The sequence below is a fragment of the Acinonyx jubatus genome, chromosome E1 (assembly GCF_027475565.1).
Source record: "Acinonyx jubatus isolate Ajub_Pintada_27869175 chromosome E1, VMU_Ajub_asm_v1.0, whole genome shotgun sequence".
Taxonomy (NCBI): Eukaryota; Metazoa; Chordata; class Mammalia; order Carnivora; family Felidae; genus Acinonyx; species Acinonyx jubatus.
This window is the reverse complement of record NC_069397.1, coordinates 41078255-41183528: the sequence shown is the minus strand read 5'-3', so window position 1 is coordinate 41183528 and position 105274 is coordinate 41078255. Positions and strand designations below refer to the sequence as shown.

At 51.3% G+C, this 105274-nt stretch overlaps 5 protein-coding genes across 19 annotated transcripts; 3 read left to right on the top strand and 2 right to left on the bottom strand.

The window, feature by feature from the left end:
• Positions 1–8780: 8780 nt before the first annotated feature.
• CD300LG (CD300 molecule like family member g) lies at positions 8781–20658 on the bottom strand. 10 transcript variants are annotated; one of them, XM_015071514.3, is made up of 8 exons: positions 20504–20658; positions 19259–19594; positions 16495–16596; positions 15682–15934; positions 14885–14997; positions 12890–12981; positions 10082–10183; positions 8781–9606 (listed from the first exon to the last, which is right to left on the bottom strand). In XM_015071514.3, the coding sequence occupies exons 1-8, from the start codon at positions 20550–20552 to the stop codon at positions 9493–9495; spliced, it is 1161 nt and encodes a 386-aa protein (XP_014927000.2). In that variant the 5' UTR covers positions 20553–20658; the 3' UTR covers positions 8781–9492. The 10 variants fall into 10 exon arrangements, with proteins under 10 accessions (XP_014927000.2, XP_014927002.2, XP_014927005.2 ...); XM_015071516.3 differs by having other exon boundaries at positions 12929–12981; XM_015071519.3 differs by having other exon boundaries at positions 15682–15763.
• A 13218-nt stretch (positions 20659–33876) lies between these two features.
• Positions 33877–59456, top strand: MPP3 (MAGUK p55 scaffold protein 3). Of its 5 annotated transcripts, none has more exons than XM_027048863.2 (19): positions 33877–33969; positions 35216–35278; positions 35526–35644; positions 35910–35987; positions 37603–37683; positions 37938–38075; positions 42030–42111; positions 43273–43358; positions 44712–44786; positions 47223–47419; positions 49438–49502; positions 50821–50841; positions 51340–51381; positions 51701–51865; positions 51982–52062; positions 54195–54288; positions 54494–54602; positions 56040–56162; positions 59151–59456. In XM_027048863.2, the coding sequence occupies exons 2-19, from the start codon at positions 35254–35256 to the stop codon at positions 59325–59327; spliced, it is 1758 nt and encodes a 585-aa protein (XP_026904664.1). In that variant the 5' UTR covers positions 33877–33969; positions 35216–35253; the 3' UTR covers positions 59328–59456. The 5 variants fall into 5 exon arrangements, with proteins under 5 accessions (XP_026904664.1, XP_026904663.1, XP_026904668.1 ...); XM_027048862.2 differs by having other exon boundaries at positions 33911–33969; positions 35124–35278; XM_053211525.1 differs by lacking the exon at positions 33877–33969 and adding an exon at positions 33995–34789.
• Positions 55483–71453, bottom strand: CFAP97D1 (CFAP97 domain containing 1). Of its 2 annotated transcripts, XR_008293951.1 has the most exons (7): positions 71161–71453; positions 70358–70428; positions 69970–70088; positions 68998–69121; positions 68203–68259; positions 67577–67705; positions 55483–55636 (listed from the first exon to the last, which is right to left on the bottom strand). XR_008293951.1 is itself a non-coding variant. In XM_015071513.3 (6 exons), the coding sequence occupies exons 1-5, from the start codon at positions 71282–71284 to the stop codon at positions 68203–68205; spliced, it is 495 nt and encodes a 164-aa protein (XP_014926999.1). In that variant the 5' UTR covers positions 71285–71453; the 3' UTR covers positions 67269–67705. The 2 variants fall into 2 exon arrangements, 1 of the variants encoding a protein (XP_014926999.1); XM_015071513.3 differs by lacking the exon at positions 55483–55636 and having other exon boundaries at positions 67269–67705.
• On the top strand, positions 71410–85388 carry DUSP3 (dual specificity phosphatase 3). The gene is made up of 6 exons (XM_027048826.2): positions 71410–71557; positions 71751–71802; positions 72851–72926; positions 73694–73853; positions 76457–76683; positions 81641–85388. Exons 3-6 carry the CDS (start codon positions 72920–72922, stop codon positions 81844–81846), a joined length of 600 nt encoding a protein of 199 aa, XP_026904627.2. The 5' UTR covers positions 71410–71557; positions 71751–71802; positions 72851–72919; the 3' UTR covers positions 81847–85388.
• A 4855-nt stretch (positions 85389–90243) lies between these two features.
• Positions 90244–98600, top strand: SOST (sclerostin). The gene is made up of 2 exons (XM_027048934.2): positions 90244–93933; positions 96669–98600. Exons 1-2 carry the CDS (start codon positions 93717–93719, stop codon positions 97088–97090), a joined length of 639 nt encoding a protein of 212 aa, XP_026904735.1. The 5' UTR covers positions 90244–93716; the 3' UTR covers positions 97091–98600.
• Positions 98601–105274: the final 6674 nt, after the last annotated feature.

Here is a 105274-nt window from a genome sequence, read left to right as displayed (position 1 = left end):
GGCTGAAGACTGAGACAAGTGACAGGGAGCCTGCTCCTACTGATCGTGGCCCACGGTGGGGCATATCTGGGCTCCCTGTTCGTGACCATTGTCCATTGTGGTCTCTCTGGGGGGGGGGTCCAGGTGGCCCACTTGCATCAGATCTGCCTGGGGGGGGGGGCGCTGAGGATGGGGCGCAGAGGGGACCTTGTGAGCAGGCCATGGGGCCTGGGCTCCGGCGGAGGACATTTGTGCTCTAGCCAGCTTCTTGTCGAGCAACTCCAAGGGGCGCTATCCACACGGTTTCAGCGCAGCTTCTGTTCCTCATGCTGCGGCACCCGGTCTGTGTGTGTGCCATTGGTGTGTGTGTATCGGTGTTGGTTTTTTGGAGAAAAGAAGCAAAGGGTGGTTTTGCTTTGGAGGTCACTTTTGGGGGTTCCCCATCAGCCCCCATTTCTTATGAGACTCTTATCCCAGATTGCAGAGCCTTGGCCCTCCCCAGATGTCTTCCTCCACCTCTCCTGCTGTTCCCTTATCCTAAAAGACACCCCCGAGTCCTTGGGGAAGGCAATTGTGTAAAATAGGAGAATCCCTTTTAAGAAAATAATGCCGTCCTAGACTTCCCCAGGCATCTGTCCCTCGTCCTTCTTTGTGATCCTGCCTGGGGTCAGCCTGTCCTTGCCGGGACCACCCCATCACCCCCACCCCCCCCCCCCACCCCCCGTGACTTCCCTGTTCTGCTGAGTGTCTAATCCGTCTTCGCTGCAGGTTCAGCCCAAGCTGGCCCCTGAACCACTGTGTGCCCATTTCGTAGGGAAGGGGAGGGAGAAGAGACAGAATATTTATTACAAAGTTAGAGATATATTTATTATAGTAGGGATCCCATTTGCATTCGCAGAGGGTATGCAAATGAGATGTAAAGGTCAAGCCTGCTCCCATCTCGTTTGTGTAGCTCTGCCTCCACTATGCAGTCGCCTTTACACTCCCCTTTTCCCTTTGGCCAGTGTTCTTTTCATCCTCAAGTCAGCTCTTCCTTGCATCACCCTTACCCACAGCCCAAGGGGACCAGGAGTGGGAGGCAAACACCCGAGGCAATCAGCGGTATCCTTTGCCAGTTCCCGCCTCCCCTGGAGGACTTGGGAGTAGAGGCACCCGAGGATCTGCTGGTGCAACCCCCCTGCCCTTGGTTAACCTCCAAAGTGCCCTGATGGAGAGACCATCCTCCAACGGGGGTGGAGGGAGGTTGGCATAGGAGGCTGGGCACCTTGCTGGAGCATTGGCACCTGGCCTTTTAGGGCAGATCTCCTGTGTTGATGCTGTTCTGCCACCTCTCGCGATGCCTGGGTGGCTGGGCTGGGTCCCTCCTCTCCTGTCTTCATCCCTCCCTGAACTTCATCCTACCTCCCCTGCCCAACCCCCCTCCACCCCCCCCCCAACCCTGGCCCAGGGCTGGGTTGGAACAGGTGTGTGCCCACCATGTTACATCTCCCCCCCGCCCCCCGCCACCTCGCCCCAGACGCTTGTATTTGAGGCACCTCAGGATAATGAGGACTCTGCCCCCCACTGTCCACACTCAGTGCCAGCCTGGTGGCCCTGTCCCCTCTTCTCTCCTCCCTCAGTCAATTCTTGAGCTTTTGCTCTGACTAGTTTTCTTTCTTTTCCTTTGATTAAATGTGAAAACAAAGGCTTCTGGGCTCTGTTTGTCTTTGGTTGGGGCCCGGTGGATGGCTTCTGGACAGGGTGAGAGGGGGGAACCCAGCACAAGTGATTCTGGAATGGGAGTTGGAGTGAACCGTCTTGTGTCCTGTGATGTCTTCTAAGATTTCGCATTGCACCGTTCCACATGCCCCGTCCCCAGAAAATGCTTGTTCTAAATGCTCGGAGCTGGGGGTCTGCGAACATTCATGGGGGCCAGGGGACCCAGGGACTCCATGGCTAATCACTTCACCCAGAACTTGCTGTGTGGAGCAGGCCCCTGTACCTCTTAGGTTCGTTCTCTGTAAAAGTATCATGGACTCTCCCAGCGCTAATGCTAGGATTGGTTCTAGGTGCTCAACCATACATGCCATAGGGAGCTGGTTGAAATGTCACCCACATGTCACCATGGGTGTGTGTGTGTGTGTCAGATCCTTCAGGGTGAAGGCATCAGCCTTCCTTCCCACCTTGCATTCTTCAGGGGAGCCTGGAATGTTCACTGGGGATTCTCGGCAGGGGGCTCTAGCTGTTCCCTTCTCCCTGTAACAACCAAATGTGGAACTGGCTTTCTTCCTTCCATTTCCCCCAAAGCATCCACTCGCACAAGGACAAGCGTGGGGGCTGACTTTACCGGTGATTTGGAGGCCACCATAGGGGCTTACGTCTTCCACCTAACGGCTCTGATGAGAATTTAGAATTGAATGTTAAATACCCCAACTCTGAATGTTCCCTGATCATTCCCAGCACATAGAATATTTTTCTGGTCAACCTTTCCCTTTGGGCTCCCCCGCCTCCCTCCGTGTTGCTGGACCCTCTTCCTCTCATTGTTGAACGACCTTCTTCCCATCTCCGGGGCGTCCTTGGAAAATGGATATTTCATTGTCATACCTAGCAACCCCACGCTTGTATTTTTGTCCTAATCCAGTGGGTCTCAATTCCGGCTGCACATTAGAATCGCCGGAAGTGTGGAAAACAAAACACCAAACAAAACAAAACACAACACAACACAAAACAAAAAACCAATTGCCTGGACCATACTCCAGGTCAGTTAAATCGGAAGGTCTGCAAAGGCTGACTGCTTTATCATTAATTTCTCGCTCACATTAATGTCTTGCTCACATCACATCTGGTAGGAATTGGGTGTCACTCCTAGCAGTGACTCAGGGATCCAGCCTCTTTCCATTTTTGACACCACCGTCTTTAACAGGCTCCACAGAGGTCACGGAAGAGGAATAAAGTGTAGCATATTACTCAGGGATTTTATTGGCTAGGTCAGCCTGCCCACATCCATTGGCCAGAATCTCATCAAGTCGCCCTGGATTGTTGCAAAGGAGCCTGGGAAATGTAGTTTTCCTTGGTACTCAGGAAGAGGAACTGGGATCTAGCCAGTCTCTGCCAGGCTGGGAGTGGAGTCTGGGAAGCCCTGTGTTTTAACGTTTATTTGTTTTTGGGACAGAGAGAGACAGAGCATGAACGGGGGAGGGGCAGAGAGAGAGAGGGAGACACAGAATCGGAAGCAGGCTCCAGGCTCTGAGCCATCAGCCCAGAGCCTGACGCGGGGCTCGAACTCACTGACCGCGAGATCGTGACCTGAGCTGAAGTCGGATGCTTAACCGACTGAGCCACCCAGGCGCCCCTGCCCTGTTTTAAAAGCTCCCCAAGTGATTCTAATCTGTACCCAAGATTGCCAACCACCGCTCACCTATTTTCGCTGTACCTTTGGGGGTGGAGGAAATCTTTTAGCCCCAAATTGGCCTCAAGCTATTTTCCCGATAAAGATAGTTGAATTTCTTTTTTAAATGTTTATTTATTTTTGAGGGGGGGGAGGGGCAGAGAGAGAGGGAGACACAGAATCCGAAGCAGGCTCCAGGCTCCGAGCGGTCAGCACAGAGCCGGATGAGGGGCTCGAATTCTCGAACCGTGAGATCGTGACCTGAGCTGAAGTCGGACGCTCAACCAACTGACCCCCTTAGGCGCCCCAAGATAGTTGAATTTCTAAAAGGAATTCTGCCACCATTTTAAAAATTCTTTTTTTCCTCCTGGCACAGTAGCATATGGTTAGTAGGGCAGAATGGATTCTTATCATATTATAATTGGGAAACTGACCTAGAGAGGTGATGAGCTTTGTCCAATGTCACACAGAAAGTCGTTGGCGGAGCTGAAACAGACCCCTGGATTCCTGGTTCTCAGGCTGGGGGCTTTCCTTCCAGTGTTGCTTCCCAAAGATCGAGGCAGATTGGCAGAGTCAGGGTGGGGTGCTCTTGGTGGAGGAGGAACATGGGATAAGAAAGGGGACCATGAGCATAAGTGTGGGCTACCTTGCCATCCCCAGATTCAACTCTTCAAGAGATCCAGGCATGCCAGGTGGTTGAGGGTGCCCACGGTCTAAAGCTCACCCAGCCCCGGCCCCCGCCCCCGCCTCAGAACTGGGTGTAGTGGTGACCCTACAGCCCTGGGAGGGACTGAGCAGGATGTGCAAGGGAGCAGGGAGAACTTCTAGCTTATTCCATTCATCTGTGTATCTAATCTAGTCGTTATGATCAAGGTTTTAATTATTTAGAAACTTCTATGTTTTACTTATCTAGTAAGGAAAGTTTTCAACTACTCTCTTGATCAGTGTTATTTTTCTCAGTAATTATTTTTTCTAGAAAGTGAACTCCAGGATCATTTTGTCAGAGTACGCCCTTTTCCCGTGGGGATACTAATTGGAATTGCATGCAACTGGGCCACGCATTGAGAAGAGTTTTCACTCTGCAGTCTTTTCCTGCAAGACCCTGGTCTGTCTCCCTTTCACTCAGGTCTCCTTCCAGCCCAGGCCCCCCACCCCCCACCTGCCCTCCAAGCAGCACTGGTCCGACTGGCGTGCTCTCCAGTCGGCAGCAGACTGATACCAAGGAGACCCCGTGACTGTGTTGTAAAACAAAATTCGTTCCTTTGAAAGGACTGCCCTTGACCCTAAGATTCTCTCTCCTCTACCCTACTCTTAAGGGCCAAAAGGGTCTCCTTCTTATAAAACGGCTTTCCTATACTTTGGCACGAATCTTAGTACAATTATAATGAATCCCAAATCATCTTTGAACAAGTGAATACAACCATCCGAGGTACCTTTGCTGAGATTTTCTTCCGTTAAAAACGTACGCGTTGTAGGGGCACCTGGGTGGCTCAGTTGGTTAAGCACTGATGATTTCGGCTCAGGTCATGATCTCCCGGTTTGGAAGATGGAGCCCCTCATCAGGCTCCATGCTGAATGTGAAGCCGGATTGGGATTCTCTCTCTCGCTCTCTCCGCCCTTCCCCCACTCACATGCACTCGCTCACGAGCGCGCACTTTCTCTCTCTCTCAAAATACATAAATAAACTTAAAAAATGTATGAGTTGGGCAGTGGTCTCTGAACTTCTGCATAGGAAAGGGCCTTATAAGATACAGCGTGACTCCAGATTTTACATGGAGGAGGTGGGTGCGCCCTGTATAAGTTCTGAACAGGAGCTTAATTCTCTTTGTCACCATTAGTCAGCCTGCAGCATGCGTTCATGACGAAGGACCTAGAAGCATCTTGAAGCATGACCTTTCTGGGACAATACAAAAGGATAAAGGTAAATTTGGCCCCAATTAGGCAAATAGTATGAAACTTTAAACACAGACACCCTTAGCTACAGCTGCACCCGTGGGATGGGCCCCGTCCGCTACAGGGACGTTTCGAAGTACTTAGTAATTTCAATAATGACTGTAATAGTCATGAGATCCACAGGTGGAGAGCCATTTTCAGGACTCTCGGCCCGGTAAATCAGAAAATTATTGTATGCTAAGGCCCAGGGAGAAAAGCTGTCAGAAAACGAGGCTGACCCCGAGGGGTCAACCTTCTGGAGGGTTGCCAGGAGACAAAGACGATGATTACAGCAGTCCTCTGAACCCGCTTACCCAAGGACATCTCTTTCGTGGCGGGAGTCCAGTTCACGGGAGCAGCCACACGTCTTTGGGAAAGACCACGCTGGAGCCATGGTGCACCGTGGGGACCAGATGTGGCAGGTGTGAGGCGTGAATGTGCCCCTCTGACCATCATCCCTGCCCAGGAAGGGGGAAGGGCCGTGTCGGCAGCATCTGGAGGTCGCTTCGATTTCTTTCCCTCTTTTTTCATCTCCGCGCACGTTGGCACAGTGCCGGACAATTTCACAAATTACCTAAGCGTTTAAAGCCCCCACCCCACCCATCTTTTTCGGGGCTTCGTCTTCCTTCCAGAAACACGTCTTCCCCTTTCTGCAGCTCCCCAGAACCCTGCCCTCATAACGTGCGGCAGAGGCGCCCAGGCACTGGTCTGCGGACCATCTCATCTGTGACGATAGGAGGAAATTCAGAACAAAGCGGAAAGTTTACGATTAAGCCGAACAGATTTAAGTTTAAGAATTCTATTTTATTCCGACGCGGTGATTGTGAATTTTATCTTATGTGCCAACGTAAGAAATACTTCCTTTTCTTTCTCACTTGAATCTTATTTTTCCCTGAGTCTCTGCTCATCAGAGTAGAAAGAAATGAAATCTCACTCCTGTTTTGGAGGGCTTCCTCCCTTCCCCGGAGTCCTACAAAGATCGAAAGGACTTACACAGTGCCTGGAAAATGGGAATTGGAATCTAGTTCAGGCACAGTGGTGAACAAAGCATCAGTGTGTTTTTTTTTTTTTTTTAATATATTTTCAAGGGGCGCCTGGGTGGCTTACTTGGTTGAGCGTCTGACTTCGGCTCAGGTCATGATCTCGCGGTTGGTGGGTTCGAGCCCCGCGTTGGGCTCTGTGCTGACAGCTCAGAGCCTGGAACCTGCTTCGGATTCTGTGTCTCCCTCTCTCTCTGCCCCTCTCCCACTGGTGCTCTGTGTCTCTCTCTCTCAAAAATAAATAAACATTAAAAAAAATAAAAAGAAAAATTGAAACGCAAGAATCTAAGCCAGTGTCATCCATGTAAAATAGCAATTAACAACATGTTTAGGGGCGCCTGAGTGGCTCAGTTAAGGGTCCGACTTTGGCTTAGGTCATGATCTTGCAGTTCATGGGTTTGAGCCCCAAATTGGGCTCTGTGCTGACAGCAGAGAACCCGCTTCAGATCCTCTGTCCCCCTCTCTCTGCCCCATCCCTTCTCTCTGTCTCTCTCTCTGTCTCAAAAATAGATAAACATTTAAAACAACAACAACAATGTCTAGTTTGTGCCATTTCACAAAGAAAACTCTAGGCTCACATGCCTTCCTGCTGAATTCTACCAAGTGTATAAAGAAGAACGATTAGTAATTTACACAAATTCTGCCAGAGACTTGGAAAGGAGGTAATATTTCCCAGCTTACACTGATACCAAACCCAGACAGAGTGCTTAACAACAAAATAAAACCACCAGCCAATATTCTTCATGGCTAAAGTAACACCAAGGACACAATGCTGGTTTAACATTAGAAAGTCAAAGAACAGAGTCTTTGACTCTGTTTTTTGACTAAAAGAACATATGATCATCTCAATAGCTGCAGAAAAATCATTGACAAAATTAATATTCATTTTTCATGAAAAAAAAAGCAAACAAAATTCTCAGTAAACTAGAAACAGAAGGGAACCTTCCCAACCTGATAAAAGATGAAAACCCTATAGACAATATCATACTTTTGGTGAGACCAAGTACCTTCCCCTTAAGATCAGGGACAAGGCAAGAATGTCTGCTTTCAACATCTCTTTTTATTTTTATGAAAAAAATTTGTTTTGGGGGGCGCCTGGGTGGCTCAGTCGGTTAAGCGTCCGACTTCGGCTCAGGTCATGATCTTGCGGTTCATGGGTACGAGCCCTGCATCAAGCTCTGCACTGACATTGCAGAGCCTGCTTAGGTTTCTCTCTCCCCCCCCCCCCTCAAAATAAATAAATAAATAAACTTCATAAAAAAGGGATAAACCCATGTGATCCATTCAAGAGGAGTAGACCTCCTGCTCTGGCGCTAGGCTCGGGGGCCTCACGCTCAGATCGAGCCCCATGATGCCTCCCCCTGCTGTAGCGCTGGGTATCTGTCACTTCTGCAAAGTGCTGCATGTGGAGAGCACGTGTCTCCTGCTCTGGAGCTGCCTGAAAGCTCATCATGACCCCTTCTACCTTCTCTGCTTCTGTTTTCTCTTAGCCTATGAGCCACCGCCTCCTGGAGGAACTTAGAAAAATCTCTCCTGGGGTGCCTTGGCCGGCTCAGTCACTGGAGCCTGCGACTCTTGATCTCGGGGTTGTGAGTTCGAGCTCCAGGTTGGGTGTCGAGATTATGTAAAAATAAAAATCTTTTTAAAAAAAGAATTAAGTGGGACATGACAAGCAGGCTATAAAGTTGTATATCCAAAAGAGTCTGTAAGAGAACAACAGCAAATGATGTGGAGAAAAAAAAAAAAAAAACTGGAAGGAAATCCAACAAAATACAGCAATGATGGTCTCCGGCAGTAATGAATCTGGGCGACCTGTTTTTTTCTCCTCCCCTTCTGTCTTTCTAACTTATCTATACTGAGCAATCCCTCATTTCATTTTTTAAAGAAAGTGGAAAAAGAAAATATAGAAAATATAGCAGTTCTGGTATTCTGGTATTCTGTCCCCACCCCTGTCCCCTCCCCAGGGATCCAGACTCAGGGTCACGTTCAGGTTCCTCTAAGGTTCCTGTCCAGTCCTCTCCTTCCTGCCTTTCAGAAGCCCACCTGCACCCTGTGGTTTCCTACCTCCACCCACCCCCCTGCCCCCAGCCCCAATCCATAGGCAATTAACACTTTCCAGACAAGGAAGGAGCCAAGCTTTTCTCCATCCTACTTCCAAAGCCTGGGATGCATGTCTGGGTGGGGATCTGGGAAAGGCAACCGTCCCTGCCAGCCCTGAACTCACCTCTCATGGACATAGCAGCCTCTGTGTGTGTGTGTGGTGGGGGGGGCAGGTGGGAGTCCCCAGACACCGAATGTAGGCTCTAAGCTGGATGAACCTGAAAATTTAACAGGCCCACTGGTTCTCAAACTCAAGTATTAGAGTCACCAGACATTTGTTAGAAAGGCAGCGTTGTGAGCCCAGCCCATAGTAGGTCCCCGGAATCATATTTTTAAATTAAATTAAATTAAATTAAATTAAATTAAATTAAATTAAAAATTTTATTGGGGGGGCAGAGGGAGAGAGAGAGAGAGAGAGAGAGAGACAATCCCAAGCAGGCTCCACGTTCAATGCCCCCACCACCTTGGGATCATGACCTGAGCTGAAATCAAGAGTCAGATGCTCAACCGCCTGAGCCACCCAGGCACCCCCAGGGAATCACATGTTTCACCAGCCTCCTGAAGGACTGCGGTGCAGGTGGTTTACAGGCACATTTCGAAAATCAGAACCCTGTCTGTCCCCAGCAAGATTTCTTTCTCACTCACTTATGCAGGAGACAGTGGTGCTGAGTCAGGAAGGAAGAGAGAAGATGGTGAGGTCTGGAGGGGGTGGCTGTTGTTGGGCGCCCAGGCCCAGGGGATTTCTTGCAATAGATACAAAGTCAGACCAGATCTCCGGAGCCGGGCCTGGCTCTGGCGAGCTCCACGGGCTGTAAGTTCCTTGGCTGCACGACTAGGCCAGCATGTGAACATACTGGGCAGGTCCCAGGCTCCCGCTGGGACTGTGAGACCCCCACTGCAGGCTCCGGGGCTGACAAAAGCTTCCAGTCGGGCTGGGGCACGAAGGAGGAGAGCCTGGAAAGGGTCAGGGGACAGCCCCAGAGCCTGGCAGGTGAACTCTGAAAGCTGTAGCAGGAAACTTAGCCGGGTTAGCGCATAGCCAGCCATTCAGATCCCCCGTAAGCATTTTCACCGCTACACTGAGATGAACTTCGAGAAGCCGAGCTCCTCCCCAGACATGTGGAGGGGAGGCCCTGGGATCATGTCCCCCTCCTGGTCCTGGAAATAGACTTCTTCTTCCTCTGAAGTCTGTAAAGACAACGGTCAGGCAATGAAAAGCAGAGTCCAGCTGGGGCAGGGTGAGGGGTGGCCCAGGTGCCTGCTGGGTCGACCCTAGCCTTTTCCACAGTTCTGGGGCAGAGACTGACAAGTTCTCCCCAGACCTGTCAGGCTTTGATTCATGCCCCTCACCTCCTCCCAAACATCCACCCCTTGGGAGAGCATCTTCATAGCCTCTGGCAGCCCAGAGCTCTTGCAACTGTGACTACCAACAAGCTATTCAAGAACTTTCTGGATAGGGGGGAAAAGAGGATGTAAGGTCAAGAGTCCTGAGTTCTGAATGAAAAGTCCTGAGTTAGGATGGCGTAGGTGGGTGGATGCAGGGGGCAGTGTTCAGGGAGCGGATGCCAAAGAAAGCGTCCCCCCTCCACCCACCAATTTCCCCGCATTGTCAGAGAGGAGCCCGACTGGGCGGCTCCAGACCCCCAGTGCCCTCTGTTCACACCTGGCTGGGGCCCTGGATTTCTGTGCAGGGGTTGACGGAGGGCTCTGGGCTGGCTCGAGGCCCAGGGGGCCCTGCAAGGTTGATCACGGCGTAGTCCAGCGACTGAAACAGAGACTCAGAACAGTCCATTCTTGGCAGGGGTGATGCTCCCCCACCACAGCGAGGGGAGGGAAAAAAGGGGGGGGGGTGGAGAACACAGGCTGTGGAGTCAGAGTCCTTCCATCCTGTTTCCTACATCTCAGAGTGACCTTGGGCAAGCCTCCTAACCTCTCTGAGGCTCAGTTTCCTCAGCTGTAAAATGGGGATAAGAATTTTTCTTCCCTCGGGGTTGTAATGACTATTCATGGTAGTGTTTTACAGCTCAACACCTGGGAACTCCTGGAACGATTTTGTTTTTATTATTGTTATTTCTATCCTTGAGGCAGAAAGAATGTACAGGCTCAAGGTTCTCCGCAGGCCCTGGTGGGGGGGGGCGGGGGGGAGCAAATGTGAATACCTCAAAGGTTCACCGATTAACAAACCGCAAAGGAAAAGTTCTTTACAAATCGTTAAGTCTGAGCACCCCCTCCTTGATCAGATAAGGAAACCAAGGCTGAATGAGTAGGAGTCATCCTGTGACCAGGCCTGGCGGTCCCCACAGGTCCCCAGGTCGGGAATGCCAGCCCCTCCCCCATTTCCCCCAGCCAAGTCTCCCAAGGGCATAGCTGTCCTTAGGTGTCCCAGCCAGTAAGTCCCATGGCCCAGTGGGCTCTAAAGACAAAGAAAGAAACCCCCGTTTTCTGAGTGTCTCACTTGACTTGTGCCTCACCACAACCCAATGACACTGAGGCTCAGAGAGGTGATGTAACTTGCCAGATGTCACACAGCTGTTGAGTAGCTGAGCTGGGAATTGTACTCACGACCATGTGACCTCAGACCCCAGTTCTTTTCCTATACCACGCTGCCCGCCTGCCTGTGACCTGGCAGGGCGTGACTCACACTTCTTGTTTCCATGTCCCTTGTCTCCTAACTGCCCCCTTCCCCCTGTTGCTATCACCGCCCTAGCGGCAGGGGATGGAGACAGAGGCGGACATCTGAGCCGTCTCTGGTGACACATCCAGGCTCACAGGACAAGATGAAAATCAGAGCACAATTTCTCAGGCAGGCTAGGACTGGGGACACGAGGGGACAAGGGAACAGGGGAAGGGGAAGGAGAAGTCACAAATCCTGTCACTCATGGCCCTGGTCTCTCCCGGCCCTGCCTATGGTGAGGACCCGGCATAGCTGGGGCTCGATCAGAGGACTCCCCTTGTCATATCCATTCTCCATTAACCCCATATTTATAGCTTTGTGATTTGGCCCAAACCCAGCCACTGCTGACCGCTGACCACCAGCAGCCACACCAGTGTCACCTATTCAAGGGTGACTGAATTTGAGGAAAGAGCCTCATGGAGCAGAGACTAAACCACACATGCATGCAGGCAGTAGCCAGGACCACCACCTGACGTCCAGGGCGGGTCCCTCGTTGGTCCCTCTGCCCACGCCATGGGCCACAGGCCCGCTCCAGCAAATGTGGAGACATTTTCTGTGTGGTTGAACATACAAGCTACATAGGACAGCCTCCTGGTCCAGGCGCTAGAAAAATAGCAGGGAATCAGGGAAGCCTTGGGAAGTGGGAGTCGAGTCCTGATCGGAGCCCAGCACTGCCCTCTAGGATGAGAACTTCTTGCAATAGCTCTCTGGGCAGTGGAAATGCTGGTCTGACCCCTCATACTTCCCTCTGAGTTTTACACACCCCTGGGGCTCTCTGGCAGAGCCGGCAGAGCGTCCCCTTCCCTCTTTGACCTGAATGTGGGTGAAGAAAACCCCAAGCCCTTTAAATTCCACCTGCAGACTCTGCTAGAAAAACTGCAAAGAAGCCAAAAGGGAAATAAACCAAAGAAAACCAAAAGCTCTCAATTGGTCATGTTCACAGGTTCTTGCCTCGGACCCTCTCGGGAGACCTTGTTTCATCCTTCCCTCGACAAGGGTCCCCCAGCCACCCACCAGCCTCTCGGCCCCTGTGCCCTTTCCTGTCTCCTCCCACTTGAGCAGGAAGAGTCCCATGCAGCCCTTCCCCAGTGTGGGCACAGGGGGCTGATGCAGGCACTCTGGCCTCCCCAGCAGTTCGCCCTCCTGCCCCGCCCCTCTTCTAGAAGGCAAGGTGCACCCCAGGAGGCATAGCCAGGAGGCGGGGCTCTGGCAGCCCCCCTCCCATCCTTGTCCATGACCTTTCTCTCACTTCTGTCTGCCATCTCTGGCCTTGTCGAGCTTCCTGAGACAACAGCAGCTGCTTCCTAAGCCAAAGCCCAGTACCCCATTCCTGCCCCAGCCCCTCCCCGGGGGGGATCAGGCCTGAGTCTTTTGTCCTTGCTGGCGCCAGGAAAGAAGGCAATGGCGGCCCCCCTTTCCTGCCCCCATGTTTAAGAGAATGGAGAGGAGGCATCTCAGTAAACAGCCCAGGGAGGGGTGGGGGGCTGGGTGAGGCAGGTGTGGCCTCTGTGTCCTGAGCCCGTGGTTCTGCAGCCCTCCCAAAGACTCCTCTGGATCCTGCTCTGACAATGTCTGGTTCTAAGAGGGGGAGGGGAAGAGGGTGCTGGGTCCCCGGGAAAGACCCCTGCCTGGTACCCGCTGGGAAGTCAGGGTGAGGAGGGGCACTCTGTGGCTTGCACCTGGTTTTAGGGCTCACTCACACTCCCCAGAGATGGAATGCAAGCCTTGCCTGGAGGACGGTCATGGGGAACCGGGTAGGGAGACGCAGAGGCAGGGCCGGGAATCCTGATGTCCTACCGCACAGGGATCCGAGTTTGGGCCAGCTGCCTTCCTTACCAAGTGTGAGAGGTGGACCTTCTCGTTCCTCTGTGTCTCTGTGGCCAGTTGAGCTGAAAGAGACCAGCAGGAATACCCTGAAGCCTGCACCGGCTCCCACAGAGGTGGACTGACCCCCCTGTACTTTAGAGCAGGGCCTTCCCTACAGGAAGCAGGCAGACAGACTGTGCAGAGAAGCTCCTTCCAGCTCGGTGCCTCAGCACGGATCCAGCCTTTTGGGATCAGTCCCTGGACATCCCCTTGTGTGGGCCGGAAACTGGCTGGGGAAGTAATTCCATGGGCTAAGGTCATTGCTTTTAAACCTCAGTGTGCATACAGGATCCCGGGACATTTTATAAAAATGCCCACTCCCATTCAGCAGGTTGGAGGTGGGGCCTGAGAGTCTTTTTTTTATTTAAAAAAAAAAAAGTTTTTTTTTAACGTTTTTATTTATTTTGACACAGAGAGAGACAGAGCACGAGCAGGGGAGGGGCAGAGAGAGGGAGACACAGAATCTGAGGCAGGCTCCAAGCTCTGAGTGGTCAGCACAGAGCCTGATGCGTGGCTCAAACTCACAGACTGAGATCATGACCTGAGCCGAAGTCGGACGCTCAACCGACTGAGCCACTCAGGCGCCTCGGGGCCTGAGAATCTTTTAACAGGCTATCAGGGGATGTCACTGCTGCTAGCTGGGGACCACAATTTGAGAGGCAAGGTGCTAAGAAGTTCTGAGGTCTTGATCAGGAATGCTCCCACTCTGTGTGCTCTCCCTGACTCCTCTGTGGTGACCTGGGGACATGGGCAAAGCCGACATTTCTTCCTGGGGGCCACACAAGAAGAAGTCGGAGGCAGGCCCAGGATCCCCCCCTCCCCCCCCTCCCATGGCCAGGATCCCCCCCATGGCCACCTGCACTAGGACAACATTGCTCATTTGCAAAGGGCTCTGGCACCCTTCTTCCTGGCTCCACCGTGTCCTGGCTGTGCAAACTCAGGGCAAGCTGAGTAACCACCCTGCCTTAGTTTCTTCCCCTGTAAAACGGGGGCACTTGTAGTAAGTTTCTAATGCCACAGTATTGAGAGTATTAAAGGGGATAAAAGCAACAGAAGCAACAGAAGCGACATAAGGCACATAGCAGCTCCTGTGACCGTCATTTCAGCCAACCCTCTTACACTGTGCTGTTCATCAAAAGGAGCCACGAGCCGCGACGGCCGCAGTCATGCAAGCATGACTACTCTGAATTATTCCGAGTTTTAAAGACTCCATATGAAAAAAACGTAGAATGTGGAATATGTATCACTAAGCTTTTTATACTGATTCCACGTTGAAAGGGTAACGTTTTGAAACTATCACGTTTATAAAGTATATGATTAAAATTAACAGCTCCGGTTTCCTTTTACTTTTTTTCATGTTAATGATTCGAGAAGTTTAGACTTCACGTGTGGCTTGTATTCTATTTCTGTTGTATTCTCTATCTGTGATCTGAAAAAGCTGTGGCTCAGGGAAGTTAGGTGACTTCCCCAAGGTCACACAGATAAAAAGTAGCAGAGCTGGGATTTGAAGCCACGCCTTGACGGGAGCTGAGCATGTCTCAAGACCCCGAGGCAGGGTCCATCCTGGTCAAGTGCTTAGTCTACTAGACCTCCTTCGCCCCGCCCCGCCCCCACAGCAGTCACACCGGGAGCTAGATCTGTGGAGGCTGGACGTGGGTTTGCTGGGATCGGTAGGGACAGAAGTGACTGATGAGTTCGGACATATGGGAGCAAGCCAAGAGCTCCCATTCTCCCATTCCCACATCTGAATTGCTTTTTCCTAATGTTGACTGACCTGGGGCTCCCTCTGAAGGGAAGGGCGGGGCTCCTGATGCCCATATCTCAGAGGGAAACACTGACCCATAAGGTGTCCCTGCAATGGTGGGGGGACTGCAGGTCTCAGTGAGGTCCTTGGCCTCCCATCCTCTCCTCCCTACTTTTGCTCACCTTCCTTCCTCCAGCGGAGAAGATAGCTGCCGAGGGCAGCCAGGCCCGCAGCCAGAAGAAGGGACAGCACCACCAGGACCGGGGCCAAGATGCGGACCATTGGGATGGAGACCCTGTGGGTGAGGCGGGAGGAGCCCAGCAGCTGTCACCAGACGTCAGTGGCATGCCGTGCACCGTGGCATTCTTAGTCTGCTTCCCAGCCATGTCCTTTGACTTTCCCCAGGAGATCAGAGGGCCCCAGGGACCGCAGCGTCTGGTCCCAGTGGAAGGGACCCCCGCCCCCACTACCAACCCCAGGAAACACTTTCAGCTAGGTCTGGACTTGGCAACAGTCAGGCAGGAAGCCTCAGTCAGTCACTGAACGCAATGATATATAACCCCCAAGAACCAATCCTTCAGGCTGGAACTCCATTTGGGTGAGAAAAAAAACCAATTTGGGGGGGTCGGGTTCCATATTTTCGTGCTTGGCCCAGGGCCCAGTGCAAAGTATGCAGGCAAAACTGGGGTGGCTGCCTCTTAGGCTGGGGCAGGGAGAGAGGTGGGGACTGGGGCCACGGTGGACCCTTCACCTGGGGGGGGCGGGGTCTGTGTGTCCACAGCACCAGGGCTGCTGGCTCGGCAGTGTAGGTTGTTCACTGCTCAAGGGCCCTCTTGAGGGGGCTGGGGACCACGTCTGCCCTCCGCACTGTGACAGGAGGCTGTGTTGGCCTGGGGAACGTGCTAGGACCTCACTTGCTCAAAGACACCTTATGTTTTGAGGATGGCCTGAAAGGTGACCTTGGTCGCCTGGGGCTCACCTGGACAGGGAGGTCCTACTGGGGGCCAGACGAGTGTCCTCCGTCGAGGCGGGCTCCGGCTGTGTGGATGGGCGGAGGGTCCCTGCATGAGGAGAGGTTGCTTCGTGAGGAGAGGTGCCTGCATATGGAGAGGTTCCTGCATACGGGGTGGTTCCTGTGGGCCCGGACGGAGTGGTCCCTGGGAACGGAGAGGCCTCGGCCCCTGTCTTCCCCCGCGTGGCTGTGGTGACTGTTTGGTGGAGACCAGGAGAAGCTACAAGTCCAAAAGCAATGCCTCAGCACCTCCTCTGATCCTCGAATCCCAGCGTTTCCCAGACCTCTGACCCTCGATCCCTGGACGCAGGACCAACTTCTCAGAACAATCCCAGCTAAAGGACACCCCGGGTGTCCTAGACGGAGCCATCTGAGCAAGCAGGCCTTATCTCAGGCACACCCCACACCCGTGTGTGGTTTTCAGCCCCTTTCGGTGCCTGTGTGATCACACCCCGCCCCTACGGTCCTGGACAGTTATCACCTCTGCCCTCACCTCATGTCACCATCACAGACCCACCCTCACCACCTATGCCTCTGCAGGCCTTGACCTCCCTCAGCAGCCACGGGGTCCACAGGGCAGGGCGACAGGGACGGGTCCAGGGGTAAGGCTGTACTGCTTCTCGCCTGAACTAACCCGGCTGAGTCCCTGATTCCTCCACGGACCGTACAGCTCCCAGGCTCTGGGGGCCCATAAAGGGCAGTGCCTGGCACCAGGACAGGCACTCCCGGGGTGTTTCTTTACAGCGGAATGGAGGAGAGACAGAAAAACCATTCACTCACTCAATTCTGGGAGCGGAGTTTGCCAAGCTTTTGCCTGGGGCAGGAGGCTCCTTGTAGCAAGAGGCTGGAAGGAGGGAGTGGGGGAGGGAGGGCAGCAGGGACCTAGGGAAAGGGAGAGGCTGGTCTCAGGGGAGGCCAGGATCACTGCTCCGGGCCAGATTTCCTGCCTGGGTTGCAGCCAGTGGCTTTCCCGCCCCCACCTCTGTTCACAGCCTTCGCAGTCTCCCCTCAGCCGCTTGGGAGCCATGGTTGGTAGATGCTAGCTGACGGCTGGCCTCCCACTCAGCTCAGACCCTCGGCTTCCCTCGTCCTCAGCTGCCCACCAGCCTGCCCTTTCCAAGGCACGCTTTGCACCAGTACGGGTTTCGTCTCTAAAAATATACCGGATCCCATCACTTCTTGCTTTAGAGCAGTTAATGGCCCCCTCATTGCCTATAAGCGGAAGCTCAAGCTTTGCAACATGCCTTTCAAAGTCTTTGAAACTCAGACCCTGGGGCGCCTGGGTGGCTCAGTCGGTTGATCAGCTGATCGGCTGACTTTGGCTCAGGTCATGACCTCACGGTTTAGGAGTTCAAGCCCCACTGGGGCTCTCTGTGGTCAGCACAGAGCCCCCTTCAGATCCTCTGTCGCCCTCTCTCTCTGCCCCTCCCCTGCCTGTGCTCTGTCTCAAAAAAATAAATAAGCATCAAAACTCAGACCTCCTCTCGCTATGTTGGCTTTACGTCTTTGCCATCTGGTGTACGAGCCACACCACTATTTGCCCTCTGTGCCTAATTAAGGTGTCCCGCCCGCCTCTATGCCTTGTGTGTCCCCTGCCTCTCCTCTCCATCTTGGCCTAAACCACCTTCTTTCTGTCCTCCCCTCCTCCACCACGCCTTCCCCAGAAGGAGCAAGTCCCTTCTTCCTGCGTAGCCACAGTACCCTGCGCCCAATTATGTTGCAACACGTTGTTTCCTGGGACTCCCTGCGAGGCTAGGACCCCTCAAGAACAAAATGCCTAGCTTCTGCCAGCACAGTGGGCAGAAACGTGGTGTGGCTGATCCCCCGGGAGCCGCTGAGCTCCCTGACTCCCCAGTGCCCCTCAGTCACCTCTGTGCTGGAAAGCCATCCCAGACTCACTCACTCCCTTTCCCCACCATTCTCTATTCTAACACAAGGTCAAGCTTTCTCCGACCTTCCGCAAATAGTGAGTATTTATCTCTTCCCTTCCAATATTTATACTTCTTTATCTTGTCGCATTTCATTGCCTTGAGCCTCCAGGCAATGGTGAACAAAAGAAATGAGAGCGGGTTCTTGTCTTGTTCTGACCTTTCTAGAAATTCTAATCTTTTACCGTACTCGGTGGTGCGCTGGAGACAGCTCACACTGACCTGGGAGAGCGGACTGTCCACCTTTTCAGGAATTTTGTGAGCTGGTTGTTAAACTATCGGTGGCTGGAAATTGGCAAGGGCAGGGGCATTTAAACCACAGAAACTGGCAAACATTGCAAATCAGAGCTTCTGCAGCCGGTTGTCATTCACCAGCATGCCACGGCCGTCAATCTTCTTCATGTTCTATATCCCAAATGTTAATAGAGAGCCCAAATACAGATAAAATTGACCACCACTAGGTAAGAATGAGGTCTGAATACCGATGAAAATCAGAAGAAATCAGAGAATCTTGTAAATCATGGAGAACAGGTTCAATGTGGTTTTGGTGCTGCTGTTATTATTTCGTGAGCTCATTTCTATTTCCTTGAATGAAAATAAAGACTCATGGATGTCGGGGATCTGGCAGTGGGGATGGGGCCGGGGGTGGGATCTGGCAGTGGGGATGGGGCCAGGGGTGGGATGGGGCTCAGCTATGGGGCCAGGACAGGGCAACAGGAGACACCAAAGCCGGAAAAAATCTGGATTGGAATCCTGGTTCCACCACTCCCTGCCATGAGACCTTGGGCAAATCATTCCATCTCTGCAGTCTCGGCCCCCCCGATGTGTCAAACAAGATGCAAAGACCTGCCTCACCCTCGCTGGCTAGTGGACGGGGGCTGCCCACCTCCCTGGGTCCTCTCTGACTTCTTTCTTCTCAGCTCTGCAGAGCCAGGTAGGATTCTGGGTATCCAGAGAAATGCTCAGTCCCCAGCCAGAGCCCCATGACTCCAGCCTCAGTCCCCTAGTGTCCCTGAGCTCAACGAGCTCCTCCGAGGCTGGTTCCCAGGCCCTCCTCACACTTGACTTTGGGACTTCAAGATCTGGGGAAGAGAAGCAAGAAGGAAGAGCTGGGGCCACAAGCCAGGCGAGGCCCGTGTGGCCATGGCTTGGCAGTGCGGTGGAGTGCGTCTGGGATGCACGATGGTGGGTCCTGCCTGCGGAATCCTCAGGAATATCTCTGACTCTGAGGAGGGAGGCTTTTTTATTCTGTGGGACGTTCACCTTGTCCCCCACCTCCCTCCCACCCCAGCCCATGGCAATCTCTCTCCCACATATGAGCAAAAAGGAAAGGCACCGAGCACAGAGTTTGACGGATCTGCGAGATGTGACCTTGTGAAACAGCCGCTGAGGCTCACGCCACCCTGGTGTCACCTCATCGAGTCCCTGAGACCCGCCCTCTCCTCTCCCCCTGCCCGTCCCCCCCTCCCAGCCCGCGCCCCGCCCTGATGAGGTTATGCGAGCATTCCACCCTTTGGTGATGGGGAACCGGGTCCAGCACCGATCAGCTGCCCACCTGTCCCTCTTCCCCTCCATATCACCCATGCCCCATCCGGGGAAGGAGAGACATTTGTTACCTGGAAAGACAAGCAGAGAGACCCGGAAAGATTCATCTCGGCCCAGTTTTGAGACCCCACAGAAGTACTTCCCGGCATCATGCAGGGTGAGTTTCCTCAGGGTCACTTTGAGTGTGAGCTCCTGGGGGTTGTCTTGGAGGGACACCCTGCCCTCCGTCCTCTCCTGGCCGTCGTCCCCCACGTAGACGGTGCTGGAGCAGCGGGAGATAAAGAACCCACTCTCCTTGCACCAGTATTTCTTGTGCTTCCTTAGCTCCTCCCTGTAGGTGCACTGCAGGGACACGGTGTCACCTTCAAATCCGCTGATCTCCTTGGGGCCCACCAGGGCTCCACAACCTGCAACCAGAGCAGGGACGGAGGTCGGAATCCCTTGGATGCTAGTACCAGGGTCAAGACCACAAGACGCCTCCTCTCTCACTCCCTCCTGCGGCTGCCCTCTAAGAGCTGGTAGTCCCTTCCCCGCCAAGGGATATTAGGACAGGGCTGTTGCTGGTCCCCTAAACTGGGGGTACTGAAGGATGGTGATGGGGGAAGTTCTAGATTCACACAGCCCAGAGTCTGAATCCCGGCACTGCCAGTTAGTAGCTGTGCGACCTTGGGGGAAGTTGCTTGACCTCCCTGGCCATCTGGATTTTCTCATCTATAGATGATGATGATGATACCGTCCTATTTCATTGAAATTAAGACGCTGTCGCATGGAAGAGACACCATAAGTTTATATACCACTAAGAAAAAGCATCGTCACTCGAACAATTGTCATCGGGGACAAGATGCATCCTGATACTTGATGTTAAAAAGTTAAAAAAAAAAAAAAAAAAAAAGACGGGCCGTGAAGTGATGAGACCGGATACTTCTTTATGTCTCACCAGCGGAGGCTCTAGACATAGTTGCAGAGTTTACCATGGCAACCACATAGGGGGCATCCGGACTCCCTCCAGGCTGAGTGTGGAGTAGGAAATGAAAGATGAGAGAGGTAAAACCTCCCTTATGGCCACCTGACCAGGGAGGGTTTGGAACGGATAGGGCAGGGAGAAAACCCGGCTCTAAGAAACAGCACCCCCCCCCCCCGTCCCCCCCAAACCTCTGCGGGCTGAGGGCTAGTGCGGTGGACTGAACCTGGAAGGATCAGGCGGCTAGGCTGGGTCGCAAAAAGGGACGGTGGGATCAAGAGGTCCTCTCTCTGCCACCTGGGGCCTGAGCCCCGCATCCCTCCACCATACTCCCTCCCCACCCCCCTCCCCTCACCTGGGAACAAGAGGCAGCCCCACAGCAGGACCAGGACGAGGGGCCACATGGTGGGCGCTGGACGTGCAGGAGCACACGCGGGAACTGGGAGCTCCTCTCCGGGCCACGCGGGGCTTTAACTTCCTCCAGAGGCACGAGATCAGGACACGGAAGGGGGGGAGGGGCCGTGTCGGTCACCCCCTCCGCGCCCAGGGGGAGGCGCCTCTGCCATTCCCTTTACTGACCCTCGCGGTGCAGCTCCAGCCCCGCGGGTTACCGTCCCCCTCCCTCCCCAGCACCCCCCCCCCCGGGGCGCTTCACCCAAACCCGTGCTCCTGGGGGGGGGAGGGGTCTTAACCATGCCCGCCGCCGTGCACCCCAGAAGATCTGAGTGTAGCGTTCAGGGAGTCCACGAATTTGGATGGGAAAAAACTTGCACATTGACTTTTACTAACCTTTAAGGGATTTATCTTTTCCTTCTAGTGTGAGTGTTAGCAGTGCCTGTGACTCTGTCACCAAAAAAAAAAAAAAAAAAAAAGGCAGACACTAGATAGAGCACATCAAGTTGTCGCCGACAGCTCCAAATACCGTATGTGTCCCTCAGGACTTGGAAAAGAGTTACTAGGCCTGCCACCAGAGCTGATTTTTGAAAGCGCTGATGGAACACATTTATTACTATATCACACAATTATAAGTACTTTGATAATCACTTCAATATTATTGGTTTTCTTTTAGGCATATGGATGTGATGTTACATGTTTAAAAGACGGTTCTTCTGAGAGGAGGTCCATAAGCTTTACCAGACTAAGTGGTCAACGGTACCGAGGTTAGGGGTCCTGGTGGCAGCGCCCACTGCCCCTCCCTCTGCGTCGCCTCCCGAGGACGCAGTACCGCCTTTGGCCACCGGGCGGCGATGCGGAAGGGGCTGAGGGAAGCAGAAGGAGTGGGAGGAGCGGGATACCTGGAACCACCTGCAGACCGCGCTGTGAGGCGGGGCTCCCAGTCTGCGTTATCTTGGCATTAAAAAAAAAGTGAGTTAATGGGGCGCTTGGGTGGCTCAGTCGGTTAAACGTCCGACTTCAGCTCAGGTCATGAGCTCACGGTCCGTGAGTTTGAGCTCCGTGTCGGGCTGTGTGCTGACAGCTCGGAGCCTGGAGCCTGCTTCGGATTCTGTGTCTCCGTCTCTCTCTGCGCCTCCCCCGCCCGTGCTCTGTCTCTCTCTGTCTCAAAAAGAAAATAAAAACATTAAAAAACAAAGTGAATTGACAATGGCTCATCACAGAATTGAATCCGCCTTTAAAGGAGCAAAAACAAACACGCCCACTAGAGGGAGCCCTGGCACATCGTTCTTCAAGATAGCTCTGTCGGGGGTTTCTTGGTCGCAAAACTTCATAGTGGTTGCAAGCAACATTTTATTGGGAAATGTTAAATAAGGTAAAAAAGAATGGGCATGTTTCCTGTAATTCCCTCTGGAAAACGACGGTTAACATTTGGGATATATGCTGCCACACGTACGGTTGGAATTTTTCTCACTTGGTGGGTTAATATTTATTTGAAGCATTAACTCAGTGGTTCAAGGAACCGCGACTGTATGTGCGTGTGATTCTGGCAATGTGGGGAGACATGTCTTAATTTCACAATGACCAGGAGGCACGGCTGGCATTGAATGAGCAGACACCTGGGAACCTGACTCCCATCACATGTACAGACTACAAAATGTAATCAATTTTTGCAGTTTTAAAAACACAGGCTGGGGCGCCTGGGTGGCTCAGTCGGTTAAGCGTTGGACTCCTGATTTCAGCTCAGGTCATGATCTCACGGTTCTTGGGTTTAGGCCCCCCCCATTGGAGCTTGCTTGGGATCCTCTCTCTCTCTCTCTCTGCCCCTTCCCTGCTCTCTCTGTCGCTCTCAAAATAAATAAATAAAATAAAAACACAGGTTAAAATAATATTTATTCTAGCCTTTGATCTTTATCTCTCTCTTTCCTGTTTTTGTCCTTATACAGAGTAAATTCTGATCTTCTTACTTTTCTTAAATCCGAACTTACTTATTATAAGCAGAGGCAAGCATCTGACACTTTATTATGTTTTCCAGTGTCATGGGGCGTGAGCACTGACATTTTGAAATATGTGTTATATGGTTACAAGTTGTTTTCCTTCCCCCCTCCCCGTTACGGTACAGATACGGTATTATGATTTTTAAAAATTAAGTGTATGAGAAGGCATACTATTTATGGTTGTCATTTATGGAGAGTAAAGGAGGCATTAACAAAAATTTTATTTTTATGAAAATGGTCTTGGGTCCAATATGCATCGTCCCTGCTTCAGGCATGCGTATTGTGAAGTCCTTCCCTCTGCCCTCCCAGCCCCACCCCTAGCCAGGAGCTAGGCTTGAGGATTCCATTAGAAATAGATCCTCAGGCCCAAAAGTAGTGCGTGAGTTGGGGAGAAGGGCCTAGAGTGAAGATTGGTGTGCGCGCTGTGGCTAGTCCTATCCCATGGGGGATGTGAGGAGCATCAGATAGATGCCCCTGATGAGTTTGGAGATCTGAGAGCAGCCCTTGTGTCCTGCTTCCTACCAGAGTGCTGGGAGGTGCCCAGCCATCACAGGATGGGAGAGCAGTGGGGAAAAGGGGCTCCTGGATCTGTGGCTCTGTGGCAGCCTCATCACATCCTTATGACATCCGTGAGCCTGGAGGTGCCACGGCTGGGGTGATGGGGTTGGGCGGCAGACCCGGGGAGGAAGGAACAGCCCCCCAGGAAGTGGAGAGCCCAGCGGATGCTGACACAGGTAGGTAATGGTCAAGGCTGCCCCCTATTTTTCTAGTTCCTAATGGTAATTAATGACCTCCAGGACTTAGAACCACCTTAGGGAGAAAGGAGAATGGGGCAGATACTCTCAAGTTTACTCTGAGCCATCTGAGAAAACCTTCATTGAAACCGAAGTTCCAGCTGTGGGGCAGGGTTTAGAAAGGCTTGTGAGCAGGGCAGACAACATCTGGCCAGAAAAGAGCCCAGCTTGACAGTCACCGGGTCTGGTTCCCCTCTGGATTGGACGTGCCTGGAATAAGCCGCTTCTGCTGATCTAAGACAGGGATTTTTTCCTCTTAGATCAGGGTTTCTGGACATCACAACTATTGACATTTGGGACTAGAGAATTCTATGTTATGAGGGGCTGTCCTGTGCATTATAGGATGTTTAGCAGCATATCTGGCCTCTACCCACTAGATGCCAGTAGAGTCCTCCCTGCCCCCCAAGTCGTGACCATCAAAAATGTCTCTAGACATTGTCAAATGCCCCCCTGGGAGGAAAAACTACTCTAGGTGGAGAGCCACTGCCTTGGATGATGACTGAATCGATGAAAAAAAAAAAGCATGGGGTGCCTGGGTGGCTCAGTGGGTCAATCGTCCGACTTCGGCTTGGGTCACAATCTCATGGTTCATGAGTTGGAGCCCCACGTCGGGCTCTAGGCTGACAGCTCAGAGCCTGGAGCCTGCTTTAGATTCTGTCTCCCTCTCTCTTTGCCCTTCTCTCTCTCTCTCTCTCTCTCTCTCTCAGAAATAATAAATAAAAACGTTAAAAATTAAAAAAAAGAGGAAATTCTTCAAAAAAAAGTGTAAATTGTGTAAGTACAAGGCTTTGGGTAGAGCAGAGTGGGCTTCCTCATCTGAACCCCAGAATCAGAACGACTTTCTACCGTCCTAGACCTAGACTGCAGCCCTCCCCCCACCGAGGGCCGGGCTGTCCCTGTCACACCCTAGCCGGGGAGTGGCAGCGCCTAACACACCCTCCGCAGGCGAGCCAGCTCCCAGGAGAAAGAGTAGAAAAGCAGGCTGCCTGATACACACCTTGTTTCTCCTTCCAAATTCAAATCAAATAAATAAAGGCGTGGAGAGAGACCAAAGGTGTTAACACCACTGGGGGTCTCTCCTCTTGGAAGGAAAGAAACATCAGGAAGAGGGAAGAAGTGTCCCCCAACTAAGATGGATGAACCACAGGCTGGAAAAAGTCTGCATCCCTGAATCACCGCTTGGAAGAAAGCTGCCCCCCCCCAGTTTCCAAGCCTGTAGCGGACTAGGCGTGAGCAAGAGGCAGGCTTTGATGTGTTTAGCCACTGAGCCCTTCAATTTGTTTTTTGCTACAACAAAGAGAGGCTACATAGCCTAAACCACCACAAAGTCTGCTTCCCTCACACACATCCCATTCTCTAGCCCTCCTGTGGCTCCCCCATCCCCAGCCAGTCGCAAACCGAAGTTTTCAATCCCTTCCACTGAAACACCTCTGAAACACATCTGACTTCCAGGAGTAGCTGTGAAATCCTGGGGGGAGGGCAGCAAAGCACATGAGCTGATGAGGACCATCCTCCCTCAGAAGCTGGATGAAACAGACATAGATTTTAAAATCTCAAAAAACTTTGGAAGTTAAATGCAGTAGTGTGGTCGCTTGGATTGGATCCCAGAACAGAGAAAGGCTATTAGTGGAAGAAAATTAGTGAAATGCTAATAGAGTCTAGAGTTCCGCTAATAGTAACGTACCCATGTTAATTGCTTCGTTGTGACAAATGTACCAGGTTATGTAAGATGTTAATATGAGGGGAAGCGGAGTGAGGGATATCCAGGCACTTTCTGGGCTATCTTTGCAACTTTTCTGTAAATCTAAGATTGTTTCACAATACAAGTTTTGTTTGTTTGTTTTTTGTTTTAGAGCAAGCGGGGAAGAGCTAATAAGAGTGTGAGGGGTTACTATGCCGAGGTCTACAAGTCGAAACCCAGAAAGATGAGCTGAGTGTTCAAGGTGCTTTTGTCCTTGAGAGTATGTACTGATTCAGAAGAAGCAGCTAAGAAGATGAGCTAGGAGTCTGTGGCCCTCTCTCTCAATATGTATCCACCAGATTGCCCACCCTTAGGTATCATACATAGCTATACATAATATCACATTAGGCTAGAACTCCTAAGGGCTGCATTTTGGGAGAAGGGTGAACTGCAAATAAATGAGGCCACCATGGACTTTCACTCAGCTTCCTCTGTCATTTAGGTGTCTTAGGAATCTTCAAGCTTTGGGGCACCTGGATGGCTCAGCCAGTTGGGCATCTGACTTTGGCCTCAGGTCATGATCTCTCAGGTGGTGGGTTTGAGCCCCGAGTAGGGCTCTGTGCTGACAGCTCAGAGCCTGGAGCCTGCTTTGGATCGTGTGTGTGTGTGTGTGTGTGTGTGTGTGTGTGTGTGTCTGCCCCTCCCCTGCTCTCTCTCTCTCTCAAAAGTAAACATTAAAAAAAATTAATTAAAAAAAAAAAAAAAGGAAATTTCAGGCTTTAAACCTGTATTTAAAATGGTCCTGGTCTGGTTTCAGACCCTACCCTTACCCCCAGGTAAAGATACCTTAACGATACCAATGAAAAAATCCTTTCTGGAGGAAAATAGCATCAGCCTGAGTCTCAAGTTATTTTAAAAATTGTTTTTGAAAATACCATCTAGGGGGCGCCTGGGTGGCTTGGTCGGTTAAGCGGCTGACTTCGGCTCAGGTCATGATCTCACGGTCCGTGAGTTCGAGCCCCACGTCGGGCTCTGCGCTGACAGCTCAGAGCCTGGAGCCTGTTTCAGATTCTGTGTCTCCCTCTCTCTCTGCTCCTCCCCTGTTCATGCTCTGTCTCTCTGTCTCAAAAATAAATAAACGTTAAAAAAAATTAAAAAAAAAAAGAAAATACCATCTAATAAACCATCAAAGATAACCAGCTGTATGAGGAGACAAGACTCCATAAGCGAGAACGTGCAGAGACAGCTGAGCATAGAAACAGACCCGTGGAGACTCCAGATGTTGAAAACAGCAGCGGCAGCCTGAACACAACCATTCTTACTATGTTCGAGGAGGTCCAGGTCAAGCTTGAAATGCTGGGCAGAGAAGTGGAAACTATAAAAAATTACATAGCAGACTCGAAAAAGGACGACATAAAATTCTAGAACTGAAAAAAGTATGATCATTATGATGAAGAATCCAACGGACGGGGTTCGGATCAGACACAGTTGAGATGATAATAGCGAACTGGGGTGCTAGCACCTGCTGCCTGGGGCAGGGGACCCTCTTGCCTGGGTCTCAGGGAGGCACAGTATAGACACCCAGTGGTGACAGGTGGCACAACAGAGTAGTGAGGGAAGGGTGGTCTTTTCATTAAGTAGTGTTTGGACACTTAGGTCCCCACATGGGGGAGAAATATTGGCCATACATCTCAGTCAACACGGATAAATTGGATAAATCATAAAAGAAGATTACGCTGAGTGAAGGAAGCCAGGCATACGAAAGACATACTGTAGGATTCCATTTAGAAAAGTTTAAAAACAGACCAGACACATCGTGCATACACTTAGATGGTAAAACCAGAAAGCAGGAATAATGACTATAGAAGTCAGGGCAGAGGTGCCTGGATGGCTCAGTCATCTAAGCCTCCGACTTCGGCTCAGGTCATGATCTCGCGGTTCTCGTGGGTTCGAACTCCACATCATGCTCTGTGCTGACAGCTCGGAGCCTGGAGCCTGCTTTGGATTCCGTGTCAGGGTAGTGGTTGAATTTGTAATCTGCAGGGAGGGCGCACCCCCGGGCTTCTGGGGCCCCCAGTTGATTCCCCCCAGCCCAGGCGGTGGCTCCACAGGTGTTCACTTTTCACTGATTTGTGAAATAGTCTTGTTTTGTGCCCTTTCCTGTGTGCGCATTCTATCTCACGAATCTAAACCGGTTTTTTGGTTTTTTTTTTTTTTAGTTTTTGTTTAATGTTTTTATTTATTTTTGAGACAGAGAGAGAGCATGAGCAGGGGAGGGGCAGAGAGAGAGAGGGAGACACAGAATCCAAAGCAGGCTCCAAGCTGTCAGCACAGAGCCCCACACGGAGGCTCGAACCCACGGACTGTGAGATCACGACCTGGGCTGAAGTCGGAAGCTCCGACTGAGCCACCCAGGTGCCCCTAAACTGTGTTTTTTTGTTTTTTTGTTTTTTTTGAGATGGGATAACAATAGCAACAAATGGGAAACGTTACCAGAAGAGAAAAAAAGGTAGTTACAAGTACTTTCCTTTGTTCTCCGTGAGATGTAAATGGGCTGAACCCGCCCTTTCTTCAGACCCTTCTGACTCACCCTCCTGATGTGTGTCTGGGAGGGAGCCCATTTCTCCTCTTGGAATTATTCCCCGTTCCCTTCGGTGTCTGGGCCGAGCGCCAAACTGAACGAGGCAGACCTGTAGCCTCAAGGATTCTTTGCGTCACCTCTCTGAGGATCGCTGACAGTCTGTCTTTTTCAGAATTGCTTCCTTTACCCTCCTCTCCCTGTAAGGATGGAGCCCAAGCCACTCATTTCTCTGCCACCAAGCTCCTCTTCCCGTTCCGTGTGCAGCTGACCCGCCCAGAGCATCCCCGACCTGGCCCTTGACGCCAGCCCTGCCTGGGCCCCCAGCCATCCTGGCCCACTCTGCCCTGAGTCATCTCTGTCCTGGGGTGCAGGCCTCTCCCTAGCTCTCCAATCCAGACTCTCATCCACCCAAGCATCCCTTTCTTTCTCTCTCGGCGTATTTTTCCTTCCAACTTGCTGGCCCAAATATCCCCTGGGCTAAAGGACAGGGACATATAAACATTTTAGTAACTAATATGCTAAATCATCTTCCAGAAGGCGTGCACCAACACCCCTTCCAGTATAAAGCTGTTTATTTCCATGCATGTACTTGACCGCATTGGATGTCAACAAACTTAAGCATTTTTGCCTTAGTAGGTGACAAGGGACATCGCTTTTTATTTTGGTTTAGAATTCTGTGATTATGAGTTGTGCATCTTTTTGTATGTTTATTGACTGTATCTATTTCTTTTGTAGCAAACTATTTTTTTTAGCCAGTTTTCCTTTTTCCATCCTATTTTTTAAATTTTTAAAAAATTTTTATTTATTTTTGAGAGAGAGAGAGACAGAGTGAGAGGGGCAGAGAGAGAGGGAGAGAGAGAGAGAATCCCAAGCAGGCTCCGTACTGTCAGCACGGAGCCTGACGTGGGGCTTGAACTCACAAACTGTGAGATCATGACCGGAGCCAAAACCAGTCAGCTGCTTAACCGACTGAGCTACTCAGGTGCCCCTTTTTTCCATCTTATTGATTTGTGTGAATGCTTATAAATTAAGGAATTTAACTATGGGTCATGTTGTGTACCATATCCTATCATGTTACAAATAATATTTTGTCCATAAATGTGTTTACGTTTCACTTAGTCACACATGTCTATCTTTTCCTTTATAGATTTGGGTTTGGATTTTGGCTTAGAATGGCCTTCCCTCACTCCAAGATTATAAAAATAAATCCACTGGAGAAGTATTTTGGTGTGAGAAGTGAGGTAGGGATCCAGCTTTCTTTTTTTTTCTTTTTACATAAAGACAAGCTAGTTGTCCCCACACTATTTTTTTTTTTTAGTAATTCCTCTCTCCACACTTATTTATAATGTCATCTTTCTAAAAAGTTAAATTACCATATACATGAGGATTATTTCTGCACTTTCTAGTCTGTTCTATTTGTCTAGCTGTTGGTGGTTTCTTCGGTACCAAACTTAAAATTTTTTTTTTATTAAAAATTTTTTTTCAACATTTAGTTTTGAGAGACAGAGAGAGACAGAGAATGAGCAGGGGAGGGGGAGAGAGAGGGAGACACAGAATTTGAAGCAGGCTCCAGGCTCTGAGCTGTCAGCCTGGAGCCTGACACGGGGCTCGAACTCGCAGACCGAGAGATCATGACCTGAACCCAAGTGTTTTATGTACAAAGTGAGTTTCTTCTAGCTGGCCTACAGTTAAGTCTTGCTTTTTTTTTTTAAGTTTATTTATTTATTTTGAGACAGAGACAAAGCACGAGTGGGGGGGTGGGGGACAGAGAGAGAAGGAGAGAGAGAGCCTCACTGCCAGCTCAGAGCCCAGTGTGGGGCTATGTCTCAAACCGCGAGACCATGGTCAAGAGCCAGATGCTCAAACGACTGAGCCACCCAGGAGCCCCCAAGTCTTGCTTTTTAAATCAGTCTGACAATCCCTTACAATTGGAAGATTTAGTCTATTTACTTTTTATAAAAACAACTTTACTGAGATATAATTTACACACCATAAAACCTCTTCATGTAAACTGTACAACTCAATGGCTTGTAGTCTATTCAGAGACTGAATAGTAGCATTTTTAGTAGACTCACAGAGATTAGTATATTCAACAGAGGTTGTAAAACCATCACCATAATCTAATTTTAGATCATTCTCATCACCTTCAAAAGAAAGCTGGTACCCATTACCTTTCACTCCTCACCTCCATTCCCCCAACCTAGGCAACCACACCTTTTTCTGTCTCTGTAAATTTGCTTATTCTGGATTTTTCCTATTAATGGAATCATACAATAATTGGTCTTTTATGACTGACTTCTTTCACTTAGCATCACGTTTTCAGGTTCTTCCAGGTTGTGGCATATATCAGTACTTCATTTCTTTTTATTACTTGATAGTATTACGTGGGGCATCTGGGTGGCTTAGTCGGTTAAGTGTCCGACTTTGGCTCAGTTCATGATCCCGAGGTTCACGAGTTCGAGCCCCGCGTTGGGCTCTGTGCTGACAGCTCAGAGCCTGGAGTCTGCTTTGAATTCTGTGTATCCCTCTCTCTCTGCCCCTCTGCCCCCCTCTCGAAAATAAATATTGAAAAAAGTCAAAAAAAATTCCATTGCATGGTGATGCCCCTTTTTATTTACCCATTTACCAACTGATAGACATTGGGTTTTTTCCACTTTGGGGCTATTACAAATAATGCTGCTTGAACATTCTTGTACAAATTCTGTGTTTTCATTTTCATCTCTCTTAGGCACATGTCTAGGAGTGGAGTTGCTGGCTCATATGGTAACTTTCGGTTTAACCTTTTGTTCACCTTCATTTTTCAAAGATATTAAGAAAATCATGTACGGATGCATCTATGGACTTAATATTAATTTTCACTTTTTATTACGTTAATATATTACTTTACATGGAGTTACAGTAATAGATTTACAAACGGTAGGCCACTTAATTTCCAAATATTAAGCCACGTTTAGAGTATACTGTACTTGATAAAGATGTATTCTTTTGGTGTTCTGGTGAAATTGTCAGTTCATGCAGTTTTCAGGAATAAGTGAGATAGGTTTCTGGGGTTGGGTTTCTTTGTTTTTTGCTTTCTTCATCAGGTTTTCATCTCAGTGCTGTGTTTGCTTCATAAAAAGAATTCTGAAGACTTCCTTCTGTTTCTATGTTTTATCATTTTTTTTAACGTTTATTTTTATTTTTGAGACAGAGAGAGACAGAGCATGAACGGGGGAGGGTCAGAGAGAGAGGGAGACACAGAATCCGAAACAGGCTCCAGGCTCTGAGCAGGCAGCACAGAGCCTGACGCGGGGCTCATACTCACATACCGCGAGATCGTGACCTGAGCCGAAGTTGGACGCTTAACCGACTGAGCCACCCAGGCGCCCCTCTGTTTCTATGTTTTAGAAGAGGTTAAGGTATCTGTTTACGTGGTTAAATTCTGCAGCACTATCTGGTGCTTTTTGAAGGAGCAATTTTTTGACAACTCCACTCTATTTTTTTTTTTTAACTTTAACTAGGCTCCATGCCCAAATGCGGGGTTTGAACTCATGACCCTGAGATTGAGAGCGAGAGTCGTAAGCTCTACCGACTGTGTCAGCCACGTGCCCCAACAACTCCACTCTATTGAAATGGGTCTGTTAATAGCTCTCTCTCCTCTGGGATAATTTAGGTAATTTGCATAATGATAATAATAAACTGGGTTTCTGGACCAATCAAGTCTTCTGGGTGCAGTGACAGCATCAAGCTCTTAACACCCCATGGGGCACCTGGGTGGCTCAGTCGGTTGAGGGTCCAACTCTTGGTTTCAGCCCAGGTCATGGTCTCACTGTTCATGGGAACATGAACTTGGGCTCCGTGCTTCTTGGGATTCTCTCTCTCCCTGTCTGCCCCTCCCCTTGGTGTGCACCTGCTCTCTCTCTCTCTCTCTCTCTCTCTCACTTTTGAGATCTTTAAAAAAGATCCTAACACTCCAGGAATCATACTGTTATGTATTTTTGTGTCTGCCTTCTTCCATTCGACATAATGTATTTTGACATTCACCTGTGTTGTTGCATGGTGAGGATAATCTTCGAAGAGGAATTTCTGTTTAAGGATGATACTCCCATGTGGATACACCACAATTTATCTGTTCACTTATTGAAGGACATCTGGATTGTTCTCCATTTTTTATTATTATGAATAAAGATGCATCGGATTCTTGTACAGCTGTTGTAGCCAGATGGTTTTATATCTCTAGCCAGGGCTAGAATTGCTGGATCACACGGTAGATGCATGTTCAATTTTTCAACGAAGCTGCCAGTTTTCCTAAGTGGTCGTACCATGTTGTACTCACATGGCAGTTAGAGAGTTCCAGGTGCTCTGCGTTCTCACCGCCTTACCTGTACTTTTCACTTTCACCCTCCAGTGCATGGAGAGTGCTACCTGCTGGCGGCTGGTGCATTTCCCTCTGACAAATGATATGGGATGAGCACTTTCTTTTATGCTTATTGGCTATTTATATATTTTCTTTTGTGAAGTGTGCATTCACATTTTTGCGTGTGTGTGTGTGTGTGTGTGTGTGTGTGTTGGCTGTGTGGTTTGCCTTTTTATTACTGAGTTGCAGGGGTTCTTTATTCCAGGTATAGGTCCTTTGTCAGATAGTTCTGCTCTGAATAGTTCCTCTCAGTCCGTGGCTTGATAGTGCTTTTTGATAAACAGAAGTTTTAAATTCACATGAGGTCCATTTATCAATTTTTTTTTTTTTAGTGTCTCTCTTGTTTATGTCCTTTCTGAGAAATCTTGATCTACCAAAAGATGGAGAAGATAGTCTCCTATGTTTTCTTCTGGAAGATTTATCAATTCAGTTTATGCTTAGGACTATGGTCCCTCTTAAATTGAACTTTGCGGTGTGAAGTAAGGATTGCAGTACCCCCCCCCCCCGGAAACACACACACGTACACACATGAATACCCAGTTGTACCAGCATCATTTGTTGGTGTGCTCATAAAAAATCATTTGACTCTATATCGGATGGCCCTTGGTATCTCTCCAACACAGCTCTCTGGTAAAAATGTGTCTGTGCAGTCTTTCTGTACTCAAAGTGAATACCCAGCACAAGGAGCATCACATCACCTAGGAGCTTGTTAGAAGTGCAGACTCCAGCCCCATTCCAGTCCTATACAACCTCCAGATGATTCACAGGCACATTACATTTTGAGAAAGAAGCACTGGTGTAGATCATTTTTGATGAAGGTGGGGGAAATGTCATCATGACACTCCACCGCGGACAGCCTCCCTATATCCTACTGCAGGCTGCGGGGTCCTGGGAACTCATTTCCTCTTCTTAGACGCTACGCTTACTCTCAGAAGCAATCTCAGGGTCCACCACTCCCGACAAGTGCTGCGGCGCGTTCTTTGCTGCTGGGAGACAGGGGAGGGAACTCACTCGCCTACTCCTCACCCTCTTAATACCCACAGCCACCTGCTCACTCACCCAGCAGCTTCTGCCCTCTCCTCCATACACATCCTTCCAACCCTTAAACCTCAGTTTCTTCGGTTACAGAGCCCAGATAATAATGGTGTCCATCTCAGGGGCTGATATGATGCAAAGCGATCTAAGGAGCACCTGGGCATAGAGACAGCACAATAAAAGTCAGTGATCTTCACGGCCATTTCACAGTGCCTGTCGCCCAGAAGTCCCAGCATACAAGCTGCCTCCGCGCCCCCCGCCCCCCGCCCCCACCGCCCCGCAGCCCCACCCCCTATACCGGGGCAAAATTGAGCCTGGCTGTCTTCCCAGCTCGACTTCTCCTCCCTCCCTTGCACCGATAAATCTTTCCCAGCACGCTGCATTGTTACAGCCACTTGCCCTCGCGTCTGACTGTCCCCGGTCCGGCCTAGGAGTTCCTTAAATCCAGGTTGTCTGTCTTGGTCGTCTTTGAACCCCCAGCCTCCCCGCACAGTGGCTGGTACTTGGAGAGCACTCCATAAATGTTTGCGATATTGAATAATACGTGAAGCAAGCGTCCAGCCCTCAACTCGCGGCGGTGGGGGATGTGCGGGCGGTGGGGGCAGAAGGGAGAGCTGGCCGCGTGCCGGGTAGAAGGACACAGGCGCGGGCTCCTCGGTGCTCGGTGGGTGGGCACCCGGTGGGGGTATACGAGGCCCGAGAGCGGAGCCCGGGTCCGCAGAGGACCGGCGGGGCCGGGCGCCCAGCCTCCCCGCGCTCCTCCCCCCGCCCCCTCCCGCGCCCCCTTCCCCCGCCTCCTCCCGCGCCCCGCCCGCTCCGGCTCCGCCACCCCCGCCCCGCGCGGCCGCGGCAGGGAGGGGCCGGGGAGGCGGAGCCAGCCGCGGCCGAGGCTCCGGGCACCCGCGCGGCTCCCGGCGGTGGAGCGGAGATCCCGGCGCGCCCAGGTAGGAACCCCCGCGGGGAACGGACCCGGGAGCGGGGCTGCGGCGGGAGGGGCGCGGCGGGGGGCGGGGAGGCTGGGCCGAGCCCCGCCCCTCGTGCGCGCGGCTGCCTCGAGGCCCCGCGAGCTCCCCGCCTGGGGGAGGGGGCGCCGCGTCCCGCCCCTCGGCCCCCGGCCCACTCCCCGCGCTCGCCACCCCCCCTCCCCTCCCGGCGGTGCGCCGCGCTCCTTTCCTGCCGCTCGGCATTCTCCCGACCGCCTCCGAGCGGCCCCTGGGGCTCGCCTCCCCTTCGGCCAGCCGCGCTCCTTGTTCGTCCCACAGGTTCTTTCCGAAAGCGAGCTGGAGTGCGTGGCTGGCCGCCTCAGGGAGTGGGGGGGGGGGGGGGCACGGCTAGAAGGAACTGGAAGGTGAGTCTGGATGGAGGTGGGGGGGTGCGGTGGCTGGAGAGCCCAGGATCATTCTTTGGCATCTTGGTGTCACCGGTGCTCCATGTTTGCGGAATGAATGAATCATTACTCTCCTTGTCCCCTTCTGAAGGAGGACTTTTTGAGGTCCACGTGCTGCAGAGCACGTTTGGGGGGGGGGGGTGGCTCCTGAACTAGGGCTCCCCAGTCCTGCGTAGTAGAAACCCGACTCCCGTTTCTCCAGCTCCTTTCTAACACTCCATTCTGGGGGAGGCTCCCTTCAGTTTGGGACTTGGGGGTGGTGGGGAAGGAGGGAGCTCGTAGGCCCAGCCAGGTACTTGTTGAAGGTGTGACAAGGGACTTGGAGGTGAACGAGGGACTTGTGAAGGCCAAGGGACCAGACCACGACCTCTTAGAAGGTAACAGGGCACAGGGGATGCTGCAGAGGAGAGCACCCACTGTCCGGCAGAGGCCACTTTGTACCTTTGAGACCAGCCTGGAAGGGCCACCAGAGCATGGATTCTGACCCGCAAGCTGCTGAACTCCTCCAAGCCTGTTTCTTGATCAGGCTTCATCAGGCTAAAACGGGGATATTAGTATCCATTTCTCAGAGCTTTGTGCAGATTAAGAAGAATGTCATATGAAACCACCCAGCATAATGCTTGGCACATCGGGGGTACTAGCAAATCTTAGTCTTCCTTTGCTCTCTGACAAAAGGGAGCAGTTACTTGTTCCCAATCCCTCTGTCCCCAGATTGATCACGGACAGACACAGCAGACGTGTAATCACTGTTTGTTGAATGAACATGCTTGACGGAGCTACAGCGCTTACCTTCCTTCACCCAGGATCCCCAGGCGGAGCTCAGGAGCTGACCAGCACAGACATGCCAGTGTTGTCTGAGGATTCCGGTGAGTGTGACCCCTGGCTGGGCTGCCATAGCCCTGAAGGACAAGAGCCTGCTCAGCAGCCCGAGGCTGGACAGAAAGCAGGTGGACCCAGCCCTGGCTCACGGGAGCGGCCTTACCTGTGAACCCTGGGAACCAGAGCCTGGGGAGAGAACATGTCCATACGGCAGGGTCCACTTCGGGTCCCCTGGGGTCCCCAGGAAGTACCCATTGCATTGGCTCTACTTTGTGTTTCTTCCACTCTCCTCAGGTTTGCACGAAACCCTGGCACTGTTGACTTCTCAGCTCAGACCCGACTCCAACCACAAGGAAGAGATGGGCTTCTTGAGGGATGTGTTCAGTGAAAAAAGCCTCAGTTACTTAATGAAGGTAAAAGCCTCATTTCATCCCATTTCGTGAGGGTTTCTAGAGGTTTTCCTAGCCGGGGCCCATGCACTTCATCTCAACCTTTTCCCTCCCCCAGGAAGGTCTTCATTAGCCCACTGTGAATGGCTTTCTCTTCTGCTGTCCCACCGGTGACCCCACGGGTGCAGCCCCGTGCAGCCCCACAGTCATGGGCAGGCTGTGTGGTATCCGGGGCACACCGGGGCAGCTGACTTGGGAGGCCCCAGCCTGAAATCGGCTGTCTTTGCAGATTCACGAGAAGCTGCGCTATTACGAGAGGCAAAGTCCAACCCCAGTTCTGCACAGCGCTGTGGCCCTTGCTGAGGATGTAAGCCAGGTTTTTCCTTACGGTGTTAGCCCTGCTCCCTACCCCGTAGGCCTCCTTCATGTTGCCTGTCACCATCGCTTAGCCTAGGGGACCCAGGGGCTCGGAGCCCAGAGGTAAAGAGGCATCTCCTTCCCTTCTCTTCTTGCTCCTCCTTGGGCCTCCTAACAGGCAGGAAAGAACCTGTGAGCCTTGCACGAGGCCAGGGGACTCGGGGACACAATGACGCCCACTTACTGTGTGTTCCCGAGAAAGTCTCTTCCCCCAGCCGTGAAATGAGAGCATTTGGATCAGATCAGCAGTTCTCACGTTGTCGAGGACTGGCGATATGAAGGTCAAACAATCACCTTGTTCTGTGCTTTGGGGAGGCCCCATGTAAAGCCCTAGGATCCAAAGACTTGCAGTGCGTCCCTGCTTACTGGTTCGGGGTTCTTGTTATTTATTTATTTGTTGTTTGTTTGTTTGTTTGTTTGTTTAGAGAGGCAGAGAGAGAGAATGCGAGCAGGGGAGGGGGAGAGAGCGAGGGAGACAAGAGGGTCCCAAGCAGTTTCTGCGTTACCAGAGGGGCTCAAACCCACAAACTGTGAGATCATGACCTGAGCCAAAACCAAGAGCCAGACCCTTAACCGAATGAGCCACCCAGGCGCCCCAGCTTTCTTGTTTTTTACAGGAATGCTTCTAGGGGTGCCTAGGTGGCTCAGTCAGTTAAGCATCTGACTTCGGCTCAGGTCATGAGCTCTCGGTTCGTGAGTTCGAGCCCCACATCAGGCTCTGTGCTGACAGCTCAGAGCCTGGAGCCTGCTCCAGATTCTGTTGCCCTCTGTCTCTCTCTGCCCTTCCCCAGCTCCTGCTCTGTCTCTCTCTTAAGAATAAGTAAACATTAACAAAAATTAAAAAAAAAAAAAAAGAAAGGAATGCTTCCTAATTTCTTCTAGACCTGTCCTCTGTGTTGCATGGCTTGGGAAAAGCTGTCCCAGTTGGTTGCCAAGACCAGCTCCTGAATAAACTCACCTAACCTCAGGAGACGGCCTGGCGAGGCCCGGCTGCAGCCTGTGGGTGCAGACCTTCCCTCGCTCCTGTGATGTGACTGAGAGCACGTTAGGTTGTCAGCACTGCCTCTCCTGCTAGCTCTGTGGCCTTCAACAAGTCAGTCAACCTCTCGGAGCCCCAGCTGCTTCATCTATAAAATAGCACAGTGGTGAGGACACAGATAACAGAGCCAGCTAAGCTCAGGTTCAAATCCTGGCTTTTTGACCTCGTGCAAGATATTTCGTCTCTCTTACTTGATCCTCGCCTGTCAAACGGCGAAACAACAGCACCTTCTGTGTTCAGTTCACTGTGCCAGTTAGGCGAGGAGCTCCACATAAAGCAGAAGAGCTCGTAGGAAGGGCTTAAGAGGTTAGCTCCCGTTAGGAATACCTTACGGAGCTACCGAGGTGCTTCTGGTCCCTGCTGTGATTTCCCTGGGAGCGACCGTCCTGGGGTGGCTGAGGGGCTAGTGAACTCCTGGGTGCTGTCACGGTTCCGGCGAGGGCCCTTGGGTCTGAAGCGCAGGGAGCGGCGTCTTTCCCTGGGCGACTTCCGGCAGGTGCATTCTGTCTTGGTCCTTCCTCTACAGGTGATAGAAGAGCTGCAGGCCGCCTCCGTGCACAGCGACGAGAGGGAGCTGCTCCAGCTGCTGTCCACCCCCCACCTCAAGGTAGTCACGCCACAGTCCCTGCCTGTCCCCGCAGCGTGCATCTCCTGGGATGGGGGCGGGAGGGAGCGCTCGGCCAGGAGGCTGAGGAAGGAAGGAGAATTCTGAGCGGAGGGGTCCTCAGTGCCTGTGTCTGGGGGGCGGTGGTCTCTCTGGCCTGAGATCGGGGACCTCCAAATCATTGCCTAGTCAGGGCCCCCCTGGGCCCCTGTGAGCTTCGGGGCTGGAGCCCTTCATTTCTCTCGCTTTCCTGACAGGCCATGCTCATGGTGCACGATACGGTTGCCCAAAAGAACTTCGACCCTGTTCTTCCCCCTCTGCCCGAGAATATTGACGAGGATTTTGATGAAGAATCAGTGAAGATTGTCCGCCTGGTGAAGAACAAGGAGCCCCTGGTATGTGACACTCACCTCTCCCACCCCACCCTGTCGCTGTACCCGTCCCTCACCCACCCAGAAAACTAGGAAGAGACCCCCCCCCTCCAGCCCCAAAGTCTTTGGAGTGAGTGACGGCAGCTTCATCACGGCTGCCACGAGTCCCCGTGGCACCACTGTGTACAGGGTACCTCTTTCTGTGGGTGTATACGGCCTCATTCAACTGTGGCCGAGCTCCTTTGTGCAGTAAATAACCTTCGCAGCTGTACAGGGCCACCCTGATCATCCTGCTCCGAATCAGAGGTTGGCAAACTATAGTCCGAAGGCCGCACCCAGCCCACTGCCAGTTTTTGTAAATAAAGTTTTACTGGCACACGGCCATGCCCTTTCACTTCCGCATTGTCTGTGGCCGCCTCTCCCCGTGACAGCGGTGCTAAGTGGTTACCACGGAGATGGTGTGGCCTGCAGAGCCTAAGATATTTGCATTTGGCCCTTTACAGAAAAAGTTGGCCAAATCCTGCTCTGAATACTGAGGAAGCCCGGGGCAGCAGCCATTCTCCTCCCCAGCTGACACATTGTCATCATTCTGGTCCTAGTTCAACACCGATTTGCCGAGCAAAGGGACAGGGGTGTTTATTAGATGGAGGGAAGTGGAGGAAGTCCAGAGAATTGAGTGTTTGCCCCGGATAGTTACCGCAGCTGGCATTCCAGGGACCCCCATTCCACTCTCACCAAGGACCCCCAGCTAAGCCACTTCTGCAAACGGAAGAGGAGTGCCCCTCTGTTTCCCCACCTGCAAAATGGGGCAGGCACCCACTGATGCAGTGAGCATATCGTGTGCCAGGCACCGTGTTGGGCACCGGAGGTTCAGAGACGACTAAGACTTAGTCCTTGCCCTCTGGGAGGTCACAGGAGAGTGACGGGGCGGGGTGGGGGGGGTGGTCCCGGAGGAGGTGATGCCGGGGCTGAATTCCAAGAGAGGGAACAAGTTTCCCAGAAGGAAAAGGGAGAGGAAGGGCACTCCGCACAGAGTTACCTGAGCAAAATCACGGTGAGGGAAACAGCATGGTGTATTTGTCAACGGGCAGTCCTGTTCTCCGGCCTTGGTTCCTGAGTTTGGCCAAGAAAGAATTTAGAACCAAACTCTAAAGCAAGCAAGGGTTTATTTTAGTCTCTTTTTATTTATTTAAAATGTTTATTAATATATTTTTTTGAGAGAGAGGGGGAAGCAGGAGAACGAGCAGGGGAGGGGCTGAGAGAGACACACACACAGAACCCAAAGCAGGCTCTAGGCTCTGAGCTGTCAGCACCGAGCCCAACGCGGAGCTCGAACCCATGAACCGTGAGATCGTGACCTGAGCCGAAGTCGGACGCTTAACCGACTGAGCCACCCACGCGCCCCGCAAGCAAGGGTTTCATAGCAGTTTAAGTGAAAGTACACTCTCCACCGTTGGAGAGCCGGCAGGCCCAGAAGTGACAGCTGCACTGTGGGTCAGGGTTGTCTTTTCATTTTTCTGTTTGGATAGGTTATGGGTCAGAGATAGGGCGGTTCCTGACCAAGGCTGCAGCCAGGCATCCAAGGGACTCCTCCTGTCAGTTGGGAGGGGGAGTTTTTAGCCCCATATGGTCCTTGTCTGACCTGTCAGGGCAACAATGGGGGAGGGCGGGGGCAAGGGGTTAAAAACCACAATGTAAGTGCATTACAATGAAGCCATCCGTTACTGTAGGGAAGTGATCAGAGGGAGGAACTCCGGGCATATCCCCTAGGGTCTGTCCTGGCTATTTGGAATTTGGCCTCCGCTATTTTATCAGTCAGAAAGCACTTGTTCCCTGCTTATATCTAGCTAATTGCCCGCTCTGTCATATTCAGGGAGCTCTGGGCTTCCCAGTGTGGATGTAGAATGCTAAGTTGTGGTTAGGAGAGACAGAGGTGGGGCCGGATCGGAGGGAGATGCTGTTTGTCCCTGCAGCGTGGCATAGCTTGATCCTGAAAGCAGTGGGGAGCTATTGTAAGGTTTTAGGTAAGAAATAACATGGTCAGATTTGCAGTTTAGAAAGATCATCCCAGGGGCGCCTGGGTGGCACAGTCGATTGAGCGTCCGACTTCGGCTCAGGTCATGATCTCACGGTTTGTGAGTTTGAGCCTCGCATCGGGCTCTGCGCCGGCAGCTCAGAGCCTGAGCCTGCTTCGGATTCTGTGTCTCCCTCTCTCTCTGCCCCTCCCCCACTCACACTCTGTCTCTCTCTCTCAAAAATAAACATTAAAAAAAATTACTTTTTTAAATAAAAAAAAAAAAAGAAAGATCATCTTGGTTGCCAGATAGAAAGTGGCCTGGAGGAGGAGGCCAGAAGCAGAGGACTGATTCGAAGGTGGGGACCAGATAGGTGGAGGTTCAGAAAGAGGGCTTGACTTAGGCCTGTAGGAACGGGGAAGAGAAAGCCAAGAAGTATTTCAGAAAAAAATTAATGTCACTTTGTGGCTGCACCGCTTTGGGCAGGAGTCGGGGGGGGTGGGGGGAAATCCCTGGGATAGTGCCCAGGTATCCAGCTGGGATGGCCGGGTGGGCACTGGGGCCATCATTCAAGGGAGGAATAGGGAGCTTAGGTCCCATTGAATTCAAAAGTGGAGGCATCCAGGAAGTGGAAGGATTATTTGTTCAGAGATACAGAGTGGGCAGCCGCCAGCATCCCGGAATGGTGAAAATCACACCTGAGAGGTCGAGACCGCTTGGGTAGAGAGTAGACAGTGAAGCAAGAAGGGGGCCAGGGCCAGATCCTGGCCTTTTAATCACCATTTGAAAGACAGATTGAGGAGGACAAGTTGTCACCTGGAAGACCCAGGAGAGAGGGGTATCACCAGGGCCGAGGCTAAGAGAAGATCCCGAAGGGAGAGCGGGCACCAAAGTCAGATGGGAGAGAGAGGAGAGAAGATGGAACGTGGGAGCTGGCAGCTGGTGGGACTTGGGGGGCAGGAAGTGGAGAGAGCAGATGCGACTGCTTCTTTAAGAAGCTTGCTCCAGGAGCGCCTGGGGGGCTCCGTCTGTGAAGCATCCAACTCTTGGTTTGGGCTTAGATCATGATCTCACATTTTGTGAGTTCAAGCCCTGTGTTGGGCTCTGCACTTACAGCACAGAGCCTGCTTGGGATTCCCTCTCTCTCTCTCTCTCTCTCTCTCTCTCTCTCAATAAATAAATAAATAAGCATTTAAAAATTAAAAAAAAAAAAGATATTTGCTCCAAAGGAAGAGACCGGTGGCTGCTGGATGGGGGGAGGGGGGCAGGCTTTTTATTGATGAAGGGGATGTGATATTTTTGGAGCCAGGAGAAGGAGCCAGCAGAGATGGGGCATTGAGACTGTGGCAGAGAAAGGGAGGGGACAGAAGGACCAGCCCAGACGGAAGGCGCCCCTCCTCTGAGAGGGGGGGAAAGGAGGAAAGGATGGACAGAGATGCTGGAAAGTTTGAAGGTCTAGGGAGCAAGAAGCCGTGGGGTTCTTGGCTGATGGTTTCTGGCAGTATCTGTCCTATGGACTTCAAATAGGCGGCGTGAACGAAGTTAATAATGGGTTCTGCTGTGGTCCACGGGCCAAGTCCTGGTCCCGAAGCTCTGGCTGGCGCATAACTGGTTCCCCTCGGCAACCACAGAAGGCCCAGTACCCTGTGATTGGCAGCGCAGAGCCCGAGGCGGGGCTCGAACCCACGAACAGTGAGATCATGACCTGAGCCGAAGTTGGATGCTTAACCGACTGAGCCACCCAGGCTCCCCAGTGTTATTGTGCTTTGTAAGGTGTGAATTGCTGTGCTGTGTTAATGTGAGATGCCGGTTTTATGATGTCCTCAGCACTGGAAAGAGCCCCATTGATCTGCCCTCTGGGGTGACAAAAGGAGAGATGGGGACACTCTGTTGGGTCCAGAGAGTTGGGGTGTGAGGTTTGGGGCTGCCTCTTAGGATTCCGCCCGCTCTGTCTCTGATGCAGGGTGCCACCATCCGGCGGGATGAGCACTCAGGAGCTGTTGTGGTGGCCCGGATCATGCGAGGGGGCGCAGCAGACCGGAGCGGTGAGTGGCGTCAGTGCTGGCCTGGCCGAGGTGATGGCCAGCGTGCCCCAGCCTTCTCCCTTTGGCCCACAAGTCTCCTTTCCTCCTCTCCGGCCCCTGTTTGGGATGTGCTTTGCTTTCGGGAAGTGTGGCTGGATTTCTCTTCTTCCCAAGCCTGGTAGAAATTTCGATCGTCTGAAAATACCTTGGGCCTGGAGAACGTTGGGGTCTTGCCCCGTGGCCTAGCCGAGGGCTATGGTAGCTCAGCCTACGGCACGGGCTTGACGGGTAATTTCTAACTGAGGAGCCGGGACACCCTTCCCCACCACCCCGGTTGTCACTATTACAGAGGGAAGGGTGTTCACGCCCCAGATTTGTTTGGGTGGGAAACAGGTTGAGAATCATTTGTGTGAAAGAGCTACTCCGTTGGGAGGCAAACCTTCTGGTGTAGAGAGGTGTTACCCCAGAAGTCTGGGGATCGCTGTTGTGAAGTCCAGTGATTTCTCAAACATTAACAAGCACAGAAGCCCCCCCACCCCCACCCTCCCGAGCATCTTGTTAAAATGCAGTTCTGATTCAGCAGGTCGAGGGCGGGCCCAAGATTCCGCACTCCTGCCTGCCTTCTGGGGGCCATTGCTGCCGGCCTCATTTTGATTAGCAAAGAGGGCCCAGTGTGTAGAGACTCTTGTCATTCAAGCAGAGGCCAGTGGACAGGTGTGTGTGACACCCTTGATGCCATCTTTCCCGGGGCCCTTCGGTTTTTCTTGTTAAGACTGGAGAAAGACATTCTTAGAGTGTGTCTGCTAATCCGGGAAGGTGAAGAGTTAATGTTTTTAAAGAAGCAAAGGTTATAAGTGAGAGAACACAGACCTTCTATGTCAAAATAAATGTGTTCGAGCACAGGCTCCTTTATTTCTTGGCAGAGCGGCCTTGGGCAAGCTGCGTTATTTTTCTGGGTCTCAGCTGCGCCCTTGTAAACTGGGGATTTCCCTGGGTGGTTTTGAGGCCGCGGTGCCAAGTGAGGGACCCCGCGCGCAGTAGGGCTCAGCCAGTCCCGGGCCCACCCGCTGCCTTTACACCTTGGGTCTGCCGTGCGTGCGGCGGGTTCCTCAGGTGGGCACCAGTGGGGCCCTGGGGCTGAGGCCCCTTCCTGTGCTGAGGGGCAGCCCCTGTGTCTCTTAGGTCTGGTCCACGTTGGAGATGAGCTCCGAGAAGTGAACGGGATCACAGTCCTGCATAAGCGCCCGGACGAGATCAGCCAGATTCTGGTCTGTGCTGCATGCATGCTGGGGGCGGGGGCGGGGGGGGAGCAGGGGGTTGGGGGGGGATGTTTAGAGGCTACAGGCAAAGTGGCCTTGCAGCGTGTCCAGGGGGCGAGGGCGGGGGGCGGGGGGGGGAACAGGAAGAATGGCGCTTCCGGGCCTCCTGCCTCTCAGACCGTCTCTTCAGCACAGCCCTCCCCCTCCCCCTGTCCCTTTCCCCGAGGACCCTTCTGGGAGATCCCCTCAAAAGGGCCCCCTCTTCCGAAGGGCTGAGGAATATGGAACAAGAAGCTGCAGCACAGGGAGGACCAAGAGCAAGGGCTTTGGGGTCAGCCGGTCCTGGGTTTGAATCCTGCCTACACTACTTTCTAGCTGTGCAGCCTCGGGCAGGTCATTAGTTCACTTTGCGTTTCACTTTCCTGTAAAGTCAGAGCAGGGGTGGTTTTTCATCCAGTGTGTGGTTGTGATTAGGATGTAAACATCTGGGAAAGGCTACAGCACTTCCCATCGGTAAGGGGATTCTAGAGGGTGTTACGTGCTGGGACACAAACCACCTCCAGAGCCCATACTGGAAGTTCAAGTCAAGCTGCAGTTGTAAAAAGCCCCAATCACAGTTTTGTCTTCTTTACCCTAAGGCATCCTCCCCGAACATGACCCTCTTTTCTAACTTCTGATGGTTCGGGAAGGGGCAGAAATGGGAAGATCCGAAGAGAGGAGGCCCCGCTGTAGGGAGCGGGCAGGCTCCTTTGGTGTTCCTGCCGCCACTGCCCTTTCCCTGGTTCTGGGCACTGGCCTCCTTGTGTTCTAGGGTGGTGCTGGGCCTGGGAGACCGTTGGGCGAGACGTGCTCTCGTGGGCTGCCAGCATTCTGCCTCGTGGGCCCCCACGTGGGGGTGCAGAGTCTGTGTCGGGTAGAGGGAAGGGGAACCCCTGGAAAGGTAGGAGGAGTGGCTTGAGATTGGAGAACCCGTGTGGGGAAAATGGAAGCAAGGAAGGGAAAGGAAACTGCACTTGGTTATTAAAATAACCTGAGAGAATAGAAAGAAGGGTGGCCCTTTGAGGCATGAGAGGTCAGCCCTTTGGGGCACGGGAGGTCAGGAGGGATGGGAAAGTGGAATTCATTGCCTGCGCTGTCCTTGGTGCTCCTTTGTCCCTTTGTCCCATGAAAATGCAAATGGTACTTGGTTTTGAGTTTTCCTTTAGTTAATCCAACTGGGTGCCACCATGGGGCAGTGGGCCACAGGGGTGGTGGCGAGTCTGACTTCCTTCTGAACGCGAGTTTCCAGATCTGGACAGTAAGACTTGAACTCACGGAGGTTTGGACGTGGGAGGTGGTAAGCTTCGCCCTCTCCCCTTTCAGGCGCAGTCCCAGGGATCCATTACCCTGAAAATCATCCCAGCCACCCAGGAGGAGGGCCGGTTAAAGGACAGCAAGGTATGGCGGGGTTGGAAGTGGGGGAGGGCTTTGAAGCAGTCATTCCGGAAGAGATCACGTGTCTGGTCCTGTGATTCATGTATTTGTACCTGTCTCTTTCTAAACAGGATTTGACGTAGCTTACTAATAAAAGACAAGGTTATTTTAATTGAAATAGAAAATCAGGGCCACGAAGAGGAGAAGGTACCAAATGTGCTGGATTCGGGACCAATTAAGTAACTGCCATTTGTTTAATGCTTCGGTGAGGCACCCTTTTTTGGGCACCTCCTCTGTGCCGGGCGCTCTGCCAGGTGCTGGAGACAGGGACAGTTAGTAGCTCTGAGGATTCCTAGTTCAGAAGGGGCGGCGGGGGGGGGTGGGCAGGGGACCAAGTGTTTCACTGCTGGACGATTGGTGCTTCAGAAGGATCCCGAGCAGAGTTACAGGTGCCATGGAAGGTGTCATGTAGCAAGGGTGTTAGAAGTGGGGCTGGAGGAAGGTGAGGACTGGTAGACTTCCCTGGTGAAGATGAGGAGGAGGGAGGTTCAGGCAGAGGGGTCTGCGTTAGACGGAGGCTCAAGGGTGTGAAGAGGAGGAAGTTACCACTGTGGGTGTAATCCTGCTGGGACAAACTCAGGGCTGCCCTACAGACACACGCCCTCCGTCTTCCCACCCAAGAGCCAGGGCAGCTGGGAGATCTGGGCACCAGGGCAGCTGGGAGATCAGGGCACCAACTCGCACCAGGCTGCACCCGGGAATTAATTCCCAGCAATCCCTGCTGGCTGGATTAGAGTAGAGCAGTGGCCAGAGAAAGCCCTTGGACAAAGAGATGCCGGGGCTGGCTGCTGGAAGTCTGCCTGGCGCGCACTGGAATGGTAAGGCCCCGGGGGATGCGGGAGCTCCCAGGCAGCTCCGTGGGGGAGGCTAGAGTGGGTAGAGACTGGGGGCAAGGAGACCTGGTGGGGAGGCTGTTACAAAAGCCTCGGTGGGAGATTATTATGACCCGAGCTGAGGTGGTGGGTAGAGCGGAAAAGAGGGCGTTGCTCTGATTTCAAATAAATTTGGATCTGGTCTTCCTGGCAGCCAAGGCAGAAAGGAGATGAAATGCACAACATACTTTTCATTAGTAGGTGGAAGGAAGCATGCCAACTTTTCAAGAAAGGTGATTCCCAGCTCCTGCCTCCCAGCACTAAGTGCATGAAAGAAGGGACATTACAACCCTTGGCACAGAGTAGCTGTCAATAGACATTTTGGTGAATGGGGATCGGTAATGGACAACGTCTTTGATGTCCGTGTTTCACAGCAAATGAACACATAGTCTTTCCGCGACTGTTTCTTATTTGCACACTTTGATTAAATCCCAGGGCTTACCTAATGTAGACTCTTATCTGATGGAAGGTGGTTCTTTCTTGGACATGCTGATGTGATCTCCGTAAGCAGCTTTTGCAGGTTCTAACTCGATACAGGGAGAAAACTTGGTTTTCCTGGAGGATAAAATGGGTAGCCTGTGCCTTAGCCCATCCTTCCTAAATATTCTTGATCCAGAAGCTTGATCTGGGCTGGGCATTTAAGATTATACTCTCTTACGGGTACCTGGGACCTTGGTGACATATGTGGCTGGTTAAGGGTGTCTGTCCTTGTAATATCTGGCCAGAAAGTTCTTACTGTTGTCTAACTGGATCTTTTCTGACTGGTGCATAAAGGAATATGACTTGGATCTGTTTAAGGAAGCCCCCTGGCTTTTTTTTTTTTTTTTCTCCTGTTTGCTGTTAATGTAATTGGGCCTCAATGGTCTGGAAATAGAAATAAAAAAAATCTATCCACTAAGTTATAGAACAGGGAAGTGTGACAAAATGCTATTGTTTTCCCATCATCTTCTCTAGAGGGTGACTTCAGGGTAAAGGGGAGAGTTGGGGGTTGGCCAAGTATGTGACAGAGGAGGCAGGACTGAGCTGTAAAAAATGTGGATGTCAATTACCCACTGAAAGGGGATGGTGAGGAGTCGGTAACAGTAGTTTTGTTAGTATTTGGGTTCTTACCAAAATATCTAGATTACTTATTTAGCAGATGGCTGCTGACTTCATCAGGGGCAGTTAGCATATCAAAAATAACATTTTAGTTAAAATCGTGCTTGCCTTTACTTTTTGTTCCCAGGATTAATTGCCGCTTTGTCTACGCTAAGAGGTTGTTATAAGGACAGCAGATCCGGTAAATAAGGAAATACTTAGTTTTGGAACGAGAAATTCAGATATAGAGCCCATCTATTAATTTTCTGAACCTTGATGGGTTTCCTGACTATAATATTCAAAATGGCTGAAGAACGATAGGAAAATACGTGCAGCGTGTTTCCGAGTAGCTTTCTGCTCTCGAGGCTCCTTGCTTGTCCTGACCGTGGGCGCTAGTTGTCATTTGGCCCTCGATGCAGCATAGACCTGTCTGTGATCACGCCCTCTTCAGGTGTTCATGCGGGCTCTTTTCCACTACAACCCTCGGGAGGACCGGGCCATTCCCTGCCAGGAGGCAGGCCTGCCTTTCCAGCGCAGGCAGGTCCTGGAGGTGGTGAGCCAGGATGATCCCACGTGGTGGCAGGCCAAGCGAGTAGGGGACACCAACCTCCGGGCCGGTCTCATCCCCTCCAAGCAGTTCCAGGAAAGGTGGGTCTGGGGTATGTTGTAAGGGGGGGCGCTCTGGAGTGGCTAGAGGCACAGGTAGCTGGCAGAGCCCCAAATCTCTGCCACCATGGCCGGAGGGGCGCACTGTGTGTTGCTCCTGAGGTAAGTACTGGTTGTTTGTGTGTTTTGTCTTCTGTGCCCTAACCGGTGGTGATGGCTGTTGGAGATTTAAACAAACATCTGGAAATCTGTGTTCCTAAATTAACGTATATTTTATAACACACACCTAAAGAAAGTTGAAAAATACGACATAAACATACAGAAGGGAAGGGCGAGGAAAAGAAAATTGCCCAAAGTCTTGCCCCTATTGAGACAGCATCATTTATTTCCTTCCTGTGCTTTTTATGTAAGTGGTGCACGTAGCATTGGAAGTCTTACTTTTCTTTTAATGTTTATTTATTTTGAGAGAGAACGAGAGGGAGAGGGGCAGAGAGAGAGGGAGAGAAAGAGAATCCTAGGCAGGCTCCACACTGCAGTGCAGAGTCCGACACGGGGCTCGATCTCACGAACCTCGAGATGATGATCTGAGCCGAAATCAAAGAGTCGGACGCTTAACAGACCGATCCACCCAGGCGCCCCGGAAGTCCTGCTTTTTGTGTGTATATAACTCAATATTTTGACGTCAGCATTCCCCACATTATTGCCTCTTCTTTACTGTGTGATTTTAATGGCTGTATAATATCGCATCAGAAAATAGACCGTTCACTCATGGGCAGCAAGTACGGTTTCTGCCCCCGAGGAGCTGACAGTTTAGCAGGCAAGTCACGCAGGGTTCAGACGAACACTTTATATAAATGTGGCGGGTGCTGGGGAGGAGGACCCGTGCTCTGCAAGGTCGCATCGTAGGAGGGTCGCCCCTCATCGGGGCGTGCAGGGAGGTGTCTCTGGGGAAGGATCATACCTGGGTGACTTCACTGCCTCCCTGGGGCTGTACTTTTCAGGTGTCTGCACTGTTTCAGTGCTACGAGACTGCAGGAATCACCCTGCACGTTAGACTCTTCCTCATGCTTCAAATTATTTCCTTAGGATAGATTTCCAAAAGTGTAAATGGTGCCTCAGAGGGTGTGGCAGTAATGACCGTGTCACCTCTTCTGAGGCCTGTAGCCCACCTCCATCTTTTGGGGTTGTGGAATGCTCTAGGGACAGACTTCAGGCTTCAGCTGTTTCGGTGCCCCTGCGTGTGGTCTCCGGCCAGGCGCATTAGCATCCCCTGGGAACAATCCCCTGGGAGCGTGTTAGAAATGCAGACCCCTGGGCCCTGCGCCAGACCTGCTGCATCAGGAGCTCTAGGGGCAGACTTGAGCTCTGTGTCCCAACAGACATTCCAGGTGATTCTGAGGTGGCGAAGTTTGCAGTTTGCGAACCTTTGCCCTATTCCCTCAGGGGAACCTCAGACCCATATGCGTCTTTGGTTTCACAGGTCTTGGGGGAGAAGTCTTCAGCTGCATTTAAATATGGAACTCAAGACACCTCTAAGAGCCCTGAGTGTTTTCTCAGATCAGAGATGAGGCCTTGGTGATGGTCTCTCCACTGATGGCCAAACTGGGCAACGTGCCTGGCTGAGCTCTCTGATTTGGGGGGAAAAGGCTGTTAAATTAGAGTCACTTTTGCCCTTGACCTCTCCTGGGAGTTGTTCTGCTGCTTCCTAGCTTTCTTGGAGATGGGGAGGCCAGGGGAGAGTGAGGAAAAGACCTCCTTTCCTTGAGAATCAGTCATAGGAAGGTACCGACTGATCGCTTGACCGTCCTGGGCCGGACTGTCTTGCTTCTCCCAGAGCAAAAGGCTTGGTTTCTTCCTCTTCGTGAACCACTGAGCTCCCGTGAAAGTGTCTCTCTTTATGGAAACTGACTGTGAAGGTGGGAGGCCCTTGGAGTGCCAGGCTGTTCCTACCTGTGCAATCCAGGCCTTAGTTTCCCTGAGTTTTACAGAAGTTTTACAGTCCCTCTGACTGGTTTTGTGGCCCAGCTCATGGGCCTGCCCATCTCCTTGTGTTCTCATAGGCGACTAAGCTACCGGAGAGCCACAGGCACCCTGCCGAGCCCACAGAGCCTCAGGAAGCCCCCCTGTGAGTAGATGGGCAGGGAAGCACTTCAGGGAGGGGCCGGGGTTGGGACTCAGGGGGTTTGTGCCCCGAAGAAGCAAGCACTGGACTGGAGAGGGCACGATGGGTCTTGTCTGAGCTCACAGGCCTCCAGAGGAAGGAGGGGATGGGGAGAGGGATGCGGAGGGGCAATGGGGTAGGTCAGGGGGGCTAGTCCCTGGAGAGAAGCTACTATATTTGGGGCCCATAGATGATACTGGGGGACATGTTAAACATCTCTCCCAAAATTGTGTGTAAATTGTGTGTGTCTGTGTTTGTGTGTTTGTGTTGTCTGGGAGAGTGTCCACGGCCTTCATTAGATTCCCAAGGGGCTCTCCGACCCTGACAATTCAAGAGCCACTGATGGTGGAGGAGTGGAGAAGGCTGTGGGTGACCCAAATTTGGCAAGTAAAAATAAAGGATGACTAGTTAAATTTGAATTTCAGATAAACAATGAATGAGTTTTTAATATAAGGGTAACCCATGCAATATTTGGGATATACTTATGCTAAGAAATTGTTGTTTATCTGAAGTTCAGGTTTAACTGAGTGTCCTGTATTTTTATCTGGCAGCTTACTCTGTGTAGCACCTGCCTTCTCGAAAACACACTCACCTTGCCTTTTAATCATCACAGTGTGAGGTAGGGGAGTCAGGACATCCTCTTTTCCAACATGGGAGAATGGCATGGGGGCTGGTGTCAGGTTTTCAGAGGGCCCGTGGCCAGAGTGTCCAGGTTGGAGCCGCGTATAGAGAGGAAGCTTCCCCGTGGTATGGCCTTTCGGATTCAGGGGGGCTCGGAACCAAGCAAGGGGGCCAAAGGGGTGTCAGGTGACCGGGGGCCAGCTGGCCCGCAGCCCTGCTCGGTGCCACTCCATCCTCTGGCACCTGCCTTTGCCCAGGCAGGTCTCAAGCCCGGGAAAAGAGAGAGCAGGTTCCAGCCCGCTGCCGGCAGGCATCCTGGAGTGAGCCGCTCTGCTGGCTCCGGGCCACCGCCCACGGCCACTCGTCCAGACTTGCTCTCAAGTCAGAAGGACTGCTGAGTAAATTGGCCTTGAGGCTGCTAATGCCGGTGATGAGCTGGCTTGCTTGGGGCCGCTAATGAGACACACACAGGAAGACTAATTAGAGCTAGTCTCAGTTTAATAGTGCACCGCAGCTCGGATCACAGGTTTGTCGGAGGAAAGAAAGAGGGGACAGATGGAGGGCTCCTTCCGCACACGAGGCCACGGCTGCCTGTCAGCCTCAGGGCCTCCTGGTTCCCCTCCGCTAACGCTCTTCCATCTGTCTTTTGTGCAAACCGCAGATGATCAGCCTTGTGACAAAGGTAGGCTGGTATCTATCCCCTGTGCACCCGGATGAGACTCCTTTTTTTGTAGAAATGTCTGGAAGGGCTTGTTGCCTTCTCCCTGTGCCCTGAGGTGTGAAGAGCTGCTGGGGACAGAGCTCCTCCCTGCCCGCCTAGCACACGGGCCCCCGCCGGCTGGGCTGGGCTGCCGGTGCTGGTGGGAGGCAGGAGACTGCAGGGGGTGGACAGGGCGAGTGAATGTCCCCTCCTGATGCATACTGATCCTAGCCCAGAGGGGCTTGCTGGCCCAGAAACCCCTGCCAGGGCCTGGAAAGGCTGTTTGGGGCCTCAGCATGGAGCATTGAGTGAAACAGAAGAACTTGTTTTCCTGGGGGGCCAGGATATGGCGTCTCTTCCTGACCCCCCTGAGACACCATCCCAGTGGGTTCCGCCTGGCCCCCAGGGGCCGGGAACCTTTGGGTCAGAGGATGTGTCCAGCAGGGCTCACTGGCCGCCCTTTCTCTGTTTGGTTTCCAGAGACGTCTGACTGTGAGGGGTACCTCAGAGGGCACTATGTGGGTAAGTAGTGGGGACGCTGCCCTGCCCGTGCACAGCTGGCTGTGGGCTCCCAAACCAGGCAGGGTGATCTCATCCCCAGGAATCCTTGAGGAACAGCTGAGCTTGGGGGGCTCACATTTCCCTTCAGTTTCTTGTCAGCCAGAAGAGGGGCTGACCTGCCCGGGCTTTGGGGTGCAGACACTGGGAGCAGAGCCCTGGGAGGGAAGGAATGCAGGCCGGTGGGACTCAGCCCCCCTTCCAAGGTCCGGCCAGGGGGAGAAAGTCTTTACCGGGAGATCCTGGGACTAATGCCGTGGTTCCCCTTGCCCTTCCCCCAAAGCTGGTCTTCGGAGAAGCTTCCGGCTGGGCCGAAGGGAGAGACTGGGAAGCCCCCAGGAGGGAAAGGTGTCCGCAGTAGCCGAGTCTCCAGAGCTGCTGACCTATGAGGAGGTGACCAGGTACCAGCACCAGCCTGGTGAGCGGCCCCGCCTGGTGGTTCTGATTGGTAGGTGATGTCCTGCATTTCCGGGGACAAATGCAGGATTTCCTCCCTGGTTTCCTCCCGGAAGGATGGGGAGGTTGCTCAGCAGGGACCCTGGTCACCTTCCCTTTGTTTCCCAGGATCTCTGGGAGCCCGACTGCACGAGCTGAAGCAGAAGGTGGTGGCAGAGAACCCACAGCACTTTGGTGTTGCTGTTCCACGTAAGAGAAGAGGGCCCACATGGCGGTGGGGGGGCGGGGGGCGGTGCGTGTGTGCGCGCACGCGCACGTGCATGGATATTTCATGGGGGCTTGACTCCCCATATCCATCCTAATCCTTACTTTGGGTCTGAGGGACCGATGGACACACTGCCTGCTATATGCAGCTCATGAGACCTAGACATGATAAGAAACCCACTCTCAGTGGTCCACTAGGACCCTTTGAGGCAGAAGGCCACTTCTGCCCACTCTCAGTCCAGTCCACTTGCCCAGTTCCTTCCTGGGGTGGGAGGTGAGTCTAGAGCACATTGCAGGCAAAGTGGAAACCTCAGGGGGCATTCCAGCTTCCTCTTCACAATGACTCCGACCCCGATGGCCGCTGCCCTCTGGGTAAGAGAGCAGTTCAGAGAAGCCAGAGAGCCCTTGTAGCTGGATTCCAGCCCCTCGGAAGTTCTGGGCATCCTCCTAGGTGCTAACGCCCCTGCCAGTTCCTGAGTCTAGAAGCAGCTGTGGATGCTGAGAGCCAGTAGGCAGGAGGTCCTGGTTCCGGATGTGATAAGGAAGAGGAGAATGAAGAGTCTAGGACCTGTAGCAAGAGCTTTTATGTGTGGTAGCTTGGACAGCCCTCCCAGTACCCTTGAGGAGAAGGATTACCACCACCCTGTCCTGCAGAGGAAGACACTGGGGCTCAGAAAGGTTAAGTAACTTGCCCAGCGTCACACAGTTGGTAAGTAGTGGAGCCAAGTTTCAAACCAGGCAGCCTGCCCAGTCGTGTCCTTAATGAGGCCACACAAAAGGCCTCTCACCTGCGGCCTACTGCTTCTGGTCCTTTGGAGACCCCCAGATCCAGCCCCCGGAGCAGGGGTATATGGATGGTCTGCCTACCTGCTTCCAGGCACACCACAGGTAGGTGACTTTCCCCCGTGCTTTTAGGAACTAGGAGAGTTGAGGAGGGCTTCCCGATTCTTCCCACTTTAGAGAGGCAGTGACTCTTAGCCTGGGTTTTGAAGCATAAATAGGAGTTTTCCAGGCAGAGAAGAAAGGAATAGTTCCCTTTGTGCATCCACGGGGATGGAGGTGTGACCCAGGGTAGCAGTGTTAGGGACTGGGGAAGTTAGTGTGGGTGATGTGGGAGGAGAGACTCATCTAAGGTCTTTAGAGTGTAATGGGTGGTGAATAAAAAGCATTTAAGCAAGTGAATGGCATGGTCAGAAAAGTGACCCCGCAGCTCTGCCAGAGGTTGGACAGAGATGCCACATATGGAGCACAGAGCATCCCCGGGTAGTTCTCAAGGGCATGAAAACGTCCCTCAAGATCCCATCTTTTCTTTTGGAATGCTCCGGAAAACGGTGTGTTACTTCATGTGTGCTCTTGTTCTGTGAAGGACTGGATTTTCCCCCGAGTGTGCATCTCAAGTCTGCTAGAGCAATCAGTGGGGAAACGCTGTGTGTTTTTAAATTATTAGCGTGAGAGCCAGCTTTGCTGAGGCACATCTAGTCCATAACGGGACTGTCTTCATGCCTTTTCTTGCAAAATAAGAAATAGCCGAATAAGGAATTAAAAGCATACAGCAGCGTCATCTCTATTTGGGGCCCCATTGCTCTCAAAAAGAAAAACAATTTGGACATCAAAGGTTAGGATTAGGGATCCCTTCTGTGATTCATTAAAAGCCACGGCCTTGGGGCGCCTGGGTGGCTGAGTTGGTTGAGTGTCAGACTTCAGCTCAGGGCATGATCTCGCGGTTCGTGGGTTCGAGCCCCGCGTCGGGCTCTGGGCTGACAGCTCAGAGCCTGGAGCCTGCTTTGGATTCTGTGTCTCCCTCTCTCTCTGCCTCTCCCCTGCTTATGCTCTCTCTCTCTCTCTCTCTCTCAAAAATCAATAAACATTAAATAAATAAATAAATAAATAAATAAATAAAAGCCACAGCCTGCACCTCAGTGTCCTCACCTGCAAAGTGGGAGGCCTCCTTTTCCTACATCACAGGTTGTGCCTGCCCCACAGGGACACAGACAAATCGTTTATCCGCAAAGCAGCAATGGGTTCCGGAGAGGAAGGCAGCCACGGGCTTGCCGCTGTTGTCGCTCACTGTGAGGTGACATTTCTTTGCCCAGTTTCCCTTTTCCTTTCTTTAAAAGACACCACCAGGCCCCGAAAGAGCCACGAGAAAGAGGGTGTGGAATATCACTTCGTCTCTAAGCAAGCATTCGAGGCCGACTTACATCATAACAGGTACGTGGACTTGCCGGCCCGGCTGGCCTCGGTGCAGCTGGGGCTCTTTGCGCGTGTCCAGTGGTCCACTTGACCTCGTGGGAGGGCTCTCGGAAGAGATGGGGGAAGCGGGAGAGAATTTGCGGTGCAAAGTCTGCCCGTCTTTCCACACTCACTCAGACAAGCTTGGGAACTAAAGGCCTGATCCCCGTTGGTGGTGTTTTAGGTTCCTGGAGCATGGTGAATACAAGGAAAATCTCTATGGAACCAGCCTGGACGCCATTCAGGCCGTGATGGCCAGAAACAAAGTGTGTTTGGTGGACGTGGAGCCGGACGTGAGTTTCTGGGCCAGTTGGGCATTTTCTATTGACGGAATATGTAAACGAGGGGACTGTGTATTTTACAGAACATTTGAACTTCAGTTTTAGGGTTTTCTAGTCCAGAGTACTGCATGTCCTTCAGTCTCCCTTTGAGAATCTAACGGAAGCCTTGTTGTACCCCCGACTGTGCCCATCTATACACGAAGCCGCATTAATTGCAGGGCGCTTGTGGACCCTCTGCGGGCCTGCAGGCCTCGGACAGTAGCCTCTGCATGGAGTAAATCATGGAGTAGATGGCGGCACCGAGTGGTCACCTGTGACGTGACTGGGAATTAGATGTCCATGCGCAGGTGGAGGCTGGGGCTCAGCTCTCGGTATCAGGACAGCGCCCCCCTCCCGCATCCCTAGTGCCTCCTTCCCTCCCCCCACCCCCGCCTCCCCAGACAAGTGAAACAGTGACTTAGGGAATCACCGAAGGAGGCAATCAGGAGAGCAGTTTGAAAGGGAAAAGAGAGGGAGACCTGACCCTGTGAAGTGCTTCAAAAACATTTCCAGTTCTGCACACGCTGCATGCTGTGTGTTTGACCGGGACCTAACCATCTTTTTTAACCTTGTCTTTGAGAAAAACTTCTAAGCTATGAACCCAATCTGGGGATTTTTCTTCCTCTATAGACACAGCTTACGCTATAAGCTGTAAGGCTTTATTTTACAGCAGTTGGCTTGAAACAGATTCCAGCAAGCACATTATGTCTAGGGAGGAAAACCCTCTCTCATTTGGACTTACTGGGGGTTGGTAATCGAAATTAAAAGTCTAGATTTCAGCATTTTCTTTGAAAAGTGATTTTATTGATTTTGGGGGCTGGGGTACAGATTGTACATTTAGCAGTATTTCCAAATTGACGCCCTAATGTTATAGGTCATATGTGCTAATGAACAGGATGATTTGCATATTGAAAATCTTCTAAAGTCTTTAGGGTTTGTTTCAAATGATTTCTTTGTCTCTTCATTTGCTTAGCAAACCTTTTCTTCTTTGAATATCATAAGGAGGCCTCACATATTTTGGATTAGTCCAAATTGACGACAGTTGACTAAATAGAAGCACGTTGAATCTTGCTGCCTCTTCTGTCAGGACTGGGCAGGTGGAGAAGGGCATAAGAAGGTTAATCAGAGCTTGTGGGGTCAGGGCTTAAAGAAATGGCAACTCTTGGAGCTTTGGAACGTTCGTTCTCAGCAAGTGGGCCTTTGGGGCCCAGCCAAGTCCAGTGTCAAAGTGGAGGACGGGAAAAGGAGCAGCTGGTCTGCCCAGCTGAAGTCCAGTGTCATAGGACCGTGTGCTCGGGACGTTTGCCACCGAGGTTATGTGATGAAGCACACCATTACTGAGCATTCGAAAAGCGTTTTCACAGTAACGTATTTCCAAAACGCATACTATTCTTGAACTTTCTTTCACAGGCACTGCAACAACTGAGGACCTCAGAGTTCAAGCCCTATGTTATATTTGTAAAGCCTGCAATACAGGAAAAAAGGAAGACACCACCTACATCCCCAGCTTGTGAGGACACAGCAGCCCCACTTGTAAGTTTAAAGTTGATCATTTCTGAAGGCCTAAAAAGGCCTGTTCCAGCTGCATAAGGGTGCTTGTACCTTCTGGACAGGACCGTCTTTCCATTTGCCTGTTGGCCAGATTTAGATGGTCACATCACCAGAAGGCACAAAACGGGGCATCTGAAAGTTCCTCCCAGTTCAGACAGCAGTGACTTTGCCTGGGCTCCCCACGCTTCCCTCTTTCACATAAGCACCCTCCCAGAAAATCAAGGACATCTGTCAAGAACTTGAACACACGAATCTGTTAAATTCCCAAGCCAAACCCAAGTAGTTTTTAATTAAAATACCGACTTGGATCCAGCAAGTGAATCCAACATGGGGCAAGCGACAGCACGGCAAGAATCCGTCCTGTCTGCTGTTCAGGACTGTGACGGTCTTTAAAAAAAATTTTTTTTTCATGTTTATTCATTTTTGAGAAACAGAGACAGAGTGTGAGTGGGGAAGGGACAGAGAGAGAGGGAGACACAGAATCTGAAGCAGGCTCCAGGCTCTGAGCTGTCAGCACAGAGCCCGACACAGGGCTCAAACCTACAAACTCTGAGATCATGACCTGAGGTGAAGTCAAACGCTTCACCAACTGAGTCACCAGGTGCCCCTGTGACTTTCTTGCTAAAGCCACGGGTGGTTGAGTTCTACCTTTACAGGCCAGGAAAAGGGTTCAGGGGATTTATGGCTGTAAAACAAATGTCATCCATTTTACTCCATGAGAGATTTACTTGAGTTCCTTCAAGATGCAAATATTAGGAGGATTAAGGTACTTAGTGGCAAAAATGTTCCTTCTATGATTTCTTAAGAGCTAAATGCTTCCAAGATGAACAGTGAGGGTGCCTGGAGGTGGGGAAACTCCAGAAGCGGGGGACAGGTGCACAGGTGTGTATGTGGGGTGGATGGGGAGGTGGGGTTGAAGATCCAGGGACAGCGCTGGCTTACTGAAGAGTGCTTTTGAGTAGGGGAGGAGCCCTGTGGGAGAGAGTATTTATTTAGAAAGCTTTTCCTGGGGACGCCTGGGTGGCTCAGTCGGTTAAGCATCCAACTCCTGATTTAGGCACTAACCGTGTGGAACCTGCTTGGAATTCTCTCTGCCCCTCCCCTGCTCACTCTCTCTCTCAAAATAAATAAACTTTAAAAATTTTTTTAAAAAAGGGGGTGCCTGGGTGACTCAGTTAAGCGTCCAACTTCGGCTCAGTTCATGATCTCGCAGTTCGTGACTTCAGGCTCCGCATCAGGCTCTGTGCTGACAGCTCAGAGCCTGGAGCCTGCTTTGGATTCTGTGTCTCCCTTTCTCTCTGCCTCTCTCTCTCTCTCTCAGAAATAAATTAACATTAATTTTTTTTTTTTTTTTTAATTAAAGTGGTGCCTGGGTGGCTCAGTCAGTTAAGCATCTGACTTTGGCTCATGTCATGAACTCATGGTTCATGAGTTTGAGCCCCACGTCCGGCTCTGTGCTGACAGCTCAGAGCCTGGAGCTGCTTTGGATTCTGTGTCTCCCCCTCTCTCTGCCCCTCCTCTGCTCGTGCTCTGTCTCTCTCTCAAAAATAAACAAACTTAAAAAAAATTTTTTTTTAATTAAAAAAAAAGGAAAGATTCTCCCAGTGTCATCTACTTTTTCCCCTCTTGGGAGAAAGAAGTAAGGAGAAGAAGGGGCCTCAGCCTTCTCGTGTCTCTATCGTTTTTGTGGTAGCATGCCAACCTGTTTCCTAGACCTTTAGAACATATCTTCTAAACCAAAATAGGAGTCTGGGGCTGATTGGCAACAGAGAGAAGAGGAGGAGAGAGAATTTTGGAATGTGGGTCTCTTTGGGGGAGGACAGCTCGCCCTGCTCTGTAAAAGCACTGAGTCTCTGTAAGCCCAAGACTGGAGAGCGGTGGGGGCGCCTGGGGGGCTGGGTCAGGTTTAAGTGTCTGACTCCTGATTTAGGCTCAGGTCATGATCTCCCAGGTCGTGAGTTTGAGCCCCGCGTGAGGCGTGGGATTCTCTCTTCCCTTCTCTCTGCTCCTCCCTTGCTCATGCCGTCTCTCTCTCTCTCTCTCTCTCTCTCTCTCAAAATAAATAAAACTCAAAAAAAAAAAAAAGACTGGAAAGAGATAGAAAGGGAGGTGGGTGAGTGCCAGAGGCCTGTTTTCATTTTGCAGTGTTACTTAAAGTAAGATCTGCCGCTGGCCTTTCCCCGCCCAAATCAAGCTCACTGTCAGTCAGCTACCCGCTTGAGCTTCTGCTTATTCCAAGTGTTTTTGAATGAAGAAGCAAACCCTGAGCAGGCTGAGCAAAGGAGGGGTCACTGGCTACCTGTCCCTTACCGTTACGTGTCAGGAAAGCAGTCTGATGAAAGGAAATGGGGCACTTGGTCGGGATTATCCCAGCCCTTGCATAAAAAACTCTAGCTGCTGTTCTAGTGTTTGGCTCTGCGTCTGAGGAAATGACAAGAAGAATTCAGTTCTAGGTGCTGAAGTTAGGAGTTTTGAGAAGGCATTAGAGTTACTCATTCTCCTTTCTCCCCTTCGTCGATTCCAGAAATGCTTGCTTTGCTTCTAGTTAATAGTGTTTGTAGTGCTTTGCTGTTAACTATGCAACCAAGTTGACGTGCAGCACAACAGTACCGCTTCTTTGGAAATCTCTTCCAACAGGAAGTGTGATACTGACATAGATGTACGCACGGGTAGAGAATCGGCCTCCCCCCCAGAGCACATGCCATGGCTGGAGGTGAACAGATGCGTAGTGGGTATTTCGAGAGGACGAATGATGATGAGGTCTACCGCTTGGTGACATTTCTGGGGCCGTGATGGGTTGTCACCACTACACCCTGTTCTTGTGCGCGCCGTCGGTTATTCACGGGCCACAGTCGCCCGCTCATCGCTGGAAAATGAGAGGCTGGAACACTGCCCGAGAAGAAGACTGGAGGTGTCTCATTTTGAGCGAGAACCACCCAGTTGCTCCGTAACCGCCTCTCTTCCTTGCAGGATGAACAGCAGCAGGAGATGGCCGCTTCCGCCGCCTTCATAGACCAGCACTACGGGCACCTGGTGGACTCTGTGTTGGTGAAGGAGGACCTCCAGAGCGCACACAGCCAGCTCAGAGCGCTCCTAGAGAAGCTGACCAAGGACACTCACTGGGTACCTGTTAGTTGGGTCAGGTAACTGTATCCTAGAACGGCCGGGTCGGAGGGGACCTGGAACACCACCTAGTCCGGCCTCCCCCAGGCCAACCATCATGCAACCTCAAGTGTGGAGAGGAGCAGAATTTTCCATAAACTCCATTGTCGAGAAGAGTACGTGCGTGAGGTCTTGTTTGTTACTGGATTTTGTCTGCTGTTTTTCACTGCGCCCCTTCGGAGCGGAAAACACGAATTGAGAGGGGGCATATCACAAAAGAACACATTTCATTCATTAAAAGTGTCACGGGCAAGTTGACCCTGATTCTTTGCACCAAAGTGAAGTGGCCACTGTCTTTTGGGGGAGGCGGGGGTGAATTTATGCAGTGCCGATTTGCAGAGATGTTTAAGCTTTCAACAGTTTTTTTTCTTAACGTTTATTTGTTTTTGAGAGACAGAGCATGAGTGGGGGAGGAGCAGAGAGAGAGGGAGACACAGAATCCAAAGCAGGCTCCAGGCTCCGAGCCATCAGCACAGAGCCTGACTCGGGGCTCGAACCCACCAACCGTGAGATCGTGACCTGAGCCGACATCGGCTGCTTAACCAGCTGAGCCACCCAGGTGCCCCAGAGATGTTTAAGCTTCATAAACAGAGTGACGCTTCATTTATTCAGCTTTGTTGGGAATTGAGTTGTTTTGCCCACTGAGATGTCCCATGCAACTGAGACTCCCCTGTCATCAAGCACTAACGTGTTGATTTTGACCTCCCTGATAGTGTTTGCTTGGCAGTGGAAAACTTGGCTCTCTGCCTTCTTAAATATCGAGCACAAACTTTATCGGAAGCCTAAGGCACACTTCACCGTCGTCATGAATCACTGGGCTGTTGGACGACACAGTGGTGTTTTCAGGGACTCGGGAGGAATACAAGGCTGCTTGTACCTTTTCTAAATACCCTCAAGATTCCTAGAATGGAGCCCTGGCTTTGCTCTGTTCTGTTCCATCACTTGTCCTTCGTGTCCCTGACAATTGCCCTGCTTCTCCCCTGCCCCCACCTTCAGATTATAGAGGCTTTTGCCATGCTAGGTCGTGGGAAACCAAATGATATCCCCTGTCAAAGACAAATCGGTCCTGACTGTCAAAATCAAAGTATAAAGATTCAGTGCAGGCCTAATGGGTTGTCCTTGAGCAAAAGTGCTCAACGTCACAGGATTTGTGATATATCTTAGCTGCTCAGAGAATTTGATTTCTTGTTAATAGCCAGTGTGTATAAGTCTTGATTTTGTGCCAGGAGCTATGCTAAGGCCGCTATATACATTACTTTGACAAATACACCAAGCCTATGACGTGGGCCTATCACCCCATTATCTGAATGCGGAAAACAGGCCTAGAAAGTTTCAGCAACGTGCCCAAGCTCACATAGTTCTAAAGAAATGGCAGAGCCATAGGATTTGAACTCAAGTCTCCCTACCAGAGATGGTCATTAATCCGTATCTTCTGCTGCCTCGTCCTTTTGTGGTCCCATAATTGAGGCTACCCGTTAAAGAATTGACTTATATGTGAGGGCTGTGTTTCCAGCTAGAATTTACAACAAAATGCAGGGGTTGGGGGGGGGGTGTAACTGTTAAGATTGTGAGGAGGCTGCTTACCCATTGCAAGTTCTATCCCTCATGAGATTTGCTGCCCATGTCGAAATGTCCATTTTTGCCTTCTCCTACAAAGACACCTTTGCAACTTTGTAGTTCACTAACCTGGTAGGTCCACCTGCCAGGATCACATTCTAAAAAAGCAAAAGGACGCAGACTTCTTTGCACTGACCAGGCGCTAGATTCCTCACAAGTGAAATGAGTCTTGACCTCTTCCACAAGGCAGCAGGGCAGGGAGGCAGCTGGCCCTTGACGTGTGAATGACACGTACAAAGTTGTGTCGTTACACAGGAGAGCCAGGATCTAAAGTCAGCACCGAGGCAGAAAACGCAGAGGTCAAAAGGACCCTTGAGAGACAATGACCAACTCTTAGCCAAGTCCCCTCTGGTGGTTTTTTCTCCAGTATATGAACAGTGGTTGAGCACCTAAAGCCTTCTTTTCTTTTTCTTTTTTCCTTTCTTTTCTTTTTTTTTTTTCTTTTTTTTGTATTTCATTTACACAACAGGCGTTTTTGGCTTCTTAGTATTTTTACACAACTGTCAGATAAAATGGTAATAATTCTCTTCCTGTATATGATGAAGCAAGGCGTGGAAATGTGATTCCTGCTTTATTTCCCGTCCGAATCACCTCCTGGCCCCTGAGATGAGCTGTGTCTACAGCTGTTTGTCTGCTACTGAGTCTGTGAGTAGAACAGGTAGGGCCCCAGAGTCAGAGGTCATTTGGAAAGTGTTTCTACTCTTTGTAAAAAGCAGAAAAGTCTTGCTAAAAAACAAAAGAAGACAAAACATGCACTTGTTTACAAATAGATGTTGGTAGGACTTGTGTAAATATCAGGCCAAGTCTCATTCCAACTAGAACTATTTATGTGCTGAACCACTGGGCAAAATCTTTGCAAAAGCCCATCGCTCTGGGCCCCCACGCCAAGAAATCTCTTTATTACATACTCTTCAAGATAGATCGCTTTTTTTTTTTTTTTTCCCACCCTTGGGCCTTCAAACTCAGGTAAGCCCTGCCTGTGTCTATAGGAAGAATGTGAGCTCTGGAGGACTTTTCTAGATCAGGGATGTTAAACGGGTGAGGCATATGTGCTGCCACCGCCCATTCCTATATCCACGGCACACCGAACTCATGGAACATGACCCTAAATCTAAGCCCTGCTTTTGGATCTTTCAGGACAAAGTATCTGGCATCAATTCAGCAGAATTAGCAAATGAGTTAATCCTGTTTGCCATCCCTGATCCAGTAATTTGTAACCATGCCTGCCACCCCCTCCACTCTCTGCAGGAGAGGGGTTTAAGAAAGTTACAACCATCCGTCCTTCAGGCAGTGCTCAGCTATGATAAACCTTAGCCAATTGTGCTTTTAAAACCATTGTGTGCTTGAATACGCACATAAAGACACGTAGCCCATCACAGTTTTACATCCACTTACCCAGCGTCACACCATTTGTGCCACCAGTCCCCGGAATCATGCATACCAAAATGATAGCCCTTGATGACTTATTTAATGACAACAGACCAGACCAAGCACAAGGCCCAATTTTGAGCCATACAGTTCAGAACCAAGGAACCAACTGGGGGAGTTGATGTGGGTCAATTTCTTTATTTATTTTATTTTTTCCTGCCCTTTGAATACAGTCTCCAACCACTGCTTCCTTTAAAAGGCAGGCTTGTGGTTTTAGAACCAGATGGTGCAGAATCAGTTTTTCCTTCTCTTCTCTAAGTACGACTAAAAACCTTGAAAGCTTAAAAACCATGATAGCTAGAAACCTTGAAAGCTAGAAAGAAGATGGTGGGCTGGCTTGGGCCCTTGAGAGTCGAGGAACAACAAAGTGGTGAATCTCCCTGGGTTTTCTTTTCCTTTCCCATATACCCTGGACTAAGCTCTGAAGGGGCCTGCAACCCAGAGCCACCAACAGAAAGAGGAGGAAGGAAAAAAAAGTGGAAAGCTTGCTTTCTCAGCCAAAGGACAAGAAAGGGGGAGCCCAGTAGAGACTTACGGGGAACCCCAGCCCTAGTTTCAGACCAGCGTGCCAGCAGGTGGCCCGAATTGTTCACAGTAGCTGCAAAGCCCTGTGTCTCCCTGCCTGTCCCTCTGCAGAAGGCCCAGCAACACCATGCGACCCAGGGAAGCACCTTCTGACACCACAGAAGACACCAGCAGGGATTGAGCAGGAACCCCAGCTGTACCAAAAGAACAACGCAGACCAGAATAGTATTGCAAGGGCTCAAAAAACAAACCGAACTGCCGTCTCTTCCTCGGCGCTGCCTGTGGAGGTGGCAGCCAGCTCTTACTCGGCATCCTGGCTGCCCTCAGACCTCTGGGGAAGCCCAAGATCGTGAAAAAGAGGACCCAGAAGCTCATCTGGCACCAGTCAGACTGATATGTCAAAGTTAAGTGCAAATGGTGGAAACCCAGAGGCGCGGACAATAGGGTGCACAGAAGATTCAAGGGCCAGATCTTGATGCCCAGCATTGGTTATGGGAGTGACAAGAAAACAAAGTCCATGCTGCCCAGTGGCTTCTGGAAGTTCCTAGTCTACAATGCCAAGGAGCTGGAAGTACCGCTGAAGAGCAGGAAACCTTACTGTGCAGAGATCATTTACAGCATCAAGAACCACAAAGAACCACAAAGTCCTTGTGGAAAGAGGAGCCCAGCTGGCCATCGGAGTCACCAACCCCAATGCGAGGCTGCTCAGAGAAGAAAATGAATAGACAGCTTATGTACATGTCATATTTCGTGTTAATAAAACATAAAACTGGAAAGAAAAGTCAGAAAAACAGGAAGGAAGGAAGGAAGGAAGGAAGGAAGGAAGGAAGGAAGGAAGGAAGGAAAAAAAAGGAAAGGAAGGAAGGAAGAAAAAAGAAAAAGAAAGAAAAGAAAAAGAGAAAAGAAAGAAAGAAAAAGAAAAGAAGGAAACAATGGTCTTTGGAAGTAAAACCCATAAAAGAACCAATATACTACACCTAAACAGGACTCCCACCTGCTGAAATAGAAGATGTAAATAGAATTAAAAGATCCCTAACGTAATGACCTAAATGTCCAGGATACAATAGAAAATCACTCATCATACCCCAAACCAGGAAAACAACAATGTAAATAAAAGGCAATCAACTGATACCAATACTGATATGATTCAGATGTTAGGATTTATCTGACAAGGATTTTAAAGCAGTTATAATAAAAATGCTGCAACAATCAACTGCAAATTCTCTTGAATTGGAAAATCTGAGCAAAGAAATAGAAGTTATGAGAAAGAACCACATGGAAATGATAGAAATGAGAAATTACTATGAAAGTTAAAACTTGGATGAACTCAGTAGTAGCATGGAAATGACAAAAGATCAGATCAGGGTATTTAAGGACAGATCAATGAAATTTACTCAATCTGAACAACAAAGAAAAAGGATAAGGGACCCATGGGACAATAACAAAAGAGCTAACATTTGTGTCATCAGAATCCTAGGAGAGGAGAAATGTGGGGCTGAAAGGTATTCAAAGAAATAATGGCTGAAAACTCCCCAAAGTTGGTGAAAGTTAGAAACCTGTGGGTTCAAGAAGCTGATATACTCCAAGTAGGTTGAGACCAAAGAAATCCACTAGACAGATCATAATTAATCTTCTGAAAGCTGAACACTTAGCTAAAGTATGAAAAACAGGGGGAAACAACCAGGAAGGAATACCAATTCAAGTTCTATTTTAGTATTGCCTATAAAGGAAACTATGGAGGCAGAAAGAAGTCACACAACATTTATAAAGTGCTGAAAGCAAAGAACTGTCAATCTTGAATTCTATATGTGATGAAATTATCCTTAAGGAATGAAAGGGAAGTGACATTCTCAGATGAAGGGAAACTAACAGCACACACAGAGACAAAGCGATAGGAGTGCTCGATTTAAAATACCTAGTTAGGGGCGCCTGGTGGCTCAGTCCGTTGAACCTCTGACTTTGGCTCAGGTCATGATCTCACAGTTCGTGGGTTCGAGCCTCGCATCAGGCTCCGTGCTGACGGCTCAGAGCCTGGAGCCTGCTTTGGATTCTGTGTGTGTCTTTCTCTCTGCCCCTCACCCACTCATGCGCACGCTCTCTCTGTCTCAAAAATAAAATAAACATTAAAAAAATAATAAAATATGTAGTCGGGGGAGGGAGAAAGAGGTACAAAGTAAAGGATGACCCCGGGTTTCTAACCTGGATGTTTAGAAGAATCTAGATTGAGGTAGTTCCTCAAACTGAGATAAACTGGCCCCAGTTAATTTATATTTGGGTATATGGATTTATTCTTTAAACTTTTTATTTTGAGATAATTGTAGATTTTACGTGGGTGTGAGAAATAACAGAGAGATGCCCTTTACCCATTTTCCCCAGGGGTAGCACATTACTACGGCACAATATCACAACCAGGATATTGACATCGATATAGTCAAAACACAGAACACTTGCATCATTGATAAATTGGATGCCATCAACATTAAAATACTTTGCTCTTGGGGCGCCTGGGTGGCTCAGTCACTTAAGCGTCCGTCTTCAGCTCGGGTCATGATCTGGGGGTTCATGGGTTCAAGCCCTGAATCGGGCTCTGTGCTGATAGCTCAGAGCCTGGAGCCTGCTTCAGATTCTGTGTCTCCTTGTCTCTCTGCCCCTCCCCTGCTCATTCTCTCTCTCTCTCTCTGTCTCTCTCTGTCTCTCTCTCTGTCTCTCTCTCAAAAATAAATAATAAACAATAAAAAAATTAAAATAAAATACTTCGCTCTATGAGAGACCCTGTTAAGAGGACAAAAAGACAAATGATAGACTGGGAGAAAATATTTTGCAGATCACAGATCCAACGAAGGATTTGGTCTAGAATATATAAAGAACTCTCAAAATGCAATATTAAAAAAATGAACGGCCCAGTTAGAAAATGGGCAAAAGATATTCACAGGCATTTTATGCAAGAGGATATACAGATGACAAACATGTGAAAGACATTCAACGTCACTAATCCCTACAGAAATGCAGGTGAGAAGACCACATGAGATGTGACTGCACACATATCAGAATGGCTAAAATGAAGAATAATATCCAACGCTGATGAGGACATAGAGAAACTGCAGCACTCATCCATTGCTGGTGGAAAGGTAAATGGTACAGCCACTCTGGAAATAGTTTTGTAGTTCCTTTAAAAAATGTTTTTTGGGAGATAGAGAGAGGGCGAGCAGGGGAGGGGAGAGAGAGGGAGACACAGAATCCGAAGCAGGCTCCAGGCTTTGAGCTGAAGCACAGAGCCCGACGCAGGGCTTGAACCCACAAAGTGCGGGATCATGACCTGGGCCAAGGTCAGACGCCCAACTGACTGAGCCACCCAGGTGCCCTGATGTAGTTCCTTTTTATTTTATTTTTTATTTATTTTATTTTATTTTTTAATTTTTTTTTAATGTTTATTTATTTTTGAGACAGAGAGAGACAGAGCATGAACGGGGGAGGGTCAGAGAGAGAGGGAGACACAGAATCCGAAGCAGGCTCCAGGCTCCGAGCTGTCAGCACAGAGCCTGACGCGGGGCTCGAACTCACGGACCGTGAGATCATGACCTGAGCCGAAGTCGGACGCTTAACCGACTGAGCCACCCAGGCGCCCCGAGTTCCTTCTAAAATAGACTTACCATACAACCCAGCAATTGTATTCTTGGGTGCTTATCCCAAGGAAGTTAAACTGATTTTCATGCAGACCCTTGGAACAAATATTCATAGCTGCTTTATTCGTAATAGTCCAAAAAGCTAGAAACTACATCTTGTCAGTTATGCAAGATGCTAAAAAAAAAAAAAAAAGGATGCTAACTTGTGGAGAAGGCTGGGTGAAGGGTGCGGGAGTGCCCCACTCCCACCCCATGCTTTATTTGCAACTTCCTGTGAATCTATTTTAAATTTTTTTTTAACGTTTTATTTATTTTTTGAGACAGAGAGAGACAGAGCATGAACGGGGGAGGGGCAGAGAGAGAGGGAGACACAGAATCGGAAGCAGGCTCCAGGCTCTGAGCCATCAGCCCAGAGCCCGACGCGGGGCTCGAACTCACGGACCGCGAGATCGTGACCTGAGCTGAAGTCGGCCGCTTAACCGACTGAGCCACCCAGGCGCCCCATCTGTGAATCTATTTTAAAACAAACAGTTTATTTATTTGTGATGACAACACTTAAGATCTACTCTCTTTCAAAATAAAAAGTTTAAATAAAGTCAGGCTCAACCCCAGCATGACCAGTCACAGCAGTCAGGGAATGTTGTCTTGCCATATGTTTTGAGATACGTTTGACATTTTCACTGTGGCCGCCCCCTTGTAAATGAACAGAGTACACGGAAACTTCAATGAAGCATTCTTTTCCAATTCTGTGTATTCACAGAGAAATGGCATTTGTTCTCTGTGTTGTCAGGACCTTAATCTTATCACGTGCTTCTGTTTTCCATTTTGACAGAGCTGTGTTTGTGGCTGGGTCATCTTACCCCGCCTTCCTCCCCTCTACGATGGTGGTGATGGTGTATGCTTCTCTTGCTTTCTCTCTCATAGACACTTCTTTTCATAGCCCCAAATAAAAATGGTTGTATCCTTCCTTCTGCCTGCCCCACTCTGTCTCCATTTTGGGATGGGACTTTAAAGCCTTCAGGTACCTTAAATGTAACTTACTCATTTTATGTTCCAAGCTTTATTGTAGCATCCTAGGATTGAGCATTCAGCCACTTAGGAGTGTTTTGAGAGTCTAAGCAGCTAAGAAATCCTAAGGCTTTCTCTTGTATCTTTTCCACTGTGAGTAACCTTGTATTCAGGGTAAAAGAGAGGGAGAGAAATAGAGACACATTAATTACACAGACCTATTCCTTGGAAAGCCTGCGTGTCCATTTATCCTTCTCCCCAGGGATAAAAAAAAAAAAAAAAATCCCAAACTTGGCCATTACTAATAAAGTTAAATAATACAAAATGCCAACACAACGGTACTTTTGAACAGTGACAGAGACATATAATTCAACTTTTGGCACAACAGTAAAGCCACGAGACCTCCTGTTTATATTTTATTGGAACAAATCACTTCCCCTTAAGACTCACATGAAGACTCAAAAGCTGATGACAAAAGCCAGTCATTTCCTACTCATAGGGAGAGAAGACACAGCCCTAAGTTCCCTTATACTAACAGAAGAGCAAAATCCATCCCTTTAACTGGGCCCCTTGTTCTTCATCTACACAGTTCTTGGGGCTTTGATATCAACTGTGATCACTGTTATTTCACAGTAAGAAGCAGCCATGGGAAGACATACCTATTCATCTCGGGAGAGAAGATATTTTGTTGTATTTCTGATATAGCGCCTTGAATTCTTGAAAGAAAAAAAATCAGAGAGAATTATGTCAGTGCCAGGGGGCTGGTGCTAAAGTGGAAGGTCTAGGGGCGCCTGGGTGGCTCAGTGGGTTAAGCGTCCGACTTCGGCTCAGGTCATGATCTCAGGATTTGTGATTTCGAGCCCCGCGTCAGGCTCTGTGCTGATAGCTCGGAGTCTGGGGCCTGCTTCCGATTCTGTGTCTCCTCCTCTCTCTGCCCCTCCCATGCTCCTGCTCTCTGTGTGTCTCTCAACAATAAATAAACGTTTAAAAAAATTTTTTTTTAACTTGAAAGTCTAACTCCTAAGGCTGGCTTAGAAAAGGCTTACAGACCAAAGCCAGGGAGTGGGGGTTTTTTAAAAACACCGCAGATGCCTTTTTTCTTTTTTTCCTTCTTGAAGGGTCATTCCTAAATGAAGGAAATCAACCGCACACTGAATGGTATACCCTTCCTCCTCTCTGATTGTACGTTTGGCTTTCCTCAATGAATTAAAGCCTGAAGGAGGACGCTATGAGGTATTTTTTTCTGAAACTGACGCATAGCAGCTTTGCTACCAAGGAGGGTGGCTTGCTCCTGTCGTTAGCTTTGTTTGCTCTGGGTAGCTTCCCTTTTACCGATTGTTGCATTTCTCATGATCGCTCCCTCCGCCACTCAGGGGTCTCTTCTGAGACCGACTCTACTCTGAACACAGACGAACTCTGTGTGTGCGAGGGAATAGGGCGGAGTATCCACGTGCCTGCCAATCTATCTCGGATGATCTGCGGTCATAGTGCGGTTTTCGATCGCCAAGCCTCTTCAGAATGCCCTGGTTTTCCACGGTGATTCTCACTAGCTCCCGGTTTCTTGTTTCTCTGTTCAAGCTGAAAAACACAAAATCCTGAGATGGTTGAAGAATAAAATACCCCTCTCGGATGAAGTCGTGATGTCATAAACCCAGGCTGCCTAAGCGCAGGGAACACACTGTCCTGCTGATCCCTGAGGCCCCATATACCTGTTGAAATCGACTACACTCTGGCGAACGTGCACAGCATTGGTAGGTTTGTATCAGTGGTTTTTCAACCCTGATGTCCGCTAGAAGATTCTACTTTTTTGGTCTGGGGTGCAGCTTGGACATTGGCATTTGGTAGCAGCACCCCAGGAATGGTTGTGTGAAACCAGGACTGAGAATGTCTGGTTTATGTTATGGGGGAAGGGGGAAGGGCCAGGGACAAGTTCTGCTTTGCTTCTTTTCAGCTTTCAAGGAAATATATATATATATATATATATATATATATATATATATATATTTCATCTATATATATTTCATCATTTATATATATATATATATATATTTCATCTCTATTCATAGCACTTAGCACATAGTAGTTGCTCAGGAAATATTTGAGGAACCGATCCTTAAGAATGCTGTGCTTCAGAGTCCCACCTCTGGTCACCATTTGACAAAACTATGCGGTATTTTCCCGTGACAAACTCTGAATAGGACTCCAAAAAGTCTCTTAGATGCAATAAAAGTTAGGAGTCTTTAACGCTAGAGGAAGGTCCCCCTTTTGAGTAGTTTTTATTCTCCTTAATCTGGTCTGTCCGGTTTACCCGTCAAGATACCTTCCTTCGAGTCCTCCTCCTGCTCAGGGGAAACTCGCACTAAAATTCAACGAGGGGCAAGTCAATTCTGACTTTCCAAAAATGAAAAGGGGAGAAAGAACACTACCTCTTGGAAAAATATTCGTTCCAACAATCCACCCTGGCAGGGCCGCGATGGGCGTTTGCGATTTTCTGACACAGTTGCTTGTTTTCATATTCGATTTTGTCGATTCGCTTTTGTTCACCCTGGTAAGAAACCACACCCCAGCATGGTGACATCGTCCAACACCCAACGGCTCAGGATCACCGTCCTCTGGGATGGTGGGGGAGGGGCAAATTGGGGGCCACCATGGAGCCGGGGAGCAGAGCACAGGAAATGGCTGGTGTGCAAGGGGAGGGGAGGAGTGACAAATCTCTGGGTTAGGTGGGTATTTATGAGGCTCTGGGAAGCTGGACCCCTTCAGGACATAGATAAAGATCAGTCAAGTACATCTGCAAATGGCAAGAACAAATACCTGTAGTTTGCTCAGTTTTAAAATGTGATGCGTGTGTGCCACCGGAGGTTTGGTATCAACAGTAGGCTTCACTAGAGAAGGATAAAAGAGAGCCACGTTACGACACAGGAGTCCCCTCAGCCACCTCGGAAAACCCACTCATTCTAAATGACCGTCCGACTAATACACATTACGATTTTGAATTCCGACATTACTCTAGTTCAGGAAGTTTAACTGTCCCAAGCTGACATCTTTGATGAGTTTTTTAGCAGACGTGAAAGAACGTGAGGGAGGGAACAAGTAAAACGTAGAGATCAATGTTCTTTGCACCCAGTGAAAGAGCCTCTCCCGGGGTGCCTGGGTGGCTCAGTTGGTTAAGTGTCTGACTTCAGCTCAGGTCCTGATCTCATGGTTCGGGAGTTCAAGCCCCACATCAGGCTCTGTGCTGACAGCTCAGAGTCTGAAGCCCGCTTCGGATTCTGTGTCTCCCTCTCTCTCTGCTCCTCCCCTGCCCATGCTCTCTCTCTCTCTCTCTCAAAAATAAATAAACATTAAAAAAATAAAAAAGAGCCTCTCTCATCCTCCACAATAGGACTAGCCTGTTGGGAGTCTCTCTAGTTTTCTTTGGCTTTAACGAGTTTAAATGAGCATTTCCGTCCACTGGACTCCGGGTGGAAGATACATTTTGTCACTGACGCTGTTCTCTTGACCCAATCCAGCAGATAAGGCCACATCATTGCAAAGCCCTGTCCTGGTCTGGCCTCTCTAAGGTGGACCCTTCCAGAACCCCTAATCACAGTGTCCTGTCCCAATGGCCCACATACCTATTTGTATCCTATTCTTGTGAAATATGTAGTGGCCAAAGTCCAGTTTCTTCCTGAAGGTCGTGCTCTGCCTGTGATTAGAGACGATTACAGGGTAGGCGAGATAATCCAGGCAATTGTTCATCTTCTCTTCCTAGTCTCACTTCAGAAATGAGGCACCCAGGCTCCTCTGTGAGGTCCTTAGCGGTCCCCGTGACATGTTGTCATAGTTACCCAGTTATGACATCAGGGACGGGTCTTGGGGAAGGAAGAGGAGTGGCGGAGCATGCCTGGCTACCCCTGGGCTTCTGCTTGAAAGCTAATCTAGGTCCAAGTCAAGATGAGGGGCGAGACTCAGAAGCTCGCTCTCCCACCTGCCTCGCAGGCAGATGCCGCCAGCACTATGGGAAAAGGCATGGTGCGCTGGGAGGGGTGGGAAGGCTCCGGGTGGGGGCTGGGGTGGAGGAGTCCAGCCTTGGTTATACACCTTGGGCTCTAAGCTAACTAGTGTCCACCGTGATGGATCCCCTGGAGCCGTGAGACCACCAGCTTTGGGGGGAAGGTGAAAGATGGCCTGAAGGATAATCTCATCCAATTTCTTCCTTTTGCAGATGAGGAAACTGAAGTCCAGAGTCACAGCCTGCTTTGCTGCTCAAGAACCGAGTTAGTGGCAGGGCTGGACTCGGGATGAGGTTTCCTGAACTCCCAGGACATCTGGTTTTGGGAGGGGTAAGGGTGGGTGTGGGTAATCTGCCGTCGGCAGTGGGGGAGAACAGAGACCGTCGTCCGCTCTTAGCGGGATCTCAGCAAATGAGGAGCAGCCAACCCTGGGCTGGCAGCTGCTCTTGGACTGGCTGCAAAGGAGCCTCATTCACCTCCACAGTAGCACAGGTGTAGTAGCACCTAGTGGGTGCTCATTACATTGGCTAAAGTAGAAGGAGAACACCTACTGAGTGCTCATTGCACAGTGTTGGGCGCTTTCCTTGAGCGTCACATTTAATCTTTCAAAGAACCCTAGGAAAGAGGCACAAATGATGTGGAAATGTTGGGGTTTGGAGCAAACGATCAAGAAAGAATTCTTGAGACATCTTTGGGGCAAAACAGTGGTTTTCTTTTTTTACATTGATTTATTTTTGAGAGACAGAGACAGAGCACACATGAGGGAGGGGCAGAGAGAGGAGGAGACACAGAATCCAAAACAGGCTCCAGGCTCTGAGCTGTCAGCACAGAGCCCGACCCGAGGCTTGAACCCACAAACCTCGAGATCATGACCTGAGCCGAAGTTGGATGCTCAACCGACTGAGCCACCCAGGCGCCCCATCGGTGGTTTTCTTAAAGCATGAGGGCAGGACCAGTGGGGAGAAAGAGCACTGGGGTTGTGGAAAGTTGAATATATACTTTCAAGTCGGGAGGGGGTTAGGGACAGAGAAAGCCTGTAAGGAATTTTGGAAACAAGATTTCCAGGACCCTGAGGAGGCTAGCTATTGTTACGAAAAAGTCATTTATTACTGTTCATAAAAAGTCAGGAGCCCTTTCAGATGTATATCCTGGGGCCATATGCTTGGAGGATGATTGCTAACATACATCTTGGGGGGTACAGGTAAAGGAAGTTTCCAAAGGAATTTCTATATGTTTAAAGTAGACTCACAAGATCCTGGCAGGAGGAGGGGGGGGGGGGTAACGTTAAGCTAAGATTCCCTTTTGCCCTTAGCAAAGTATCAACGTGGAGACAGCTGAGCTCCCAGACGAAGGTCACTCTGCCTGTTTCAAGGACTGATCAATGGGCTGTGAGTAGCAGGGAAATTTAACTTTTTCTTTTGTCTTTGTTTCCCACATCAACAGTATCCTTTTTTTTTTTTTTTTAAATAGCAAACAGGTTCAGAGAGACCAGCGTCAGAATGCCAAGTCTGGCTGCGCAGAACCCAAGCTTTTGGGCACGATGCTGGGTCTCCATAACTGTTGGAAGAAACGTGTCTCAGAGTTGTGCTGCTCAAACTCTAACCTTTGTAGGAATCGCGGTGGGGGAAGGGAGTGTGTGCTGTAAAAGGCACATTCTTATCCGGCAAGTCTGGGCTGGGGCGCAGATTCTGCCTTTCGGACCAGCTCCCTGGGCGAGGTCTGTGCTGCTGGTCCTGCAGCAGGCAGTCAGAGGTCACAAGCCCAACCCTGGTGTCCCGGTAATCCTGCAAAACTAAGCGACACCTGTGGTGTCAACCGGAGCCTGGTCAATTGGAACATTTATTGCGTCCCGAGTTTAGTCCAATGAAGCCACTGCACTTCCCAGTGGATAACGGTACAGAAAAGGCCGCGGGTGGGCCGAAAAGGACCCCTCCCCCCCCAACACGGGCGGCGCCATTTCCGCCGGGGCACGTGCCTAGGGGCCTCGGAGCGTCCGCGCGACCCCAGCGGCGCGCCTTCTCGCGGGGAGCGGGGCGCGTCGGCCGCCCGCGCTCCGCCTTTTCCCGCGCCCGGCGGGCCCGCCTCCGGGGCGGGACGGGGCGGGTCCCGGCTCGCGAGCCCCCGCCCAGCTGACCCGGCGGCTCTCCCCTCGCAGGCTGCTGCCCCGGCGTGCTGGGCCCGGCCGCCGCCATGTCGGGCCCGTTCGAGCTCTCGGTGCAGGATCTCAACGACCTGCTCTCGGACGGCAGCGGCTGCTACAGCCTGCCGAGCCAGCCCTGCAACGAGGTCACCCCCAGGATCTACGTGGGCAACGCGTGAGTCGCCGCTGGGGCGCCCCGCCCACCCGAAAGCCGGGGTGGGGGCGTCGCGGGCGCGGGGAGGGGGGGGTGCGGGGCGTGGTCGCCGTCCGGGAACACAGAGGGGGCTGGAGTCGCCGCCCGCCCCCGTGCGTGGGGGCGGAGGGGCTAGACCCCGCCCCGGCCCCACGAGGTCCTCCCCCTCGCGGGGGGCACGGAGCCCGGGGCGCTCGGCCAGCCCGGCGTGCGGCCCGCAGCCGTTACCCGCTAGGGGCTCGGCTTTGGGCGGGGTCGGGCTACCGTGATCACTTAACAGGTGGCCCTCAGTCACCCGGCCGGTCTCCAGCCCGCGCGTCATGTGACAGCTGCCTGGCTCTGCAGTGAGGTCACCGCGGAATGTCTGCCTTCGCTGCCATGGCAACGGGCTGACGTCACAAATCGGGCGTGGAAGTTTCCCGGCTGGGCAGGCCTGATCAAGGAATGTGGGATCCGGAGAGCGGGGCCGGGGGTTTCCTTGCTCCTTTCCTGCCTTGCACATAGGGTTTGATTAACCAACGCCCTGAGCTCTGTGGGCCAGGGTCTGCGTGTTGGAAACCTAGAACTAACTGTCTTCTCTCCTTTTACCCAGGGGGAAATGGTGGCCCAGAGTGGTTGAGGGATTGTGAGGACAGGGTCAAAGTCTTGTTCACGTCTGTACCCCCTGTCCTGTACTACAGGACTGCTGCTTACCCTAAGGAGTGCCACAAAAACGGGGATCATCGCGGGGCCAAAAGGGGTCCACCAGGCAGGTCCCACCTTCATGGGGGACCGTCTCCTCCATTGCATTTATTCATTCACCATATTGAGCACTTACTGTGTGTCAGGCACTGTATAATGCGCATTCATAGGGATATTAATGATAATGGTAAATTTGTCGAATGTCAAGTAATAGAGAAGGGAGGTGAATGGGAGTTCACCTTCAGAGTTGTTTGTTTTCATCAACCACTGCCTTACAATACAACCGTGTGCAGTATGGTGAGCAGGGACAAGCTAAAACAGTCCCAGAGCCTCAGCCAGAGGGCTCAGTAATTGCGGAGTTCTGAGGAAAGCCAGCCCCCTGTCCAGTCAACGCAAGCAGCAAGTGGCCTTGGCACCTTTGGGACCCGCTGTCTTGGGCAGTTTGGCACATTCGGCTGCCACCACTTACCAAGTGAAAACCTAGGTTGTGGATGTCTGGTGGTAGCCAGACTGGCAAGTGCTGATGGCCACTGTAGAAAACACATCCCCTGCCCAGTTAGTGAATCTGGCTTCGACTTGGCCACGGGTGTGTGTGTGTGTGAGGGAGGGGGGGTGCTCCCGCATGTTGGGAGCCCCTTAACCAAATCAGGGTTCACAGGGCAGAGAGGATCCTGTATGAGCCTTGTTTTCTAGAACTCAGGATTTGCAGTTGATGTGGACATGACAGGCAGAGTGAGGGGAAGACAGAACAGAGCTGGCGTCAGGTCTCCTCCCGGCTCTGCCTCCAAGCAGCCCATGTGAGCGCAAGCACATCCTTCCGCTGTCCTGTTGGGCCCGAGTCTAAGCTGAGTCCTTGCTTCCTTACAGGCTGCTGTGATAGGCAAACAGGATCCTGTAGGAGAAGGCATTTCTGTAAAGTATACACTGCTGTCTGAATTGGGATGTTGTTGTGAGATGAAATAAAGGAGCCCTTTGACTATTCAGATCAAATGTTTTGTAACCCCCAGGGTTCTGTTGGCGCCACTTGGTCCCCAAGTGCTTCCTCACCCGAGAGAGCTTCAGAACCGTGGTTGGTGGTCTGTGGCGGAAAGGGTCCCTCTGGGGGACTGGCGGGGCTGCCGTGCTTTATAATCCAAGGAGGGGGGGCTGCCTAGGTGGTGCCGATTTCCTTCTTTTTCACTGATTCACTGCATAGTTATTCGGCCCCTACTATGTGCCAGGTGCTATAGCAGGTGCTAGGCATGCAGACCCGAAGCAGACGTGGTCATTCCCTCCAGGAGCTCACAGCCTGCCCGTCAAAACAAATAAGCACCATCAGGCATTAGAAAAGCACTGTCCTCAGTGTCAGGCTCTGTCTACACAATAGCACATTTAACACTCAATGACAACCCCCCGGGGTAGCTGCCATTACCATCCCCATTTTACAGACAGGGAAGCTGGAGTCACAAAAAGGTCAAGGGACTTGCTCAAGGTTAACCTGGCTGGTGAGTCTCAGAGTTGGACTCAGCCCAGGCAGTCCGGCTCTGGAGCCCATTTTTAGCCACTGGGCTCTACCACCGCCTCAGCATAGGGAACACGATGCCAGATGGAATGGAGGGGTGACTGGGACATACTGCAGAGGGTGGTGAAAAATGAGAGGGTGTGTGTCCATGGAGAAGCTAGAGGACAGCATTCCAGAGCAGGAACAACACGGGTATGAAACCACCCAGTCTATTTGGGGAAGCTGCCGGTAATTAGATATGGCTGGCGTGGGGAAGGTGGGTCATAAGATGGGGAGAAGCTGGCAGGGGCCGAGTGTGGAGGGTTCCTTGCTTTGCCAAGAGACTTAGAATCTTCTCTGTCTTCCTCCCCCCGGGGCTGCCACTGGGTCAGTTAATCATTCCCTGCTGCCCTCTTCTGTCCAGGTCGGTGGCTCAAGACATCCCCAAGCTGCAGAAACTAGGCATCACCCATGTTCTGAATGCTGCTGAGGGCAGGTCCTTCATGCACGTCAACACCAACGCCAACTTCTACAAGGACTCTGGCATCACCTACTTGGGCATCAAAGCCAATGACACGCAGGAGTTCAACCTCAGCGCCTACTTTGAAAGGGCTGCAGACTTCATTGACCAGGCCTTGGCTCAAAAGAACGGTAAGGCACCTGCCTCCCAGGAAACAGTGCAAGGCAACTTTGACTGGATTTTTTTCTGGAAAAGAGGCCCGCAGTGGGCCTCCCCTTGGAACCTATCGAGTGGTGCTACATTACACAAGATGTACAAACCTTTCACCGGGTGGCAGCCCTGGGGTCCTTGTGTTTGAGTTGACTTTGGCTGAGAGTTCATTTCCAGCCACTCCCCACATGCCCCCAATTCAAATAGCTTCAGTAATAACAGTTTATCTTCCGTGGTAGGAAGTCGTGAGGTGAGGGAGCTCTGGGGCCGGTTGATTCAGCAGCTCAGTGGTGGCATCAGGACAAGGTGTTTCTCCTCTCTCTCTCCTGCTGCCCTCTGTGCTGGACAGTCCCCTAGTGGTCCCACCATGGCAGTGGCAGACCCAGTCACCACATCCCAGCAGGACAAAGTGCAGTGAAAGACGAGGCCGCCGTCTGTTTCTCATGTGTTTCCTTCCTTCCTTCCTTCCTTCCTTCCTTCCTTCCTTCCTTCCTTCCTTCCTTCCTTCCTTCCTTCCTTTTTCTTCCTTCCTTCCTTTTTCTTCCTTCCTTCCTTCCTTCCTTTTTCTTTCTTTCTTTCTTTCTTTCTTTCTTTCTTTCTTTCTTTCTTCCTTCCTTCCTTCCTTCCTTCCTTCCTTCCTTCCTTCCTTCCTTCTTCCCTCCCTCCCTCCCTCCCTCCCTCCCTCCCTTCCCCCCTTCCCTTCCCTTCCCTTCCCTTCCCTTCCCTTCCCTTCCCTTCCCTTCCCTTCCTTTGCTTTTCTGTTCTTTCTTTCTTGTAGAATGGTCCTCAGAAACTCCTCAGTAGGGTTCCTCTCACATCTCGCTGGCTGGACTTGGCTTACGTGAATGCCTGGCCAGAGGAATGGGGGCAGCCGTGACTGGCTTAGGCCGGTGCTCAGCAAGCTGTGGCCCATGGGCCACGTCTTCCAGCTACTTTCTAAATGCTCCCAAACCTTAGACTGAAGCAGAACTGGTGAGGAACTGGCAGTCAGGGAAGGTGTCCCTGGGGGAAATCCTAGAAGGCAGAAGGCAGACGTCAGCTGAGCAGGCTGGGCCTCTTGCCCTTTCTGCTTTTAGCTTACTTCTCTCAGCAGCTCTTCCTCCCCTCCCCACAACCTTCTCAGGGGAAGTGCCCCCCTCCCCCCCATATTAAGGCACGGTCAGCCTCGTCCCCCTGATTCTAGGCTGTCTCTACTACATAATGCTTCTTGTGCCTGGCTTCTGCCCCGGAATGATTTCCAATGACCAGTTTGTACCAGATGCTGATTATGGCGTATCTGGGGCTCAGGAGGGAAGTGTTATCACGCAGGGAATCTGCAGACTTCACTGTCAGGCCCTTCGTGGTCTCCTGTGTCCCCCAACCCCGGCTTCGGCTGTACTGAGTTCTTGTGTAGATGGCAACAAGGGGCACAGGTAAGGGGGTGCGTTTTGCTCATCTTGTATATGGATTGGTCATCCACTCGGGGAGCTTAGAGCTTTCTGACTTTGTTTCCTCTTTCCATAAACTAGGAACATAGCTTGACTTCTTGTGACCTCCTGCCTTGGCAGGAGCCCACATGGGCTGAGTCTGGAAATTTCTCTCTGCCTCTCCCTACCCTGTCCTCTGGCAAACTCCACCTTGCGTTTTAGCGCTGGGCACAGTGTTCTCTCTTCCATGAAGCCTGCCCTCAGGCTGGGTCACTGGGTCCCTCTGTCTGTCTCCCCAGCCCCTGATGTAGTATCGGGCACATAGCAGACAACGCTGCAAATAGTTACCAAGTGAGTGACAAAAACGAATTCCAAGGACTCTAACGCCAAGTGTAAATGCTTCTGGGGTTGATTGGCCGAGTGAGTCAACAGAAATGCATTGGCCTCCCAACAGTGTGCAGGGCTCAGGGGAACCAGGTGTCCATCACTTTGGAGAAGTGGGAACAGCCAGGAGTGCTCAGAGGAGGAAGCCGTCGTTTCCAGCCAGGAAGATCAAAGGAGGCTTTACGGAGGAGGATGGCGTCTGGGTGGGGCCTGGAAGGATGGGAGTCGAGCCCTCCCCTTCCCCATTGGTTCTGTGCGTCTTGGGCTTCTGAGTCTGTTCCACGTGGTGAGGAAGCCTCTGTGCAGATGGTCCCCTTGCCAGGGTCAGGGCATGGATGGGAGTTCCCCCGCTCTGTGGACTTTGGGTACACTGGCCGGAGAGTGAAAGGAAAGTGGAGGCCTCCCCCTTCCTGCTTGGGAGGCACTGGGGAAATAGAGTCATGTTTTGGGGGCGGGGTGATGGGAACAGAAGAGACTGTGTTTGACCCTGGACCAGCCGCTTTCCTTCAAAGTAATGGCAGTCTACATGTATTGGTGGGTAATCATTTACTTGGCTAGTCAGCAAATACTCATCGAACACCAATGTATCCTAGGGATGGTTGGGCATCCAGAAACCAATACCCCACAGGCCTTGCCCTCAAGGAACTCACAGTCTGGCAGAGGAGGGGTAGATCTGTGCAAGGCCAACAGTGACATAGAGCTGGGCTGCCATAGTGGAAGGTACTAGGTGCCACTAGAGGACTCCTGATGCCAGATGATAGTTATTTATTGAGTGTTTACAGGTGCCAGGCTCTAGCCTAAGGGCTTAAAATAATTTTTTTTTTAATGTTTATTCATTTTTGAGAAACAGAGACAGAGTGTGAGCGGGAGAGAGGGAGAGCCAGGATCTGAAGCAGGCTCCAGGCTCTGAGCTGTCAGCACAGAGCCCGGTGTGGGACTCGAACCCACGAGTCGCGAGGTCATGGCCTGAGCCAAAGTCGGACACCTAACCGGCCGAGCCACCCAGGCGCCCCTCTAGCCTAAGGGCTTTATATGTCATTTCCTTCAGTCCCCTAACAACATCACGCAATGGGTGCCCTTAACCCAGATGAGGAAATTGAGGCGTCGTGGGGTTAGATAGGTCATAGCGTTAATAGCGTTAATCACGTTAATAACGGGATGGGGGAGATGGCGTTGGACGTGGGGGGCCAGCTTTAGTAGGGCCTCGTGGGCCATTTGAAGGGCCATGAGAGGGTGTTTTTTGTTGGTGTGGTTTATTATTATTATTATTTTTAGGTTTATTTATGTTGAGAGAGGGAGAGCGCGTGCACACGCATGCACGAGCTGGGGAGGGGCAGAGAGAGAGAGGGGGAGAGAGAGAGAATCCCAAGCAGGCTCTGTACTGTCAGTGCAGAGCCGGATGGACGTGGGGCTCGAACTCACAAACCAAACCGTGAAATCGTGACCAGAGCCAAAAATCAAGAGTTAGATGCTCAACCCACTGAGCCACCCAAGTGCCCTGGGTGTGTTTTGATATTTTTGTCTTTGTGTTTGTAGTTAACATGCATGTTTCTTTTATCTTTTAAACCATTCTGTCGAGGTATAATTGACATTCGGTAAATCACACATATTTAAAACCTACAATTTGAAGTTTTGACATACGGATGCACTTGTGAAACCGTCACCACAAACAAGATCGTGAGCACATCCATCCCCTCCCCCGCTGCCTGGAGTTTCCTCATATGCCTTCGTGACCTCTCCGCTCTGCCCCTCTCCACCTTCCAACCACTGGTCTGCTTTTTGTCACCAGACTTGAGTATACGTTTCGTAGACTTCTGTATAAATGGAATTACATGTACGCTCTTTTGGCCTGGCCTTTTTCACTCAGCGTAATTGTTGGGTATCCCATCCCTCTTGCTGCAAGCATCAACAATTCACTCCTTGTTAATGCCGAGTAGTCTTCCAACATGTGGATGTACTGGTTTGTCCATTCACCTGTTGACGGGCATTTGGGTTGTTTCCATGTTCTGCTCTTGATTGAAATAGCAGTTTCATGTGGAGAAGCGCCCGTATCACAGGCGTGTGGATCAGTGCGCCGCGCACACCCACGTATCAGCCCCCGGATCCGAAAACAGGACACCGCCAGCACCCTAGAAAGCCCGCCACGTGTTCCCTCCCAGTCCCCCCATCACTACCATCCAGCCTTCTGATAGCACAGAGCAGTTTGCCCGCTCTCCTGCTCCATGGGGTCCCAGATGCCCTGTGTGTGTTTCATCTGTGTTGTTTCTGGTGTTCGTTCTTGGTACTTTATCTCTTCTACCGTTGGTGGGCCTTTGGGAGTTGCCAGCGGGGATTATGGTGACGGGCGCTGCCTTGTGAATGTTCTGGTGTCTTTTGGTGGACATGTGCGCACGTTCCCGGCCGGCTGTAGGGGCCGCGTGTGTCCAGGCTGAGCACATACTGCCCCACAGTTTGCTGGTGTGCTGTGCTAACGCACAGCCCCCTCCGCAGCCACAGATAGAAGTCCTGCTGCTCTACAGCCTGACTGACGCCTTGTGTTTTCTGTCTTTTTCACTGAGTCATTCTGGTGGGTACACAATGGCTTCTTACTCTATTTTTCGTTTGCATTTCCCCGGAAGGGTTTTTTTTTGTTTGTTTGTTTGTTTTGGTTTTCATTTTTTAAAATGTTTATTTATTTATTTTCAGAGAGAGCACAAGCAGGGGAGGGGGCAGAGAGAGGGGGAGGGCGAGAATCCCAAGCAGGCTCCGTGCTGTCCGCACAGGGCCTGATGCGGGGCTCAATCTCGAGAATCGTGAGATCAGGGGTGCTTGGGTGGCTCAGTCGGTTAAGCGTCTGACTTTGGCTCAGGTCATACTCTCATGCTTCATGAGTTCAGGCCCCACGTCCCGGTTCGGATTCTGTCTCCCTCTCTGCCCCTCCTCCACTCACACTCTGTCTCTCTTTCTCTCTCTCTCAAAATTAAATAGACGTTAAAAAAAAAAAAAAAAAAAAAAAAAAAAAGAATCTCGAGATCATAACCTGAGCCGAAATCCAGAGTCAGACCCTCTAACCCACTGAGCCACCCAGGCGCCCCCAGGAGAGTTTTGACTAGGGTCTTCTGTGATTGGATGGCCCCAGCTCCAGCTCACGTGTCCCTGTTTCTTACAGGCCGGGTGCTTGTCCACTGCCGGGAAGGTTACAGCCGCTCCCCAACCCTAGTCATCGCGTATCTCATGATGCGCCAGAAGATGGATGTCAAGTCTGCGCTGAGCATCGTGAGGCAGAACCGTGAGATCGGCCCCAACGATGGTTTCCTGGCTCAGCTCTGCCAGCTCAATGACAGACTGGTCAAGGAGGGGAAATTGAAACTCTAGGGCACTCTCGCCGCCTCTTCTCTAGAGGCAGACAGGGGAGCCCCCGGTTGAGGCGTCCCAAGCCACCATGTTTAGGAAACACAGTGCACCCTGCTCCTAGCATCACCAGGCACTCGCCCACAAGTCTGTCCCAACACAGCCCTGGGCCACTTTCCCCCTGGGGAGCATATAAAGAAGCTTGCTAAGGAGGGCGTTCTTGCTCCCTGGTGTGTGTCCTGTGCCTGCAGTTTATGATGTCGCCTCCCTGAGGTGGGGGCGCAGAGGGGGAAGGCGTGTGGCATGTGTCCTTCTCCCGGATGACCGAAGGCAGGAGGTCTGTGCAAGTGTAAGGCTCGAGATGCCCACAGGGGTCCCTCCTGACCTCCGTTGCCCCCTGCCTCCCTCCCCCCTGCTCCCTACCATCCACCCCTGGGGCCTCTCCTGAGCGGGGACCCCCGCACCTCGAGCCCTGTAAGGGAACTATGCAAACGCAGGCTCCTCTCCCTCCACCATGCCTGTCTCCCCCTGCTCCTCCTAGCTGTCCGCACCTTGCTCAGAGGCAGAGGCCCATCGTGAGGTCTGAACTGGCCTGGAGAAGCCATAAGTTGTTAGCAGGTGGAAATTCCCATGAAGAGACTGCATTGTAATTATTTCCTTAGGATTAAAGATACCTAAACGAAGAGGCCCTCGGAGGGGCAAACAGATTCCCCCTGGAGGACTCCCCTAAGTCAATAGTTTTTAAGATGCGAATCGTTGGAAGGCTTGCGTTCAGAATCCCCTGCTTTGGAATGTTCCCCTTGGACTGCTCTCAGGTCGCTTGGTCTGTTAGAAGCGCGATGCCTTGGGCATGGTTTTATTTTATTTTTATTTTTATTTTTATTTTTTTAGAAAACAGAGTGTTGAAGTTCCAGCCTATTTAAAAACCCCACCATTTGAAGAATTACAAAGGGTTTGTCCTGAATGACCGTGTTGGCCAGCGCCAGCCTCTCGTGCTAACTGCTTTCTTGTCTCAGTTGCTATTCCAAGGACGGGAGGAAGTTGGCCAATTACAGTGTGGGTGTGTGGGTGTGTCGGGGGGTGTGTGTCTCAGAAACACAGGCAGAGGATGGACGAGTGGCTCCTCACCGTGCCTGCTTGTAGGTAGTTCTTAACGGCTCTGTGATGCCAGGAGCGAGCCTGGGGCCCTGGGAGCAAAAATGACTCAGCCAGGCAGAAATGAAACACGGCGGCGCGTCCAAATGGAGCCTTCACTGCTGGTAGAGCAAACCACAAACAGGAACAGCCTTTTTTAGGACTTTGTAAGGATGATGTCGGAACGCACTAGCACACGCATGCACACGCTTGTCAGAATATAGGAGTTTTGTTTCAAACACGGTCTTGTTAGGACTTTCCATGACCGTCACCGTGGAAAGTGAGGCATTCCTGTCTCTCCAGATTCCCTGCCAGCAGAGAGGTGGCCCTCAGCCACACCCCCAGGTCCTAGCACGTAGAGGTCTATAAAAGTTGGTGGAATTAAACTTTTTTTTTTTTTTTGAGCACCAGACGTGTGCAGGGTGTTGTTCTGGTGGATGTATCAAGCTCCCAGAAAGCCTGAAGGGAAAAATCCAGGACTTTTGTTGAGTAGTTAAAAATTCCGTTTTAAATTTGAATTCTGGCAGCATTGACCTGTCGAGGCGGGGAATGCGCCTTTTTCAAGAGTTGACTGGGAACGTCTGGAACGTCCGGCCAGACAAGGAGAAGCAGGGTGCCGCAGGGCCTCATGGGTGTCGTGACCTCTGTTGCTACATGGTCCCTTTTCTCTGTGACCACAGTCACCCTGGACAAACTAGGGTCTGTCGTCTTTTCCAGATACCGGACTGCCCACGTAGACCCACCTAAGTGAAACAGCCATCCTCTCTAACCTGTGTACCTCACCTCACGGTTTCCAGAGCACTGTCCCACGTAATCTAACTTGATCCTTTCAGTAACCCGATCAAGTTGGTAGAGCTTCTTCATGTATGGTTACCTTTTTTAAGAAAAAGGAGCTGGGGTTCACACTGAGGGAGGGCATGGCCCCCAGGCTGTCCCGGCCTCTTAAGGCAGAGCCAAGGCAAGACTTGGAAATTTGCTGCTCCCTGAAGCTGAATTCTTTGTCTCATGCTACCCTCCTCCCCCAAGACAGGAGCTCCCTGGGAGTGCCCAGGTGCCCTGAACATGCCCTTGACCCAGCCTGTGTGCACAAGAGCCAGTCGGTGCTCTGGATGGAGTACGGTGGTTCACGCTGTACTGCCCAGGGGGTCTGCACGCGGGCGGGAGGGAGTTGGTACAAACCCATCCCTGCTCCAGGAAACAGAAGTAAAACGTGGGTCCCCGATTAGGTTAGAATGTGTGGCTCTTCCTCCAGGAAACATGTAGCACCCCTAAGTTGGAGCTTTCTGCTCTGCTTCCAGAAGAGGCTCTGGGGCTGGGGGGGCCAGGGTTCCCCCTCCCACACTTAGGCAGTGGTCACCCCACAGGACGGCCACAGCTACTTAGGCTAGTTAACCAGACCTCTCGAAGGCCTTTTTGTGGGGGCATGAGGGAGAAAAGGCCATTGAGAAAATTACTGCCTTTACTCTGGGGCTACTTTTATGCTGATAATTTGGGATTTCTTGGTAGTCTTTAGTCCCAGAAACCCCGTATTTACTTCATGAGATTTAGCTCCTAATTTTTGAGTAAAATAAAACTCTTATTTGTGTAAGAGCCAGCATATGCCCAGCTGTGAGTGGAAGCTGTTTCTGGACAGCTCTCTACCCCTGGGAAATGGTGGAATAGGAACTCAGGGTGCCCTTACCCCCTCCCCTGACCTGATCCCTTCTTTGACTAGCAGACCCTCACATAGGTCGAATTAGAGCACCAAATGGCTTTCTTCTCAAATCTAAAGCAGCACACTTTCCACAGGCTGGTCTGTTTCCCTGCCACTCTGAGTTATCTGGAGAGCAGAAACCACCCATCTGTCAAACCAGGGGGCCCATCTAGAAGACCTCTAAGGTCCCTTTGGCCCTGACACTGTAGGGTTCTCTGAGAACCCCTACCTGGAATTTACTACCACCTGGAAATTATAGGGTATGTAATAACATGACCAGCAGGTGGCACTGTGTTCCACCCATGGTGATGGATGGTTTGAAAAGGAAAGTTGGTGCCTTTTGTGTCACAAGTTAATGTTAAGATGCTAATGTTTTAATTAAAATAAGCACTGATCTTATAATATGAAGATACGAACTTTCCTCGCAGGAAATTTTCTGTCGTAAAACCGGTGTCAGGAATCACCGAAGAGCCAACAGAGTTGGTCTTTCCAAGTCAAGGTTTTATCCTGATTGGAAATAGAAACCCTCTCCGGTTGAGAGAGCAGATCCGTCGGAAGCTTAACTTACCTCCTGCCAGCTGTTAGGGTGATTTGATTGTGAAAGCGTGAATTTTCTGGGCAGAAAAGGGGAAGGTATTAAATTGGTTTTAAAGGAAAGTAAGCTTAACGTCTGTTGTATCACAAATCAGTGTTAAAACACTAACTGTAACCAAAATAAATGTCTTACATTACATAGAAATGATCTTTTTGTCCTTCTTACCACAGCTGATTTTCTTCCCTGCTCTTCTTTGCTTTTTCTAACTTTTCAAAATAAGCATCATCTAAAAATTAGCCCTCCTGAACTAGTTCTCATTTCCATGATGATTGTATTTATGCAGTAGGTATTTATTTCGTTATTTTTTTTTCAACGTTTATTTATTTTTGGGACAGAGAGAGACAGAGCATGAACGGGGGAGGGGCAGAGAGAGAGGGAGACACAGAATCGGAAACAGGCTCCAGGCTCTGAGCCATCAGCCCAGAGCCTGACGCGGGGCTCGAACTCACGGACCGCGAGATCGTGACCTGGCTGAAGTCGGACACTTAACCGACTGCGCCACCCAGGCGCCCCTATTTCGTTATTTTTAAATGTTTATTTATTTATTTTGAGAGAGAGAGAGAGAACGAGCAGGGTGGAGGGGCAGAGAGAGAGAGGGAGAGAAAGAATCCCAAGCAGGTTCCGCACTGTCAGCAAAGAGCCCAAATCGCCTCGAGATCATGACCTGAGCTGAAATCAAGAGTTGGACATTCCAGGGCACCTGGTGGCTCAGTCAGTTAAGCGTCTGACTTTGGCTCAGGTCACGATCTCACGGTTCGTGGGTTTGAGCCCTGCGTGGGGCTCTGTGCTGACAGCTCAGAGCCTGGAGTCTGCTTCGGATTCTGCGTCTCCCTGTCTCTCTGCCTGCCCCGTCCCCCCCCCCCCCCCAGCTTGCGCTCTTACTGTCTCTCTCAAAAATAAACAAACATAAAAAAAGAGTTGGACACTCAACTGACTGAGCCACCCAGGTGCCCTATGCAGTAGATATTTATTAAACATCTTCCCTGTACCAGAAATTTCCTGTGATAGGAATAATCTTTTTATTTAATTTCTAAAAATTGCAGCTGTTGTGAGGGATAATTGACTGGAATATTCTTGACTAGAGTGGCCCATCCCAAATGAGGGAGGTAGATCTATGTTCCCAAGACAGTAGGAGACTGGGGGTGACAGTCTCAAGGTGGCCTCACGGGAAGATAACTGGGTGGCATTTTTAGGGTTTGGGGGGTCCTGCAAATGGGCAGTCCCCAAACCTGGCCCCGCCCTCAGACACCTTGGACTCCACCATTAGCTTTTATCTCCCTTATGATAAACATTGGCTTTTTTTCTTTTTCTCCGAATAAAAAACTCAAGAGTTGGGTGCCTTTTCTCCATGACAGAAAAAAACCTTTTTCATCTCTCGTTCCCCGTAGCAGAGGCAACCTAGACTAACTCGTTATTTGTCCAGTCTCTTTGGACAAATATAATCTTTATATCTTTACATAGGATTTTAGGGCCAAACACTAATCTAGGAGACTGGGAAAAGTGTTTCTTAAAATATAAGTTTAAAAACCTTTTCATTGAAAAGCTAATGCTATATATACATAGTATAAATTCAAGCAATACAAAAGGCTTATCACAAAAAGTGTCTCCTACCCCCAAACTTTTAATCCCTCCTCTTCGAGGAAGCCACTCTTAAGAAGTATATCCTGCTAGGAAAATCCCAGGCACATGTGTGTGTACGGAGAGATTCCATAGAAAATGTTCTGCACTTGGCTTTTTTTGCTTAACGGACAATTGTTTCTTACAGTAGCATTCATTTTACTGCTACATAGCATTCCACTGTGTATGGTATACGGTGGTTTCTGTACTCTTATTTTATTTAAAAAACATTTTTTTTTAACGTTTATTTATTTTTGAGACAGAGACAGAGCATGAACGGGGGAGGGTCAGAGAGAGAGGGAGACACAGAATCCGAAACAGGCTCCAGGCTCTGAGCTGTCAGCACAGAGCCCGATGCGGGGCTCAAACCCGTGGACTGCGAGATCATGACCTGAGCCGAAGTCGGACGCTTAACCGACTGAGCCACCCAGGCGCCCTGAGATTACTTTTTTTTCAAAAAAAGATTATTATTTTTTTTTAATTTTTTTTTTAACATTTATTTATTTTTGAGACAGGGAGAGACAGCATGAACGGGGGAGGGTCAGAGAGAGAGAGGGAGACACAGAATCTGAAACAGGCTCCAGGCTCTGAGCTGTCGGCACAGAGCCTGACGCGGGGCTCGAACTCATGGACTGCGAGATCATGACCTGAGCCGAAGTCAGATGCTTAACCAACTGAATGAGTCACCCAGACACCCCTAAAAAAAGATTATTTTATGGGGGTGGCAGCCCAAGCCTTATTTTTAGAAAGGCAGTCTCTGAGTCATGGCCTTCTGAATTGATGACTCATTTATAAGAAGTTCAAATGCAAAGATTCGATTTTGGCAGTCTACACTAGAATGAGTTAACCTAGAGCAACACAATGGGGGGGGGGTCTCCAGTTCATTAAAAGCAGATAGATACACACCATGTATGATCAATGTGCTTTTATTATATTTTTAAATAATTAAAATGTACATATTTTTAAAACCTTAAGTGCTCTCTTCGGCAGCACGTACACTAAAACGTTAAGACATCCCTATGGAAATGTGAGGTTTTGAGAGATCTGGTCTGCAAGCCCATGAGCTAAATGGCCTTCCAGTGGAACGTTCTCCATGCACTGGAGCACTGGGGCAGCCGCCCTGAGAGGCAGGAGGACAGAAAGAAGAGGAAGGGAAGAGTTGAAAAGAGAATGGAGAGCAGAGGACAGGTGCAGCTGGGCTTGGAAGAGGGACATCGGTCTCCAAACACATGGGGTGACAGAACCTCTCTTTGGCCAGAGTTTACTCATTTTCTCCTGAACTTTTTTTTTTTTTTAACTTTTTAAAATGTTTATTTTTGAGAGAGAGAGAGAGAGAGAGAGAGAGAGAGATGAGTGTGAACAGGGAGGGGCAAAAAGAGAGGGAGACACAGAATCTGAAACAGGCTCCAGGCTCTGAACCTAGCAGCACAGAGCCCGGCGTGGGGCTCGAACCCACGAACCGCGAGATCATGACCTGAGCGGAAAGTCAGACGCTCGACTGACCGAGCCATCCAGGCGAGCATGAGTGGGGTGGGAGAGGCAGACAGAGAGAGAAGGAGAGAGAGAAAATCCCAAGCAGCCTCTGCACTGTCAGCACAGAGCCTGATGCAGGGCTTGAGCTTCTGAACCGTGAGATCATGACCTGAGCCGAAATCAGGAGTCCGACGCTTAACTGACTGAGCCAGCCTGGCACCCCTGACTTTACCATTTTTAACAAGTGTCACGAATAGTTGTTTCTTTAGGGTTTTCAGACAGGGGCCCTCCAGGCAGAGGGTGGTAGTTTGGATGGCCGTTGGGGAGGTTCTGGAATTGGTTGTCCTGGTTTCCAGAAAGAACACGGTGGTTCCATCCTGTAAGGGCTGGGGGAACCATTGGCCCATTCTAAGCATGGAGTAGGGGGTGGGGGTAAGTGACAATGGTCTTTGGGACCCCTCTCCTCTTTGTCCCTCAGAAGCTGCTGACTGAACAAGTCAAAGGGTTCTACTTTCCACCTGTGCCGAGACCCTGTGCTCTCCAGGAAACAATCTCTCAGCTGTGAATAAAGACAGGCTGGTGTGGACGTCCCTCAATGCAGGCAGCTGCCTATAAACAGATTGCCCTCCGAATCCAGAGACCCCATGTTACCCCGACCTGTGGGAGCAAAGTCTGTGTAAAAATGCAGCCAACAAGAAGTCTCAGGTCCCATGAATTATAGACAGGTGGCTTGAGTACCAAGTAAAGAGTTAGATGCCTTTGGAGCGTCCTTTCAGATCAAAGATCCTGTAATCCTGAGGATTCAAAGGAGCATAGCTTACTTTCCAAACTTGGCCTGTCCTTCAGAGCGCGGTCCAAACGCCTCGTCTTCCTGTGAGGATCCCTGATCCATCCCACGTGGGAGAGACTCTTCTCCCCTCTGAAAGCTCATAACACTTTGTCCCTTTAAAGAAAAAAATAAAGCAGCTGCACCTTTCCTCAGTGGCACTAACCGCTTTCTTTGCGGAAGAACTCTTTTCTTCCCTGGTACAGGAGCTCCTGGAGGGGGGCACGAATCAGTCCAGACCTCCTAGCAGGAGATGAGGTCTTGCTTCGTTAAATGTTTGGCAAGTGGGCATATGAACAGGCAGCTCGGTGGAAATGAAAACCAGCAAATCATCACGTAGGAAAACAGTCTTGTGGAGCGCCTGGGTGGCTCAGTCGGTTGAGCGTCCGGCTTCGGCTCGGGTCATGATCTCGCGGTCCGTGAGTTCGAGCCCTGCGTTGGGCTCTGTGCTGACAGCTCAGAGCCTGGAGCCTGCTTCAGATTCTGTGTACCCCCTCTCTCTCTGCCCCTCCCCCACTCATGCTCTGTCTCTCTCTGTCTCAGAAATAAACACTAAAAAAAAAAATTGAAAAAGAAAAACAGCCTTGCTAGAAATTTAGTTACAACGAGTAAATTACTAAATGCAATTAAAAATTGTTTAGCCCAAACCCAGTGTTGGCCACCTTGTGGAGACACATGCTGTTATGCGCTGAATTGTGCCCCCTCTAAACTTCATATCGTGAATCCTAACCCCTGGTGCATCAGAACGTGACCTTTATTTGGAAGCAGGTTTGTTGCAGTTGTAATTAGAGAAGATGAGGTCATTAGGGTGGGCCCTAATTTAATATGACTGATGTCCTTATAAAAAAGGGGAAATTAGGGGGCGCCTGGGTGGCTCAGTCGGTTGAGCGTCCGACTTCGGCTCAGGTCACGATCTCGCGGTCCGTGAGTTCGAGCCCCGCGTCGGGCTCTGGGCTGATGGCTCAGAGCCTGGAGCCTGCTTCCGATTCTGTGTCTCCCTCTCTCTCTGCCCCTCCCCCGTTCATGCTCTGTCTCTCTCTGTCTCAAAAATAAATAAATGTTAAAAAAAAATTTAAAAAAAAAAGGGAAATTAGGACACAGACAAGCACACACGGGGAACGCCATGTGAAGGTGACAGCAGAGATCGTGGTGAAGCTTCTAGAAGTCAAGGAACAAGGAACACCAAAGATTTCCAGGAGAGGCTCCAGAAGCTAGAGCAAAGGCATGCAGCAGACTCTCCCATCACAGCCATCACAAGAAACCAACCCTTCCAACACTGGTCTCACAGTTTCAGTCTCCAGAACTGTGAGACAATGCATTTCTTTTTTTCTTTCGTTTTTTAATTTTGAGAAAGAGAAAGAGGGCGCGTGTGCACACGCGTGAGCAGGGGAGGAGCAGAGAGGGAGAGAGAGAATCCCAAGCAGGCTCTGCAGGGTCAGCACAGAGCCTGACGCGGGGCTCAATCCTACCAACCAAGAGATCATGACCTGAGCCGAAATCAAGAGCTTAGCCGACTGAGCCACCCAGGCGCCCGGAGACAATGCATTTGTGTTGTTTGTACCACCCACTTCGTGGTACTTTGTTTCAGCAGGCCCTGGCTGACCTACGCACATGCCTACTGGTATGTCACTCGTGGGAGCGGGGACCTGGCTGAGTTTTCTGGAGAACAACCCTGCAATACACAGCCAACTGTTCACCCTCTCAGACCCAGCGTTCGCTTCTGGAAATAACCCCAAAGTTTTCTTTGTTTGTCTGTTCAATTACTTTGTGGACTATTATCCAGCAATGTAGCATTGATACAAGCATGCAACAACCAGGATGAATCTCCAGGGAATTATGTGGAGCGAAAAAAGCCAATCCTAAAAGGCTATATACTGTTTGGTTCCATTTAGGTAACACTTCTGAAATGACAATATCATAGAAATGGAGAACAGATTAGTGGTGCCATGGGTTAGGGGTGAAGAGGGAGGGCGTGGGAAGAAGGTAGGTGTGATTATAAAAAGGCAGTGAGAGGGATCTTTGTGATCAGAGTGATTCATTATCTTAGCTGTGATGGATACTTGAACTTACACATGTGATAAATTTACATGGACTGAAACACACACACGTGTGCATGCGCACAAGAAGGCAAGTAAAATGGGAAATCTGAACTAAACTGGTGGATTGTATCAATGTCGGTATCCTGGTTATGATATTGTACTATAGCTTTGCGAGATGTTGCCATAGAGAGAAACTGGCTGAAGGGTACATGGAATTTTCTCCGTATTATTCCCTATAAGTACATGTGAATTTACAATGATCTCAAAAAGTTTAACTCAAAAAATTGCTTTGGGCAAGGAAATTCATAGCATCCCTACTGAGGATAGGGGAGCATTGAAATAGCTTAAAGTATCCACAACAGAAGTGAGCTAAATAAAACCCTAGGGGTTTAATTCTGAAGAAAGACAGACTCCTGAACTGAGTACATATAAAGCTGGATAAGCAGGAAGTGAAGCAGATGAGCATCATAGCATCGATGGCATCTGTGAGCCATTCCGTGGAGAGCACGGCTATACCTTGGCAGAGAAGAATTCGAAAGGATGGACACACTTCATCGGTTCAAATCCACTGGATTCTTCTCTTGTTTCTTTTCACCTCACTTCAGTTTCAAATAAAACCCTGAAGCCAAATGAAATCCTTCGCCATCCTCGGGCCGCTGGCTCCCCCTTCGGTCTCCAGCAGGTGGCAGGAGTGTCCCAAGGATGGGCCCCCACGGGCTCCGGTTCAGGCGGATGGGTCTGTAGCTCCGGACAGCAGGTGGGGCTCCCGCGCAGACAGCGCCAAGTTTCAGGAATCCGGGCATCGGAACTGCCCTCTCCCAAATCCAGGGCAAGAAGGCGGCTGTCCGGCCACGATAGGGTTAATGGTCTACATTCCAGAGCAAGGGAAAAGGAGGCTGGAGGGTCACAGACAGGGGGAGGGGGCGCAGAGGGCCGGCTTCTCACAACACCCACGGGCTCTGTTGGGAGAGATAGATCACCTCCAACAATGGCCACAGCTGTTTTCGTCTGCCCCGAAGGAAACTGACTTAGGAAGCAGGTATCAGAGAGGGCCCTTCCTGCAGGGGCTTCTGTCTGGCTTGTAAAACTGTCAGGGCAGCTGCATTCATGTGTCGAGTGATGGATGGTGGAAAGGAGGGACAGACGGCTTCAGATGGACACAGCGGCTTGCAAGTTAAGGCAGGTGGCAAAGGCCTCGCGGAGGCTCTGCAGGTGGGGCATACTGATTCATTGCCCAGTGAAAATACCAAGGGGACCCGGGCCACAGCCCTCTTCCCAGCCTCCTGGAACAATCCATCTGCAGTGAAAGCTTCCGCTGGTTCTCCTTTCTTTTCCTGCACCTCAGGTGTGAACCTTCCTCGCCAGTGCCTCTACCCCTCCCAGGCCCCTGGTTCTGCTCCAGGGCTAAGGTAGCAATTCCTTTTGATTTCTTTGTGGCTAGCTGGACCTGGGATGGCTTCATGGAATGCACCCCATAGCATGGCCCAATAAGGTTTTCCATATAGGACTCAAAGCTGTTTTTGAAAAATATAATCGTCTGAGAAACCAACCAACCAACCAAACAAAAAGATGATGCAGAAGAAAAAAAGGATGTCAGCACTGAAAATGCCGGCCTTGGTCTTTGCTACGAAAAGGGACTTTTGTGCTCTCCGTTCCTACCCACAGCCTGGCCAGGGAAATGACTGCCTTGGGCACATCAGTCCGCAAGCAGCAGTGAGTGTCTTGGCCAAGAAGTGCCTGTCACCACGCGCAGAATCCCCACGGTTTCCTCCTCGCGCTCCATCACCACTGTCCGTTGACTTACTCATCCTGGCCTTGGAACCAGAATCCCCGCCCCCTCGCCCAAGCAGATACTCTCCCCGCGGCCCTCCAGTTTTCTCTCTTGCCTTCCAGAGGGTGCCAATGGGGGCTTTCTTGATCAGCATAATCGATGCTCAGCCTCATGGAACCGGGACCAATAGGGTTTCTTAAAAAGTATCTTTCTGCCCCTGCCTGGGTCTGTGGGGGCCAAAGATATACCCCTTGGGCCACTTGTCAGTGGGGTAACAAACGAACTTGGCCTGAGAAAGGCACTTGGCTGGGCTTAGCCCTTGGAGGGCTCCGGGCTGTAGTTTTCTTTGTGAAGCTGGCCCAAAGCTTGTTTTGAGAAAGCCCGAGGGGCCCAAGGAGGTAAAGATTGTGAGCTGGAGCTCATCTTGATATCCGAAAACCACAGCCGCCTGCACGTGGGAGGTGCTGGAGGGCAGGCTCGCCTCACACGCCCCCCTCTCTCTAGGTCACCTGGGAGCACCGGCTCCCAGGGAGTTTGCTGTGCCTGAGAAGTCTTTGGGGAGGGCTTGCTCTGAGCACACCCGTTCCCTCCCCCTGGGCTGAGAGAAACGTGGGACCAGCCCTGCCCCAGCCTGTCCTCATTGGTTGGCACGAGGCAGAGGGGGCTTTAAAAAGGCAAACGTGTCCCAGGCTGGGGACCGGAGCCTGTGCTACTGGAAGGCTGGGTGCCCTCCTCTGGCTGGCACCATGCAGCTCTCTCTCGCCCTGTGTCTTGTCTGCCTGCTGGTGCACGCAGCCTTCCGTGTGGTGGAGGGCCAGGGCTGGCAGGCCTTCAAGAACGATGCCACGGAGATCATCCCTGAGCTGGGCGAGTACCCTGAGCCTCCGCCAGAGCTGGAGAACAAGACCATGAACCGAGCGGAGAACGGAGGGAGACCCCCTCACCATCCCTTTGAGACCAAAGGTATGGGGTAGAGGAGGGCATGTTTAGCACAAGGGGCCTGGGAGGGTTCTCTCTGGGAGGTTTTGAAGACTGGGATAGACAGTACCCCCTGCTGCCGGCGCTCCAGGAGGGACAGTCTTGCCTGGAGGCAGGGGAGGACAGCATGCCTAACGTAGTAGCCTTGGCATTGAGGTGCAGAGGCCCGGGGCTGGCAGGGGGCTGGCCGCGGGAACGTGGGGCAGGAAGGAGGCTGAGGTGGCGAGAGCCCAATTCTGGGACAGGCTCAGAGCCTCAGAACGGAGACAGTTTCAAAGAGTCCCCTCCGGAGATCACAGGAGATAGGTCCCCCAGCTGGCACCTCGGGAGAGGGGACAAGGCAAGGGAGCCTCACAGCTGTGAGCACCTGCCGGATGCAGATCCTTTACACAGGCCATACCTGAACCTTACCCCGGGGATCCACAGCGTGGGAGCCCCATGAGGTGACCTCTCAGCTGGCAAGTAAAGAAATGAGATCTCCAGACGCTAAGTAACTTGGTAGTGAGAAGAGCTCAGGTTTGACCCCAGTTTGATCCCATTCCAAGACAGCCCTGGAGGGGGATCGTGTGGGGGGGGGGTGGGGAACTGAGAGCCAGAGAAAACCCCCACAGAGCCGTGAGAAAGGGACATTCCCCCTGCCCCCGGTCTGCCCAGCCAGCTGGCACTTGAAGGAATGCAAGCTGCAGGGACAGTCTTAGCTTCGGACCTGGGCGGCAGCTGGGGCCAGGCCCTGGAGGAGACGTGGCATCCTCTGTGCAGGGAGTGGACACAGGTGCCCCCATCTTCTGCCCCCAGACCAGGCCTTGCCTCGTTCCTAGGGAGGGAACCTGACCCCAGTGACAAGGCAATAGCCCCATTGGAGGGCACATCTGGGTTCCTGGTCAGGTCTGCGCAGAGAAGCCCGGGGAGGGCGGGGGTGACAGCTGGCTCTGCAGCTGGCAGGAATGGCTGGGGGCGGGGGCCGGAATGACACTTCAGAGGGAGGGCCTCACTGCCCTCCGGTCGCTGGGCGGGCTGGTGAGGAATCCACTGCCCAGGCCCCTCTCGACCCATCCCTCCTTGCCCCACAATTGTGAAGGCTGGGGAACCCCACAGGAGGCCTGGGGCCTCAAGTCTTCACAAGAGGAGGGCGGCAGCACATCACCCCCTTCCCCCCCACCGCCGGGCAAGATCGATTAAGCTCAAGCAACTGCTTCATGCCGCTGTTTGGGTCCCAAGTACAAACCATCCACTTCCCCGGGCTCCTATAAGAGGCCACAGGCCCCGAGGAGGCTGTGAGCTCAAAACAAAGTCACCCTCTGCAGAGGAAGTGCCTGACCCAGGGGCACTATTCTTGGAAAGTCCAAAACACCTCCTTCCCTGGGCAAACAGGCCACCCCCACATGCTACCCCTGCAGCCCGGGAACAGTGGCGAGAATGCCAAACCAGTGCAGAAACCAGGTCAGCCACAGGAGGAAGGCGGACCCCACATCTCCCCTGCCATGCTTGTTCTGCAGGGCCTGGGGAGTGGAGCCTTCTCTGCTTCTCTCTGGTTTTGGTCGTGGGCTATTTTTCATCCCTTGTGTCACATGGAAACTGTCCCCATGAGACCCTCGGGTGGTGGTCAGGCTGCCATCTGTCTAAGCCCACAGTAGGAGAGTTGATCAAGGTGCCTTCAGGGCACGAAGCCAGGCCACAGAGCCCAGTCCCCCCCCCCCCCCCAACCCAGGAACAAGCCTGTGTCACCCTCGGAGATCCATCTAAATGGCACAAAACAAGAGATGTCCCCGGCAGAGTGCTTGGTACACAGCAGGTGCTTAATAAATGTTTGTGGCAGGCGAACCTGTAGGTTTTCAGTCAGAGCTCTGTCCCCTGGGGCAGGAAGTAACTGCAGTAAAAGGCAGCCCTTTGCCCCCACCCCCAGCCCAGCCTCCCACCTGGGCGCTCAGACACATAGCTTCTGCCTTTGTGGGACCCCAGAGGTGCTGGGGCCCCAGGGAACTGGGGTGAGGAGACCCAACTCTGCCTTTTGGGCAAGTGTTATTCCCTCTCCAGGCCTCCGTGTCCTCAGCGATGATGAGAGGGTTGGACAAGCTGCCTTTGGCTCTCTTCGCGTCTAATGACTTCTCCTCCCCACCTCCCCTTCCATCCCTGTCCTTGGCGGCAGTTGCCCTGATTTATTACCTCCAATTAACCCCTACTCCTTTCTCTATCCCCTCACCATCCCTCCCAAGTGGCTGGAAAAAGAATTTAGGAGAAGCCAAGACCATGTAAAGGGTGTGGCTAATACCTACTCTGCCTCGACCAGGCCCTCCGTGGCACAGATGTGACTTCCATCTGGAGAAAAGGGCCCCCTTGGAGAAGAAGAATAACACACAGCCACGGCCAACGCTTCCAGCTCTTACTGTGTGCTCACAGTGTCCCCTGCATTATATACGCAACTAACTCCTTAGGACAACCCGTTTTTCTGATAAGGAGCACAGAGAGGCTAAGTGACTTGCCCAAGATCACACAGTGATGGGGCTGGTATTCGAACGGCAACAGACGCTTGGCTCCAAAGTTTTAGGGGGAAAGGGTGGGCCAGCGTTCTTTCCACCAGTCGCCACCCCCTCCCTCCCAGTAATAGATGCCCATCTGGAGAGCCCGCAGGTTTGGAAAAGACCTGGGCTGGGGGCTGGGGGCTGGGGGGGTTGGTGGCGCGGAGGGAGCCCGGCTGGCCTCACAAGCCGTCTCTCCCGCAGACGTGTCCGAGTACAGCTGCCGCGAGCTGCACTTCACCCGCTACGTGACGGACGGGCCCTGCCGCAGCGCCAAGCCGGTCACCGAGCTGGTGTGCTCCGGCCAGTGCGGCCCGGCGCGCCTGCTGCCCAACGCCATCGGCCGCGGCAAGTGGTGGCGCCCGAGCGGACCTGACTTCCGCTGCATCCCCGACCGCTACCGCGCGCAGCGGGTGCAGCTGCTCTGCCCCGGTGACGCGGCGCCGCGCGCGCGCAAAGTGCGCCTGGTGGCCTCGTGCAAGTGCAAGCGCCTCACCCGCTTCCACAATCAGTCCGAGCTCAAGGACTTCGGGCCCGAGGCCGCGCGGCCGCAGAAGGGCCGAAAGCCGCGCCCCCGCGCCCGGGGCGCCAAAGCCAACCAGGCCGAGCTGGAGAACGCCTATTAGAGGCCGCCCGCCGCGCCGCGCCTCCCCCCACAACCCGCGCCCCGGCCCAGGCGCCCGGGTTTCTGCCCTCGGCGCGCGGTTTGATTGTTTGTATCTCATTGTAAATGCCTGCAACCCAGGGCAGGGGGCTGAGACCTTCTGGGCTTCGGCAGGAGGTAGCCAGGCCCTGCGGATCCCGGGCGCCAGCAGAGCCCCCACTCCCTCGTCTCCGAGGGGGTCCCGCAGGGCAGGGGAGGGCGCTGAGAGTCACAGACACTGAGCCACGCAGCCCCGCCTACAGGGGCCGCCCACCTTTGCTGGTCCCACTTCCGAGGAGGCAGAAAAGCAAGCATTTCACCGCCCAGGGGTTCTAAGGGAGCAGTGGGGGAGGAGGAAAGTCCCGGGACTGGTTAAGAAAGTGCGATAAGATTCCCTCTCCACTTCTCTGCCCCTCAAAAAGCCTTTAGTGCCTTGTTGTGCCAAGAACACAGGACCGGGGTCCGTAGATCTGGTTTCTAGTCCGGACTCTGCCGCTAACGTGCTGGATGACCTTGGACCACACTCTTCTCTTTCTTGTCCTCAATTTCCTATTCGGAAAATGGAGGTGGGGGTGGGATTTGTATCTCGAGGAGTCTACGGTCACCTGATTCCAAGGCCTTGCGTGTCTTTTGAATGGGCAAAGGAGAGAGAGAGAGGTTGGGTTGAAATGCTGCCATGGTCACGTCCAGAATTCAGAGTTGTGATGCCCGGATCTGACAGCCAAAGATGAAAAACAAGTGTGGCCGTGGGGGTGGGGTGCGGGGTTGGCGTCTTTTTTAGGGCTGACAAACTCCTGGAAGAAGCTGTGTTCTCTCCCGGCCTGGCCCTCCCCGGATGTTTGCCTGTCTTCACCCCTCCATCCCAAAGGATGCAGAAACAATGCCATTGATTGGGGTCGAGAAGGAGAAGGTCCCGGGACACTGGACTTGCAGGCCCAAGGGAGCAGCCACCACCCATGCAAAGACCAGCAAATCCCTCTGCAGACATCCTCCTGCCTACCACTCACAGACACAATTCTGTCTAGAACCTAGCTTCTTAGTGCTGTTACCTGTGATGTCATATCTTACACTGAAATAATATTACTTGGGGAAAAAAATTACAAGTGCTGTACATATGCCGAGAAACCACAAAGCCTGATAGATGTCATCCAAAAATCTTTTTGAAAGTCATTTCCAGACACCTCTTACTTTCTGTGTAGTTTCTAATTGTGTAACACACACACACACACACACACACACACACCCCAAACCAGAAGCACATGCCGTGTGAAATCCTGCCAGGCTGGTCCTTTCCACAATCCTTCCGTGTGGGATTTGTCCACAAGAATAAAGTCGTGGTTTTTACAAAGAGTTAAGTTACATATTTATTTTCTCACTTAAGTTATTTATGCAAAAGTTTTTCTTGTAGAGAAATGACAACGTTAATATTGCTTTATGAAATACCAGTCTGTTCTTTCCAGAGGCATTGTTAATAAAGACAATGAATCATTTCCGAGAGGATGTGGTCTCATGTTCGTCAACCACACACAGCCATTCCTGTCAAAGTTGACATCCTTTTCTTCGGCGCTCGGACTGCAACCTTGGAGGCACCTTTGCCTGGGCTGTGGTGGCCCTTGTGGCAATTATGTCCTCCCTTTGAAAAGTCATGTTTGTCCCTTCCTTTCCAAACCTAAACCGTTCCCCGTAGCCATTGTAATAACTTCAGCCTGGTCTCCCTGAAGCAGCCTGCCCTCCACACTGTCATCCAGAAACACTGTTCTCATTGTTCCTCACCCCTGCTCAAAATCCTTCCGTAGCTCCTCCTTGCCCAAGATCAAGTTGGGGCTTCTCAGCCTGACACGTGAAGCCTTCCCCTGCTGGGTTCCAATCCCCCCTCTACCAAACTTCCTTCCTGACTCCAAGAGGCTGAACTATACTCGCCCCTGCCTTTTTAGTTGATCCTCCCCACCCCCAACCTCAGACCACCCCCAATGACACCTGCTCTTACTTCGGAGTTCATGTTCCTTGTCACCTCCGAGCCTGCACCTTCCAGAGATGTTGCAATCCCCACTGATCTCTCCTCATGTGCCCCAGGCCTTTTGTCCATGCCACTGCTTTGCTTCCTGATTCTGTCTTCCGTGCGATACTCATTCGTGGACGTGTGTCTCACCTGGTCAAGCCCTGCGGAGTCCTGGGACAGACACAAAGCCAAGTACAACTCGGTTCCAGCTCACAGGGGGCTCATTCAGGCGTTTTTCCAAACGTGAATCTCACGCCCCCCTGGTAAAAATGAACGATCTTCACCAGCAGGGCCGACGTCTTGCCCTTCTCTCAGCGTGGTCTCACCAAGGCGCCTCACAGCGCTGGACGCTGGCTGACACTCAGGAAATATCCTTCAATTGCCACAAGGAGGGATGACTCAAAGCTTTGAATCCAGTCCAGCCCCTCTCGGGGTAACCCCACCCCAAAGCCCTCCCCAGCCCCGCCGATTTTTCACTTTAACTCCCAATGAACCCTCCTAAATTCCTTATCATCAGCAGCAAGTTTTTGATAATTGTCAGTATCTGCCTCCAGGCCCCGAGGAGGCCCCAGCGAGATACTGCAGGGAATCCATGCACCCTGAGGAATGTCTCAGAGTTGGGGAATGAGAGCAGGTAGGAAACAGACACATGGTCCAGCCTCAGAGGCCATGTGCTATAGTGGATGGGGACACAGGCTCTGGAGCCAGGCTTGTGTTTGATTCGAAGGAAAGTGGGGGCACCAAGGGGTTAAATGTCTGCCCGCGGCCAGATGTGGCCTCGGTTCCTGCTCTGACACTCACTTAAGCCACTGGGAGCCTGGCAGGCACGTGGGCAAGCCATCAGGTCACACTGTCTGTACAAAGCGTTATGGGACAGAGCGCAGGAGGACTCACTTTGTGGTAGGAATGAGGAGGAAAGCTCAGGGAAGCTGTCGCAGAGGTGGGTGCTGCCTAGAAGTTTGCCCGGTGGGGAAGGAGGCACAGGCATTCTAAGCAGAGGGCATTGGCCCAAACAAAGGCACTGAGGCTGAAGGTGCGTGGCCGTGCGAGGGGGCATGAGACTCGGTCCACCACATTCCTCAACATGCACTGAGCCCTCACCATGTGCCAGGCAGCGTGGGGGAGCCGGGGAATTTCAAGCAATGTCCAACCCCAGATAGACCTAGGGTCCGCTTTCTGGGACCCCAGGACCAGGAGGGATCAGCCCAGGCTATAATCTCATTACCACGAGGGGGAAAAAAAAAAAACCCAAAGCCTAAATTGTAGGTCGGGCTAGGGGTTATTTATGGAAAGTTATATTCTACCTACATGGGGTCTATGAGCCTGGCGCCGATCAGAAACAGAACAGACAACAGGCTCAGCTGGGGGGGGAGGTGGGGGGGGTGGTGTTCTGCCGTGGGGAGCACATGTTCTGGCGGTACAGTTTGTATTAATAGTCTTGAGAGTCAGACAGAGGGGCAGAGGGAAACAGGTCTCTCTCTCTCTCTCTCTCTCTCTCTCTCTCTCTCTCTCTCTCTCACACACACACACACACACACACACGCAATCCATCAGGCTCTACCTGCACTCCAAGTACAAATCAGGCCACCTTTGCACAAGGAGGTAAAGGAAAAGAAACTCAAAGAAGCCACAGGAACCCAAACTTCCCCATTTTCCTTGAAGCAGGCGGGACCTGGGCAGCTGGAGAGGGCGGAGAGCTCACACGCCAAGCTTGGAGTCATTGCCCTTGGAAACTGGTGTCACCGCCCACCTCCCACCTGTTCCCCGACCCGGGTCTGCCCTAGTTCCTGATCATTGGTTCTAGCTCTGGGGCCTGTGTAAACTTCCCTGCCCCCCACCCCCCACAATGTTCCTAGAGTGCACCCTCTGTCTTCTCCCTTGTCCACCGGCAGGTGAACCTCAGGCTTCTGGCGGCTTCCACCCCGATAGTTGGAAGTTCCTTTCATTGCTAGAGGGGCAGGAGGCGGTGGGATTGTCACTCTTAACTAATGGAACCATGCGCCCGATTTGCCCAGGCACTGACACCTATTGGCCCAGTGAAATTATTAATAGCTCCCACATTTACCCTCAGAAATATCCTGTTCGAGCAATAAATTACATGGCTATTATAGACGCAAGTATAAGAGATACAGCTTTCTGTGGAAAGGCTGGGGCTCAGATGCCTTTTTTCAAATGCTGGCCCCTCTGGAAAGTCCCTTGCGTACCTCCTCAAGGCCTGTCTGTCCCGCAGGCCTCAGACAAGTGTCACTTCCCCTGACCAACGAAACCATGCTTCATCTTTCATGAACAACGCTTCCTTCCTTCAAAGGACTCACCTTAGTAGTCACACGATAGATTTAATCATGTAAGTGTTTGATTAATTTCTCCCCTCCCCCCGACTGGAGGACCCAGGAAGGCAGGGATTCTTGATCTGTTGCTGCTCACCAGAGCACCGCTGGGACCCAGCATACAGTAGGCGCCTGTGTGCCTTGTGGTTACACAGTTGTTCAGTTTATCCAGGATTTCTTCTCCTGTGAGATCTGGTTGGATAGAACGGACCGGGATGTATGGATGATGCTGGGAAGAGGGAGGAGGGTATCTGGCTTCTGGGGAAAAGAAGTAGCTTGAGTCCGTCCTTGCAGATTAGGTCTCTGAGGTTAAGACACAGCCCTGACTCTCAAGCAGTTTGTCATCTTGCTGGGGAATCAAGTGGAAAATACCGCCATGGAGTATGTGATCATTTGCCGCCAGAGTGGTAGAGACCCGAGGGGGTGTGGGTTTCCAGGGAGCAAGGTAGTGGTGGGGTCCAGCCGAGCTGAGCTTTGCAGGCTGCCAGGACAAGGAGGGGCAGAGAGGAGAGGCAGTGGAAGAAAAAGAGCTGGGGTTGGGGGGTGCACACACACCAGGTGTGGGGGGTGATGCTGGCGTGGAACCAGGCACACAGCTAGATCTCTCTATCCCAGCTTATTACACAAAGCAGCAGAAGCCAGAAGGAACAGCGGTGTGGGGGTGGGGCAGAGTCAGATACTGTCTATCGGGGCAGGAGAGAGGACGCACCCAGGGGCAAGGAGGAAGGGGCTGAGTCCCTACAATGGCAGTGCTGACTCCTTGGCGAAAGGCGAGAAGCTGGGTCCTGGGTGCTAACGGGTGCCCCGGATGACCTTCTGTTCTCTGTGACCTGGCAGGGCTGCTTTGGAGACTGAGCCCTACGTTTCTTACACTCTTCCCTCCAGCCCCACTCCCCAACTTCCTACAATCATCGGGCGTGCCTGAGCTTGAGTCCTGCCCACCGAGAAGGCCGGAGCTGTCAGGTGGGAGACAGGTACTCATGAGGGAGGCTGGGCAAGGGACATGAGGAGAGGAGCCAAGAACCTCACCTGCCTCACAACTTCCTGAGGGCTGATCCTGCCAGCAGATTTAAGACGGAGGCAGGAGAGATGGGGCAGGAGAGGAAGTCGGGGAAAGGAGAAGTAGGCATGGAGAGAAAAAGAGGGATGATCATTCATTCGTCCCAACTATGATGGACAGAACGCCAGCTGTGTGCCAGGCACCGCCCCAGGCTCCGGACGTGTTATTGTGATGACGAAGTCTCATGAAGCTCACGGTCTAGGGCAGGGAGACGGATGCTGGAAAACAAAGAAATGCACAGCATAATGCCCAGCAATGAAAAGTTCTGTAAAAAAAAATAATAAAGCTCTGTAAGCAGATAGAGAGCCAGGTGGCCGGGTCAGGCCTCTCTGAGGAGGTGGCATTTGAGCCGAGACTTAAGTGCAGCAAGGGAGTGAGCCACACAGGGACCTGGGGGATGCAAAGGCTCTGACAGCATGTAGGGGGGTGGTGAAGGGACACCACTAATTGTCTTGGGTGCCTTTCAGGCGTCTCCATGCCAAGGCTGTTAACCCCTGATCTGGAAACCAGCATGGTAATTATAATTATAGTGGGGAGGTGTGTGTGTGTGTGTGTGTAAAAGACAGTGAGTCTCTCTTTGGTATGTTCTCCTGGTTCTATATATTAAAGACCAAGGGATGCCCTCCCTCCCCTCCCAAGAAGAATAATTTGCATATTATTAATTATGTAGCTATGGATGCCTGTGTTCTTAAAAAGCATGATAGGGGCACCGGGGTGGCTCAGTCAGTTAAGCATCTGACTCTTGAGCTCAGCTCAGGTCATGTGATCTCATGGTTTGTGAGATGGAGCCCTGTGTTGGGCTCTGCGCTAAAGGTACGGATCCGGCTTGGGATTCTCTGTCTCCTTCTCTCTCTGCCCCCCACCCCCCAGCTGGTGCTGTTTCTCTTTCCCTCTCAAAATAAATAAATAAACTTAAAAAAAAAGCATGATAGGTTTGTTTAAGTAAGGCTGTGGGCTTTGGGCAGATGTATTCCTTCTAGGATACACCTAAGTTATGAGATTTGTATGTAATTGCAGAAAAGTCAGTTTTCCCTTACTGGATGCTCACAAAATCCAGGCTCCGATGGAAGCAAGGATTAGCTTGGCCCAGGAAAGCACAAACGTAAATGCATTGATTGTTCTTTTCTGCCATGGCTCTAGCCCAGACACATAAACATATGTAGATGTATACATGCTCCTCCTGCTCCCACTAGGTCAGGGGGTGGAGATCTGAGTGGTAAGTAGTTGTCTGAAAACGAATTCCTTCTGGAAGGATTCATTCTTACTTCTTTGAACTGTTGAAGAACATTCCTGTCAGTGAGCTGGACGGGACGAGCAGTGGCCGTGTCTTCCAGGGACACCAGCCAAGAGGCCAGAATTGCAGATCAGCTCTGTCCAGAGGCTGAAAGCAGCCCAAGAAGGTGGGGTGTTTCCTTGTGCATTGCCCTCTGGGGGTCCTCGGATCTGCCCCCAGCTCGCCCCCAACCAGGAGGAGCCGTATGGAGGCAGCGAGGCCAGCCTGGGTTCCCTTCTCTCAGCCTCTCCCGTATCATCCTCTACAGGACCACCAGATGGATCTTTGGTTTTTTAAAAACCAAAGTTCAAAGTTTTTTAAATGCAGGAAATTTACTCTTTTTGCTCCCTTGTTTCTTTTGTACATAAAAACAAACAGAACATTCTAGATAAATGTCTCTTGGTCTTTCTCCCCTTCCCCATGCCTTTCCCTCACTCTCCAGAAGCACCAATCCATGTTTCTATGCTTTTCTACACATATATTCTTCATAACGATATACAAACGTGTGTGGTTTTCAATTTTACACACATTTTACCATACCATACATAATCTGAAACTCTCCTGTTTTTTACTCAAAATCATGCTTTTAAGATCGAGCCATGCTAACTATTGAGCCCTATGACATTTTATAATTCCACCAGTATTTGTTTTTCCATTTTTCTACTCCTGGACATCTATTTGTTTCCAGTGTTCTCACTCTTACAAACAATGCCGTAAAGAAGTTGCCTGCATTAGTTTTCCAATGTGATGTATGGTAGAGTTTCAAGACAGAAAGGAGTGAGTACTCTAACACAAAAATCTAATCGTATCACTTCCCTGCTGAAGATTCCTCCTTGGCCCCCTTTACCGAAAAGATAAACTCTGAATTCCTTAGCTCACAAAGATAGGATCCGGTTCCTGCCTACCTGTCCAGTCACATCGTCAACCACTGGCCTCCTTAACACTTTATTCCCTGCAATATTGTATTTCTTTTAGTTGCCAAAGAGTCGGGTGTAATTTCAAAGCCTCTGTGCTTCCGCACATGCTGTTCGGTCCATCTAGGACACTCTCTTTCCACTTCGCTGGTCTGGAAAGTCCTCTTTGTCTTCCAGTCAACTCGAACGCTGCCTCCTCCGTGGGGGCAGACCACTGCATCCCAGGGACTGCCACACGGGCTGAACTTGGCTGCCTCCCCTCTGGGTTGGGTCTCTCCAGGGCAGGGCCCCAGCTTTTGCACATTTGTGGCCCCCGTGCCTTTGCACAGGCTGGACCAGTCAGTGCTCAGTAGATATTTGTTGAATGAAGGGAGGTTTGGTCGGCAGAGCATGGTTTGAGCAGCAGTGATGAAAAGTCCAGCTCCCTTCCAGCTCCACAGCACGCTAGAGTTCTGGGACTTTTGCAAAAGCTTTTCTTTCATTCCCCGTCCCTCTGAGCTTTGCAACATTGTTGCGGGGAGCAGGGCCCCTCCCAAGAAACCAAGTCCTTGGCCCTTTACCTAGGATGTTACCAAGCGCCCAAATTACAGATAC

Excerpts from the sequence above, each read along its gene's own strand:
- CD300LG (XM_015071514.3), bottom strand. The coding sequence starts at position 20,552 with ATGTGGCCCCTCGTCCTGGTCCTGCTGTGGGGCTGCCTCTTGTTCCCA. Across the intron at positions 12,982-14,884 it reads TCTCCGCTGGAGGAAGGAAG|CTCAACTGGCCACAGAGACA; the intron begins GTGAGCAAAAGT and ends GGTCTCTTTCAG. Across the intron at positions 9,607-10,081 it reads AAATCCAGGGCCCCAGCCAG|ACTTCAGAGGAAGAAGAAGT; the intron begins GTGTGAACAGAG and ends TTGTCTTTACAG.
- MPP3 (XM_027048862.2), top strand. The coding sequence starts at position 35,170 with ATGAACATGCTTGACGGAGCTACAGCGCTTACCTTCCTTCACCCAGGA. Across the intron at positions 42,112-43,272 it reads GGGCGCAGCAGACCGGAGCG|GTCTGGTCCACGTTGGAGAT; the intron begins GTGAGTGGCGTC and ends TGTGTCTCTTAG. Across the intron at positions 43,359-44,711 it reads ACGAGATCAGCCAGATTCTG|GCGCAGTCCCAGGGATCCAT; the intron begins GTCTGTGCTGCA and ends CTCCCCTTTCAG.
- CFAP97D1 (XM_015071513.3), bottom strand. The coding sequence starts at position 71,284 with ATGAACAATTGCCTGGATTATCTCGCCTACCCTGTAATCGTCTCTAAT. Across the intron at positions 70,089-70,357 it reads TAAAACTGAGCAAACTACAG|GGTGAACAAAAGCGAATCGA; the intron begins GTATTTGTTCTT and ends GTTTCTTACCAG. Across the intron at positions 68,260-68,997 it reads CATCCGAGATAGATTGGCAG|AATTCAAGGCGCTATATCAG; the intron begins GCACGTGGATAC and ends TTTTCTTTCAAG.
- DUSP3 (XM_027048826.2), top strand. Across the intron at positions 73,854-76,456 it reads AGGATCTACGTGGGCAACGC|GTCGGTGGCTCAAGACATCC; the intron begins GTGAGTCGCCGC and ends TCTTCTGTCCAG. Across the intron at positions 76,684-81,640 it reads GGCCTTGGCTCAAAAGAACG|GCCGGGTGCTTGTCCACTGC; the intron begins GTAAGGCACCTG and ends TGTTTCTTACAG.
- SOST (XM_027048934.2), top strand. The coding sequence starts at position 93,717 with ATGCAGCTCTCTCTCGCCCTGTGTCTTGTCTGCCTGCTGGTGCACGCA. Across the intron at positions 93,934-96,668 it reads CCATCCCTTTGAGACCAAAG|ACGTGTCCGAGTACAGCTGC; the intron begins GTATGGGGTAGA and ends TCTCTCCCGCAG.